The sequence below is a fragment of the Saccostrea cucullata genome, unplaced genomic scaffold (genome assembly GCF_032062105.1).
Source record: "Saccostrea cucullata isolate Sc308-1 unplaced genomic scaffold, CSIRO_AGI_Scuc_v1 ctg4073, whole genome shotgun sequence".
Classification (NCBI taxonomy): domain Eukaryota; kingdom Metazoa; phylum Mollusca; class Bivalvia; order Ostreida; family Ostreidae; genus Saccostrea; species Saccostrea cuccullata.
In genome coordinates, this window is record NW_026940996.1 from 334 (window position 1) to 128,737 (window position 128,404).

Below are 128,404 nucleotides of genomic sequence, written 5' to 3' on the forward strand. Positions count from 1 at the left end.
TAATAGTGCACCATCTTCACATAAAATAACCACAGCATAATATAAAAGAGCACCATCTTCATATAAAATAACCACAGCATAATATAAAAGAGCCACATAAGACAGCTATGGCGTTCCATAGATCTAGCACCATGAAATAATTTACTATGAACACATAAAAAACGATATAGCATGTTGCAACTTTACAATGGAAAATAACCATCTTTTATCTTGAAATTATCACTATTTTTGGATTTTAATAATCTTTTTAGGTCACCTGAGTAACTCAGGTGACCTATTGCTATCCGTTTTCGTCCGTCGTCGTGTGTCGTGCGTCGTGTGTCGTGTGTTAACATTTGAACATTTTCAGCTTCTTCTCTGAAACCACTGAACCGATTTCAACCAAATTTGGTATACAGCATCTATGGGTGAAGGGAAACAAAAATTGTGAATTTCATGGTCCCCGCCCCCCTGGGGTTTGAGGGGAGGGGCCAAAACCACTAAAATTATTGCAATCTTTAAAAATCTTCTTCTTTACTCATGGACATCGAGCAGGCAAACTGTTAGCATGAATGTAATAAGCATTGAGTCCTCTACCAAAATTGTGAAATTCATGGCCCCAGGGTCAGGGGTTCTAGTGCTAGGGCGGGGCTATATAGATTGTATAGTGAAAATGCATTAATTCTTTGAAAATCTTCTTCTCTGCTCCTGGGTATTAAATAAACTAACTAAGTACATAGTTATGATGAGCAAGAGTGTCTCTTCCAGATTTGTGAATTTTATGGCCCCAGGGTCAGGGGTTCTGGTGTTAGGGCGGGGCTCTATAGATTATATAGTGAAAATGCATTTATTCTTTGAGAATCTTCTTCTCTGCTTCTGGGTATTAAATAAACTAACTCAGTACATAGTTATGATGAGCAAGAGTGCCTCTTCCAGATTTGTGAATTTTATGGCCCCAGGGTCAGGGGTTCTGGGGTTAGGGCGGGGCTCTATAGATTATATAGTGAAAATGCATTTATTCTTTGAGAATCTTCTTATCTGCTTCTGGGTATTAAATAAACTAACTCAGTACATAGTTATGATGAGCAAGAGTGCCTCTTCCAGATTTGTGAATTTTATGGCCCCAGGGTCAGGGGTTCTGGTGTTAGGGCGGGGCTCTATAGATTATATAGTGAAAATGCATTTATTCTTTGAAAATCTTCTTCTCTGCTTCTGGGTATTAAATAAACTAACTCAGTACATAGTTATGATGAGCAAGAGTGCCTCTTCCAGATTTGTGAATTTTATGGCCCCAGGGTCAGGGGTTCTGGTGTTTTGGGCGGGGCTCTATAGATTATATAGTGAAAATGCATTTATTCTTTGAAAATCTTTTTATCTGCTTCTGAGTATTAAATAAACTAACTAAGCATATAGTTATGAAAAGCAAGAGTGCCTTTTCCATAATTGTGAATTTTATGCCAATGATCCAAGTATATATATTTATGATGAAGAAAGGTGCATCTAGCAAAATGTTTTTTTTATGCCCCGAGGGGGGGGGGGGTTACATATTCTGAAAATAAATTAATGCTTTGAAACCTGCTCTTTGGTATTAATCAACCATTTTATGATAAAATTTGCAAAATTTTGAAATATGTGGCCCCAAGGTCAGTGGTTCTTTTTGGGTGAGGTGCACAACTGGTTATAAAGTGGAAGAACATTTTCTCTTTGTAACTCTGATCTACCTCTGGGTATTGAGTAAGTAGAGTATTTTTAATTATGATAAGCAATGGTGTCTCTTTCAAAATTGTGAATTTCATGGCCTCTGGTTTAAAACACAAACCAAATTTAATTGTTTGAAAGTTGTTACACAATACTCAAGTGACCTATAAGGCCCGTGGGCCTCTTGTTTAAATTTGTAATTGAATAATTTAATATACACATATATAACATAAAAATTTGATGAGTTGTCATGTTCTAATGGATGGCTGAAGTCCTTTTATTGCCTTATTCACAAGGTACTTCTCTGGCAGCACAAGACGAAATACCACCTTTAAGCAATTGCTTAATGGTAGCTTAATGGTGACTTAATGGTGGCTTAAAGAAGTTAATTCCTCTAAGCCACCATTAAGCTGCAACTTACAGGTGCTTAATGTCCAAACTTCATTAAGCTACCATTACGCCACCATTAAGCTGAGCTTAATGGTGAATTAATGGTCAAACCTCATTATACTGTTACGCATCTTATATAGAATCTTTAAACTAACTGTTAGTTATTTTGATATCATTTATGCAAAATGTCTCGATCATAATTTTCAAGATTTCTTTTGTGAACATGCATAAACTAGATCACTGAGAACAAAGTTAGCTAATAGCCACAGGGATATGCTCGATGTGTCTAATTTTTTTTTATCATTTACAGTGATAATAAAACAAGACATCCTTTATCAGAACCGTATATTATTTAAAAAAATAAAAAAAAATAAATCATTATTACATGCGTTGTTTTTATTTTTAGTGTATATGATTTTTAGAAATAAATAATTCCAATCTTCATTTTATCTATTGATTTCCTGTGTTTTGATTGGACGAGAACACGTTCCAGAAAATTTTTACACATCGATAAATTCTTTCAATCAGTACTACTTTCTTGATGACACTACTAGGTTATCGTATAAACAATGAAAGCAGTTATTTCTGGGTCTGTTCTTAAAGTAAAACAAAACTGGCAACATACTAGACTGCCTAACTGATGGACGCCGTGAAAATGTTTATGTCACTGTCCGATCACGAGTGTGAATTTTAAAAACCGCTGTCTCAACGTTCATACGCAGAAAATAAGCTCAGTCTGTATCGTTTTGACAGGGAAAAGAAACGTACCTCAAGCTCTTGCCCTATTAGCATCAATTTCCTATTAACTTTCTATATTGTTCCTCAATATTTGAATAAACAAGTGCAAATTGAAGGCGTCGTCTGTCTGCAAGTTTCGCTATGAGAGTTGTTGTTTATGTCAACATGGCCATGGTCAAAGACGAACTATTCTGAAGTAAACTCGTAATTACGATATTTGTTGACTTAAACAGCATTCCATTAGTTGTTATAAGTTTATTTATCGATTGTTTTGACAATTTAAGTTGAACTCTATCGAAATTCGTCTCGATTACGTTCCTTTACGGTAAAATGTATTCCTACGCCGTCCAGATTAACGGATTGTATGGAGGCCTCAAAGAGAAATAATTTAAAATATTTTTAAAAATTCGAGATTGGAATTATAAGAATTAAACGTTCTTTTTGAAAAATTTATCGATGTGTAACTTCTTGACATTTTACTCACAAACTTAACATAAAAGTGCTTCGCACTTTTATTTAGTTTGTGAGTAAAATGTCAAGAGTTTACTCATCGATAAATTTTTCAAAAAGAACGTTTAATCCTATAATAATTATTACACACCGGGAGCAAGTCCTTGTGAAATATATTAAATTTTCAATACCGAAAATCATTTTCCTCTTAAAATTATCTTTATCCATGAACACAGAATAAATATTACTACTTAAAAACAAAATCATGTAATTTTTATTTCATGTGTTAAAAGATAGATTCCGCTACAGAATTGACAGGAATATAATTTTAATAAGTCTACTCTCAGGAAAAAATCTCTCTTATTTTATTTGGGGGGGATGGGCTACTGGTAAACAAATGTTTAATTTTCAAAGATTGACTTTTACCATAAAAACTTTTTAATGGATTTTATATCATGAATAATTTTAAATAATTCGTTATTTTTTTAAAGAATGCAGCGTTAAGTATCTGTCAAAATCTAGTAGGTCTTCAATGATTGTTATTTTAAAATCGATTTGCAGAAGTTCAGCCGATCAGACTAAACATAACATCCGACCAGATGTATACACATTGAGAAACGGGGTAAGATTAACAGAAGATCAGTGTACAGTAAACCGACTGGTCAGACAATAGACCTTAATTGGTGTCTCCCCGTCCCCGGTTAACTAACAGGAAACTATACACACGTGTACAACGCACACTGCCAGATTTTGACGATCATTTTTTTTTTACAAAATTTAAATTCAACGCAAGCATATAACAAATTAAAAATTATGATTCATCATAAAAAGTCAATTATTTTGATACCCATTATGATACAAAAAAAAATTGAAACTGAATATGACATTCTAAAAAAAGTTTTTGTAAACGTAAAATTTAACCTGGTAAATCCTGTGCGAGGATTGTCACTAAATTGTTGACACAGAAACTTTACAGTCAATATCCGCAGTATATTAAAAAATATGGCAGAATCTCTTTTTTCGTCTTTCATTTTCGATGATAGATTTTTGTGTTTTATCTATAATTAATTTATTTTCAATCATGATTTAATGCTTACATGTATAAATCGAATAACAGAGCGAAGAACTCAATCACACTACATCAATCTAAAAGCCGAAATCAATGGTTTAGAAATATTAATGTGATATAAGCCTTTCAAAAAGATCCACAAAAGAAACTGTTTCTTTTTTAATTAATAATTTGGAAACGTTCAACAAAATTTTTTAAGTCCAAACAAATCATTGGCGTCGGAAGCAAACTGAAAGTGGGGGGGGGGGCTAAGTGTAAAAAAAAAATTTTGTACCTTCAAAAATAACCTGACAAGCAACAACGAAAAAAAGGAAAGTAAGTTTCAGTTTCCCAAACTCGAAAATCCTATTTCGTGGGGGGGGGGGGGGGGGGGGGGGGGGGGGGGGGGGGGGGGGGGGGGGGGGGGGGGATCGAATCGAACTTCAGTACCAAAAATATTTCCAAAACGAAAAATATTTCCGACGCCTATGCAAATTCTGTAAAAGATAAAGGTTAAATATTTTATATTTTCTACATAAATCAAGAGCGGCGATAGCCTAATGGATAAGGCGTCTGCCACGTAAACCAAAGGTCATGAGTTCGCGCCCCGAGTGCGGCGTTAATTTTTTTTTTTTTTTGAATTTTGAATTTCGTTCTTTTTCATTATTTTTACCAATTCAAGAACTTCGCGAACTTTATATTTATAATATTGATAACAAATCACTATAAAAATTATTTTTCACCCATATATTAACCAATATCTCTTTCTTTTAGTCTGATTATGAAAGAATATTTTAACAGTAATTTAAGCAAAAGGAATTTTATTCACATAATACCCTGAAAATAATTATCTTCTTACCAAGTTAAAGAGAGGTTAATATGAAAAGTGCCACCTTAAAATATGCGAAATACCCCCTTGAACATGTGAAACGCCAGTTTAAAGGTTGAATAAAGGCAGTTTAAAGAGAGCTTAAAGGCGGCTTATATATATAATAGTGGCTTAATGGTAGCTTAATGGAGTTTGGACATTAAGCACCTGTAAGTCTACCTTAATGGTGGCTTAATGGTGACTTTAAAACTGTCTAAAATCAACCATTAAAGACCTGTAAGCTACCATTAAGTAACCATTAAGCCACCATTAAGCTACCATTAAGTTAGAAATTTGACTTAATGGTGGCTTAATGGTTACTTAATGGTGGCTTATAGGTGCTTAATGGTGGCTTAAAGGCGGCCTTTAAGCCACCATGAAGCACCTATAAGCTACCATTAAGCCAAGCTTAATGGGAGCATTTCATCTTGTGCAGCTCGGAATCATATGTTGTTTGTTGAAACCTGAATAGAAAATGTTCTACCGTTTCATTTTGGTTATGTACGATGTGGTCTAGGTTCTCATCCACTGTCTCATGGTCCTTAAAACGTTAGAAAAACACTTCCTTAAACGTTGCTAAAGATGATTTGAATTTGGATTCTAGCGAAAGAAACCAGTGTTTCACAATTTTGGTGAAACAAAACGGAAGAATGTTGAGGGCGTGCTCATCATTTATCTTGTACCCGTCACACTATCGCGATGAAGGAGTTAAATGCATGCATGAGAAAATATATGGGCTGTTTGTTTAGAGTGTTTCTTGGGTTATTGACAGCCACCTTGGTACAAATCTGCTCACTTACTCCAATTGTCTGATGCGTTAATTGATATGCCGACCAGTCGAGTTTAAAAACTCGTTCAGGTTTCTATGTCGCTTATATCCAATTATAAAGAATACCGGGAAAATTACAGAACAATGCTCATCTTTTTTGATAATTTTATTTTCCCGAGTTTTTTTTACTGCAGGGTTATAATTGGTAATAAGCACAGAGGGCGGTCTATTTGATGTGACCTTGCAATTGATAATATCCATAGCTGTAGCTAGCGAAGAATTCCAAAAGTGGTTATAGTGATTAATTGCATCAGTCCCAGATCAAAGCAGAAGCTCCAATGCCGTTTAAATTGCTGGTGATTATTACCCTTAAAGAATTATTAACAAGAGGCTCATCGGCCACATCGTTTATCTGAGCAATTTGGCAAGGAAAAAGCAGTATTGAAAAGTTTTAAATATGAAAGTGGTCCCGACATTTGATCTTCTATTGAGGCCTTGCCCTATCCCTATGGATCTGAATTTGAATCTACACCACCTGAGGATGCTTCTGAATTATTATGACTAATCATGTTCTTAGGAAGAAGACTTTTCAAGATTTTCTTTCCTATATATTCCTTTGTAAAACTTTGATTCCCCATTGCGACCCCCCGGGGGGGGGGGGGGGGTCATAATTGAACAAACTTGAATCTGAACTACGTGAGGAAAGTGTGACTGAAATTTCAATTTTTTTGGCCCAGTGGATTTTTAAAAGATGCCACCAAATTTTCACTATTTCTTAATTATCTCCCCTCTAAAGTGGGCGTGCCACATCATTAATTTGAACAAACTTGAGTCCCCTTTACAAAAGGATGCTTTTGTGGCAAGTTTAGTAAAAACTAGCCTATGGAGATTTTAGCTCAGGTGAGCTTATAATTTTACGTAAATTATAAAGCAATGAATTTTTTTCTCCGCTAAGCCACAAACATCCAAATTGTTTAAAATCTCGGAAAAAAAAAACTTTGTTGTATCAAACATATTGACGTTCTTCTGCAATGAATACACGAGGGAATCAGAATGATTTAATTTTTATGGATGGAACGTAATATTTATGTAAAAATCAGGGTCTTTACAGGTCGCGGATAGTGCGCACGGACCATTCTGATGTTAAGCTAATTTCATTATAACGTCAAACATTTGGATTTTGACTTAACACATGTTCATGGACACACATTTCATTTCTTTTTTATGGCGCAACGCACTTCTAAGTGTTAGCAATAATCTTTAAGTATAGGTTATAATGTATTTGTTTCTTCAAATTCAAAACAATTCAAAAAATTTACGAGCGTCATCTAAAAAACAGTTTGTATAAAACAGCACAGCCTAGTCCGACGCTGTGCTAGATTTATAACAACGTCATGAACAGAAATCTCCATTTTCAGTAAACTACATGCGTTTTTAAATTCTTGTAGTGTCTTCGAATTTGTACACACAGTTGAAAAATCGTATATACCAATCTGAAATTGATACACTAAATATATTTCAAAAATTTTGAATGGTTTTAATAAATATTTTGTCTCTTAGATCGTTTCAACCGTATAAAATCTTATTTTTTGATCGGACGCTGGTCCGTGCAGAATGACAACGTCGTTTTTTATGTCGAGTTTTGACACATATTTGTTAGGATTTTTGCTTAGTATTTGTAATATGGGAAGCGATACTTAGGATGTCATAAAATGATTATAGCCTCTTTATTTTTGTTACGTACAATTTTTATTAATTTTTGATTTGTCTTATATAGAAAATAATCCTTTTAATGCAAACACTTTATATCACAGTTTATGTCATTTAAACCTTGGTCTGTGCGCACTATCCGCGACCTTTAAAGACCCAGATTTTTACAAAAATATTACGTTCCATCCATAAAAATTAAATCATTCTGATTTGCTTTTTCATAAGAAATATTTTGATATCCAAAAGTTTTATACAGAACCATTAATTTTCACAAAAACGTCATTGTCCACGAACTTTTTGGACGACCCTCGTACATGCTTGGCAACCTGATTTATACATTATGCACCCAAAGTTCTGATCAGCTTTCGCTGCAAGTTCATTACTATTATTGCATCTGGTAAATGAAATGTGCTTTTCCCATTATATTACATAACGGCATTGGATTCTTTCTCTACACACACCCTAAAAAACTGCTTATAAACTTTAAACTCACCATAAACTTCTCGCAAAATAGCGGAGGAATGACTTAAATGCTGCTTCCTCCCTTACTGTTTGTGCCTTCTTCGCTAAATTCCACATTCATCAGGTGTAAGAACTTGTTCACCGTCTTAGAGTCTGTGGGGGACGGCATAAAAAGGTACTTAATCCTTCCCTTTTTTGTTATCATCTGCAACATTGAAAAGATATTCATTGGTATATCTGAAGTTTAACCTGTGACAGATTTGTTTAAATGCACGTATTTAAGATAGTCGAATAAAATAGAAATTTTAATTGCGGCTTCTTTTAATGTATAAACATGGTTTAGATTGTCCAAATATATCTCTCCTCTTTCTGTTGGTAAATGTAAACATGTAAACCATATATATATACAACTCGTAAATGCCACACAGATAAATGTTGTCTTATAATTTGGACACACACATACTTTTAAAGGAATTAATAAAATATTATCAAAAATTCACCTGATGAACACCAACTCTCCTTAACCCGTTAACAAACTGTTTTGTCTCTTCAGAGTCTGGGAGGTCAAGGACAGATATTAGTTGATAAAAAAAATGGCCCTCCTTGGATGGCGCTCAGTCCTATAAAAACATGGATAGAAGGATAACTACTATAGTCTGTCCCACGACCGGAACGTCACTACTTTTTGCAAAATATCTCAAAATAACTAAATACCTTGGACTTCAACCTATATCCGATTGGTAGATTGATTTTTTTCCAAACTTCCTGCATTTATCCGAACCCTCGAGGTCAACCAGTGTATACACACGGCGGCAAATTCAAAGTCTACGGGGATTTAACATGGTAAACTCGTCCATTAACGTCTAGGTTACGGGGCCGGGAACCAGTTATTGAAGGGAGTAGTCGTCCTTTGCAAAATAAATTTCCGAAAAATCTTTAAAAATTAAAGGAATTAATTTAAATTGCTTTCATTGATAATACAACTTTCACTTTGAATTAAAATTAATTTTAACAGCAATTAACAAGTTTAATTATTAACTTCGAGAAAATAGCCCGAATCTAACGAAGTACAACTTGTGGAGAATGGATGTTGACATGATGATGCAAGCTCGCCAGTGTTTAAAACGTAAGTTGTTTATTATTTCTATGGTATTTTTGCGCTTTTGTTGTTTTACTAGCTTATATACACACAAGAAAGAAATGTCTACAAATGGTAAGAGTGTATAAATTTCAAAACGCGTGATATTGATGACATTGGATACAACGATTTCAGCTATTTGTATTTGGTAAGTGCTCATGGTTATTGTGCCCTGTAGCGGTCTGTATGAAAGCCCATGTGTGAAAAATCTCTATGATTATAATAGAACAAGAAGATGGCTAAACAAGTAGGTGAAAAATAACCATAAAGAAAGGCACAGCTGATTATCATAGCAAATCAACTTAAGTTTATTTCTACTTTCATTTTCAATTTATACCATTTCATGTACATGCATTTGGCACATATAATAACAAGCTATAGATCTAAAGAACATTTTTAATTTTACATTTATGTGTAGTATCAACACCCTGGGAGCATCAAAACAGAGTTTTCAATAGATAACACATTTTAGTATTATTTTTCAAAACTTTATAATATTAAAATATGTGCATGCATTTTTTAAATCAAATCTTTGTCAATCAAACAGGATTGAGTTCTAATGGTGAATCATGTACATGCATGCATATTGATGAATTAATTAGCAGAACCAGACATAAAGTAGATGAATATGCATGTACTGGCTGTTTCAGGAAACCATTTTCTTGACCTTGCAGTTTAAATGAGAAAGTAATTTAAACACTATTCATCAAAGGAAAACAGAAAGAACATGTCTGTATAATTTGATCAGCATAGAAAGTTAAGATAGGCTGAATCGTTTCATCTGAATCTGAGTACAGACTTGTAAATATGTACATATAACACCAGAGACAAATTCCCATCAATACTGTCATGCACATACTATGAGTTCAAATTCTCAGCCAGGTCCTCTTTAAAAAAAAGTTTGATTGCCCTGTCCCAACCAACTGGCTAATGACACAATTTTTTTTTGTAATCTCCAGGAATCATTTTTTTTTTTTGGGGGGGGGGGGGATAAATTAATAAAATTTATATTAAATTTTCTGATAATAATTTTCTCACCTACCAGCCAACCTAATCCTGAGTTGGGAGAGGACAAGTGAATGCTATTTTCAAGCTGCACATAGCCTCAACATCATCATTTCTCTGTATAAAGTCCTATACTGCTTAAATGTGAACTTAATTTGAAAATTTCTGTTTCCTTAACTCTAGAAGATTATCATCTAAGTAATTGTTTTTAAAAACTGCAGGCCATGATTAAATTATTTTTATTTGATATACTCTGACACACATTTTTCAAGGAGAGTAGGTATAGGTAGCTTTTTTTTTTGGCTTAATAGTATTGATCAAAGTGATTATAAAGTGTCATTAAAAAATTGCAGACTCCGAAATTTATTAATGTTTAACAGTATAACAGTTTTCAATACACACTAGATAACTATAGACAGATGAAATATTAATCATTAAAAAAAATTTAACTAAAAGCATCCAAGAGAATTCAGAAATCATATACCACAGTTTTAAAATGAAACAGTCTCTATTTCTATTTAATGAAACTAAATTTTAAAAAAAAATTCAAGTTGCTTATAAAAATTGTTGGGGCATTTTGATGGGTCAGTCGGAGTACATCAAACAAAACATTTTATCCTTATTTGCTAGTATTTGTATAGCATGGTTGACTTGACCTTTGACCTACTTTGCAAAGAAATACCCCAGTCAATTTAAACTTAAGACTTTTGGGTGGCGGTATTGATAGATTAACATTTATTCATGTTTATTAACTTATAATACTGTTCTTTGAAACTGTATGATATTCAGAAACCACACAAACTGATATCTTAAACATTAATATGAGAATCAGATTACATTGGGATTGGGTCCCACAAAGTTGATCAAGCAATGTGGCAATTGCTTTGAAACGCATATTAACATGTTAAATGATAAATTAATAATTTTTTATAATGATTTCAACTAAATTATTCAGTTGAGGGTTGCATACTGTATATGCCGGCCAGTAGCATAAAAATAGCTGGCCACTCATAGATTTAGATACATCTTAATAAAGAAGCTAAAAGCAAGTGACACATTTGTTTCTTAAATTGGAACACTCTAGTTTATGATGAAATTGATGTCCTGTTATACACTTTTATGACACTTTCTCTTCTTTCAGCAATATGAAGCTTGATTTAGACACTGCAATATAAGGAGAGAAGCAGACCAGAAACCTTTGGCTAAAGCAAAGATAATATGCATAAGTAGTAAGTTTACTCTAAAATTCAAGATATTCAAAATATCCTGTCTCTTTTAAATACAGTGGAGCCTCATTTATCCGTCCGCTTTGTCAATTTGTCCGGATATGTGAAGCATCCGCATATCTGAATTATCTGCTAAACAAGAAAAAAATATTAAACGTTAAAAAATTTTGTTCTGATGAAAAATCATCCAGATACTGAAGCATCCAGTAATCTGGTGTTCGGATATCTGAAGGTCCACTGTACATGTATTGAGAATGAATTTTTGACGCTCTGAGCACCTGATGTCTATTACAATTTTCCCTCTAATCTTTCAATTGTATATTATTCTCTTAGTATCCTTAAATTTTTTCCCATGAACCACTGGGACAGAAAAGCTGAAACTTATGTGGAAGCATCCTGGGATAGAGTAGATTCTAAATTGTTCAAATTATGACCCTGGGGGTAGGTCGGGGCCACAATAGGGAACCAAACTTTTACATTGATATACTCAGTATTTATTAAAAAATTCTATAAAAAATTTCTTCTAGGGAATTACTGGGAAAGTAAAGCTGAAACTTATGCAAAATCACTGTAGGGTAGTGTAGATTTTATATTGTACAAATTATGACCCGGGGGTAGAGAAGGTATAACAAGGGGTTAATCTTGTAAAGAACTGCATGATCAAAGCTATTCAGGTAAGCAATGTGGCCCAAGTGCCTCTTGTAATATATTTGTGTGAATTAAATGCTATTGCAATATATGTGATAGTCATCATATTTTACAGGATATTTGAGAAAATATTAACTTCAAATCTGTGTAAAAGCACCTTTAATAATGCACAATCTCACCATTTGAAAGAATAAACAAACCTTGATCAAAAATATATTAATGAATGAAGCATAGAATATTTGATTATACATGTACTTTTATTACTAACTTACAAAATGATGTTTTATAGGTTACATTATTCACAAGAGTGCAAAGTTATGATGACCATGCAGAGACAAGATACCATAACAAAGACATGCAAGAAGAAGGATGTTCACTCAATTTTTCAGATTAATGTGTCAGATTGATCGTAAGTCATCTTATGTTGGACAAAACAATCAGGACGTTCATCTGGATCACAGCTAGTAAGTAGTTATTTGAATGAAAAAGATTTTACTCTTCCTACGTATACTTCAGATTGGAACCTGAAAATGAGAATTAACCAAGTATATGTATTTTTAATAAGTAAACAATTCATGTTACTTAATATGACGAACATGATCTGAATTTTTAATGTATCTTTAAATTTCACTTTGCACAAATTTATAAGTATTTTTTATGCACTGAATCTTATGACAAATTAAAATGTTTTATCATCAATTTTTGCAGGCACAAATTAAAGTATTGACAAAACCAAAGATTACCTGGTAGTCTGCAAATGGAGTGGTCATTGGATGAGCCAGACAACACCATTTTCATCAGAAATTTTAGGATGAGACTAGTCACTTGATCTCCATCTTCATTCATAGATGACTGATGTCGACATTTTCTCACTTCTGTTTCATGTCTTTAATACAACATGGACTCAACACTTCAGCATCAGTGGGCGCTTGACTTTTATAAACATTTATTCCTCTGAAATTCATATAATATCCTTTAATATAGGACATATATAACAAATTATTTATCTTGTAAAATATTTTTAAATTTTACTGAATTAATAAAACAATGAAACAGTTCAAACAAACTGGTTTATCCTATAATTTAAAACTGTTTTATGTTTGAAGTAATTTATAATTTTACTGTTAAGATACCTAAGGATCCTCAGACAGAAAGGATAACTCTTTAATTTACAATTTAATTCATAGTCTCAAAATGAAGCTTGAAATTTCAATCTTTTCGAGCAACAATTAATTTTCATTTTATCATGATAATATTTATAACTTCTCAATGTCCTTCAAGGTTGTTTGAATTTCTCAGAAAGGTCTTATAAAAAGTCCCAATTTTTAGTTTTAACTTATTAAGTAAAACTAGGATAAATAGCAAAGTTAAAATTTGTTTCATCCATATAAGGAATTCATTATAATTACATGGCTGCCTAGCTGGGGATCCAAGAAAACTTCACCATATCAAGAACTCGCAATATCGATGTTCGTTCTGAACATTTAAGTTTTACTGACACAGTAAAAGTATTTCAAAATTACTTTGCCTATTTTATACAGTTATAATAAAATAATTCCAAAGTATTTTACAATTTTAAAAACAGTTTTCTCAATATTCTAGCACAAATAAATAATTTTTAAAGATTTTAGTCTGTATTTATTTCTTAAATATAAATTTATACTTAATACATACTGGGACCATCCCTTGACAACAGGCCGAGACAGAGATATCTCAGCCCTGAGGACGAGACAGCCCTACTTCCCATTCGTGTCTCGCCTAGTCTAAACAGGGCTGATACACTACTAGGTATATGATATAGGTGAATTAGGAATATACATGTTTGTGTATTAGGAAATTGTCAATGAATATTATGGAAGGGAATTACCGCCAAAAGTCTATGTATCTTGCTTTTATTCTTATTCTGCCTACTTCTTTATGCTTTGTTATTATTGTAATTATATGTCACTTTATTGTTTTCGTATTCGTCTTTATTATATTACACTTGAGCTTTTATCGTTCTTTATATTGTCCTTACTTCTATGTTGCTTTATTCTTGTGAATACATTCTACTTTCTTTTAATTTGATACTGTTTTTTAAATAAACTATCTTGATTATCTCGATTACGAACGTAAATTCAATCATGTAAACAATGCCGCCTAGCGTTATAATGCGGCACTAAATTCAATGAAGACGAATGTAAGTTGTCCGAATTTAGTGCCGCATTATAACGCTAGGTGGCAGGGTGTTCGCTATACGAATGTTGGTAAAAATAGGTAAGCAAAACCGAACCGGGGTTATTAAAGATTTTTCAATTTTCTGCCTTGATACTTTATCAATCGAACTTAAATTTTCAAATGATGTTTGTTATAAGTTCAGGTATGTACCCGATATTGCCATTCCCTCGGAAAATGGTAAGATTAATTTCCCCTGGAAGACTGACTACATAGTGATGCTTCCTTCGGAAGACTATTCAGTGAGACTTCCCCCGGGGAAGTTTCAATATATAGCTAGTCTTCCGTGGGGAATCTAGCTGTATATAGCAATTCGTCCCCCTTCATAGCAACCCCACCCCCGAATATTTTTTTAAATTGTAAAACAATGTTTATATGCTAACGTATTCAGTTTTTTAAGAAAAGTTATACGTCCTACACGAATAAATGTTTAAATGAAACCATTTAATAGTGGTTAATAATTAAATCATTTTAACCATTTAGTTTAACATAGATAATCTTCCCGAGTACAAATGGATAATGACCCCCCCCCCCCCCCGGATGCCCCTCCACTCGGGTGCAATCGCCCGCGTGGCACTGTGGTTACGGCGTCTGCTCTAGGGTCACGAAACACAGTAGTAAGGAGTCAATCAATACGTCGTGGGTTCGAATCCCACTATGGGACGTGGAGTTCGGTCCTTCGGATGAGATCTAGAGCGTATTATTAATAGTAGTAGTAATAGGTGCTGGCCCGATAAAAGATCCCCCACTGCACAATGGCTATATGTGCCGAGTATATAGGACAAATTTGCAGCTATCCACCGGCAAGAGGTGGTTTCTCCATTTGAGTTAAAAATTCTCCAATTTAAAGGGACGTTATACAATCATACCACCAAGTCTCAATATATATATACTGACTTCCGTCTGTACGACCTCCTATGGGGTAAGTTTCACCGGTAGAGGGGAGGATGCCACGAAACATTTTCCTAAACGTAACATACTTTTTACTACTGGAAAAGTTCAGCGAAAGGCTTGTTGCCCCCATCCCTTACACTTTTTGTTGCAGTACTAATCACATGCTAATACAATGTAGTCAATTCATATATTAAAGTAGTCATGTACTTAGTGGCATATGTACATATGAGTTATATTTGGTACTGAAAAAAAGTTGACGACCCCCCCCCCCCCCACCATCAAATACAGAATTTTTAAGTTTTAAGATTTTTTTTTAACTCTCCTGAGTCCTAGCTGATGTATAATACGGTGTGTACTAAAAGATATTTCTTTTCTTTATTAAAAAGTGCTATTTCAATATAAAAATTAATGCATGAAAAAAGACTGGGGAGTTTCTAGTATGCCTGGGGTGTAGCCTGGTTCCAACTTTGCCTACCAATAACACTCCTCAATCCTTTGCAAAGCCCCGTCCCTAGAATCACACGCAGGAGCAATTACTATCTGTCGTGAAATAAAGTTCAGTTCAGTGGAACCAGTGACGGATTTAAGGAGGGGGCGCATCCAGCGCCCCCCCCCCCCCCCCCAACCCCCTAAAATTGTCAAAGTTAACATAAATCACAGTTTCGTCTAGAAAATGTAAATATGCCTACATGGTAGACCTCATTTTTACCCTACAAAATCTCTAGAACCCAGGGGCTTCCGGGGGTTCGCCCCCTGAGCCCCCACCAGGACTTTGCCCTTGACCTACTGGGAGCCTCAAGGCGGCCTCCAGACCCCTTGCCTTCTTTTGGCGCCCCTCTAACTTCAATTCCTAGATCCACGCCTGGGAATGTCCTGAAAAACAACTCAATTTATAAATTTATAAAGGGGCATCTAGAATCAAAATATTTAACATTTTTATGTCAATTAAACTGTAAAGCGGGAATTCAATTATCCAACAAATAACTTTAGTGGAGTGATATTTTTTCAGGCGAGAGAACAGTGACGTAGCATCGTTTTTGAAAATTCAAGCTATCCGCTGAAAACAACTTGACAAGCAAAAAAAAAAAACAAAACAAAACAAAACAAAAAACAAAAAAAAAAAACAAAAAACCAAGGAAATTGTCCAAACTTGAAAATACATAGGCGTCGATCGGAACCGCAGAGAGAGAGGGGGTCTTAGCCCCCACTTTTTCCCAAAGTTAGACTTAGTATAACATTGAACATTACTGCGTAGGTTTAGCTCCCCCCCCCCCCACACACTTTCCATGGACTCGATGCAGCATAGGTTTTAAATGTGGAAAGTGGTGATGTTTTGAAAAAAAGAAATTGGCACTGAAATTTGAACCCCCCCCCCACCACCATCACCACCACACACACACGATATAGGATTTTTGTGTTTGGACAGTGGACATTTCTCCTTTTTTTTTTGCTTGTCAAGTTTTTTTTTGAAGGTCTAAAAAATATTTCTTACGCTTAACCCCCCCCCCCCCCCAGCCCCAACTTTCACTTTGCTTCCGATGCCAATGAAATCATATTAAGGGGGTGGGTGGGTTTTGGGTTAGATTCAACTTCTTCTATAGTATCAAATTTAAATGTTATCCCTACTATACTACATTAACCTTATTTGACCCTTACCCTTACAAAAAGTGGGTCGGCCTTTCAATGAGCATATTCAGTAAAGTACCGGTATATAAAGTTATGTTTAAAAAAAGAGGCCGCTATTCCGTGTGCCCAGAGGAAATAAATATGGAGTTTCCGGATCGGGTGATCGGATTCGGCCTTCAGATGTTCGATTGATAAAGTATTAAGGCAGAAAATTGAAAAATCTTTAATAACCCTGGCCCGGGTTTGCTTACCTAGTTTTACCATCACTCGTAGCGAACACCTCTGCCACCTAGCGTTATAATGCGGCACTAAATTTTGACAACTTGTATTCGTCTTCATTGAATATGCTTCATTCTTAGTGTGATTGAATTCACGTTCGTAATTGAGATAATCATTTAAGAAACTGTATCAATTTTAAAAGAAAGTAAAATGAATTAACAAGAATAAAGCAACATAGAAGTAAGGGCAAAATGAAGAAGGATAAAAGTCAAAATGAAATGCAATGAAGACGAATATGAAAACAATAAAGTGACATATAATTACAATAATAACAAAGCATAAAGAAGTAGGCAGAATAAGAATAAAAGCAAGATACATAGACTTTTGGCGGTAATTCCCTTCCATAGAATATACTTTGAAAATTTACAAAAAAAATTTTGTTGGGACTGAAAACCAAACTCAAGACATCTGCATTATTTCATACCTTGTAAAATATATCTGCGGGTACTTATGGCTTAAGTTAATATATGTAATGAACACAACCATGTTTGTGCTTTTGCATCTTGTGTCTTCACCAGGTAGCTATTTGGTATCCTACAATAAAATATTTGTTCTGAAAAATAATAAAATTTAATCTGTTAAATTGTTTTAGGGAAAAAATTATATTAAAAAAATCCATAATTCTTTTAATATGCGTTATGTACTTTAATATTGTGTGTATAGGAATATTTTAATTTTTGGTATTCTGTTATATTTGTGGGAAACAAAAATAGATATACTGGGTCTGAATTTACCTAACACTGATATTACAGGAAGTTTTGGAAGGGCAAGGTCAAAATTCATTGGTGACGTAGTTTGATGCAGACAACAAATGTTGTCTTGCACTGGGATTTAAATAAAATATCAACGAAGGATTTATGTGTTTAAAGCGTTGGATGTAAAAAAAGTCAGGAAATCTGTGGCATGTGCATGTAAGGACATCACTTGTTCACACAGAAACGACATGAAGCTTATTTTGACCGTGTGTCACAGTTTACAACAAACTATAAGGGGTTGGATTTATATGGAAAGCTAGGGAGAAACCTTAAGGTAAGACAGCATTTTTTTTTAAATATTAATACTGCTTTAGTGATATAAAAGCAGTCATTTCACTCGAGCCAAATTTGCAATAACCAAGCCTCGATTTTTTTAATGTAAAGCAAGGTGATGATGGCAATTTACTCACCCCTTATGCTGTTATATATGAAGTGAGTCATACCTCTTTGCTTTATGCAGTGTATAACCCTTTAATGAATCTTTGATCCCTTCGGTCTCAGTCTGGGTATGAAAGTTTTGTTGGAGACGTAATTTTTTGCAGTACATATACTTGGCAGTCTCGGGCGTTATAGGTAATTCGGACGTCGATAACCATAGAGCACTCCCGAACGTGTGTGACGTCATTTCCTTACTGACGGCAATGTACGGAAAATTACGAACAATGGATGACCCCCTTCCGAAGCGGTGGCCATTTTGACAATGTTAAATCCCCGTAGACTTTGAATTTGCCGCCGTGTGTATACACCGGTTGACCTCGAGGGTTCGGATAAATGCAGGAAGTTTGGAAAAAAATCAATCTTCCAATCGGATATAGGTTGAAGTCCAAGGTGTTTAGTTATTTTGAGATATTTTGCAAAAAGTAGTGACGTTCCGGTCGTGGGACAGACTATAACAGTCAGCATTAAAAAACATTACCTTGGAATCCAATTAGAAAGGAAATTTACCTATAAAAAGCCCAGCATAAAAAAATGCTGACGTGCCAGTGCCTCTTCACTTTTCATAAAGGTTCCGTCTTCTGCCAACATTATCTCTGTTAAGTCCTGATTTAATCTGGAGATTCATTCAAATGAAATAACCAGGAGGGGGAATGGAAATGTGTAAAGTTCATAGGCTGCAAGAATTGCTATGTCGCACAGTGAAAGGAATTTCACAGAAAATTCTTTTTTTAGTAACCATGGCAACACCGTTCATCGAAAACCGATGTCCTTTTTATGTATCTTAGTGTAGTTTTTGTGTGCCAAGTAAAATTGAAATCAGATCAAAACTGTAGGAGGAGAAGCGTTACAGACGCTCATCGGCCGAACGTTCGACCAACAGGTTAGCTTGATGTTGGGGATCTGACATTGGCCCAACAGTAGTATAAACCGTCTAGATGGCGAGTTCAATTGAGTGCACTTTTTATGCAAATGAGGTCAAAAATACTGGATTCTGATTGGCTGAGCCTCTGGGTGGGTTAAGGGAGTGCACTTTTTGGGGCTGGGGGATAGGTGGGTCAACCTAGTGCAGCCCCTGTGGGGAAAATAGGGGGCCAAGGGAGTACAGGCCCCCCCTGGGGGATAGGGGGTCAACTCAGTACAGTCCCCCTGGGGGATAGGTGGGTTAATTCAATACATATAGTCCCCCTTAAATACGGGGTGTTTACACTGTGTTTACATTGGTACGCTGCTACTACGACCTGTGGCATCATCTTTTTATATCCATTGCATCATCTTTTTTTATACCTGTTGCATCATCTGTAAGGGGGGCCGTGTGCAAAAAATACCATAGACTTACCTATGCATTGTGACGTCATACACTTGTAAAATTAAAGTTTCATTGTCACTTTTGTTTCTAAGAAGTGAACTTACATTTTCAGAAAATGTAGGACTATCTTTTGTTTTTTCTCTCTTTTACTATGATGATTTTCCTGCTGTGAAGCTTTTCTTGTTTAAAGCTCAATTTCTCTATGACCACTGAAGTAAACATCCTGATCAGTGATGCATTCTTTCCATGTGAATGTTGAGACCGCGTTCATTTTTGAAATCTCCTTTCTGACAGACATATTCCACAGGTAAGTTTGTCTTATTTCTGTTTACATTTCCTATGAAGGTCATCTTTGCATTTAAGCATGATTATATGGTTAATTTAATATGGTTATGTGATCTGATATCTCTAACTTACATTCATATAAACACACCCTTATTTAACCTAAAATATATTAACACATGATTAAGGGATCTTCAGAATATTATTAAGCCCTTTTGTATAAATCATGATATAATTTCATAATTCATTATGTATGTTACCCATTAAATTCAGACTTACTAAATGGTGATCAAAGAGATATTAATTAGGGATCTAATAAGAGAAAATGAGGAATTTACAAAAGATTAATCCTAAGTCATTTACTTTTTGTTTTGATTCTAAATATGTGTGATATATGGCATACATATAATTTCATTTTCACTTTTGTTTCTTGGTAATGAGCTTTTCAAAAAATTAAGGACTACATGTTGTTATATTATAGATCATTCTATAATTGAATTTCAATCAGAAAAAATATTCACTAAATTTTGGTCAAATACATGGTATCTTTTACATTTCTGTCCCTTTTGTCTTTAAATTAGTACTTTACTTACATGGTAAAATGAGGTTAAATGTGTATCACTGAATTGTATGATTTTTTCAGGATCAGCTGAGATGTTAATTCACAGGATTATTTAATGGATAGGCTTTTTGGGCATATAGCTGGATATCTCTAGTAAGTTTGTCTAGTTTTTTTAATTGTTTACATTTCCTATGAAGGTCATCTTTGCGTTTAATCATAATTTATATGTAAACTTCTATTTTGAATGTAAATACTGTATTTATCATCATTTCTTGTGATTTACAGTTGTATAACCTGCATGTAACTCAGAGTATATTTAATATTTGTTTGATGGGTCATTCTATGATTGAATTTCAATCAGAAAAATATTCACTAAATTTTGGTAAAATACATGGTATCTGTTACATTTCTGTCCCTTTTGTCTGTAAATTATTGCTTTACTTACATTGTAAAATGAGGTTAAATGTGTATCACTGAATTGTATGATTTTTTCAGGATCAGCTGCGATGTTATTTCACTGGATTATTTAATGGATGGGCATATATTTTGATATATCTGGTAAGTTTGTCTTGTTTTTTTTTTAATTGTTTACATTTCCTATGAAGGTCATCTTTGCATTTACATGTAAGCATGATTATATGGTTAATTTAATTACTGTGCAATACTTATGTGATCTGTTGTCTCTAACTTACATTTATATAACCACACCCTTATTTAACCTAAAATATATTAACATATGATTAAGGGATCTTCAGAATATTAATAAGTCCTTTTGTATAAATCAAGATATAATTTCATAATTCATTATGTATGTTACCCATGGAATTCAGACTTACTAAATGGTGATCAAAGAGATATTAATTAGGAATCTAATAAGAGAAAAGAAGGAATTTACAAAAGATTAATTCTAAGTCATTTACTTTTGTTTTGATTCTAAATATGTGTGATATATGGCATACATATAATTTCATTTTCACTTTTGTTTCTTGGTAATGAGCTTTTTAAAAAATGAAGGACTACATGTTGTACTGTGATGATGCTAAAATAAAGATGTATTTTTCTGTATGCAGTACTGACAGTTATTAAACCAAAATTGAATCTGCCCTTAATATAAAGTCTTTTAGTGTCTAAATAATTAATGTGATAATCATTTTATTTGTAATATTGATACAGTAGTTGTGCTTGTTTATTATCTATAAAATAACATGATGAACTTCTCTCATCTGGAGTTAATGTTAAAAACAATTTTTTGAGATTAAAAACAAATATTTTCATGAACTTTTTTTGACATTGTACATGTTGTATTTAAACATGCATTGTTTCACACAGTACTCCATCATATTAACAAAATGCTTTTATTTCTACAATCATCAATATGGAAGCTATTGTTTGTTCCTGACCATCTATAATTAATTCTCTATGAAGTTCAAACTGTCTGCTGTTCCTTTGGAAATACACAGTTAGTCAACCAACAAAGAAACACACAAAACTTGAAGGTAAAGTTTCAATGAGATACAATTGTAATATTTATTTATTTATTAATTTTACATATGCATGTTTATATTTTTGAATTGATAAGTAAATGATATATGATTTTTTAAATAAAGAGGGCTTGGTGGTCATGGTCATGTTTAAACTATATTGATCTCCTTTAGAAGAAGAAGAGCTCCATATAAATATATACAAAAATGCATGATTAAATTTTGAAACGAAAATGAATATATTTTTTTGCCAAATAATAGTTAACAGCTGAAGATAGCATATCTATAGAATAAATTAGATATGGCTAATTTGTTACCCCCCGTTTCCTTAATAGCATAGCTGGTAAAGATAGCAAGTTTTGACTCCAATTGCTGATGAATTTTAAATTTTTCATTTAATATTAACATTATATCACAGGGAAAGAATACTATAATGTGGCTCATCAGAATGACCAGAAAAGAAATCTTAATGACCCTCTTGACTATGTATAAAGACTGTAACCATATAACTGATGTAAGATGATCTGATTGTTTGGATTTAAAATTTCCTGGTGTTTCTACTACCCAAGATCTTCTTATGAGTGCATGGGACTGCTGTAAACCTTCTGTTAAAGCACACCTTGGAGCATGACACTTTATTCATTTAAGGTACTTTCAATATCATTTCCATGAGTTTGTGTTCTTTCTTTTTAATAATGTAGTAATGAATTCAAGTGTTATATCTCCTTTAACCTCTTTAATATGTATGCTTCCAAAATCATTATAGATCTGTCTGTAAAGTTTCTTCAGCTCTTTGAACACAAATACCCTGATTCACACTTTTGAGGTAAACATCATAGAGACATTATAAATGATTATCAGAGTGTGTATCACAATCTTGACCATAAGGTCGATTTAAATGGTCAAAGGCACAACAAATGATAGTGAAAACTTTTTTTTAATCAGAATACATAATTTTGTAATAAACAAACACTGGAAAGTTACTTAATGTCTTCCAAGAGTTCAGTTTGGACTTCCTCCATTAATCCTTATATCTTGTAATCCTTGAATCTCCAATGGTTTTATGGGCTAAAAATCATGTCTTTAACAATCTTTTTTTTCTGACAACTGTTTTCTCTTATCATCTATAAACTTGGCTTCTTCTCTAGTCAAAGGTCTTTCAGGGTAATCCAAGTAATTCTTATCCTCTTTTGGTAATAGATGGATATATTCTTCATTTGTTTCTTCTGCAATCAAGGGTCTTTCTATGTAATCTCTGACAACATTAGGATCAGGAATTAGGTCCTTTTCTGGACATAATTGGTTATATTCTTCTTGAGAAATGATCTCAATAGTGCCATCTTTTTTTTATTTTAACTGGTATACCTCTGTCTACATCTTTCTCTGAAAGAATTCTCTCTCCAAACTGAATTTTACTCATTCCTTTACTCTTTTCTTTACTGGAGGTGTTAGGCGTAACAAAAAAATATGTTTGTTTACGGTTACCCGACCGACCCTAATTTTAATCGCCGACCCAAATTTTTTTTTCGTCATAAAAATCCGGAAGTTACTGGCCGGTCAGTTTAACTTTTATATTTATCTTTGAAATCGAAATTGAAAGTACACGTACAGAAACAAAACAAGTGAGTTCAATTTCTACATCAACGAGTTCGTTGCAATTTGCTTACCATTGCGTGGCAGTTGCAGGGATGTGCAACTAGCATTGCCCAACACCCGGAGCTACCGTTTTTTGGGGGGTAGTAAAAATAAAATTAAAATTATGCATGTAAATACATGAGAAACACAAACGATATTTTCACTCATTTTGCTATTTAATTTCCAACTAATGAAAATTTTTCAGGCAGCAGGCTCCTACTGCTCTGAAATCACTTTTATCTCATCCATTTTGCAATACTAACTGACTTATTTACTTAAAAAACGATCGTTTTTTTTCCTAATCCGAATTTCCTCCATTCCTCTGTGAAGGGTAAATCCATGCAGATATCTATTTCAATTATATATGATCCCCAAATCAAATGATAGCTAAGTGTTATGTGATTAAACTTTAATATATATCAATTATACTTAATGGTTTGAAATGAAAATAAAATAATTTTTGCTTCATTTAAGATAAGCTAGATTAGTGCAATATGTTCAGAAAAGAAAAGATAATTTCTTAAAAGTTTTAAACTTCAACATTAAAAGGAATGGCTTAGGACCCTAGCTTTCTCAACTATGAACTTTTTAAAATATTAGTTTTTACAGTTTTTTGCCCCAATATTTGGACTGGTCACTTTTAACTTCGGACTAATAACGTTATTGTTGTTACAAGCCTGTGGGTTAGTACTTGATTTTTTTTATTTGCATACCCCTGAGTTGTAAGGCATTTGGCAAGAAAGATTTTATTGCCTACCACCCATATTACAAGCCCAAACAAAATTAAGGCACGGTACAATGGTAAAACTGTTTTGTAATTCAACCAATTCATGTGAATTTGTGTATTAAAAAAATTCAGTAAAATAAAAAAAAAATCCTACCTACCGACCCTATTTTATTTCAGCATGTAACAGTAAACAAAGTTATTTTTTTGTTTGGCCTTACCCATGGTTAATTTGAAAAGTTAAAATCTGAGATTACACCTTGTATTTATACCCTTTTTTGTCTATATTTAGAATTCCATCAAGCTTATATTACATAAAAAAATTTTAACTAAGACGTTTTTTTTTCTATTTTCCAGGATTCTCTAGTGAGGGCTTATGGAAATGATCTATGTCTACTCTCAGAATGGTGAAAGACTATCAGATTAAGCAAAGACTAACAGAATATCCTTTCTTGGAACACTGAAACAAGAAAATCAAACAGGATGGGAGATTCAAGAAGAACATAGATAAATATGATTTCCAACCAATTTAAGTACGATCATAAACTGTGGTTTACAGGATGACAAAGAAAGGACCCAGGATTGTATCTTTTACTGTCAGACACTGAGTATGGATAAGATGTAACCATTTATCAGACTGAGATCTAGTCAAATCAAGTATTGAAAATATGATTTTCTGATAGCATGAGCTCTTTTTATTTTTACCAATTCATATTGAAGACTGTTGTTATGTATGGGAATAACACATTAAAACCTTTTATTTTTCATCTAATTTTTACAACCCCCTAGAAATTACACAGATACCCAGATGCTGGATTTAATGTTATTATTAAACTTTCCTGGAATTGTTAATATATTTTGTTTGTGTATGTATCATGTTTAATTTTGAATTTAAAGTTGGTCTCAATAAGATCCCCAATAAAGATGCAAGTGTCCCATTATCTGTGGTTTAATAATATCTTGAATATCTTTATCATAACATATTCATCATACTAATTACATATATAATGATTGTAGGAATACACTTTGTTGTTAAGGACACTTTGTCAAGGTCAAAGCATAAGATTATTGAGATGACTTCTTTGACAATAATTTGTAACTTACAAACTTCACATCACAAGTACACAGATGAAGAATCAATAAGATATTTCTATAAATTTTTTGGATCATTTACTCCTGGGTAAAAGTTAGTTACTGAGATTACTGATTTGAGTCCTGTAATGCAATAACTTAAACATTGTGTAATAACTTATAGACTTTATAAAAATTAGGTGCAATTTCTTAGGAAAGGAATGAAATGTTAATCAAATGTACAATGATCAAGGATGTTTATATGACTATTACTATGTAATACCTTGGGTTTCTGTTAAAATCCTATATTCACTACATAGATAAAGACCTGTATAATATATATTTTAAACTATGATGAAGGAAAAAAAGGTCAAAAGCTCTCCCCTTTATCTCTTTCATATTCTGTCATACACAACAATAGATAAATTGCAGTCATATAACAAATTGATGTCTAATCAAATCCTAGAATTGATATTGTGACTTTCTGATAGTATGAGATCTTCAAAAAAATATAATTCCCAAACTTCAAAGTATCTAAATGTGACTTTTATTTTTACCAATTCATATTGAAAACAGTTGTTATGCATGAGAAGTAAACATTTAAACCTTTTATTTTTCATCTTATTTCTACAACCCCTAACAAATTACACAGATGTTTAAAAGCTAGCTTTGGTGTAATTATTACTTTCCTGGAACTGTTAATACATTTTGTTTGTGTATGTGTGTGTCCTATTTTGAATTTAATAGGTCTCAATAGGACCCTCATAAAAGATGTAAGTGTCCCGGGCCCCTGATCTGTGATTTAATAATATCTTGAATATTTCTATCAACCATTAGACTTCATGCTTACTACAAATAAGTTAGATTAATACACTTAGTTTTATAGGACACTTTGTCGGGGTCAAAGCATGAGATTATTGAGATAACTATCTTTGACAATAATTTGTAACCTGCAAAATTCACATCATAAGTAAAGAAAGATTCGGATATTTTCTATAGATTTTTGGATCATTTTTCTCCTGGGTCAAAATAAGTTGTTGTAACTTTAACATTTTGTAATAACCTAGAGACTTTATATCAGCTTTATTGGGTGGCATAGCATATTCTTTGGAAAGAATTGAAATGTAAATCATATGCACTATGTTCAAGGATGTTTAAAGAATATTACTATGTAATACCCTAGAATTCTGTAAAATTTTATTATCAATGCGTAGATAAAGACTGGTTGGAAGAATTTATGTTTTGAAATAAGGTTTAGGGATAAAAGTCAAGAATGTGGATATGACTTTTATTCAAATGGTGCAGTACAGCAACTCTGGTGATTTACATACCTTCAGTCATAAATACATGTAGATAGGTATTGGGAAGACTCCTCTAGATTTTGTAATTTTTAATTCAAAAGTATAGAATTTTTTTTTTAAGTTTGAAAGATTAAATGGTAGCATAATATTTGGTTGTGAATTAAAAAATAAATCCAAACATATAAATCCTTGGATGATAATTGTAGAATTTTATCAATTCCTGGACTTCTGTCTTGATATCACCCTTTAATGTCCTAAAAATTTTAATGACTGTCTTTTAGTTTTAGTTGAATTAGTTTTTTTTCTACATGTGAAAATGACATCATCCAAAGAAGTTCTTCATCTGCATGTTATATGAAGAAGACATTTTTCATCACAGTGAAAGATATTGTTTTGTTAAACATAATGCATTGATGCACAAATATACTTTTAGATTTTTATTAGCTAGGGTTCATAATTTTTAATATGGAATGCTAAGTACTGTTGATTTCAATTTTTTGTGAACAAACACATACTAGTAGAAAAAATGTACATGATTTGATAGAAAAGCATGACTGTGTAAACCTGATGACTTTATAATTGCTGATTAAATCAATTATGAGTTTCATCTTTGTTACATTGTAAACATTTCTAAGTAGGGCACACATCAGAAACTCTTAAAATTCTGAGTATCAGGGTTTAACACAACAATTCCAAATGATTTTTGGACGCTTTTTATGTATCAAAAAAAAAAAAAAAAGGCAAAACAGAATGTTTGTTCACAGATGTTCCAATGGAAAACAAACACAAAGAAATGATTAGGTATGTTCTTTATGTGATTCATGGAAAATGTATTTTAAAATTGTACCCTAGCATTTATCTTTTGCATAAATACATTTTTGCTTTTGTGGAGAATTTCTCATAACTTTGAAAAAGTAGTCTATATAATATGGTTAACTTAAAATTTTGTAGACTTAAAAGTTGTACATGATGTGTTACACATCTTACATATGTAACCATTTCATTTCAGGGCATTCAGCATATATTGTGGTTTTGTCTATAAATTTGTTTGTTCATGTAATCAATAATTTGAGAATACTTAAATTAGGAAATATATGAGAGAATAGGCAAGAAAATCAGGTTTAAGAAGTGGTTTTTACTATTTATAAGGGGTTAATCTATATATTGAATCCATAAGTACATTTAGTCTATATATTTAAGGTATTTGTGTATGAAATAAACTTGCATTTGAGCATTTTAAGACAATTGTAAACATTACTTTAACCAGTTTAAAAACTGATTAGATTCACTGTCAGCATGTGATTTCCTATAAAATAAATGAGAAAACAAACAATTTTATTTGAGTCAGTTTTTTATAATGTAAATATAATGTTATAATGGGAATATTTCACAAAGTTGATTGAGCATAATTAATTTATACAAAATTTATTCACATAAGTGAATGGGATTGGACAGCGGGCAAAGCCTATTTGAGCCCTCTCCCTAAAGAGGATAGTTGAGCATAATTCTCACTAGGACGGTTGGAGTATTTTGATTTAAGCATTAAAGAAACCATTTCCTATTTCAATATACAAACCATGTTTAGTCATGCAGTATATAGTTTACACTTGCCAAAAAGTAAATGGTATCTCTATTCAGGGTCAATCCAAAGATCAAAAAGGAAAGAAAAAAAAATATATTTCTCTTTATGTATCAAACATGTAGGTATTATTGCAATAAATTCACTGTATTCATTTTTTGTCCTCTTTCTATGTATGAATAGCTCTGATTTAGGCAATCAAAATACAAAAAGCAAATGAGTTATATCAAATGATAAAGGTATACACCAGAAATTAACATGGACAGAGAATTTTAAGTTTCCCTCAAATTCCCTCAAAAAAAGGATCACGTGACGGGCTCACAGGTTATGGACGTTACCTTTCGAGCTCCGCTTTTTTGATCGAGTTCTGTGGAATTATTTTCATATTTTGTAATTCTGTGTGGTCTATATGGACATAACACTACATAGATATATTTTCTTGTGAAAAATTGTGAAATATTTGATTGGATTTATGTGTTCTTTCTATATCCTGTTCATCTGTTTATTGTGCGAAATTCGGCGAGTGAGAGATCAGTGAATTGAGTTCATCGAACAATGGCACAGGTCTTAAAGCCGGTCTATTTAAAGAACAGTGAAATACTTGGCTCGAAAGAGGGCAAGGTCACTAATTTTCTGCTTGTACAATGCGCTTCAAAGGTAGTAGGAGACACCATTCGGTGTATCCAATTAGATAGAGATTTGTGGCGGATCTATTTGAATACTAAAGAGGGAAGAGATGACATTCTTCTGCAGGGCTTAGATATCGGGGACCAACATGTCAAGGTATATGACTCAAATCCATATTCGACAGGCCTTGAAGCTCCCGATGATAAGTCTCTAAAAGTTACAATCTGCGGCCTCCCTCTATCGGTGGATGATAGTGCCCTCTTTGAAATGTTGTCTAAACTTAAAGTCACACCCAAAACCGAAATGTACTACGAGAAAATTAGAAATCCGGAAACAAAAAGAATGACAAGTGTTCTTAATGGAAATCGTTTTCTATACATAGATCCATTACCACCCAACGCAACCCTACCCAGAAATGTATATTGTGCCGGGCTGAAATGTAAGCTATACCATCTAGACCAGCATATAGACAAACCAGTACTCACATGCACCAATTGCTGGCAAAATGGGCACAATAAATTCCATTGTGAAAATGAGACGTGCTGCGCAGTATGCAAAAAACCGGGGCACAAACCAGGATCTGAAGATTGCGATTTCTACATTCCCGTAAAACCCAAAAATTTGGAAACTTTTCAAGGAGAAACCAATGTATTGTCAAATTTCTTCCCATGTGAGATTAAGATCTTTGGAGAGTCATTTAGGTCGGCAGAACAAGCCTATCAAACAGCGAAGGCACTAAGATCAGGTCATGTAGGTGCAGCTGAGCGCATTCGTAACGCTAAGACTGCCCTAGAAGCAAAACGTATCGGCAATCTTGTTCAAAAATCAGATCAATGGAAGGAAACGGAAAAGGGAGTCATGGAGCAAATCATCGCAGAAAAGGGAAAACAGTGTGAAAAAATGAGAGACGAACTACTCTCCTTTAAGCCGTCTGTGTTCTTTGGACACCCAGTTTATGATCTATACTGGGGAACTGGCCTGTCTTATGAAGAAACAATCAAAACATCACCAACGGCCTGGCCAGGGAAAAACATGATGGGGGAGATAATTGGTTGCGCCGCTGAAAATCTTAGAAAAAGCAAGAAAAAAGATCAACGGAAACGTTAACGGTAACTGTTTTAAGTTAAGATGTATGAACACAAAGAACTCTTATATTTATGTCATCGTTAAAGCTGTTGTCGTTAAATGCCCGAGGGCTTAATGATTATTCTAAAAGACAGACTTTATATGATTGGCTTAATGATACTAATTGCAAAATTGTTTTTCTACAAGAAACTCATTATATAACTGAAAGAGAAAATATTTACAATGCTAGATGGCAAGGTTCAAGCTATCATTGTTTTTCCAACTCTTCCCATAGTAGAGGGGTATCTGTATTATTTCATAAAAGTTTACCAATTATTGTTCATAACATACACAAATCAGATGATGGAAGGAGAATTTTAATTAATATTGAGTATGAACAGAACATTATAACTTTAGTAAATATATATGCGCCAAATTCAGAAAATGAAAGATGTAAATTTTTCAAAAAACTTGCTTCATGGGTTTCTCAATATTGTTTAAATGAACAAAACATTATATTTGTAGGGGATTTTAATTCAGTACACGGTGCAAAGAGTAAATGTGCAAAAATAATTAATGATTTAAAATTCAAATTTCAATTGATTGACATATGGGACAAAATAAATCCTGAAAAAGAAGGGAATACATGGTGTGATTCAAATAATAAGCCTAAAAGCAGAATTGATTACATATTCACTTCCGAGAATTTATGTTATCCTGTTGAGAAAATATTACTTAGAAAACCTCCAGATGTTTCAAATACTAGAATGAGTGACCATGGGTCTTTTATTTTTTACTGCACCCTCTCAAAAAATGAAAGAGGTAATGGTTTTTGGAAATTGAATACGTCAATTTTACAAGATGTTGAATTTTGTAACATTATCAAAACCTTTTTCGAAAATATGCCTGAAAATATAAATAACCAACCAGATCCACAAATACGTTGGGAAATGATTAAATATGAAATAAAAGAGTTATGCATTGACTATTCAAAAAAGAAAAACAAAAGTATAAACAATCGTATTAAAGTTATAGAAAAGAAAACTGAAGAAATTGAAATGTCTAATTCAAATGATATAAATATGCTACATAAAAAGCAATTGGAAAAAGAATTAGACAATTTATATACATATAAATCAAAAGGAGCAAGGGTGAGGTCCAAAGCGCGTTGGATCGATGACGGTGAAAAAAAAACCTCCTATTTTTTAAGACTAGAAAATAAACACCAATCACATAATGTTATAAATAAATTATCGGTAGGAGATAAATGTGTATATGAAACAGAAGAAATTTTAAGTACACTTAGTTCATACTATGAAAAACTATACTCATCTAGCAATGTATCAATTAACGATGTAAAAAGATATTTACAAGAAACCGAACTTATTAATTACCTATCAGATGTAGATAGAGAAAATTGCGATAAAGTTATAACAATTGAAGAATGTGCAGAAGCTGTTTATAATATGAAATTAAATAAATCACCGGGATTAGACGGAATTCCCGTGGAATTTTACAAAATGTTTTGGAAATATCTAAAATTTTATTTATATGAAAGCCTAATGAGATCATTTGAAAAAGGCGAATTATCTTCTTCACAAAGATCTTCTGTTTTATCACTTATACACAAAAAAGGAAGTTTGATAAATCTCGATAACTATCGTCCTATTAGTTTAACAAATTGCGATTATAAGATTTTAGCTTTCGTATTTGCAAAGAGACTACAAACTATTATGGACAAACTCATTAATGATAATCAAACAGGGTATATTAAGGGAAGATTTATCGGTGAAAATGCAAGATTAATACAGGATATATACAATTATTGCGAAGAAAATACTGAGGAAGGAATATTATTGTTTGCTGATTTTCAAAAAGCATTTGATTCGGTTGAATGGACCTTTTTGTTTCAAACTCTAAAAAAGTTCAATTTTGGAGAAAATTTCCTTCGATGGATAAAAATTTTATACACTAATCCTTATTTTCATGTTAAAAATAATAACTGGTTAACTAGAAAATGTACAATGTCAAGAGGCATTCGACAAGGGTGTCCTGTCTCAGCACTGCTCTTTCTTTTTGTTATTGAAATCCTGGTATTAAAAATAAACGCTTCTGAAAATATACAAGGTTTCAAAATCGGACAATCAAGAGAGATAAAATGTTTAAAACATGCAGATGACTGCACATTGCCAATGAAAAATCAGGAATCCTTAAAAGAATCTATTAAAGTAATAAAATCTTTTGGGGAAATGTCCGGTACAAAGTTAAATTTAGAAAAAACAGAGGGTACTCTCTTAGGACCGCTCAAAGACACATGGGAAGCGGTAGAAGGAATTAAAATGACAATTAAACCTATTAAATCATTGGGAATTTTCTTAGGACACGACAAAGTATCTAATAATGAAAGAAATTGGCTAAACAAGCTTAAGGAATTCGAAAAAATATAAGATTCATGGAGAACTAGAAGTTTAACTTTTTTCGGAAAATGTACCGTTATTTATTCACTAATAGTATCTAAATTAGTATATGCATTCACAGTTCTTGAAAATCCAGATGTTGACTACATTAAGAATTTAAATAAAATTATTTATAATTTTTTATGGAATAAGAGAGAGCGAATTAAGCGGAATTCACTCATAAGACCAGTAAATGAAGGCGGTCTTGGTCTAATTGATATAGAATGCAAACTTAAAAGCGTAAAAGCGGGATGGATCAAAAGACTATATAATAAAAATTCCTCACTTAGAATTTTCCTAGATAACGCTTTAAAATCTTATGGAATAAACTTTTAATATCTATTACGCAGCAATATAAAAAATCCGACTGATTTCAATATTTTAAATAAATTCCCAGATTTTTATAAAGAAATCTTCTGTAGTTTTAACGAGTGTAAAATGTTAACATCACCACGAAATAAAATAACAGAAAACCTATGGTTTAATAGTTTCATTACACAAAATAACAAACCATTATACTTAAAAAATTGGGCAAAAAGTGGTATTTTATATGTTAAAGATATGTTTACAACAGAAGGTATGAAAAATATTATGGAAGTAAAAGAGATCATTGAATCAAAGAGTAATTACTTGTGTGAATATATTATCATGAAAAAAGCGATTAAAAAATTGCATATAGATTTTTATAATGTAAAGAATACTAATATTCAAAACCCGTATTTTTATTTCCAAGGGAAAAGTATAAACCCAAAATTTGAAAAATCGGGATTTTATTATAAAATTTTACTTTCTAAAAAGAAACAAAAACCAATAATGGAAGCTAAATGGTCAAAAGAATTCAATATAATGAATGGTCAATGGAAAGATATCTATACAGCTAAGATATTAAATATTTTTGATAAACAGATAGCAGAATTCAATTTCAAACTTTTACACAACCAACTGAATTGTAATTATCATGTTAGTAAATGGAATAAAGAAGTGACAAAAAATTGCACATCTTGCGGACAAGTAGAATATATTAAACACTTAATTTTTGAATGTACGGACTCAAAAGTAGTATGGGAAAAAATATCTCAAATATTGAATTTAAATCTATCCTGGAAACATATTGTTGTAGGATTTTATAATGAGTTCAATAACACAACATTGATTTTTAATAATGTCATATCAATTGTGGGATACAAATTATATAAATATAAAATGAAATGTAGGCTGAAAAACGAAATAGTAAATCAAAATGCAATGTTATTTTTTTTTAAATCGTCTTTATATCAGTATTATGTAATAGCAAAGAATGCAAAAAGTGTTAAATCTAATTACTATCTTTTGAAAAAGTTAGCAGACGAATTATAATCTTTATTTTTCTATATACGTTGTAATTAAATGGATATTTTATCTATAAATGTATTAAATATGAAATATTTTCCTTATTTACTGAAATATTTATGTCTAATTTTTTGTAAAATATTAGTTCTTCTATATTGTAAATTGAAAAATGAAAAATATACCGATCCAGGGAGCTCCTGGCACCCCAGGTGAAGTATTAACCGAGGGCTTCTGAGGAAGTTTTACCTCAAAATTTTGTTGTATATTATTGGAAATAAATGTATATATAAAAAAAAAAAGTTTCCCTCAAATATGGCCGCCAAGTGATGTGAAATAAAAACAGATATTCAATCTTAAAAAATATTTACAGGGGCAATAACTCCTTCTAAGGTCTCTTCATTCAGGCATTTGCTTTATTGTACTTCTAAGGTAAAACAGTTTCCCTGATATTAACATTCCAAAGAATCTGATAAGTAGGAAGTATTTAAGAACTCAGCATCAGAATTATGCATATTAAACAGTTTTTACATATTCATCATAATACTTTTTACAAAAATGTGCGTTTTTCTTATGTTATCATACACTTCTGTTTATTTGTGTTTCGCATTTTTAAAAAGAATATGGTGACCTTAACTTTTTTTGTAATAATTGGAAAATTTAAAGTATATTAAATAAGAAAAAATGTAGTTTTTGTACTTGAACCATTATAAATTGTGAGGGTGGAAACTGCAGAGACTGTGGAGAGTGTAATTGTTTATCACAAATTTCAGAATTTTGTTTAAATTATTTGAATTTGTTATTACACATTTCAGAATTTTATTCCAATTAATTACTCTCTATGACGAATTCAAAGAAATGATTTAACAAATTTTAATTCATTCTAATTAAATTCGTGTTAAAAACAAATTCAACAAATTATTGTATCTTTTAAATTTTCTTTTAATTGTTCCTAAATAGACTTTTGTATTATCGGCTATATTGCTTTATCAAGAAATTTTGTCCATCAAAATTCCATTTCAAAAATACCCAAATTAGAAAGTGGCCGATCCGGCTTACTAGTACCCATTTTACCTATATCAGGATACCGATTAGACTGGTTAACCGTTAACTTAACGGACGCAAGCGCAGACCAGCGACTGGAATCAAGGACAGAGAACCAGATAAACACCGATTTCCCGCCAGCAGCAAACAAAAAAAAGAAGAAAGTAATCGAATCAAAACAGAAAAGACAATATTTTATATAGCAAGTTTGTACACAGGAGTCGACAGTTTTATCAATAAACCAGTGTAAACATAATCTATGAGCTTTGCGAGCGTAGCGAGTCTTGGACTGTTAGTATAAATTCTGTAACCCAATCATCATTTCTACGCTCGCGAAGCTCATAGGTTATGATTACACTGGTTGTTGATAAAACTGCCGACTCTTGCGGTTTGTATGAATAATATTTTTCCCAAATTAGGCTATGTTATTTTTTTTTAACTTTTATTCAGGTGAGTATGTCATTTATTTGAATGTCGTCAAGACTGTCATATCGACATGTTGAAACTACCACAGGAGACTTTTAACAAACCCATGGATTTAAACATAACTTGCAGTGTACTAGTGTATGAGCTTTGCGAGTGTAGGCTGGTAGGTTATGTTTACATCGGTTTGTTGATAAAACTGCCGACTCCTGTGAAATAACGGGACAGGGTCTTGCTCATGGTGTGTAAGAAGAGAAAATTAAAAAAAAAATAATCTATAAAAATACAGCACTTTGTATATAATTTTGTAAATAATTATCTTTATACTCTGGAGCAAGTCTGTGTGGCTTATGTTGAAATGTAATGCAGACTCAGTTAATTTTTTTAGTTGAACGTTTCATCATTGCGTAGACTGTAGTAGAGAACAGTGTAGTGAGATACTCCTTTGGCTAACATATTTAATATAATATAAATAACCTTTTCCTGTGACATATTTTGCCTAAGATTTATTTTCCTTAGCCGCCATCTTGTAGAGCAAAGTAGTGAATTTACTTCTTTAAGCAACCAATTTAAAACATTCGTGCAAGAAATATATGGGGGAAAGTATTCATAATCTTAGAACTATAAATTAATAATTGCTTTAACAAAAATAGCGTAATCTTAACCTGAGTGACCAGAATATTAATAAAGAATATTAAGTAATTGAAGTTGATTGAATAATGAAGGTGTCCGGAAATGTTGCCCTTCAATATGGCAGCTAAGGGGAATAACTTCTTAACAAAACATGTCATAGGAAGAGAGTCTATTAAGAAAATATTGAACTTCAGTTCAAGTAATTTCAAAATATAATAGATTCACTTTTAGCAATTATCAATTTTATTTTTTTATAATGAACTACTGAATGAAATACACATTTTTTTGTTTAAAGAACAGAATAAAGTAAGCAGAAGTCTCTGTCGAGACTGTAGCTCTACTGGTTTATACTAGAAATGTAGCAGTTGGGCCTTGAAAATTTAAAACAGCAATAAAAAGAAAAACGATCCTTGCCGCTCACCAAATTAAAACCTGATAAAAAAGAATTGTGTATCTAAGTAAAGTCTACTTGTGTATCTAAGTAAAGTCTACTTGTGTGATAAGTTATATTGAAATTGGACCAAAACAATAGGAGTAGCATTTTTAAAGAATTTCACAGAAATTTCTATTATTAGTAACCATGGCAACATCGTTCATTGAAATCAGAAACCAATGCACAGAATTATGTATCTTAGTGTAGTCTATTAGTGTGCTAAGTTATGTTGAAATCGGACCTAAACTGTAGGAGGAGTAGCATTTTGAAAAATTGTTTACAGACAGACAGACGGATGGATGCATTACTATTGCATAAGCTCTTCAGGTCTCTGACCAGTAGAGCTAAAAATGGATCATTATATCATAAACATCAGTGTTTCTTCATTTTCTGGATTTCAATCTTCTTTGCAGGGCTTCCCCAAGTTCGCCGCTTTCTTGGGCTTCTTTGCTGGATTGTACTGCTCACTAAAAAGGAAAGAAAGGATTGTAAGGTAAGCCAGTAGTTTAAAATCTTTGTTAGAACGTAAGTTGTACCTATTTACTTGAATTTTTTCTGAAATTTATTGATTCTCAACTTTAGATTGTGCTGAGTTGAATGATTTTTAACTGACTTTCATAATGATAAGTAGAAAGTACAATTTGTCCAATACATGTGTAAACACAGTAAAAATGCAGAGCCTTTTCTCCAATATAAAGCAATTATAAATAGTAATAAGTAATGAACAACAAATTGCTTTATATATCTTTGATATTTTGCAGCTTTTGGAACTGAATTGATATCCAAGGTAAATGCAGTAAGGTATTTTAAACTATGATTAAAAGATTTCTTTTTTGTGTCATGTGGAACAAATAGATTTTCATATTCAGTGGAGTAGCATTATATTATTCTTTCTTTACCTTTTAAATAATAATAATATCAGTAATTTCTTATTTATGTGTGTGAATTGAATCATTTTTCTTTTATCAAAGTAGGCAAAGTTCGAAACGAGCATTAGTACACCAAAAAGACTTACATCTCTACCACTGTCAAGCCCTTTCCTTTCCCACAACATGAACTCCTTCCTGGAAGGTTTTGGTGGGAAATACCTTCACCAGTTGTGGTTCGGAAACCTTAAGCGTCACACCATCAACTATGATGTGGCTGTATTCTCTGGAAAGTATAAATGAAAGTGTCAAGAATATTTAAAAAGATTTTACTTAACGATAAAGTGCAGGAGTTTTTTTTTTACCTCACCCAAGCTGAAGGCTTAAGTGAACTTTTTTGATTGAAATACATGTGTCTGTTGTTGTTGACGTCAACTTTTCCCATTGTCATATTATTGAGGACCACCGGGAGAATTTCAAACGAACTTGCCACAAGGTATGCTTTGGTCAAGATTCCAACGAGGGACTACGGCTCTTTCTAAGGGGAGATAACTTTAGTTTATATTCAAATTGAAAATTTCTAAGGATTAGGAAGAACATTTTCACAAAGTGTTTTGGCTTTAGGAAGTTAACCCCCCCCCCCCCCCCCCCCCCCCGTGAAAAAAAATCTTAATTTGAAGATAATAGATATAAGTGGTTTTGATATGAAGATGATTTAAATGGTTTTGTTGGTGGCATATGTAAAATATTTAGATAAATTTTGAAGAAGGGGAATTTATTGGTATTGTGATGGTTTGGGCCCTGGGAATCAGCGCAGGCAGTTAACCCCGAAAATATATGATTTCACATTAACTTTCTAGATAAGATATATATATATTACTTGGAGTGGAGTCAGTAATACAGAGCTCAAAAAAGTAGAAAAATAGAACTTGCAACTAAATTTCCATTTAAATCGTCGGAATGAAAATGAGACTTACTCATGGGGTTCCAGGGCCTCCACTTTACCTTTAAAGCTGATCTCTTCATCAGACTCCTAAAATTTATTAGAATAGGGATATTAAATGATATTGTTTACGATTATTCAAATGTTTCAGTCATTATTTCACAATAAACCAATTTGAGCACAGGTGTAATGAATGCACCATTCAAGATATGTGTAAATTATTTAAGTCTATAACACTGTGAAAAATAAAAAAAAATACTTGTTGTTACACTCCCAATAGTTGTACAAAGGGGCATAACTTGTGTAAATTTATTGAATTACAATTCATTATTTACCATTTACGAGTTGTGAGTTCATGTACAACTACACTGACTGTTATGAATGAAAATTAATTTTAACAATATACATACATTTAGAGTGGTCAGCACGGATGAATTGAGGGAGATTGAGCCCTTCCATGACGAGACCTCCACACAATTCGCTGTCAGGACAGAGTCTGTGGGTGGGAGGGCTAAATCCACGCTCTACCCCCAGAGTTTACATGTGACACTGGATCCCTCCAGCGATTCTATCAGCAGCTCCCGTCGTTTTGAGTTCGGGGATTCAATGATGTCAGAAGCCTGCAAATTTTAATGAAAGACATAATTTAAAGTGAGATTTTATTCCAGTGTCATTTTCACTATGCAAAGTAGCTGCAGATCTGTAGTGTTATGGTTTTATGTATTTGTCTTTGACCATAACGGTCAAAGAAAAATATATAAACCATAACGCTACAGATCTGCAGCTATATACAAAGGTGAAACACAGAATATCATTTTTAATTCAAATCTTACATTTATATCAAACATTTTTATGATGTGATTTTTTTATGATGCCTTTCATATGTGTGTTTGTTTATGTGGAGGGGGGGGCACCTTTCTGCATTTTCTATAATGCAAATGCTTACAATTTCCTTATCAATTTTATGTAAATGAAAGAAAAATGCTGTCATTTTTACTGCTCAAATGTTATATCTGTTAGATCTGTATTTTGTAGTGAACTGACAAAAGTAAACTTCATGGTCTTTGAATTAAAAGCATAAGTTTGAATTCAATTCATTTACTTACTCTTTTAAGGATCCCCTTAACCGAGACAGTTCTTTTAGTCGGACTAAGGAGAATCTCGTCAACCGTTTGAGTGGTGGGATGCAGAAACCTGTCAAGGGTGTTTTGGTTCACTTCAAACTTGCCACACTGGAAGACCTGAAATATAAGAATTTGCAGGTTTTGTATGTATGATATAAATTATTGATATGCTAAGTGTGTGTCGCTTTTTCTTAGCTTACCTGAGCTGAAAGTTTTAAGTGAGCTTTTCTGATCACCCATTGTCTGTGAACTTTTCAAGTTTTCAACTTTTTCTGAAGAACCACAGTACCAATTGAAGTAGGATGTTGCGTTTCTTTTGCTTGTCAGTATATGAGCAACATTAAAAGGAATTTGAAAAGAAAAACAAAAAGAATTTTAATTTTAAAGGAAGAGATGAATTTTGAAAACAGAAAGAAATAGATTTAAAAAGGTACAAAAGATGAAAAAGGTGTTTAATGTAATACTTTTGAAACATTCAAATGTATGTAGAAATAATTATAAAAAGAACTGGACTTTTTGTTAGCAGAGAAAGAGAATAACGACGACAATTCTTCAAACTTTGTACAGATAGCAAAAAAATTTAGATTTCCAAGATTAGTCAAAAGGAAAACCTTTTAATTTGAAATCAATTAATTTATACCGGTATTATATTTGTAATAAATATGTATATAATTGTATTGTTACATTTGTTCAACAAATAGCTTGTTAATCAATATTCACTGGAAAACATAAAAAACGTGTAACACATACACCATAAACATTTCTTACCCCTTGACCTTCACGACTGACCTTATTTTTTTTTTTTAAATTACCTTCAATGATAATTTCTAAATAAATGACATATCATATGGTGTTCATATTAGACAGTTTTTTTTAGGTGCCAAACATATTACTTATGATTCAAATAGGAAAGAGGAAAAGAGACTGTCTTTAGATCAACAAGTGTTTTTGTTCCTACGCAAAATTAGGAAAGGACTTCAAGTGAAAGACTTGGCTTGTAGATTTAATGCAGATTCAAATCGTACCAATCATTTTCAAAAGCATATTTAAGTAGATATATTTACGCCTATGATCATTCATATAGATGATCGGGGATTCTTTTCAAGTTGAGATACCCGAAGATAAGCAAAAGGGAATAGAAGATCCTGACTTCTCCGATGTACTACCAGAAAAAATGGAGACCAAAAACATCATATTGACAGATTTCACAGACTCTGATGTCTACCAGTGCTGCGATATGCCAATTAATGAACATTTCCTATTGACAATTTTTAATTGTATTCTAGCAAATTTATTTAAAAGTTAATATCTGGCATATTAGCAGCAATGCTTAATATTTCATAAAAGAGTTACTAATGTAATTGTAATTAATAATTGTTTTAATTACAATTACAGATTAAATTAAAGTTGGATTAAAATTCATGACAAAATTTCCTGAATTAAGTGTGCCACCGGGTCAGTGGTTTCTGAGGGGTGGTAATGATAAGCCATGGTGCCTAATTCTGAACTTCATGGCTTTTAGTTTAAAACACGAGGTAATGCAATTATTGGAAAGTTGTTACATGATACTCATGTGATCTATAAGGCCCGTGGGCTTCTTGTTCAATCTAGAAATGAGAAGAAAATCCTACCTAGTGTTTTTTGCAAAGTACATTACATATGCCGAAATAAAACAGTTTTTACAATTATTAAAAAATACAAAGAAAATTTTTTTTTAACGTTGATTTTATTGTCATCAAAAGTTTTAATTTTTAAAGACAGTGAGACAAGAACTTTAAAATGGGTAATAAAACACTTAATTGTTATGTAATGTATGCATTAAAATGATTAAGAAGCCTTTTTTGATGGACTTGTTTCAGAATCCAATATATCTCATCGCTTTAAAAAATATTGTATCGTATCGAGATTTTTGGCTCAATACACAGCCCAATGGTCAAATAACATGAACATCAGCCTCGACCTGAATGGGGAGTCATTAGATTTGTCCAAGGTACTAATTTCCATCTCGTCAGAAAGTTTTTGTAACACTGACATTGCTCAGATATCCAAAATCAATTCATAATAATAAGATATTTGGACATAAAGCATCCTCAAGGGCCGCTTGTACATATAACAGCAGCAAGAAAGAAAATGATTGTATACTGTTTAACGTCCCTCTCGAGAATCTTTAGTTTGTACGATAAATAATCCCTCACTGCTCAATGGCCCTGAGTGCCGAGTAAAGGTCAAAATTTGAAGCCCTTACCGGCATACGGTGACGTCTCCATACGAGTGAAAAGATCTCGAGAGGGACGATAAATAATATACAATCAATCAACAATCGAAAGAATTTGTTGAAGTATACCCACGTAATATACTCTAAAACATTCGGAAATCTAATGCACCCTTACATAGAAAGTTTGGTCAGAGAAAATTCATTCGCAAATCTTCGTTGCAAAATGTGTCTATTAAATAAAGTTTTAAGCCCCCAAAGAATATGTAGAGAGTATTTTAACTTATGTTTGCTTTAATACACATGTGATGACATGATTAATTAAGTTTGTATTCGTATTTGTATGAAAAATCACGACTGTCACTATTGTCAGGGCTAAGATTCTTGGTATGGGGTGGTATCTTTCTTAGTAAGAAAGATACCACCCCATGCCAGTGGCACAAACTGAAATGCAGTACCGATTACAGAAGTTACACTAGCAGTGGTAGTATTTAGAGATAGTAATAATTATTAATATTATTTTGTGCAATCCTAACTTAGAATAGTATGTGTTAATTGTAGGAAGACTATGAAGACTCTCAAGTTCTATTCAGTTCCGATTCAGACTCTGAGCGACAAGTTGATCTATATGATGTAAGTAGAGAGAATTTTAAATCCTGTCACTATCAATCATTCAGGATATTGATCTCACAATTAATAATTGTTTCTTTATTTATCATGCTAACTACGATACTTACTTTGCAATAGGAAATGTTTTTTTAATGGCAGGTTATCTAATTTTTTTTTACATTCACTGAATTAGAAATACATGTTGAAAGAAAAAAAAAATATTTTTGTGAATTAATTTAGAAAAAAGAAGATTCTGAAAATCAAGAGCCAGTTGAACAGATTAAAGCCAATAAAGGTAGAAAACATTTCTCTTCTGAAATACATGTAGATATTGATTCCGTTTCTGAGTCTGCACTTTCACAAAGTTTATTGCATCCTTAGAGGAAAAAGTGTTTGAATGTTGGCATAAGTACTCAGACTTTTGAAAATAAAACTCTATCTGTAAGTCCACAAAACATATACACGGGACATTCACGTAGCATATCTATCAATACTAAAAAAACCTCAAACTCTGATGACATTTGACAACAATAAAGACAGTTTGCCACAAATGAGTAAAGAATCACAAACACTTATTACAGGGACATTAGGCACAAATACTAATGGACTATTTATGAATGCAATTGTGTTTGGAAAGAGGCACTTAACATCAAAATTTATCGAGTAATAAAGAACGACAAGAAATAAAGAGGGACTAGAAAACATGATTTTAGGAATTAGCATTTTTCAATTCCTACAGCAACCTCTATTAGTGATGATAATAAACAGTCAACATCAACTTCAAAGACTTATGAAGTAGATGACAGAAAAGAAAAAGTCTTGTTGAAAAAAGGAAAAGAATTCATTAACTCTATGAGAAAAATAAACAACTAAAGCGCAAGTTGGATAGAGCAATAACTTCTAAAGAAAAAGTGAAGAGATTAAAAGTTGATGTTGGAAAATCCCAAAACAGGCTAAAAATGTTACAAAAGTGAGTAAAACTTTGAAATAAAAGCTAGAAAAATTAAAATGAACAAATAAATTCAACATTTCCTATATGAAGTATCAAGTTTGAAACACAACAAAACCCTGCAGGAAAAAGAGAAGGCTCTACAAATGAACATCAATGTTTAACAGGAAGACTTTGAAAAAGGAACCATTGTGGCAACGCACTTTGAAAAAATTACGCACTTTGAAATTTTTTTCAAAGTGCGTTAAATTTTGGGACCAGGTTAACGCACTTTGAAAAAATAATTTTTTTTTCAAAGTGCGTTAATATCGACCATATTAACGCACTTTGAAAAAAAATTCTGCATGGCTTAGTCAATATTCCTACAAATCTTAGGTATGATAAATTATCATTTGAACCTGATTTGATACTTTTTGTCCCCAGCTTGAAAAGTGGGAGGTATTAGTTTGGGTCTATCTGTCAGTCCGTCCGTCTAGCTGTCCGTCCATCCATCTTTCTGTAACGCTTTCGTTTCCACACGATATCTCGCTAACCCTTTGAACATTTGCAATGAAATTTAACATAACAGAATCCCCGTGGCCTTGGGAAGACCCCCTTTGAATTTGGGGTCAAAAGGTCAACATTCAATGTCGTAAAGAACTACGAACGATAGTATTGTTCTTCCGCCTATCTCTTAGTCAATTCTCAAATGTTAACATATTGGAATGATTCTAAAAAAAATTCTAGATATTCACGCTTTCGTTTCCACACGATATCTCGCCAACCCTTTTAACATTTGCAATGAAATTTAACATAACAGAATCCCTGTGGCCTTGGGAAGACCCCCTTTGAATTTGGGGTCAAAAGGTCAACATTCAATGTCGTAAAGAACTACGAACGATAGTACTGTTCTTCCGCCTATCTCTTAGTCAATTCTCAAATGTTAACATATTGGAATGATTCTAAAAAAATTCTAGATATTCACGCTTTCGTTTCCACACGATATCTCGCCAACCCTTTGAACATTTGCAATGAAATTTAACATAACAGAATCCCTGTGGCCTTGGGAAGACCCCCTTTGAATTTGGGGTCAAAAGGTCAACATTCAATGTCGTAAAGAACTACGAACGATAGTATTGTTCTTCCGCTTATCTCTTAGTCAATTCACAAATGTTAACATATTGGAATGATTCTAAAAAAAATATAGATATTTATATGAATTTTCATAAAACCTAACTTATTTGGGATACCAAAGAGAAATTACTCTATAATTTTGGCAAAACTTGTGTTTTTAAACACCTGGAGTTTAACAGAGAGATTATCAGATATGGTATCAAATTAACATCGAAAAGCAGATAGGTACCGTAGATTCCTTAATATAAGCAAGGAATTAATTTCTGCGTAATTTCGCGAGAAGTATCACTCGCGACAAAAATATTTCTCGCTTTTATTTTTCTGGTGCTTAAATCTATGTAAAATCTGTTAATAAACCGTTCATTCGCGAATTATAATTCTAGCGATTTGACGTTTGAGAGCCAGTTCGCGATAAAAAACACTCGCGAAAAATAAGGAATTTACAGCTAGTAATTAATATTCTGATTTTCCTGAAAATGAACATAAATAGACTTTGAGATTTAAAAGAACAAAATTTCGATTTACTACAGACTTCCTTATACAGTTCTTATACTGTATTTAGAATGCTCTTTTTTTCAAATATCATTGACACTTAAGGTTACGAGTTATAGAAATAGATATATCTAGGTGGGAATGATAAAGAGTTGAGCTGATAGACCTTAATTCAGCCAGTCTTTTCTTCGTTTTCCGTTTCTTGGTTTTCTTCAATCCATCAGTTTTTAGAAAAAAAAAACACATCAAAGTAAGGGCACTGCAAAGCGGAGCATTCCTTCCCAAAAAAGATCCCGATACAAATTACCCGGTACGTCAATTCCACACAGAAAAAACTAACATACACATAAAGTAATAACACATATAATCGCATCACTATATCCCATCATGCGTTGCAAGGGGATAATACTGTTGTCTATTTCTAAAATATAAGTCTAATTCCTTTTGTTTCATGAAAATTTTTTCAAAGTGCGTTAAATTTTTACATGGTGTAAAATTATGATGTACAATTTTAACGCACTTTGAAAAAATTTTTCAAAGTGCGTTGATTTGGTCCCGAATTCAACGCACTTTGAAAAATTTTTTCAAAGTGCGTTAACCTGGTCCCAAAACTTAACGCACTTTGAAAAATTTTTTCAAAGTGCGTAATTTTTCAAAGTGCGTTGTAACAAACCATCAAACAACAAAATAGATGACCTAGAGGTGACCAACAAGGAGTTGAAAGACAATAATGATGAACTGAAATTTAGTGTACAGTATTTAGAAGATTTATTAACTGACAGTCGTGACGAAACTTTAGTTCTGTACGACGAAACAAAGAAAGAATATGTCACAGGGTGAATTATAATTAATTTATTAATATTACTAATTATCATTCATATCATTTTCATATATTATTATCAGGCATTTTATTATAGTAACTAGTGAATTCCATCATCACTACGGAATTTACTACGTTCATTCAATGCCTTGTTCATTCCTTCATTTATACGGGTGTATGGTCAGTGAGAGTATCCGAGCGTGCGAGTGGTCAAACTGGTTTTTCTATGTCTCCTGCGCATTCGCGCCAATACTAATTTTTCGAACACTCCAACCTTAGACTTTGTGGAGAGAAAACGCTCTCTCTTCCCATCACAAATTTATCTTACGATATTGTGGAATTTAGTCTAGGATTACGGTCACCCTCTTCTTTTTCTGTTCTTACGTAAAATATTATATAAAAGACATCGAACCCAGCAGCCGTGTTTTTGTTTATTTCTACAACTACAATTTCTAAAATAACAAAACTAGGCTGTGACAATGGCGCCCACACGTTGGTTTATATTATCTACTTTGGATTGAGGGTGATTCGTTAATTTATAACATCGTTGGAGTTCATCATTTATTCATAATATCTTCCATTTTCCTTGGCTTGCTTATCTTAAAATATAAGTAATATGATTAACTAGCGATCTTATAAGTCATAAAACTATCAACTATCAGTACATCTTAGCTATACAAACTACAGATATACTGAAATAATACTCTGTCCCAAAATTATATACAACTAACTATCTGAAATCTAAGTAATTCCTGTCTGTAAGATTCCTGTGACATTTTCCTCCTAGACATACCATACTTGAGCCTCATGCTCACCTATAACCCACTCTCCATATCCATTAGGAGGATTTTTAAATCAAGTGGAACGTCTTTTACCTTGCTGAATAGTAGACGGGCTCGATGTACAATCTCGCGACAAATTATCACACATTTCGGATAAATATTCATTCGATATCGAATTAAAAGAACCACTGACCTGGAAGAAGTATCTTCTAACCTTGATGTAGGGCTACTAAAATCCGACATATTAAATGTGTTAAATGTAAAACCATTTAATCTCAGATGTTCATCTTAGGCACGAAGCAACATTTTTTCCCCAACATTACCTTTACTATAGGAAATGCATTGAAAAGATGTTTGCCCCCCCCCCACTTTTTACTACAGTATATCCATAGCATGGAAACATAGGAAAATATTGGAAGTTAAAGGGAGTTGGCTCTGAAAAAAGTTACATGTACGATGTATTGTTTAGATATTTAAATGGCTGCATAGCTGTCCAAGTAGCCGGGGTCCACGTTTTCATAGATTTTTACATGCCATGCTTGAAGTACTACATGTACAAGATGTGTAGAATAGATTTTCAAAGGTAACTATTTCTCCATAAGGGGTAAGTTTGTTTTTTATTTTATATATAAGTTTTGAGAAATACATGTAAAAAGTAAAGCAATGTACGGATTTGAGTTAAGTAATGTTTTTCTCACTGTTAACGTATACAGGTTTTGCTGGGTAGAGTTACTCATGCGTGTATTTTTCTATTTTTGTGCAATGTACTAAGTTATGTACGAACAAAGGCTATTTTGTTTTGCCGCTTATAAAGTCGGTGTTGTGGGTTTAATAGTTAAAACCACTTTTGTTAAGATGCTGTGTATTCTTAACGTTTTTCTTATTATGAAGTGTTCAGTTAGAATTACCGGTACTGTTTTGTATGGTGTGCCATAAGTGCAACTGTAGTCAATGTTGACGTGTTATTTTTAGTATACGTAACTTGCAACTTAAAATATTAAAGATTCCAGAGATATTCCAGACATATTCTATCTATATGAGCCATTTTGGTTGGACACGTAGTACCAGCGTTACCTGGACCGGAACCCACCGGGAGCCAGTTGGCGGGAGTCCGTCGTAAAACGGGGAGTGTCAGGACGCGGTCTCGCGTTGTACACTGGAATGGATATGGACATATAAAGACTTAAAGTGATATTTTTTGTAGATAATTTTTGTAAAATGTGTTGAAAATATTGGTTTTTTTATTGATTTTATTCATAGATAAAAAATTGTAAAAAAAAAATCTTGTGTCTGACTGAACAGAGCACGACGGCTGTCGTGACAATATGCATGAACCAACGGTAATATGTAAGATTTCCAATCATCTTTCTTATAATTTTCCCAACATTTTAAGCATGCGGTAATATGGTGTTGTACGTGATTTACTTACACCTGCTAATTTATAAAGTTATTTAATAACTTAACTTTCAAAATTTCTTCCCTGATATGAATGTAATCTTTCGGGAAAAACATATTGACATATGAAATTTTAAATAATACTTTTGCAGTTGTTCTAGCAAGTTGGTTCTTTGTTGGCACAGCCGTTGCATATCTAGTGAAATGATCTGTAATCACCAGTATATTTTCGATTCCACCCTTTGATTTTTCAAGAAATAAGAAATATATTTATAAGTTACTTTACATGATTTATGATTCAACTCTGCATGAAAAGTGCAGATATTTGTCTTTTCCAGATGTTGTCTCTGTAGCTGAATGTAGGGGCTTTGTAGATCTTTTTTCCTTTTCTACTTCGTTGGGCATTTGCTCTGGGTGGATTCCATACAGAGGTAACTTGGTCCACATTTTCGTTCCAATGACAGACTGCTAGATTTGAACGCGCTCTGTATCCCTTGTCACTAAATGCAATTCTTTTGTCCTGAAACATGTTCATAGTATTGTTGAAGCTTTCTCCATAATAAGTATCCTTTGCAAGTACATAATCCTTTGGATATTTATATAAATTTTAACTAGTTATTACACCACGTAACAATTTTTCTGACACTTTATCACAGAGTACAAGTCTTGATGGCTCATAATTTGAATCTGTTTTGCACCGTGATGTAGGATGACAATCAGAATGATTTCTTTTATAATGTTCAATGGTATTCAAAAGGAGAGCTTGTAATTTTGGGGGATTCTGATCGCAGTTTCTTATTGCCCAGTGGCAGTGAGTGGCAACTGGCTCGACTTTATCATAGAGATATTCAGACCAAGTTTTCCCCTTCTGATATGCTGGTCCACTTGAATTTTTTTCATTTTCTCTTTAATACTTTTAACTCCATGCCAGGTATCATTTTGATTCGTTATTCCTCCTTATTCTCGAACAAATTTTTTGATGGAGATATTTCGATCATGGATATGGATATCAACTGAAACACCTTGCTCATCAAGATAGTTGTAAATTCTCTCTGTTCCAAGTTTCTCGTGTCTTTGAGATACTGGATTCTTTATTACTTGGTGTGTTTTCTCTCCTAATGCGACAACACTCGAGCCTTTGGCATTTTTTCGCCATCCATGACGAGCATCTGTCATAATGTTAATTCCATCATCATCGCTGCATCCTACCTCTCCCCATAGCGCCATTTTAATACTGTCTTCATATTCCGATTCAATAAATGTATATATGTTCTGTAGGCATCTGTCGCGATTACTTTGGTTAATGGTACCAATTTTAGCTACCTTTGAAAATCTGACTTAATGAACAGACAACATTCCACTACAAGCAATTACATGAATAACTCTTTTATTCACTAAATATTCATTATTTGGCAGGTATGGTGATGAAGACCACAAAATGCTATGATGTTTTTGAGTTTTACAATTAAATCTTGCTGCAGCAACATGTCCCTTTTCGGTTATTTTTTTTTAAAATTCTGTACCATAATAGGTTAAATTTCCTTTTGTTTTGATACACAACTGATTTTAACTGAATGGAGATAAATAAACGTAATCAATCTGAAAGTCCCATTAAACGATACAGCAAACAAGGACCTCCGAAACATCATAGGTGGGATCAGGTGCCATGGAGTAGTAAGCATCCCCTGCTGACCGGTCACACCCGCCGTGTGCTCCTTGTCATGATCAGGAAATAACGAAAAAAATCCGTCTTCAATTCATTGTATGAACAATGGACTAGCAATTGGTATATGAAAAACATCAGTCAGCATTCCAGTCAATGATAAATTGTATTTACTGACAAGGTCACTGTATCGACCATGGAACCATCCTAGGCAAGGGCTTCATGCAGAATCAGCACATGTGCTATTAACTTGTTTTAACAAAACCCAACCCACACTCCCCTCTTTGCATAAAAAAAATCACAGCCTTCTAAAATCAAAGAATGATAGTGGACGATGGACATGAATGACAATTTTGATTATAAACGACCATCTGCTTAACCTCTCTACTGTTTCCATTGCCTGTGATAAATTCACTGATGTTTCTAAAACACTTGTGCTCCCCTCCCCCCAAATTGGAATTTTTCCAAGTCCAAGGGGCATAACTCTGTCAAAAATAGCACGATTCTACCCAAAACATAACTTGACCTAGATATTGATGTGATATATCTGCATATTAAATTTCATTTAAGTATGTGCAACGGTTGTAAAGAAAATGAACGGAAACTGCTAATAATTGAAATTTATTAGTATCTTTCCATTTTCCTTGCTCACACAGTATAAAGACTGCAAAAAATGCATAGAAAAAAATTTGATTCAGATATTTCAGACTATAGCATTTTTCTTGATATTATCTATAATTAATAACAGAAGAATTTTTTATAGAAAAAATTTGTGTATTGTCCCTTGTTGCATGCATGCATTTAAAAGATTTTTATTGTAAACAAATATACAACTGTTACAGTGTACAAGTGGGTTTTAAATATACAGATTAACCTATTTCTAAAACATTTACTTTTTACAATGTGTAACTTACTATTTAAATTTTTGTTACCTTTTCACAATTACTTAAATAAATGCTAAAGCCTGAATTTGATTTTGGCCCAAATACATGTACAAGCATGTATCTATTAATCCTAACACTCTTTTGTAAACAAACATTTATATATTCCCAATTTATCCTTAACTATGTTGTGGATTCATTTTTAAAATTCTTTTGTTACAGTTTAAATTTACATGTATTTTATTTTTCACAATTACAGATTTTCCGAATCTTTTTGATTGGAATCTTCCGTCCATATACAGTTATTGGGTTTTCTACTAGATCTCCTGCTGAATTTAGCTTGTTTCTGATGAAAGTCTTGGGGACAATTTTTTCACCAATATACAATTCACTGGTTTTAAATTTTTCTTTGATGATATCTTGGAGACGTCGAACAGGGCTTGGTGTAGGTATGGTGACTTGTAGATAAGTCTCATCTTGGCTCTTCTGACTCTCTTAAAGTACCCTCTGCCACTGACTTTTACATTTGTATTAAATTTGTTTGTGTTAATTCCATTTCTCTCAGAAATAGTTTTTATAACTTGACCCGTATTTTTTGGGATGTTTCCATTCTTATTTCTAAAACAAAATTTAAGGGCAAGACTTCTCCAAATAACTTTAGAGCCAGGTTTGAGATTTTGCATAAAGTCAAGGAAATCATCTGTTTTCAGTTGATAATTCTGTGTCAAGCCAATGTGACTTTTTTGCTTTTTTGCCTTCTTTGATTTTGTTTGTCTGTCTTTCGGTTCTTGCTTTGGCATTGTTTGGAGTTTCAAAGTAAGCGTCAAGGCGCTCTCTGTTCAATTGATTTGAATGATTTGCCAGATGCCAAAGAGTGCATTTTTTCTTTGTTTATTTTTGATGTTTTCTCTGTTAAATTGTAGTGTTTTGAAACTGTTGTTTTCATAGAAATGTTGACTCTGAACTAAAATGTACAATCTGAAGGCATTTTTGAAGGAAAATAGGGTAATATTTTACACTTAATGAAAAAAAAAATCAAGCTTAAGAAATGAATATAAGCACTTATCCAACTGATACTGTATAAACTCGGTTTTGAATTGTTTTGAGGTGAGCTCTGTAATCTTTGATTACCTATGTTCTGTTTTATAAGTGCCTTCCAGAAATATTACAGTTCATAGAAGTTATGTCAAAACCATTGACAAATCTCTTCATATCTCTCCCACATGTGAACATTTATTAGGGCATGGCTTCACTCTAAGGGAGCCCCATAGTGATATGTGTGCTTCTCTCCATCCATTGCAATAATTTTTCTTGAGTAAATATTTTTGCTTTCCCTTGGCCTAATTAACCCCCTTCCCGCAAACGAAGTGTAGGGGATGGGTATATTGCTATCGGCTTGTTCATTTGTCATTTTTGCCCCGTGGGGATCCGGGTTTGAATAGGTCCTCAGTACCCCCTTACTTGTCGTAGAAGGCGACTAAATGGGGCGGTCCTTCGGATGAGACCGTATAAACCGAGGCCCCGTGTCACAGCAGGTGTGGCACGATAAAGATCCCTCCCTGATCAAAGGCCGTAAGTGCCGAGCGTAGGCCTAAATTTGCAGCCCTTCACCGGCAATGGTGACGTCTGCATATCAGTGAAATATTCTTCGGAGGGACGTTAAACGGTATACAATCAATCAATCAGTTTAGTTTTATTGTGTAAGATTTAAGACATAAAATTTAGAAAATCTTTAAAGAGGAAAAATGTGAACATCAAGCATACAACTACTCGTTTAAATTACACATGGATTTACTCGTTTTACTAATCAAGTGTTAAAAACTTATCAAAAATTTGTCCATCGTCTGCGACTTTGTCGCTGGCCACACCCTTATTTAAGGGGGAGGGGGGGTAATTCAGAAACTGAAAATTTTGTGGTATGTTTTAAAAAAAATTTTCTCAAGAACCACTGTGCCAGGAAACTTGGAACTGTTAGGGAAGCATCCTCAGTGTAGTGTAAATTTAAGTTTGTTCAAATCATGACCCCCAGGTGTAGAGCAGGGCCACAATGTAATATTTCTGAAAAACCCAGCGGGAGTATTTGTTCCTATTAGACAGTTTTAGTTTGACTTCCCCCTCAGAGTGTTAGTGGAAAAGGGCTTCTGTAAATCAGGGAATCATTTTCTGAAGCATGATAAAGCTCCCTTTGCTATTGTCTGTGGTTATATTTATACGCTAATAGTTAATGGTACTAATTAAAGGTCCAGGTAGAACCACAAGTCCTTTTCATCTGAAAGATTCACACTTGAGATCGGGCATATGAGATCATCTTCATCTCTGACACTTTCTCATGTTTTAGCTCACCTGAGCTAATAGCTCAAGTGAGATTTTCTGATCACATTTTGTCCGTCGTCCATCCGTCTGTAAAACTTTCACATTTCGACTACTTCTTAACAACCACAGGGCCAAATTAAACCAAACTTGGTACAAAGCATCTCTAGGTAAAGAGAAATTTAAATTCTTAAAATAAAGGACAAAGCCCCTTCACAAGGGCAGAAAATCTTCTGAAGAACCACTGGTTCAGAAAAGCTGAATCTAATGTGGGATAAATTGTCCATTGTCCATAAATGTTTTTTCAGGAGGAAGTCTCAAAACTCCATTGATTGATTGTAAGAGTGAGATACCAGTTGATATTGAGGTCACTATAACAATGTTATACTTCACTACCTAGAAATATTGACAATGACATAATTAATTTTGATCACAAGAGTACAAAACTTACTTTTGTAAATACCTGTGCTCCATCAATTTGTTTTTCAAATTGTACCATTAACCAGTAATATTCAAAATTTGAGGTATCCTTTTTGAATATAATCGTCGGAGCACCTGGGTTTGGAATCGAAAAGGCAAATAATGCACAGTACATGACCAGAAGCTAATGTTTGTTTAATTAAAGCGTTAGCTTATATTCAACTACATCATTTTAATTTTCTGATCTCATTTGATCCATCAGTCTCTCTGTAAACTTGTCACATTTTTTTTACTTCTTCTCAAGATACAACTAGTTCAATGTCAACCAAACTTGACACAAAGAATTCTTGGATATAAGGAATTCAAGTTTATTCAAATGAAGGACGTCACCTTCTGCAAAAGATAAATAATTTCAAATTTAATAAAAATAATGAAATCTTTTCAAAATCTTCTTCTCAAAAACCACTTGGCCATAAATGGCAAAACTTACATAGAAATACTCTCAATTAGTGTAGATTCAAGTTAGTTAAAATCATAATCCAGGGTGGAAGGATGGGGACACAACGGCATACAAAAACTTTACATAGGAATAAACAAGAAAATTTTTCTTCTTATAAACAACAAAGCCTCGATCAGTCATACATGTATTTATATGAAAACCAAAACATAGGAAAAATCTTCTCAAGAATAGCAAAACCTTGATGAATTATATTTATTAGCTCACCTGAGCCGAGGGCTCAAGTGAGCTTTTTTGTTGTCCGTCTGTCTGTAAACTGTAACATTTTCTTCTTCTTCTCAAGCATTTGGCCAAAAAGCTGAAACTTATTTGGAAGCACCCATGGGTAGTGCAGTGTAAATGATTCTGTCAGTAAGGGATATTGTATCGAAACTCTTGCGTCACAGAATCAAGATAGCAAAAATCACAACAAAACCTGTAGTATGACACACACTGATCTTTAGTTCAGTTGTTTAACTTCTCCTTTGGTTTGTTTTTGTTTTGATACTAACACAATAGGATTTGTAATAGGGACATTTTCACTTTCTTAAACAGGTGCAATAATATCCTGTCTCAAGAGATCGTGAAGCTGGTGACGTAACACTCGTTTCTTATCTGGTGGTAATCGGTATGGTCGATGATGTTTAGGTTGTGCATCGGGCTTGAGATGAATTTGATGTTCTACAACACGTGTAAGACCTATGTCTGGGATTTCCTTTGTAACAAACACGGATTTAGTTTTAATTAAACTCTCTGTAAACGACTTTTTGTACCTGGCACTCAATTCATCGTCAAAGTTAAAATTCAACAGAAATTGTTCATTGGAATGAGGATTCACTGCTGGTGCTGACTTGGAGTCAGATAAAGTTACGTTTGCACACTCAACGGGGGTTTTGTCCAAGTCTATCGTTTGAATGTGGAACGAATTGTCAAGTGGTTTGAAATGAGCCAGAATTGATCCTTTTTTTACAAACATAGGTTCATCAAGAGGGTTCAATCTCTTAATAGGGACTGAGCCGTTCATTGAAATAGTAGCAACTGATTTCACTAAAAGTAACCCTTTCGTCAAAAATAATTATGTACAGAACAAACACCTCGTAAACCTATCATTTTGATTTTGCTAACTTTGCCAGTTATGAACATTTCTGACTTGGGTGGCACTGAAATCTACAGATCTACATCTAACTTTAATTTGTACATTTGCTCTGACCTCTAAAAGGTACAAATTTGTCAAAATCTAACACAATCTTTTTAGAAATCAAATAACAAGTGCCATGTATTCAAGGATGAGATGCACAATCTAAAATATATACAAATATTGAATGTACTTTATACGAACAAGATGTCTGCACTGAGATACTGGCTGTCCCAAAGACGCAAACAGACTGAGTATTGACCCATTTAACAGTCTGTTCACTGCAGGATCGAAAATTTGATTTGCTTTTAACCGGCAATTTATCTAAGAGAGGCTTTGAAATGATATTAATACTACTACCAGTATCTAACAGTGCAGTAACTTGCATATCTTGGATCTTGACTAGCAGGTACATAAATTCCCCAGCACTGTTTTTATCACATTCACTATTTACACTTGCACAAAATACATGTGCCTTTTGCAGACTGGGCGCGGTTAGTTTACCGCAACGGTGACCTTTTTACAGGCCGCAACACTGTGTCCGTTTTGCGTACAGATCTCGAACAATACGGATGGTTCGTGGGGTCCCTTTCCGTTCCAGTTGTACTCAGCTTGTCGATGGTTTGGGCCAGTGCAATTGTAACAGTACACGTATCGGGATTTCCTAGTTGGTTGGGCTGGTCTTGGGCGATGAGCGGCTTTCCTCTCTGGGTCCCTGGCCTCTAGGCGGTCCATTCGTTCCACGAGCTGGGACAAAAGCTTCTCCATGTTGGAAAAGGTCGCTGAGAGTTCCTTTGGTGTAACGGCAGCGACCGAAACTGGAGCCGTAGACTGCCGATATCCATAAGCCTCTCCGAGTTTGGCTTGTTGTTAAGCATCTGTTAAATTTGTGACGGATGCGGTCCGTTCAAGAACGCAAACCGTTGTAGTAGTTCATTGAGAAATTTAGTTATTAGTTCTCTATCTGGTTTTTGTAGTTTAGTCCCCTTTTCTAGAATTTAGCTATGAAAGTCGTTAGCGGGCTGTGTGCGACTGAGAGAAAGACTCAAATATGGCACTCTCCGCAACCATATTTGGATCCAGCATATCAGTTTTGGCGTACTGACATACGAAAGCGTGTCCAACAGATGTCCATGTGCCCTTTGATGTATCATTCAAATTCAACCAAATTAGGGCAGGGCCTTTTAGGTTTAGATGAATGGCAGCAATCCTTCGGCTTTCATCCCTCAGGTGTTGAAAAATACAAAAGGATTCCAATTCTGATAGAAAGTTTTGTCCATTCTCACTCGCAAACCCTGAAAACTTTCGGATAAAAACTTTGTCCGAAATTGTCAGGTGGATTTGCGAATTAACTCTGCAAAAGGTTTGATTCCGGCGTGTCCGAAAGATTGGTATTTCCTCCCAATCATCCATGTTTCCTTCTGTTGAGTGGAAATCTGTTGGTGCTGGAGACACGTACTTTTCTGGTCTATACATTTTCGTAAGTTTATATAGTCCGAATACCAAGAAAAAGTGAATTCAGCTTATCCAGAGTTTAGTTCAAAATCACTAATGAAAATATTTAGATTCTCCACCATGTAATAAATTGTCAATTGATAAGTCAGGTTTAAAGTTTAGAATTTATTGTAAGTCCAGATATATGAATTTCACAAGTGCAATTTAGAACAACTGAATTTAACAAAAAAATTTCTGAAAATTTCACAAATTGAGTTTAACAAAAGAATTGTCCAAAATTGACTCGCATGCAAACTCACTCACATCTAATCTTATACAACTTCGCCCACTGACCAGCCAATTAATTTAAGGATAGAAAATTGCAAGAACAGTGGGAATCTGACATAAATTTAAAACACTGAAATAAGGTAGGACAAAGCATAACAAATTCAAAGAACACGATCCTAAGATCTAACCATAAAGTTGATAACAAGTATGAGTAAATGACATTGATATCGTGAGGCAGGAATGAGATGTCAAGAATTATAGATATTGGTAACGTGCAAAAATGCCTTTCCTAAACATCAAATGAAAACAATTAACTTTCAACTACAGATGTCAAACAAGACCAAAAAGAAATAAACAATTATATAAAAATATATTCATAATTAATAATTGGTCATTTAGAAACCCTTATAAAACATAATCATAACAAAAGCTCGCCTGACGTGGTTTGCTTAAATTCATCAAGTGCAAAGAAATCAATAATTATACATAAATTCTTTCTCTCTGTAATATATCTCTAAAAGACCATGAAGCTCAATGTCTTTTAAATCATGGTGAAGATGAATTTACTGAACACAATTTATTTGCAATAACATGTTTCTTTATTCATTTATACTACGTTTTACTTTATAACATGTTTTTCTGTGGAAGAGGGGGATTTGTACAAGTAGCGTGTAAAAAAAAATTACCAAATGAAATGTTATTTCCAACAATGAAGTTCAGACTACATAATGTCGACAGAGAAATTATTTTTTTAACCTATCCCTCAGGATAGGTTATCCCGATCTATCCCTCGGGATCGGAATTCCGAGAAGAAACGTGCCAAAAAATCTGTGTTAAATAATACTCCAAAAAATGTTAAATTAACTGATATGATGACAGTGTCAATATTTTAAATGTAGGAGAAGATAGAATAACATACGTATAAAAACCGACTATACGGCCCAAATTAGCCAAAAGATTTGAGAAAACGACGAAACAAAATTAGTACATATCGCCGGCAAAAATGTCGGATGTCAGTAAAGTCAACAAAGCTGACCAAGACTTGATCATGAACTCTTTTTATTGTAACTCCGTCCTAAATACGGCACATTATTAATTTCCAGATTCACCAAAATTGCCCACTGGAAAAGCAGCTCATGCAGAACTAAAACGTATTGACAAAACCCTATACAAACCAAACGCAAAAATGGTGTCCTTCAGGATACACAACATTGTCATCTCTTTACATAAAGGCGATGGGATGGAAAAAAAATTGGGTAGATGACGAATTTCCACACTAAAAATCTGCTGTGGAAAATATGTCCACACACGACAACTCGGAAACGAAAATAAACAAGATGTGTTTGTGAAACACTATGCGCCCGGCGGCAACAAAGCTAAAAAAGATATTTTTAGCATATAGGCTACAGTCAAAGTCACAATGTCTTAGATCTTGGTGTCATTTGAAAGAACTCAATTAGTGAAGTATGCATACCAAATACGAAGTCTCTTTCTTTCATTGTTCAAAAGTTCTTATGAATGTTCAAAAAAGCTATTTTTAGCATATAGGACACATTCAAGGTCACAAGGTCATTGACCTTGGTGTCGTTTGAAAAAGCTTAATTAGTGGAGTTAGCATACCAAATATGAAGTCTCTATCTTTTATAGTTCAAAAGTTATAGTGAAGGAAAAATTTTGCAGAAAAAACTATTTTTAGCATATAGGTGACAGTCAAGGTGATAAGGTCATTGACCTTGGTGTCATTTCAAAGAGCTTAATTGGTGGAGTATATATACTAAATATGCATACCAAATATGAAGTCTCTTTCTTTCATTGTTCAAGTTATTATGAATGTTCAAAAAAGCTATTTTAGCATATAGGACACATTCAAGGTCACAAGGTCATTTACCTTGGTGTTATTTGAAAGAACTTAATTGGTGGAGTATGCATACTAAATATGAAGTCTCTATCTTTTATGGTTCAAAAGTTAAGCGAAGGTTAAAGTTTGCAGAAAAAACTGTTGTAGGTAAATTAAAGTAGAACCTATGTTGGAAACGTCTTTGTCACAAGATTTTCAAACTTTCCACTTAGGGCCTATAAGACATGGACTGGTCCGATATACCAACAAGCAGCACCAAACTGTCCGAAAATCAGAAAGGTGATCAGCATTTCTGAGAGCACTTCCTTCCAAGATTTCACTGACATTGCAGATTTTTCTCTTCAAGACCATTCTCTCTTAGCAGACGATGACATTTCCAATTTTCTCGAATTCTCTGATATCGCAGACACCAGTTTTCACGAGATTGACTCCCTGTTAAAGGATAACGATTTAGATGTTTTGGGGGACCCGTCAGAATCAAGTAGGAGCTGGTCAGGACGACTATAACATAAAACTTATCAAAGAGAAGTCTTTGAGAAATATGGGTGTTGTCGACGTCAATTACCAGTTGACATTCAATGACAGATTTTTTCAAGAACAAAAGAAAATGAAAGAAGTAAAGAACGTTCTGAAGGATGCATTCGAAAAAATGATAAATCACGTGAAGAAGAATCTTCAACCTGGCGACATCATGCGGGCAGCCATTCACAACCAGCATCTGGATTTACCTGTCTATGTTCCATGTCGTCCGATGCAAGATATGGACGCCGAGGTCATGATGGAAAGTTTGTCCATTGTACTTAACAGTAAACAAGATCTCCCTTTCGACTCGACCTGTCGTATCGATGTCGGAGCCATCAAATACCCACGCGGCGGAAAAGGTGTTAAAATAACGACTATTAAGGCGACAATCGTTATTAAATAGTCCGTTGTACGAATTCAAAATTCCGATAATCTCTGTTTGTTACGAGCGGTTCTCGTGGGGTTTTGTAGCCTCTGCAAAACGGAGGATCACGAATGTCAAAAAATTAAAGCTTTATACCCAGCTTTATCTACAGCTGATATTCTCCTCCAGTTTGAGAAATGTCCTGTTTGGTATTGGTATCATGTACGTGATAACTACAGGGGAAGACAGGACATTCTCACCCAGAACCCTGTGCCAGACATTGAACATTGTTGACGATCAGCCATTGACCTATGCCGTTATCCGAAGTTAGAGGAATATTTCAACATCAGTATTCATGTCATCAGTTCTCATCTAGGTGACATGTTTTCTTACGTCAGTTCGACTCGAGACGAGGAAAGAAAAACATTTTTATATCATATGACGGAAGATTCGGAACATTTTCATGCCATCGGGAAAATCAGTGGCTTCTTTACAAGTTCGTATTTCTGTCAGTATTGTCTAAAACCCTACGAACACAAACACAAACATAACTGTATCAATCATTGCAATGTCTGCTTGTGAGATACCTGTGTGAAACAACGGACCGCTATATGTCAAGATTGCAACAGGACCTGTAGATCCATGGTCTGCTTCAAGAGACATAAGATTCCAAGTGAAAGCGGGACTGTACCTTGTGATCTCCTTTACAAATGTCCAAATATTCAAAAAACCATGGAGCCGTGGGAATAAAACCCAAAGACCATAAATGTGGCTATTTCAAGTGTAAATCATGCCAACAATACGTAGAACCCGACCATCTCTGCTACGCTAGGAGTCACGTTACCTCAAAAGATAAGGGTCGACGCTACATCTTCGCGGACATAGAAGCGTCACCAAAGTACAAATAGTTCAATGCAAATGGGGTTATGTCCCTCGTAATGACAGGACTGTGCCGCAGTCTGGAATAGAATAGAAACAAATGCTCCATAGACTTTGCAGGCATTGTCTGAAATCTTACTGCGGAAAACCGAGACATTCCGTAGTCTTAGCCGTTTGTCAGAGTGCCTGTGCAAAGTGTGAGGTCAAGGACGTCACTCCCCAAAGTACTTGCGAGTCTTGTGGGGATCGATGTAATCGATGTTCCAAAAAAGATAAAAAGACGAAACAATATGTAAATCCTCCTTGTCCCGGAAAGTGTGGTTTTCGAGAGCGCGTATTCAAGACCCTGTACGATCTCGGTTCCTGGATATTTCACGAGAACCACAGAGGGTATATGGTCCTGTTTCATAATCTGTCTTACGACGGACAATTTCTGTTACAATACCTGTTATCGCATGTTTGATTTCAATGGCATCAATAAGACTTTGCATATGAAACATAGAACCCAACAATACCACTGACAATACTGACCAATCGTACTGAATGACATATGTTTACTAGCATGCAGTAAACAACAGTTACACCTGGACGGAAAAAGCAAGTTTTACAACCTATAATGATGATATTGATAGCTACATAGTACAACAGTAGCAGAGTAGCCTTACTAATTCTGTTCTTTGAATTTTCATATACGTATATAAAACCATCCGGTCAAATCATAACAAATATAATACATGCTTTTTTGAGGACAGAGAACGGGCTTTGACTGACCACGTGTTGCTGGTGAGTACAAATGCGCACTGGTGAACAATCATTCAATGTGATTGGCCAGTATTCTCAGGACATTGTTGTATTCTGAGTTTCATATGCAAATTAGTATTGATTCCATTCAAAAAAAGCATCCAATCGATGGATAAAATGAAAATCAGCACACAAAATTTTAGCACGCCCCATAAAGCAAACTGTCATGCTGTTTGTAAAACAATAATAACATCAAAGAACACTTAGTTTGATGTCCCTGATGACATTTCGAAACACCTACATAACATACACCTTTTAGTTTAATGCAAACTTTTGAAGGTCTATTGCCAAACAATAAACGATGATGAAAAGTTCATTTAAAAGGTGGGACATTGCAGTGTGTGCTGTCCTATTGTACACCGTCCTTTGTTGGAGGGCTACAGTGGAAATCTAGGGCTTTGGGCTGAGAATAAATCAGCTTCAGAAGGCATTTGTTGGCGCTTCTCCAGCAGTAAACAGACCCTTTTTCCTTTTATTATACATATATTTGTTGAACAAATTCAACAAAGAGCATATCTTTTTTGTCAAATGTGAACTGCTTTGGCAATGCTGTTTCTTAACTGAAATTTTTCTTACAGTGTTCTCTTTCAACAAAGTTTCGACAATAAATTGATTTCGAGAACTTTGTTTAGGTCTCAGGCTGTTTCTTAACATCCCTACCCCACCCATCCAGACCCGCCAAATTGCAACCTATCTTTTTCTACATACATGTACATGTATATACATTCCATTCCGTTCTATGCAAAAGATTATCTGGATTGTATCTAAAAAAAAAAATATTCTTAAACAACTGTTAAAGGTTCCATAAAAGTGTTTCAGCATAATTCTTTTCCAGGCCTGGGGGGCATAGAACTTGGATGAGCTCGTCTAAGTTTTATTGCCCCCAGGCCAGGTCTAGTCAATTGCATAAATATTATTAAATACGGAAAAATAAGGCATTCAATTTATCTGAATTATTTTCAGAAAACTTTAAGTACCTGTATAATTTAAAACATTATCCAATTTAAGCCCAATTTAAGTTACCTGATTACTTCGTTTTTGAAAGACTTTTTTTAATGGTTGTTTGAATACACATTTTCATCAAAAGTTATTGACGCCGGGAAAGATTTTTCTTTTTTTTTTCATTCTCTATATTCAAGTTTAAAAACTTAACAGAAGTTTAACTTTAGGCGAAAAGTTGAAGACAGATTTTGAACATGTTCAAAGTGATAAACATTTATCTGGTTTTGCGTGTATATTATGGCCAGTTTATTAAATATTAGATCATTTCACAAATCAGATTACTATATCCTATCGTGTCCAATAATTAACACGGCTTAATTCTGTCAGGGAGAATGCGCGTTAAGTGTCCCTCAATCGATACCGCACAGAAACTAAAGTAGAAGACGGCCGTATACAGAGCAATAGATTCTGTAAATGGAATTCTGGTGAGTCATCGCTGCTGTGGACAAACCAGCTGATTGTTAAGTTCAATAAAATCCATTGCAACCCAATCAGCATATCCAGGGATTCCAAGATCTGCTGACTCGACAAAAAAAGCGGCCGCGTGACTTCAGCCACTGCCGTCATCTTCCCAGTAAAAAAAATCATGTGTAATTCATTGCAGAATTACAGAAATATCATTTTTTTGATAAATGAACTTCTAAATTAATATTGATTAAATATGGTCAAATGCTCAGAGCTCTATAAATGTCTTTAATGTCACAATAACGTAGGCAAAGGCTACCATTGCATTGGTTTTGTATATCTTCATTGAAGAATTGGTTTTAAAACATTATATTTACAAACAAATTTCAACTTTATCTACACAAAATGAACCATCTTTCCTCGCTTTTTTAGACCCCTATAAAACAATTACACAATAAAACAATATCTAGCAACACTTATTTGACTGATTGCGAGGAAAACTAGGCCTGTGGATAACAATGTCCGTTCGTCCATTGTGTCAGTGACCGTCAATTATATTGCTATCTATGTGTTCAACTCTGCAGCGAATCATGATTGAGATCATCAAACTTCACACGTTACATTAGTATACATACATGTATATTTCAACGATTCTAACGAAGGGTTGGTGCTATTTGTCTCTGTGAAAATGACTGATTCTGATCTTCGTCATCTGGTAGTAAAAAAAAAATCAGGATGAGATGTACCAAATACATGTACTGTCAATGTCAAAGTTGTCCTAGAACTCTGGGTTTTGATCTTAGCTATTAATGATGTTCTTGTACGGAAATTTCCGAGGTCAAGGTCAAAAGGTCAAAGGTGTTGATATCCAATGAAAGGTCTTTTCACAATAAATACATATATGAAGTATAAAAAGCCTGGTTTCTACTGTTCCAAAGTTATGGCCAAAGTAAAAGTTTGGATTTTTTCTAAAGTGGGTCAAACTTCAAGGTCGAATTTGGTGATACCCAGAGAAAGGTCTTGTCACAAGGAATACACATGTTAAATATGAAAGTCATAGCTCAACTAAATCAAAAGTTATGGGCAAAGTTAAAGTTTTTTCGGACAAACAGACAGCTAGACAGACGGACAGACACGATAAAAACTATATAGCCCCGACACTTCGTTTACGGGGGGGGGGGCATAAAAATTCTAACATATCTAACCGACAGGGCATAATATAAAGATGTTTGGGATGTTGGACCTGTCGATGAGATGTTGGACCGCTTACGTCACAGGGTGGGCCGAGTCGACCTTACGGTCTCAGGCAAATAGTTTGATTCTTGAGTCGGACAAAACGCATGTTGCCCTCGAACCCAGTCAACACTAGTGTATATTCTTTTCTTTCTTTTTCTTCTTCTTAAATAGGATTTAGATTATTTGATTGAAAACCTATTAACCTTGACCTTAAACTTGTTTTTTTTAAATCCTCCTATCTACATACGACACGGTAAATTATACTGTGTTATTTTTTTATTTACATGTATAATTCATATGGATTCATTAAGTAATAGTATACCTTTAACACAGGACTGGCAACAAAATATGTCTCAAGTTATCAAATTGTGAAGGCGTCGCCATTCGGTCTAATCATATTTAGCAATTCCTAACTAAGTTAATAAATATTATCTCATTAAAATTTGCAGTCTGACGGAAAATAAAACCACTAGTGTTTACCTTGCAAAGATCGATGTGGATATCGGTTATGACGTCAAGAGTTGACACTAGACACGGAAATTCTATGTGATACAAAGATCATCCTCATCTTGTTGCTTAGTTTGAGTTTGTCTGTCTGTGCGTGCGTCTCATTTTTAGCACTGATTCGAGGTTTTATTTTCAAAACACTCCCTTCCCCGACCACCAATTTTAAGGGGGGTTGTTAGAGCAGAGTCCCAAATTAAGTTCGAAATTCTCCTCATGAACAATAGAGCCTTGGTAAATTCGCAAGCAAGCTTCCTCAGGTAGGAATGAAAATTTGTTAAAATCATGGCCACAAGGTGAAGGGTTGGACCACAAATTGGTCTTTTTCTAGTAATAAAAAGAGGAAATTAGCTTAGGAAGAGTAGGTCTCGGGTGATCTTTGTGGCCCACAGATCTCTTGTCATTTCAGACAATTTTCTGAACATTTTTCATCAACCTATAAAATTGCTGTATGAATTCTTTTCAATGAGTTCAAACATTGGGGTCAATTGAACCTTTGAGATATTTAATTTCATAATGCTACACATTCAATCTTCTTATTCCCACAAAGGAGAAATTTCACACTTAGTAAACTTCTTAACAAAGAAATGACCTTGTAACGTTAATGGTATTTACATACATACATGATTACGAGATATTGATTAAATAACATTACATAATTACTGACATGATTTTTTTTAATTCAAAATTTTTCAAAAAGGATTTAAACAAAATGTGCCATTAGTGTGAACGCGTGTCTATTCCTTCCCTGAAACTCTCTTTATATAGTTCTGATTTTCTTTTGTTTTATATGTTCAACTCTGTTGACTTTTCGTTTGAGACTTTTAGTGGACCATATTTCAACCAAATTTTCCACAAAAAGTCCATGAAAAAGGAATTCAGGTCTGTTCAAATGAAGGGTCATACCTCTTCCAATGATAATCAGGAATAGACAAAAATGAGGCGTATTATTTAAAGACCCTCTAAAGAACCATGGGCCAGAAAAAATAATTCAAAATGTATACGAAAACTTTCTGACATATTCTAGATTCATTTTTTCTTTTCAAATTATGGTCCCAAATGTTTGGTTAGGGTATCCAATGGGGGGAGGGGGGTCTCAGTTTTAAATTGTAATAAACAAATATAACAAAATACAATTTTCTTCTCAAAAACTACAAATTATGATTTTTCATATTAATATCACTATGCTAATATCCTTTTTTTAAATCATGACCTCAGGGTAAGTTGGTCCAAATATGGGATAAAATTTTACTTGGAAATATATATATATATATATATATATATATATATATATATATATTAGGGATGTCAAATCGGTCAATTTTTAATACTCGGTTACTCGGACGTTTTTCCGATCGAGTACCCGGGTACTCGGTAAAAGTGTAATTAAATATGAACAAGTAAATTGATGAATGTTAAAACATTGTAAACTCTTGTAGAAATAAAACCACATGCTCTGATAGGAGGTTTACCCGTTACTTATGTATTTCTGTTGTACTTCGTGCCCGACGAAATTTAATATAACATTTTTAAAGTTTAATTTATTTATCAGATAAACACAAGAAAAAAATCATAAGTGGTTCACAGTGTTTTTGTTTTAAAAAATAATCTGCTCCGTAATTGTTATAATTCCTCACTGCGTTTGACGTCCAGGTATCAGTCGTACAGTTTGACTTGAACTTGATCAAGTTCCCCTAACAGAGTGGATATACAGTTTTAGTACACTTTTCAATCCCAAATTTTATAGTATCACGGGATGGTATTTTGTAATTTGGTGCAATGAAAGACATCAGTTTTTTTAAAGCCTTTACCTTCAACCATTTGTATTGGTATGTAATCAAACGTAATCATATCAACAATCGCGCATGTAATATCATCTGTCTCTTTTCCCGGCTTCTATGAGAATTGACAAAATTATCTAATTTATTTAATCATAATAGACGATTTTCAGTGAAAACAAATAATCAATTTACAAGCAAATAGAAAAGTAAGGGTAGATGACAGCCGAGGTGAGGAAAGTTAGGTAACAGGTGCTTAATTGGTCACGATAATTACTATATAAACACTGCCACTGGCGATAACGGTCATTTAGAGGAGTAGGAAACCCTAATTACTGTTTTTAAAAGTGCAATGAGTATTTCATGTTTTAAAACAGATTGTTTAATGCATTAATAAATAAGATTACAAATATTCAAAAATATACATCCGAGTAACCGAGTACCGATTTTAGTATTCGATACTCGGACGTTCGATCGAGTACCCGGTTAACCGGGTACTCGTTGACATTATTGTGAAAAATTGAAATAAACATTTATAATTTCCATATCATTTTACAAAATCTTAAAACAACTTTTCTTATATACTGCCAGTCGCCATTTGACGTAGCGGGTTTGCTTGGACTCACAAGGACCTGAAGAAGTCAATCCTTACGTCGCGGATTCGACTCCTATTGCGTGACATGGATATGGGCCCTTAATTCCGATTGAAATCCTATGTCGCAGTAATTGCTAGTCAGAAAAATATCCTTCACTGCTAAAAATTTTATTCTCCAAACGGGTGTTAATTGTTAAACAAACAAAATCATTCATGCCACCGTCTTTCAGTACTCACAGTACTTTGATTAATTTTGATTGTTGTTTTGTCTTGTCATTAAATGATTTTTTAAAAGTTAAAAAAAAAAATTGATTAAATTTACACTATCACAGTGACGCAACAAAATCCGCAGATTCGTTTGCAGACTTTGAGGAGATGTGGATACAAATGGGGGAGGAGTTGGAAAGGACAGCATTCCCACCTCCGTAAGCAATTTTGTAAACTCTGGTTAAATCAGTTTTTTTTCATACCAATAAGAGTTATCCCTCTTTTCTTTCTTGATATATCATTTTAGTAAAAGACTAATAAATGTTTTCCCATAAAAAATAACTTACAAGTATTTTATTTTACAATTTTTTCTGTCCTTTTTTTTATTGAAGTTATATCCCCTCCCCTCCATCCCCAACCTTCCATACCACTTTAAGAACTGTCAGCAGTGCACAATCAACCTCAACAGTTCAAAGATAAAGATTACTTTTCCATGTAACATAATTACCAAAATATTTACGTTGTAATACACTGTACATGTATTTAAAATAGGTATAGGCATTCATATGACACTGAAAGTGTTCACATTGTTTAGTCACTTAATTGAACAACTGATTTTTATGTGGTTAAATCAAGAAATAAATAATCTTTTACACCTCAAACAATAAAAATACAGGTTTGAATAGTTTCGGTAATTTGAGATAAATTAAGATATAATACAGACATGCATTAAATGTCTTTTTCCCTCTCCCTCTCTCTCTCTTAAGACCGCCAAGTCCAACACCGGAAAGTCAATTATTTAAACCGATAAATGGAAGTGACTATTCCCCGACTCATGATACTAATTGGCCGCCAGCTGACAAGGAGTCTACATCATTTAAAGATGCAGAGGACTCCATTTTAACCACCTTCAGGTAAAAGACCTAAATTAATGCTTAATTAAAAGGGAATACCACACCAGAAATTATTGTTGAAAAATATTGACGAAACAGTGCTTTGAAATTAAAAAAAACTTATGCAATTAAAAAAAAGGTTATTAAATTGCTGGAATATTGTTTTTATTATTTCTTCAAGAAGGAGAGAACCAAAAAAGCCGCAATTCTAGAAAAAAGGATTCGGGAACCTAAAGCAAAATTAAGGGAACAGATCGAGCTAGTTGATTCCCTGGTAGAACGCATAATCCAGGATGTAAAACAAATCAAAATCATTGTGAACTACCTGGAGGATCAACTACCAAAGTCTTCCCCGAAAAAAGTGAAATTTACGACTTTGTAGACTGTATATGATTAAGATAGTGTATGATTTTCATTGATTATTTTTTTTTTCATAAACTGTCTTTTTATTTGTTCAAAATATTCACAAGTGTGTTCAATTTATGAACTATTGTATGTAACCAGATTTTAGAATTTAAAATAAACTTTATATATGTTATGTTGTATTTGATAATGATTGTACATTCAATCTTAAATGATATTCTTTTTCTTTTCTTTTTTGTGGGGTTGGGTTAAAAATAATTTAGAAAAGTTAAAGGGATAATGATTTTGTCGTTCAAGTATAACAAAATTTTATTGTTTGAGTTTGATGAATGATTGTTTTTCTGATGCAAGAAATGACTGAATACTTACTTGAGTTTTTGATATTTTAACTGAACTTCAGTGTCGTAATTAAAACTAAACCCTAGGGTTTTATAAAGACCAGAAAATCTATCTTATCCTGTTACTATGGGTAGAATTTTTTTGAATGTAAAACTTTGTAAAAAAAAATATATGATAGAAAATGTTATTAAACTGTTACTTACTTATTCAGTTGACTTGTATCTTCAAATTGTGCACGGAATATAAAAAAAATTACCGTTTTTATAGCAGAGAGAAGGTCCCGAAAGTGTGATTCATAGCATGATCCTTCAACTGTTGCTATGGGAACTAAAGTGACCCTGCTAGTAAACATTTATAGTATCACCCTTCAACTGTTGCTATGCGAACTAAGGTGACCCTGATAGTAGATATTTATAGTATCATTCTTCGACTATTGCTATGTGAACTAAGGTGACTTTAATAGCACAACCATTGAGTCAAGAAAGGTGTTTTCATAGTAATTTCCTTTGAGTGTTACTATGCAAAGGTGACTTTGAGACATGTTGGGAAAATCCCATGACGTCATTGACTGTAGACTCCTTGACTGTAGACTCACTCTTTGCACTAAGGTAACCCATGACGTCCTTGACTGTAGATTCACTCTTTGCACTAAAGTAACCCATGACGTCATTGACTGTAGACTCCACCCTTGACTGTGACCTTATATGACCTTTACGGGAAAATCCCATGACGTCATCCTGACTGTAGACTGACTGTTCTCTGTCCCCCTTACTACTTACAAAAGAGCCCCGTGGGGATCCGGGTTAGAATAGGTCCTCAGTATCCCCTTGCTTGTCGTAAAAGGCGACTGAATGGGGCGGTCCTTCGGATGAGATTGTATAAATCGAGGCCCCATGTCACAGCAGGTGTGGCACGATAAAGATTCCTCCGACGTCGCGCATAGTGTTGGGGTTTGAAAATGCGTAACTTGTAACACTGTAAACGACGGATGTTAATACTTTTGGTCATTTTATCGTTTTGGGTACGTGGATTTTTCTGGCGATTTGTACCAAGCTTTTAAAACTTCCTGTGATGATGTTACACAAAATTCATTAATAAATTTATAATTTACGGACTATTCCAACTGTTCGTTAAATAGGATGCATTCTGTAACATACCGTAATTTTGACAATTTACAAGAAAAGATAGAATGTTTGATAAAGAAATTTTACTATATAACGGGTTCATTCGTAAAAATAAGTTGATAAATGAAATGTGCAAATCAAGAAGTAGTCAAATGCTTCTTTAAAATGTAATGGACATGCAGTAGGAGAGATTAATATAGCGAATTTGATGTCTAGTCGGTTTTGTTACTTTGACACAAATATGTGTATTATGGTATTTTTAACTGGGCGAATAACATTAATGTAAGCTGTATTTTCTATTTCCTGGAAAAAAACTTTTAACAGATAAAATGTTATTTTTAAAATGTGCAAATAAATAAAATTTTGTTTTGAAAGAAACATAAAAAAATAAGACATTTTTCAGAAAGCTGGAGAGAAAATAGAATGTCTAGTCTAATTTGTTACGCCTTAAATTTTTGACGTTTTAACGCTTAAACGACACAAAACAATAACGTCAGAAAAGTAAATTTTGACGTTACAAAATCAGCCCCAATTCTATGCGCGACGTCTTCCTGCTCAAAGGCCACAAAAGTCGAGCATAGGCCTAAATTAGCAGCCCTTCACCGACAATGGTGACGTCTCAATATCAGTGAAATATTCTGGAGAGGGATGTTAAACAGTAAATAATCAATCATGCAAAGAAAACACAAAGTCTGTTCAACTCAAAAACTTTAATGAAATTCAAAACTATAAAAGTAATATACATATATAAACACTAACTTGTGTAAATAACATCCCACTAATAGGCATTGTTGTCATTTGTATGATAATAATACACCATCTCAAAATAAAGCAATCAATTAAAAAAGATGTACATCATCTGACAACCCAATTAATAACCCATCACAGGAAAACATCAGAAATGAAAACAAATCAAGCAAGTAAAACTCTCATTTAAAACAAAGTAAAAAAAAAAGGGGGACAGCTTTACAAAACAATCAAGTAAAATAAAAGGGAGGATAGCTTAAAGGTGCATAGACACAGATTTTAAGTTTATATTTTCTCAAATTTTCTGTATAATATCAAAACTTATATGTTGCTATAGCATTTCACACGAAAATAAAATTAAAAACTTATTTAATCTGGAAATTACCTATTGAAACTACAAATTTCGGAAGGTATTTGATTAACACATCCTTGCACTTTCACGATTTCAAACTTGATCCTTAATACTTCAGAAAAGTAGCAATTTTGTTGTGTATTAATGAATAATATTACATCTATAATCCAGAAAATTCAGAGAAAAAACGTGCGAAAGCAAAACCCACTAACTTAAGTATTGTCAACCCGAGTTCAGTGTTGTGTAGTTGTGTACAGAGTTTAACAAATTCAATACACCCGTGAAACGTAAACTGTTTTTGTAAACAGGGCACGCACGAGCTCTGTTGTTGTTAATGTTTACGTTTCACCGGATGTGTTCAATTGTTAAACTCTGCTCACACCACTGAGCACGGAGTGACAATACTGGTAAGAGGATTTTGCTTTCTACATTTCTACTCTGAAATTTCTGCATTATAGTTTATATATTTTTCATTAATAAACACTAAAATTGCTACTTTTCTAAAGTAATAAGAATAAAGTTCAAATTTGTGAAAGTAAAAGGATGTGTCTACCAAACGCGTCCAGAAATTCGAAGTTTCAATAACTTCCATATAAGATTTTTATCAAATTTTCGTATGAAATGCTATAGCATCATATAAATCATGAAATTATACAGAAAATTTGAGTAAATATTAACTTCAAATCTGTGTCTAAGCACCTTCAATAGCTGTTTTTCAAAATTATTTTTCACATAGATTTTTTTTCTTGTCAAAATAACTCTGTATGTCTATCAGAAGTAATACACAAACATAAACACTTACTTGTGTAAAAATATCCCACTAACACTCATTGTTGTCATACATATGATGACAATACGTCATCTCAAAATAAAACAATCAATTAAAAAAATGTACATATTATCTGACAACCCAATTAATTACCCATCACATAGTATATCTCATTTAAAACAAAGTAAAAAAAACGGGAGCAGCTCTTATAAAACAATCAAGTAAAAAAAGGGGGGACAGCTTAATAGCTGTTTTTCTCAAGAATTATTTTTCACAATTTTTTTTCTTGTCAAAATAACTCTGTATGTATCATTATCAAAAGTAATACACAAACATAAACACTAACTTGTTGTCATATGTATGATAACAATACATTTTCTCAAAATAAAACAATCAATTAAAAAAAATGTACATCATCTTTTCTGACAACACAGCTAAATTTATATGCTCAATTACCATCATGTTGTAAAACATCACAAATGTAAAAAGAATATACCTGTATTCTTTTGAGAATGTATGCACATATACCGTTCACAAGACTCGTATATCATTTTAGTCTAGAACAATTTCTTCTTTGACCTTGTATTAGCCGATACTGGCTCATGTTGAGAAACCAAAGGAGCACTTAAGGTTACTGTGCTTGGGGTGTCAGGAGTTGACATTACTGTGCTTGGGGTGTCAGTAGTTGAGGCTTGCGATGGAGGGGTGTGGATAATAGGATTCATAGGTATTCTATCCTCAAAAGGTTCCATTGTTTGTGGTTGTGGTGGGGATGGTATTAAAGGTTGTGTGCAACATTTCAAGTCACATCTCTGTAACACAAGTTTCTGGACTATGAGGAGTATCAGAGCTATAGTAGTAAGTACTGCCCATGCAAAAAAGCCTATAAATATAAAAATAAAACATCTTCACAAACCAACTTGTATTTATATATCTGACGCATCAAATATAGAATCATAATTATCATCCGAAGATAAAGCATGTATTTAGTTTAATTCTATTTCCGATCTTGAGGGTAATTTATCCCGTTTTGATTTAAACAGTGCATGCCTTCTAAATAGTGTTCTTTTTGTAATGGATTTCCCTGAAGATGGTTTATCATTTCTTTGTGCTCTACACCTAATTTTTTAAGCGGTTAGCTTCGCTAGCCGCTATATGGCATGTGTCGGCAACCGGAAACCTCCATAAGGCCCTACCTATCGGCATCGCTTTATCGCTCGTAACCTTATCCTTCTGCAACCAAAACCGGAAACTTCCACAAGGACCTACCTATCGACAACGGTAACTTCAGCAAATGATTTGTATACTGTCGGTGTAATACGCCCCCTGGTTAGAGATTGACAATATGCTGTGAAGTCTGACTAAAGCCAGCCCCTACTATATCACTTCGTACTAACGAAGTATATGCTGTGTATGAAGAGTGGCTATTATAACGATTATATCGAATTCTTATTAGTATATTTACCAAAGCATTGACAATACTTACTACACTTACTTTTAAGAACTGAGAATTTGGTCCTTATTACATGTGTATCGCGCGATCGCGATTTCTGGCAACTGTTAGTTTATTTTTGAAAGTTTATTAAACAGCAGGTTGGAGGTTATTACAGACTGCAAAAACATCAGCAAATCTCTCGATCGAGTTTGATTTTCCTCGCCAAAGTATTAAGAAACACCATTTATTAAGTTAAGACCTGAAAAGCGCTTTTATAAAAAACACCGAACGCATCTGTAAGTTTTACACTTTTTGTAACGTTTTATGGAAACAATAGGGTTACCTCCACTATGAAACGTTTGTTTTTTCTTCTCTTTTCTTCTCTGTCTAATAAACAGATTATAAAAGCTTTGCTCCCAGGGATAAATTCACTACTCCGTCTTTGATAATTTATCTAATCGATCATAAGGGATTACTTACTATTAGTTTTGTAAAAAATAATGGAGCACTTAAAGTAGTAAAATCAATTTTGAAAAAAAAATGGAGAAATATACATGTATATTAATTTTAATCAGCATTGTGATCCTCTTCTAAAAATCAACCGATATTATTTTCACAGAAGAATGAGGTATGAAAAATTTCGGCAATTAGCAAAAATTTAAAATTTATACTTAATGCTTATTTATAAGTTTTGAAAATTTGATCAATTCCTAGGGAACGTATTATTAGCTGTGAAAATACTTTTAAAATTTGAATTTGTCCAATTTGTCGATTATTGTTTTAAACGTTTGAGAAGAATAAAATTAAAATACAGGTGTTTAGAGGCACATTGATAGAAAAGAAATCAGTGTATATTGTTTAACCGACATATTGAAGAAAGTGACACTGATAACTTCTTAAGTTACACTGATTTTTAATGTACATTTGAATTTTTAAATACTAGTATTGATTGATTACACAACTTTCCTTTTCATGTTTTATTTGAGAACAATATTGCATGAAGAGTATATGATAAAAACACCTTATATGTCCTTATCTAGATATTGTGCCTTATATTGTGCAAGACTTCTTTCAAATGATTCTCATATACCATTTACTTTATTCGAACATTTACTTGTTTGAAAAGTCAATAAAATATATTTCATAAAGCTTGATAATCTTGTTACTCGCCAGTCTTCCCGTAGAAGTAGTAGTTTATAATATTACTAAAGGAAGTATTCAGTATCTGTATCAAAATACAGAATGATCAATGATCGATTTTAGAAGAAAAGCTGACTCCTGAAAGTTCAAGAGGTGGGATCTGTTGCCTAGAAAAAGTAAGCATCCCTCGTTGACAGGTTAATTATATTGCCGCGATGAGCCTACACAACTGAATCTCTCTGATATCAATTCATTTACAAAGTCTCTCCTCAGCCATCCTTTTTTCTCTGACTAGCCAGCTGTAGATCTACACTACTCCAAATCCATTAATCTAAAGAATTTAACTTGTCATTTTTTAGTTGTTTGTTATAGTAGGCTTTACAATTACCTAATTTCAGATTCAATAGAGAATAAAAGACAATGAAATTTTCAACATCAACATAATTTTTTTTTATCCAGAGAACAATTGGATGCCATCAAGAGAGAATTTTTAAAAATGCACTTCCTGTCTTTCAAACTGAAGAAATCTCATGTTTAAATTTTGAAACATGCATTTCAATCTTATTAAAATTTATTTAAATGTTCCAAATCCGCTACCGCTTCTGAAACATCTAACATCCCATTTGGGGTCACATCAGAGTGACCTTTCAATTATGAATACATGTACAAGTAAACACAAACACTTTGGCCATGTAGATTCAAGCCTCGGTAAACAGTTCTCAAATTAATTCCACGGCTACATATCATCATTATTGATACTGTTTTACGTTGAATTAAAGTAATTTTGGAATAAATTTCATGTATCTTCTGCAGTCTGGCATCTAAACGTGAATAATGCAAACGAAAGAGCACAAACTATACAAGATACCCCACACGTCATACATAACACAACTTTTGCAATGCATATCTTTTTACTTCAAAACTCCTCGGGTGTTTTGGTTGGGTGGTGAAAACAAGAAACCCATCTGAACTATTAGCCAGGATTTCGGAGGAACCATTTTCTTTGCCTAATCGAAGATTCACTCTTACATGACCCCAAATAGGATGTTGTTAGATGTTTGAGAAGCAGTAGCGGATTCGGAACATCTAATTTTAATTAGATTGCATCCATCTGTGACATCAGTTTTGAATGTTATTGATTTTACTATTGCGTAAAGTATTACAAAAACAGAATGTCTGGGTTTTTCTTCTCTGATGACATTGGGCAAAGATATGCATACTTAAATATCATCATTTTATGCACTTTTTCGGTACATATTAGATGAAAGCATGCTAACCGCTTTTCAGTACTTTCAGTACTTTGATTTTCAATTTATCATTGATGGAAATAAACACACATATTATAATAAAAATACAATGAACTATTTATAGACAAGAGGAGGGTTACATGCTGACCTCTAGTACGCGCTTCGTCAAACAGATCATCGTCTGTATTGCTAACTGACCTAAGTGTATAACTTTTAAGTATTTTTTTTAAATGCATTTATATGAGAGGGAGTAAGTTAACAAGTGGTTCGCTTAGTCTCGGGACTTGAAGTGATCAAAGTTTATTACATGTTATTTTTATCACTGGTATTATTTTATCACAGTATTATTTCCCCAGTCATACTGTGGAATCACAAATTTTCGTGGGGGGTTAATTTTCGTTTTTTTCATGGTATGACAAGACCCACGAATTCATGTCCACAACGAAATGTAAAATTTCACACACATAAGTACTCATTAATTCTTGATCCACGAAATCAAATCCCCACGAACCAAGAAATTTTCCTCAAACCACGAAAATTTGACCCCACGAAAATGTTGTGATTTTACAGTATTTACAAAATTAAATTTTGTGCAATCAAGATTATCAATGTTTTTTTCTTTCTTTTTTTATTGCAAAATCTTTTTTTATTACTTCCTTCCTGTTTAGCTTCGGAACATTACATATAACATATATACAGACATCTTGATTTATAAAATTTCTGTAATACATGCTCACTTTAGCCAGAATCTATTTTAGTTTGGATTCCTTACCCTGTGTAAAGTTCATTTCATACCTTATTGGGCCACTGTATGGCATGATCCATGTTTATGAATTACTTCCGGTAAAATACTATGTATGGTAAGGGAACGTTTCAAAGTTCCTTAGAAGTATGCCGAACCCGAACTCTTGATTGTCGTTTCTTTCAAAAATACCATTTTATTTACATAAACAGTTTTTTTCCCTTTTCTTTCTTTTCATGATCAGTGCTGACTCAAACTCAAATATTTGTGGTTAGATTCATTTTCGGCTGTTCCATTTTACATCATGCAACTTTCAAGTACAAAACATTTACAATTGAAACGAACATATTAGTTTTCGATGACCAAAATAAAAAAAGTCCGTAACACACGAACTTTGTCTTTCGGAACACATCTGGATTGAAATTGGCGAACCGATACAACATAAACATTCCATAGCAAAGATCAAACTGATTGATTGGCTGATGAAATTATCACGTGTTCTCATTTTTCTCACGATATTTTGCAAGTCTATAAGCCCCCCCCCCTCCTATAGAAAATCACCAAAAATACCACACCATACCATATTAAGACAAGCATCTTATAGTTCATAAATGATAAATTAAGTGGTCAAAACAATTTAATTTGAAAGCTCCCCTCCCCATAATCCACACACTTTGAATTTCCGCAATGTATATGTATTACTTACCAAATACCGGTATATCATGACATTGGATTCCATGAATGCTCCGCACTATTGGAAATTCAAAGTGAGCCGTGGATTTCCGTTGACGACGATGGTGACGGCACACTTGGCAACGCGAATTTCGCTTATCTGGACATTGACGGCAAAGCTAACACAATTGCTGTGGTAGAGTGCGCAATTTACCAATCCATGATTGTTTGGACATCTCGTAGCTTCAGCAAATGTATATAAGTCCAGTGTTAGCATTATAACAATTATGCCTATCAGCGTAGCTTAGCTGGAACATCTTAGCTCTGTTGTAACGGCGCGAATTCTGCACGAACTTTTCAACGTCATCATCATCATGTGACCTTTAGCCTCCCCCTGATTTCGTGCTGAATCTAATCACACCCTTATAAGCATTAACTGATTGCAAACCAAAATAAGGGAGACAGATACTGAGGGATCTAAAAACAATAGTTCTTGTATGTAGGGATAATTAATTTAATATAATAGCAATGTAAGGGAGGAATAAAAGTGTTGAAAGAGTTTCCAAAATTAAATTACATTTGTGTGTGAGACAATCTCACACATTTAGAATATGTAACATAAGAGACAGTGACTATAATATTTTTTAAGTACAAGGACCCTGTGGATAAATGAACAAAATTTACACAATTACAATTACTATATTTAGTTATAAGCCTTAATTTGATATTTTCCTTTGTATGTGTTTACATACACCGTCACGAATAAGTCACGTTTCTTGCATTTATCAAGGTTAATTATTTAGATATCGACTAAAATCTTAAATAAAAATGCGCTGCAGTGTTGGAAGCTTTCTTGTAGGTTTATCAGTAAAATAGAAAAAAAATTGTAAATTTGTTTGTTTGTTTGTTTAAACTTAAAACAAACTACTTGCAAGTAATTTCATTGTCACTTAATATCGTTAGGTATATATAATTTTTTGTTAAATATAACTACAGGGTTCTCCATGAGCAGTTTTACTGTGTTGCTCCCGACACAGTATAATTTTCTCCGACACAGTAACGATTCAAATTTGATAATTGCAACACAGTAAAAGTCTTGCCGACACAGTAAGATCTGTGATAATTAGAAAATCTAAACACGCAAATTCTCTCCAACTGAGACTTTTATTGAACAATTATATCGTCTTTCAATTATGAAAGAGAGAGCACTTAAACAGTAAGGCTTCACCTTGCATAATCAATTATCTCCTCACCGGACTTTACGCATGACGGAACATAGACAAATAACTTCCATGTACATGTAAGTGTTAATTGGTAGTTGCAATAAGATACATTGTAATATTTTTAATAAAAATATTTAAATATGTCTTTTCTATAGGGCATTTAGAATTATTTTAGCACTATAAGTCAGACATAACATCGCATCGAAGTCATTTAATTGATGTTAATAAATTGCTTAAAATTTTGAAGATGTTCAAGGAACTTTTGAAATATTTAAATTTTCTAAAGTTTCTTTTTTTGTAATGTGATAACTCGATCAAGGAATCTGATAAATAACCACGGCAAATTTACTTTCAAAAATGTTATGTAGTACGACTGTATAGGTAAGAATTTCCTCTGCTTTTCAGAACGTGTTTCTACTTTTTATCAATATGTACAATCAATTCATTTGTGTAACTAATTAGCGATTTTTAAATAAGTGTGTGCATGTATTCTATTCTTATTGCAATTTTCATATATCATGATTTAGTTATATTTGATCGCGAAAACACCGCGAAATTTTAGTTCTTTGCATTAACTCTCAGAGTTACTCTGCAACACAGTAACATTTCAAAAGATGAAGTACCCTGATAATTATATGTAAAATTCATATATTTTTTTTATTTTATGTGAATAATTCGGTTCACCTGACCTCAGTAAATGAGTTATTGGAACTGTTGAATAAAAGCTGTATTTAATGAATGAGAACACGTTAAGTACATACATCCTGACTTATAAAGTCAGGAAATAGTTCAGGTCGGTCAGGATGTATTACCTTTGCGCAGGTGTAGAAAAACCGGGCGGTAATTTCAAAAGCGATTCAAAAGACGTTCAGATGATGAAACAAGAGGCCCACGGGCCTTATAGGTCACCTGAGCATTTTGCAACAACTTTCAGTTACAGTGTATTGAATTTGATTCAATAACATGTTTTAAGCCAGATGTTATATGGCATTCACAATTTTGAAAGAGCACCATTGATCATCATAACAATAAACTTAGCAGCGCTTAGCTTAGTTACTGAATACTAGTACCCATATGCAGGGTAGGGGAACAAAAATGCACTCCAACTAATCAGTAATGCTTTCATCAATAATCAGTAGTGCACCTAACACTCCGACATAAACCCTGACCCTAGGTTGCACAAATTTTTAAAAGGCACCCTTAAAATTGCCTATCAAAAAGTAAATAAATGTTTTATAAATACAAAGGACCAGCTTTCAAACAATAAATTCATTTCCAGTATATATTAAGTAGAGCCCCCACCTGATCCTGGGGCCTTGAAATTCACAATTCTGCAAGATTAGGGCCCTTGCTCATCATAACTATAAAGGTAGTTCATCTGCTTCATACCCAGAGACAGAGAAGAACATTTTCAAAAATTTAATGTATTTTCACTACATAATCAATAGAGCCCCACCCTAACACAGAACCCCTGACCATGGGGCCATAAAATTCACAATTTTTGTAGAGGCACTCTTGCTCATCATAACTATGCACTTAGTTGGTTTATTTTATACCTAGGAGCAGAGAAGAAGATTTTCAAAGAATTCATGTAATTTCACAATATAATCAATAGAGCCCCCCCAACTCCAGAATCCTTGATGATAGGGCCATTAAATTCACAATTTTGGTTAAGGCACACTTGCTCATCATAACTATGCACTTAGTTAGTTTATTTAATACCTAGGAGCAGAGAAAAAGATTTTCAAGGAATTCACATATTTTCAATATATAATCAATAGAGCACCCCCCCCCCCCCACACACACAGAAACCTTGACCCTGGGGCCTTAAAATTCACAATCCTAGTTGAGGAACACTTGCTTATCATCACAATGTACTTAGTTATTTTATTTTATACCTAGGAGCAGAGAAGAAGATTTTCAAAGAATTCATGTATTTTCACTTTATAAACAATAAAGTCCCCCTCCCCCCCCACCAGAACCATTGATGCTGGGGCCATAAAATTCACAATTTTTGTAGAGGCACTCTTGCTCATCATAAGTAGGCACTTAGTTAGTTTATTTAATACCTAGGAGCAGAGAAGAAGATTTTCAAAAAAATCATGTATTTTTACTATATAATCAATAGAGCCCCCCCCCCCCCCCAACGCCAGAACCCTTGACCCTGGGGCCATAAAATTCATAATTTTTGGTAGAGGCACTCTTGCTCATCATAACTATGCACTAAGTTAGTTTATTTCATACCTAGGAGCAGAGAAGAAGATTTTCAAAGAATTCATGTATTTTCACTTTAAAAACAATAGAGCCCCCCCCCCAACACCAGAACCCTTGACCCTGGGGCCATAAAATTCACAATTTTGGTAGAGGCCCTCTTGCTCATCATAAATATGCACTTAGTTAGTTTATTTAATACCTAGGAGCAGAGAAGAAGATTTTCAAAGAATTCATGTAATTTCACTATATAATCAATCAGCCCCCAACACCAGAACCCTTGACCCTTGGGCCTTGAAATTCACAATTTTGGTAGAGGCACTCTTGCTCATCATAACTTTTTACTTACTTTGTTTATTTAATACCCAGGAGCAGAGAAGAAGATTTTCAAAGAAATCATGTATTTTTACTATATAATCAATAGAGCCCCGCCCTAACACTAGAACCCCTGACCCCAGGGCCATGAATTTCACAATTTTGGTAGAGGACTCAATGCTGATTACAATCATGCAAATAGTTTGACTGCTTGATGTCCAGGAGTAAAGAAGAAGATTTTTAAAGATTGCATTAATTTTAGTGGTTTTGGCCCCACCCCTCAGGCCCCAGGGGGGCAGGGATCATGAAATTCAAAATTTTGTTTCCCTTCACCCATAGATGCTTTGTGCCAAATTTGGTTGAAATTGCTGCAGTGGTTGCAGAGAAGAAGCTGAAAATGTTCAAATGTTAACACACGACACACGACGGACGACGACGGACGAAAACGGATAGCAATAGGTCACCTGAGTTTACTCAGGTGACTTAAAAAGAATAATACGCAAACTTCTCAATCGTTTTTCAATCCATCAATTAGAGTGATGATACCCCAACACACACGCCCTTTTTCGTACGAGCAAAACGTCCGTCAAAGAGAATCTAGACCGGGGGGGGGGTGCAAACAGATATTATCATTGACAGAATATCAGTGACAATTATGGCAGAAGAATTCGTTGATTTCCTGTAAGTAAAATACATGGCACCTGATCCCACCTCTGATGTTTCGGAGGTCTGTGTTTGCTCTGCTCTTATTTTGTATATTTGTTTAATGGACGTTGAGATTGAATACTGTTCGTTATTTCCATATCCTTCTTTGTTTTAAGAATTAGCTAAATTATTTTAGGTGCAAAGTTAAGAAGCTTTTCTTTTAGGTTTATGACTGTTAAGTTTTATAAGTTTTTCAATTTTTTTAAAACATTATTTTTAATTCGAATTTTATTTTTAATTAGAATTTTATATTTTCTTATAAAGATATGTTAGCTTTATTGTTGGTGAACACAGTTCTTGTTCGTCTTTTTTTCTTTTATTCTGTTTAAAGTTGATAAATAAGAATATATAAAATACAATATCTATAATTTGTATTTATATAACACATGATTACCCTTAGTATGGGACTGTGTATTTCTTATCACAGAGACGCAAGCAAATCCACAGATTCCTTTAGTGATTTTGAGGAGTTATGGGTTAAAATGGGGAAGGAATTGGAATCATATACATTTTCCATCTAGGTCAGTGTAATTTTGTGAAACGAAAATTAATCTGATTTAATCACTTTTTGAGTTTTTAATTTTTTTTCCAAATTTTTAAACCTAGTTCGATATCTTTATCAAAATTAAAAACATGATTATAATAAAAATAATAATAAAATAAAATTAAAAATATGAAAGTAAAAACCGTAAGTGCTGTGTGTATTTTATTTTCACATTTTCTCTCACTCTTTTATTGAAGTTATATTCCACCCCCTCCCTCTCCAAATTACCATTCGACATTAAGTACAATTGGCAAAGAAAATGAGTCATTAAAAAGGTAAAGATTGGATTCTTGTGTAACGTTATGTACCAGAATGTGTTATATGTATATTTAATAACTTAAAAAAAAAAAAATCTTTAGTCATTACATTTTCATATTGTTAAATTTATAAACTATTAGCTAACTGATTTTTATGCAGTTAAATTAAATCTTTTGAACTTCAGAAAAAGCAGGTTTAAATAATTTCGATAATTTAGTTTGAACATAATAAAAAGTAAGTGTCTTTCACCCTATCTCTCTCGATCTCTTTAGACCCCTAAGTCGTACACCAGAGAGCCAGGGTAACTGGGGCACCTTTGCACCGGTTTCCAGCTACCTGCCGACACTCGATTCAAACTGCAGTTGCCAGTTACCAGTAACTCGGATAATGATAAGTGTCGATTTAGTCAGGTGGAAGACTCCATCCTGGCTACTTTGAGGTAATGAATGTTTAAATATCAATTATTAAAACTCGCAAACCAATAATCACCAAATGTTGGATATAAATTAATTGAATGTGGAATCTGACACTCTGTAACTAAGGTTGTTTCTGTTTCATTAACAGGCGAACAAATCCGGACAAGATGTGTAAATTGAAGAAGAGGATGAAGAAACAGAGCAAGCAAGATGTCTTAGAGCAAGTCGAAGTCTTAAAAACACCCCTGGCCAGAGTGACCTTGGATTGCGAGCAAATTAAAATTATCTTAAACTTTATAGAAGATAAGTTGTCTAAATTAGATAGCTGTACCTCGGCTAAAAGAGTGAAGTTTACAACGCTCTAGTTGTTTGATTTATGGTACACCATTTAGTGAAAGCCTGTGTGTATCCGTGTGAAATATACAAAATCCAACAATACCACCCTGAGCTCGCGATGATTGTGAACAGATCAAAATAATAACTAACTTAACTGTTTTAAAAAGTCAAGTAAGTGTAACAACTTTTTTTAATTTGATGTAAATCATTTTTATGTTCAGTTTGATTAGTGTATGTTTGTCTGCTTGAAAATGTATTAACTTATATCTTCTTTCATGAGTGCTGCCAAGACATTAAGGGACATTGTGCTTTTAAAATTGACAAATGGTGAAATCCATTTTATATGTACTTGTAACACTTTGTTTACACTTTACCTTGCATTACTTTGTAACAGAAGATGCTAATTAAAACTTATTTGTACCATCTCTGTTGTCTTTTGATCTCCTGATAACCAAAAGATTGAGAATCTTAAAACTTTGTTAAAGGATAATGACAGTTTACTTACTGTATAGAGTTGATGAATGGTTCTTCCTCTCTGATGCAAAAAAAGTGAAGTGAAGAAATGCTTTGCACTTTTTATGCTGAATTTTGCCTTCATATTAAAGAAGTGGTCCTACGAAGAAACCGCGTTTTCAAACCATGCTTGGATACAATATTTTGTTAATTCTAAATTTAGAAATACTTTACACTGTTGCTGTGGTTACAGATGTATTTAGGATCTTAAAATAAGTTTTCATCTTGCCTTGTTTCTAGGTATAGTTAATTTCCTACACCACCCAAGACCGACTATAAATCGTAAATGTAGTCTTAACTTTTGAATGTTGCTGGGTATCTGCCTGTAATTCTAAATTTAGTAATTCCTTAATCTTGTTACTGTGGTTGCAACCCTGTCCCCAAGAGCTCTGTATTTTTTCTAAATTAATTATTCTTAGGTATGATATTGGACTGTTGCTATGCAAATCAACTATCTGTCGCATTGTTGAATGTGGACACAAACCTCAAAATATTACTTGTTGTCTTTCGATTATTCTAAATTTAGTAACATCCTTATGTTGTTGCTGTGGATACAGTTGTTTCTATAATCTTAAAAATCAGAAACATAGGATGTCTCAAAATGGTGGGAAATCCCAGAACGTTATTGACGGTACTCACCCTGACTCAAGAACTCCCTTGACTGTAGACTACCCCTACTTAGGCTACCCCCTACTGTAGACCCCCCCCTTCTACCTCATGACCTTTATGGGGAAAACCCATGACCTGCCAGATTTACTGTAGACTCACTGTTCTCTGTTCCCCTTACTACTTATATGTCTAGAAATCCAGTAGTTTCAAACTATTAGCTCATTTTGACATTATACACATATATATTAATGTTTTATTTGATATCAGAAATTTTTTTTTTGAAGGCCTTCCACTCCCACCCCAGAAAGCAAAGAAAATATTAACAAGTCATCATCATTCTTGCAGGAGGTACCAATCCAGAGGTAATGATTTCTAGTCTACGACATGTATTAATTTTTTTCATTCTCTATTCATATTATTGTTTTATATTGCTTCATGCATCAAGACTGAATTGCGATAAACTCGTATATTATACTAATAAAATCAATTAGATCAAAACAATAAAAAGAGATTAAATTAAAGAATAGTTACATTAATTATACACTATTTTACATCAAGTAACATAAATTAATATGTCATTGAATAATGTTTTAATCTATATTTTAAATTTTTAATCAAATAACGCTATTTTTTTAGTTATTTCCAAGCCATGGACTCGAATTGGCCAACATTACAGGTTGACGAGGAACTCACAAACTTCCAAAATGTTGAAAATTCTAATTTTACCACGTTTTGGTAACATTATTATTGAATATTCTTAATCATTAACATGTTTTTATTTCAAAAAGGTAAAAATAACTTTAATAAAAACTAAATATCATAACATTAAAAATCTCTCTCTCTCTCTCTCTCTCTCTCTCTCTCTCTCTCTCTCTCTCTCTCTCTCTCTCTCTCTCTCTCTCTCTCTCTCTCTATATATATATATTAGCATCATGTCTAATTTTGGAAATCTGTTTATTGTAGAAGAAAATAAACCCAGAAATATCAAACATTAGAAAAACGGATTAAGGAGCCATCAGTGGTTTCCAGTGGTAAAGAACAGTAAAAATGCTGAGAAACTTGGGAGAAGGAGTGGTGAAAGATGTGAAGCAAATGACAATCATTGTAAATTATTTGGAAGATAAGTGGCTCCATAGTCACCCAAAAAGTCAGGTTTACAACTTTGTAATTTACGACTTGATCAGTCTAAATATACATGTACACTATAAATATGATGTCAACGTGAATTGCTGTGAATAACATTTATTCAACTTGTATTCTCTTATACAGAATGTTTTAGCTCTTTGCACATTGAATTCACATGTGTTCCTTATAAATGAGTTTTATAGACAGAATGTTTTTTTTTGCTCTTTGCAATATTGAATTCACGTGTTCCTTTTTAATTAGTTTTAATTATGTCTTGTTGTGTATGATACTGAAATCTGATTACACAATAAAATTTACAAGTAAAATATGTTATCTTTTAAGAACAGTTTGCAAAAATGCTTTCTTCTGATATCGTTACTTACGATTTGCTGGATCTTCAGCTACCTTACAAATGATATTATTAGATATGGAAAACAAGGGTCTTTTATATGAAATCACAAATAAAGCTCTATAATTAGATCGGAATGGGGGTTGTTGATATGGTATCAAAAGTTTAGATGTATTCAATCATTTAAGAAAGCCATAGCTATAATTAGATCGGATTGGTGGATGTTTATATGGAACAAAAGTTTAGATGTTCCTGGATTAAACGAATACATAGACTGTTGCTAAGCATGATTTTAAATATGTCTTAAATTAGACCAATTAAGAGACTGTTGTGCGAGCGGACTCTCCCTTAAAGAGTCAACCCGTGACGTCAGTGACTAGACTCCTTGATTGTAGACTCACTCTTTGCACTAAGGTAACCCATGACGTCATTGACTGTAGACTCCACCCTTGACTGTGACGACTATATGACCTTTATGGGAAAAACACATAACGTCATCCTGACTGTAGACGGACTGTTCTGTCTCCCTTACTACTCTAATTGCAGTTTTTAGGAACCCTTAAATGTAATTTCCGGTTCCGAGTTTTGAGTTCACACCTTCAATCGGGTACTCTACTCTGTTTTTTTTTCGGGGGGGGGGGGTACTAAAGAACTCCTATTTTAAGGTGAGAGGAAGGTATTTTTTTATAGGGTATTCCAACAATCTAAATTCCCATGGGTACAAATTGCGCTCCGTTACTAGCAGACTTATTTCTATATTCATATGAAGCAGAATTTATGCAAAATCTTTTACGTGAAAAGAAGAAAACACTTGCTGTGGCCTTCAACTCGACATTTAGATATATCGACGACGTATTGTCAATTAATAATGATCATTTCCATTCCTACGTCGACACGATATATCCTGGTGAGCTTGAAATAAAAGATACACCATAGTCCGACACTTCTGCTTCATACTTGGATATTTTACTTGAAAAAGACACTAATGTTTATCTAACAACCAAGCTATATGCAGAACGTGATGACTTTAACTTTTCTATCGTCAACTTCCCTTACTTATGCAGCAATATACCTTCATCACCTGCATACGAAGTATTCATATCTCAGTTGATTCTATATGCAAGAGCATGCTCTACGTATGAACAATTTCTTAAAACGACATAAATTATTGACAAACAAGTTGATGAAGAAGACAATATCAACAGACTCGTTTAAAGTCATCATTTCTAATTCTATGGTCGGTACAATGACCTTGTCAGCAAATACAGTTTATGATTGAATGAAATGCTGACTCAACGTTTTTCATACCAATTGTTAGTCCATTATTTATACACTGAATTGACCAAGGATTTTTCCGTTATTTCCTGATTATGACAACGAGCACACGGCGGGTGTGACCGGTCGGCAGGGGATGCTCACTCCTCCATGGCACCTGATCCCACCTCTGATGTTTCGGAGGTCCGTGTTTGCTCTGCTCTTATTTTGTATATTTGTTTAATGGACGTTGAGATTGAATACTGTTCGTTATTTCCATATCTTTCTTCTTATTATCAGTTATAAAATCTTTAACCTTTTTTTTAATCTACTACCTAAATTCAATCATTATCTTCAGTAAGCTGTCACCTTCTTCCAAGTAATCAGGTTTTTTTTCATATTTTTTTTTTTATGTTTAATTTGCTAAAGGCGTTCCAATAAAAGTTTCTTTTTATTTTCAAATTTTCTCCCCGTTTAATATATTATCACCCCCAACGTAAAACAATTTAATATTCTCCTTCAGAAAGGTAATATAAACTTAACGCAAATACATGAATGAGATACCAGAAACTTTATGATTTATCTTAAACGTTTTGATGCATATATAATGTGATTATTTATTTTATAGATCATCCATCTCCGGCTCCTTCTACCAAAACGGAAATCTAGATCTACTTCACAGGAATTTATATCTCCTATGCAAAGATAATTATATCAAACATTTTCTGTTGCCACTTCGTCTTTTTATTTTTCAATTAAATTTTAAAAATAACTGTAAATGTACTAATAATAATAAATGTACTTCATTTGAATCATTTTTTCTTTTCAGACCATATTTTTCCCTGCCGAGGACGAGGTTTTAACGGAAGTAGATCTCTCTGTCCTAATAAATAAATCAGCATGCAGTAGAAAAGGAGCCGATCATCAAAACTTTTAAAGTTTAAAATAAGTTACCAAGAAATTTAACACAGCTATAGACACGATAAATGCAGAAATAGCATCTTATTTCTAGATTTAAGGCTTTTAAGAGGACATCCGATAAACTCTCAGAACTCAATTATACACAGTAGATAGTATATAAATATATATGTAAGAATGAACTTACTCTGACTGATTCTTCTGTTGTCTGGTCTCTTTCTTTTTTTTTTTATAAGTTTTCATTGTTTGTGAGGTAATGATATATATTTGTGAGTAATGTGTTGTGTTTTTTTTCAAAATTGTGGGATTGAATTAATTTTATTGTTTTGATCATTCTTATTTCTTTTACACATTACTTGAAAACTTGAAATAATTTATTGCTTTGTATATCTTGGATCACTCTTGCAGTATTAGAATAATTGTTATATAGCATAGTTGTTCTCTTGGTTATATTTATTTCAATAATATTCAATGTTACCGTAGTTATGAAGTCTCTCTCAAAATAATGTTCCGAATTCACCGAAAGGCTACAGGGGTTTACAATGCAAATACCCTCCACTCATTTTTAGTAATTTTTTATATTATCTTGTCCACTGGGTATAAATAAGGTATATCTAAGGCATGAAAACCACTCAGGTGTAAGAAATCTTTTATTTTACTCACCTAAAAAGAAGGTACACGTAGACTTAGTGCGGCATGAGATTGATTTTTTACGTTTCATAAATATATATACCAAAATGTGTTGTATGTATATTTAGTAGCTATTCTTAAATTTCTTTAGTTATTATATTTTCATATCTAGTAATTACTACACTATACTGACTAACTGATTTTTATAAACTTAAATTAAAGCTTTTTATACTCAGAAAGTGATTTAAGCATAAGTTACAGTGCCATTCACCCTCTCTCTATCTCTTTAGACCTTTAAACCAGGTTGACAGCGGAACCTTTACGCCAGTTGGCAGTTACTCGAAGGAATTCAAGAAAAATCACCAATTAAGTTCTTATGAAGGCAGATTTCTTATCTTTTATAAATTATAACATTTAATGTGTAATTAATTTTTTTTTCTCCGGCTAATGTTTTATTAACAAAACGGTTAACATAAGTTCTTGTATCTTCTTGTTAATCCTTAGCGTATGTATATTTCAATAACATGTTATAAAGCTCTTTGGAAAAAATTCAACAGTTAGAAAGATGTTATACTATAAAAAAGCCCCCAGAATTAATAAAATTGCCAGTTTAAAATTATAAGAGGCCTGATGACGAGGATTGAAGAAGATAGCACACAAATAAAGATCATCATAGACTTCCTGGAGGACGTGTTTAAAAAAGGCTGTCAGAAAATGGTTAAGTTCACGACATTAGAGTTTGGTTTGAAGTTTGTGTGAATAGACAAAACTTGTGTCTTAAACAGTTGTTATTGTAATAAATAAGGATAATAATAAAAGGAGTAATAATAATAATAATAAAAGGAGTATCAAAGTCCACACACCTCCCAAAATTGAAATAAACTAAATTGAAATAAACATAAAAATAAACATTTTTAATAAAATTGAACGAACTAAACGGAATATTTTATTCAAACTAGAAAACTGACCAGTCAGCAAGGGCCCCGCCATGGGGTAGAATTATAAGGATGAAGCTTATGGAATGATAAAAAAATATATGAGGAATAAGAAACAGCAACTGTATTCTTAAAATTTCAAGATAACTCCTGAATATCCAAAAACCTGTAAATAATATCCTTGTATTTATTTTACACAAGGCAGCGAAGAACAACTCAACACTGAATGTATATCCAAACTATAATGAAGCTTGTGTTATATAAAATGCCAGCCTTCAATGAATGCAATTTTATATATGTGTACTTAACTTCAAAACAAACAGCAGTTGCAGACAAAGGTTTTCATTAATCTTAAAGTGACAGGTAAAGATAAGCCTTCTAAATTCTCTGCAGCAGACTAAATCCCAAGGGATTAATTGTACTTCTCTCTCTCATCATTTAATTCTTAATTTATAATAAGAACTTTTTCAGTAATGATAGAATGAGGTTTTTATCCTACTGCCTTTAAAATTAATAATATTCTTGAATTTTCATGAAGCCAAAAAAAATCAATAATAAATAAAAAAAATAAATGTATTAAAAAAAATAAGTAGGGTATTTCAACAAAAATAAAGTAAAAACATTTATATTTCAATCCACATTTCAGAGTTCATAGCATTCCAAATGGACTTAACTTCAAAACAAACTTCATTTGCAGACAGAGGTGGTAATTAATCTCAATGTGACAGATAAAGATAATGCCTTGGATTTTCTTCAGGAGGAAAGCTAATTAATCCCAAAGGACTCATTCATTGCAGTATTTAGTTTACAATGGAAACATTTTCAGAATTTATCTCTCTTTGCCAATACTTTCTTATAAATAAAGTTAAGGAATCTACCCCACCACCCAGCTCCAAACCAGAGGACATAGAAAAACAAACTTAGCATCAAAATATATCTTTTTGCCTAATGAACTACCATACTAAATTTGAACTTAATTGGACTGCAATAAAAAAAATTATTAGGAAAAAACAGAAAATATGTGGACGGAAGAATGACAGACGGACAGACAGACAGAGTGATTACTATAGGGCACCCGCAAATCGTCGCGGGGCCCTAATAAGTACAGGGAAACACTTAATTACATAATAAGAATATGTTATTTAAATTTATGTGGTGATGTTGACAATGTAAGTTCAAATAGAAATAATTCATCATTGTATGTTTGTTCTGCACATTGAACACTTAGATTCTAAACAGAGAATGTATAATATTTACACTGCACATAACATCTTTTTGTTATAAACTAATCAATTGAATAAACACCCTCCCTTTATTACCGATAGCATATTCCGAATGAAACGTGATACTACCCCCTCCCCCTTTTTCCGGATTTTAAATCCCCTGTTGATTCTCCCATATTTTCGCATTAACCATTACTCTCGATCCCCATTTTGTTCAGTATTCGATTGAGCTTACTAAAACGTGACTATTCGACGTAACTATCAAGAAGTCAATGAGGAAAAAAAAGGTAAAAACAAGGCTAATCAATCAAAATGACAACTGGAAATAACGACGAGGCCCGAAAAAGGAAAATGTAAAATTTATTCTGCTTGCAAATTATTTTATTATTTTAACATAATTCTGTTTATAAAATGTCTAAGTAATATTTCTATATTAAATTTGTATTAATATGTATATATTTTTTGTCAAGTCCGATTGCACTGCAAAAATTCTCATTAATTATTCCGGGATATCATTCTTTTAATAAAATATTCTGAGCAATATGATATACATTGTATTAATTCTTTTTTTAAAGTCGTTCATTGTAATTTCTTTTCATACTGAATCTTTCCTTTTGGCTTGAAACCTCGTTTAACTTCGACATATATTCTTATTTTTAAACTCTAAATTGTTTATTTAATTTAAAGGAGTATTCACTTGATTTTCTAAGTAAATAGGGAAAACTATCAATATGAGAAAGAAAGAGAGTTGAATAGTGAACCGTTTTAGACTTACTACACTCCGTAACTTTTTTTGCCTTTCATTTTGTTTACATTTACAATTTAAAGATTTCTACCGGTAAATTCCCTATATTTTTTCCGATGTTTTCGCAAAAGAATACAAAAGGGACGACTGAAAGTTAACATTTTTCTTTACAACATTTTTACGTCTCGGTAAAACATATGAATCGATATCAATCATCACTGTGCAGATACTGACAACAAACACTGCTACACCAAATGCATCAAGCCCAGTAGCGCCACCTTCTGACGTACCCCAACAACCTTCTCCCGTAGAGACAACGCCAACACTACTCTAGGTAATTACAACAGCAGGTACCGTACATTCTCTTCCAATTTACAAGACAAACCAACCCCACCAGAGTTGAAGTCTTCTCCGTCTGCTACCTTATTAACACAAGGGGTTGATGATGAGCTACGAGTAAAAATCCATGCCGGGGAATTTGTGAGGTTCATGTCCCTTTTGCCAACAGACCTGAACATGCCTGAATCAAACAATTATAGGTCAATCGATAATGACGGGCAATTGGTTTTACTTAATCAAATGATAAGAACCCAATTAAAGACAGATGACACAAACACATTTTTTCTTTGAAAAAGATTTGAAATTAAGTCACAAGTTAAGAAAAGTGGATGGTTCTTAGAATTGTTCCTCCAAAGAACTGGAATATGAAAAAGACTTGGGAAATATTAGTAATATTTCAATGAAAAAACAAGTATAGACAAATCACATTTTCAGTAAAGGTTTACAGGAGAAAACAAATTTCAGAATATGTTATCATGGTGCTAAAAGTGTAATAAAAACGTTAGGGAAATATACCAAGCCTGGTGAATTTTATTAGGAAAAGCTAAATGGTAAAAATCAGCCTATGTGATATTGCTAATTTTCTGTCATTTTGATCTTCCTCTTAAAATTCACCTGGCTTGGTATATTTTTCTAAAGTTTATATTAAACTTTAAGCACCAAGGAATTTATGGAGATATTACCAATATTTTCCAAGTCTATTTCATTTTCCAGTTCTTCTGAGAAAAAAGTTCTAAGAACCATCCACTTTTCTAAACTTGTGACATGATATTTTATCTTTACAAAGAAAAAAAATGTTTGTATCATCTGTCCTCAAGTCCATTGCAAAGTGGACTGAAGCATTCCACATCTTTGTCGCAATTGTCGCTGCAAAGGCCCCATCCTAAATTGGTATTTTAATCCTTTACGCACAAACTGTGCAGGAAATTGCTTATTCCTTCGGGGATCAGACAACCCTTCTCTACGATGAGAAGTTTCGGCGTTGGAGACAAAGAGACCTTGCAGCCTGTCCTTGGCAACATAAAAATGTAGACTTTTATCAAGAAGCGAATGTTTGAGACATACCCTCATGAAAAATACTATAGTTTAACTTTAATTATAACTTCGAAAACTTTCGTTTACTATAGGGATCACTTTGAAAAACTTTATCGAAAACTTGGACACTGAAAAACTTTATAGAAAACTTGGACACTTTAAAAAAACTTTGGTGACAACTTTGATACTTTGAAAAACTTTGGCGAAAACTTGAACCCTTTGAAAAACTTTATCGAAAACTTTGACACTTGAAAAAATTTGGCGAAAACTTTGACACTTTGAAAAACATTGTCGAAAACTGTGATACTTTGAAAAACTTGATCAAAAACTTTGACACTTTGATAAACTTGATCAAAAAAGGTGACACTTTGATGAACTTGATCAAAAACCGAAACACTGAAAAAAAATATCTAAAACTTTGACACTTTGAAAAACTTTATGGAAAACTTGGACACTTTGAAAAACTTTATCAAAAACTCTGACACTTTGAAAAACTTTGACACTTTGAAGAATAATGGCGAAACATTTGACACTTTCAAAAACCTAATCGAAAACTTTGACACTTTCAAAAACATCATCGAAAACTTGACACTTTGAAATTTTTTTCGAAAAATTTTACACTTTGAAAAACTATGGCAAAAACTTTGACACTTTGAAAAACTTTGGCGAAATTTAAAAAAATATGGCGAAAACTAACACTTTGATTTACTATAGTTAACTACAGTTAACCTACTGCTAACTATAGTTTTTTGTTAGGGTAGATTATAAGCTAAAAAATAAGAAACAGCCTACCGTACACAACTTAACACAAATACTGCTTCTCCTATAAATACCATGGAACACGCCCCAAAGGCAATGATTGCCCCAGCCCACACGTTGTCAGGGAAACTATATCGAAAATTTTGTCCAAACTTAAAAAGTTTATCCCGACAAAGTTACACCAATGCCTCCAACAACAACTCCAGCAAACTCACTACATCTACCAAATGATCAAATAATTACAAATCCAATAGGTTAACTAATCACTAACAATCTATGACTCAAAGTTGGATGATTTTCTCACACAAGGCTTCACATCTGGTTTCAAAATCCCATATCAAGGACCTCGTCAATTTAGGACATTTCAAAATCAATCTTTTAGTAAAGGAAAAGGACATCCTACATGTATATCACAGAATCAAACAAGAGCTAAAACATACATTTACGCATCTGTACCTTTTGTGTCCCTAATTTTCCAAATATTCAAATATCCCCACTACGTCTCCTTCCTAAGAAACCCCAGGTGAATTTAGGTTAATTCATCGTGTATCATTTCCACTATATTCCTAAGGAATTTTGTACCGTCCAGTATCAGTCTTTTCAAACTACTATTGAAATCACCCAGCACGTGGGAAAGAGAGCTTTATTGACAAAAAAAGAAAATTGAGAATGCATACAAGCTAATCCCTATCCATCTCAGCAACTTTAAACTCCATGCTTTTATGTTAAATAATAAGAAACGCTATGACAAAACACTTCTCTTTGGCCTCAGTTATGCCTGCCTACAATCTCTTTGAAAAATATAGAACAGCACTCCGATGGACCATTACTACAAATGTTAAGGTGCCACATTGTGTTCATATCTTAGATGACTTATTTTTTTATTGTCCCACAAAATTCCCCTGCATCCTATAGTTCATTGCTTGCCCTCCACATTTTGGCTAAGGATATAGGTCTGCCAATAAAAGAAGAAAAAACTCTGTGCCCTACTACTTGTACTACTCTAACTTTTCTTGGTCTTGAGTTAGACGCTGTGTGCTTTGAAGTTAGGTTACCCAATGATAATACTCATTCATCTTAAATCAGGGATCCTAAAATTCCCAAACAAACGTTCTGTTAACAGTGTGAGTGCGTGGGTTATCTAAAAATTTTACGTTTAATAAGTCTCAAAGGATTACTATTTTGTTGTATATATCAGTAAGTTTTTCAGTGGATCACATTTAGTTTTTACAAAAGGATTGACCAGAATTCGGAGGCCAATACAAACAAATGTAAATATTACTTCTATTCATATGCATTCAGTGTTCAAGTTCAGCGCGTCCTAATGCTCGAAGTTAATCGGATAGATAAATTAGAGTACCGCCCTAATATGAGTTACGATCTTTGCGAAAATTTGTAGAAAAACCCTTAATTGAAATAGCATTCTCATCAATTTTTGCATCTAAATGTGTTCAGTAAAACACAATTTGTGACAATCAATGACAAATGATATTAAATTTTTAATTTTGTCTCTTATACACTTTACTTCATATTTTTATATGAAAAATATCTAAAGTTAGGACTGTGTTATTTGTAGGCCGAGGGTTTGTTTCAATATCACCAGACAACAGTAATAATATACTTGTAAGTTGAAAAAGAAAATTGACGTGGTGAAAATATACTGCGTATTTCATAAAAACTTTGAATTTTTCTTTACCAAATTGATATACCTCCAACAATAACCAAACTAAATGTATAAATCTGCAAAAAAAAAAAAACCAATAAGTCATGGATTTGAATGCGCATCTATTTCGGAGGTAAAAAATTCCAGTTGAGGCTCGATATTAATATGATCGGTAATAACTACTGTTTTGGGTTGGTAAGACAAAGGAAAACAAGCTAATTCCGAGAATTTGAGCCCCCCCCCCCCCCCTCTAGGAAAAAAAAATTAAGATCATGCGTATTTCGGGTAAAGGGGGTCGGATTCCCCTAAATTTGTTAAATTATTAAATGTATACATTTGTATTGAAGCAAATAAAAAATGACAATATAGATATACAATTTTATTCGGTATTTTTTTTTTCACGTACTTCAATAAACATCCCTCACTTCATATCCTTTATGAACAGATTTATTATGAAGGACGTTTTACTGACCAGAGGTCACGACATTTGATTCGCCTCCGCAGTTGGTTTTACTATGGATCACAGGAAATGACCTAGATAACAACAAGTTAGTGATTTACAGTCATCACCTTAGTTAGGCATATTCATACTTATCTAATTTTTGGTTCTTGGGTGTGGAGTATGGCATGTTGTTAAATGTTGTCTACAGATCTGGGCCTCCTCTCTCGACTTTTAATGTCACAACTATTGTTCGAATTTCATTTGAATACCGTCTACATTTGTAATATACATGGGTAAAGATAACGAACAGTGATCAGCCGTTTAAAAAAAACACAAATCCTTGAACATTGATCTCCCATTATTATTATTTTTAAAATTCAGTTTGGTGTATTATTTTATATCGCACTCATTCGGAGCGAAGGTATAATAATTAAATTACAATTTAGCTACATACAACCTTTGCAAGGAAACGTTCAACCCTTGGTTTATACTTTCGTTGGCAAGACCAAATTTAAGCTATTCGTTACCTTTTATTCCATATTTTAAAAAATTGCAGCTAATACTTTCATTAGAAATCTTAATTACATTTCTTTCCTTTTTTAGCTGAGAACAATGCTGGACACCGGAAAATAAATGCAACAAGCTAATTCAGAGAATTTGTTCCCCGCTTAGGGAAAAAATAAACCATGCGCAGTTCAAGGGGAAGGGGGGGGGGGGGGTCGGATACCCCTGGCTGAATTTGTAGAATTATTAAATAAGTACATGTATATACTTATGCAAATAAAATATGCCAATATGGATATAAAGATTTGATTGCTTATTCTTTATTATGTGTATAGAAGATTCCTTTTATATGAAATATTTATCACACTGTAATGACGATTTTGTACATGCCAGACCTCATATTTTTTTCATTTTGGCATGCTGAATACTATCATTTAGTAAAAAGATATTTCGGGAAAAAAAGAGAAAATGGATTTTCCGGGATTCGAACCCGGGACCTCTCACACGTTAAGCGAGATGCATACCACTACACCACGGATTCGCTTTAAACTGGCGAAAATTATATGCAAAGATTAAGTCCCATACATGTATATATATTCGCATTCGATATTGTCAAAATTTTACAAAATGCATGGTGTCCAAATAAACCTTTATTAAACAGTTGTAATTGACGTGATAAAAATATGAAGTCCTCCTCATGCCCCTGTGCTACATGTAATACAATAAATACTAATAAAACAAACGGGACGGGACACTTTTAGATGGGGTGATAGAGGTCCTGGAGAGTTTTGGTATAAAATTACATTGCAAAAGCTCAAAATCATCTTGAAATATCGTCCGAAAAGGATAGCGTTACACACAGTCAGAATGTATAAATTTACAACCTTGAACTTTGACCTTTTGACCTCAAAATAAATAGAGGTCTTCCTTTGGCCACAGGACGTTATGTAAAATTTCATTGCAAAAGCTCAAAGGGTTCTTGAGATATCGCGCGGAAACGAAAGTGCTATAACAGACAGAATTTGCGATTTACTTGCTGCACAACAAAGAAGACCACGGGACTCAAGTTGATGCCCTGCATGAGACTTATTCTAAAGACGTGATATACTTGCAGCATATCAGAGAAAGCATCAAGACTCGAGTTGATGGCCCGCATGGGACTCATTCTAAAGAAATGATATACTTTCATCATAAAAAAAGATAGTATTGACCGAGATTAGCTTTGATTGTCTGTCTGGGACTCATTCTGAAAACGTGATATACTGTATACAGGGAAAATGTCGCCCCCGTTTTATTTTCACCCTTTTCTCCTACCCTTATTTGGGTGAATTTAAACGAGGCGAATTCAGAGAATACTGAGTATTTTTTTAAATAAACCTATTTCTGGGCGAATAAAAAACAGGGCAAAATGAGTGAGGGGGGTGAGTGGGTTGACGATGTTTTTTTTTATTGAAATGATCACTTTTATGCAAATTATCCGTAGATTTAAAAATATTCATGCTTTTTTGAATTCCTTTTATGAATATAAAATTAAACAATATTGCATGGTAAAATACAATGTTTTATTTGTGATCTCCTTAGAAATTGGTTTAAAAAATAAGGATGTTTTAAGTTCTGTCTGTAAATGCCCTTAGTGCAACATAAACATAGGCAATAAGATATTACAAAGCTAACCTAAGCGATTGATTTGTTTGGGTAAGGCACACCCTCACGTGAAACTTATAAGCTAGCAGTGTACATCCAAAGCAGCATTTTTAACTCTCTTGGTCCGACATTAAAGAAAATTCAAAACTTCTTAGAAGGGATTCCTAGACATGACAACAGCTTCTTCTGCATATAAAAAACTGTTAGAGGTTTGCTTTTAACAACCAAGATATTTTAAAAATATATTGCAGTCTTCGCCAAATCTTTTTTTCAGCACATGCCCTTCGGGCAGGTGTGATCACCAATTACGCAAGCCCGAACAAATATTTACGTGCCCAGAATTTTATCAAGTTATTCTATTCTTATTTGCCTTTTCATGCCAAGGAAAAAATCTGAAAATCCATTCTGTCAATATTTTGTCTCGCCATTTGTTTTCATCCTGTACACTTTTTGTGTCTCTTGTGCAGAAGAGTTCCTTGGAAATCGCGGTAAAATAAGATGTCGGTAAAATTTTATTTTTTTTACTTCACTTAGATGGAAAATCAAAGACTTTAAAGTACATTTTATGTTATTGGTCTTATTTAATTTAATTATACCAAGGCTTATGACTTAGAATTAACATGCTCTTTGGGCTTGTAAGTGTACAATTTCCACATGCCCGCTTCCAATTTTACCAGGTCTCGGGCATCGGACTCCCAGGATTTGTCGAAGACTGATATTGAACGTTCAATCTTCAACATTTTTTGAGTCATTAGCTAAGGATTTACAAAAATCGTGAATAAAAACAATCTCATATTTCAAAAGTCATAAGATCTCAATTTTATTCAGTAGAAACATTCATTTAATAATATATATCTAAAACATTTTAAAAGAATCGTTGCTTGCCTTGTCCTGACTGACTGACTAAAAATGGCCCAACTCAAAACTTCTTTAACATTCATTTCTTTTTATTCCGTCAACAAACACGTTGAAAGTTTTCCGGAGAAAGATTGTCCCTCCCACCTACTTACCGACCCTTTTTTTTAACATGAGTCGGGAAATGGCAAGCCAACATAATTCAGAAGATGACCTTATTTATTCCAAGAGCATATTATGATTGAATGTCTTTAGCTGTACATATATACATGTATTGTCTCACCCTAACAAACATTGGAGCACCTTAAGGAAGACCTTTAATTAAGTAGATATTAATTTTTTGATCTTGACTTTAGTGTTTGAACCATTTATAAAAACTTTCAAACTTTATTGGCCATTTAGTGAGAACAAAGGCTTTCATATTTCACTGATATATTTTTTGTGACACTAACAATTCTGACCTTTTGATACTGACATATGGAGTTTTGCCATGTATTTTAGAAATTTAACCCTTGCAATAAGCTGGCATATGACGGCATCAATGTTTCAAAACACGTTTAAATTTCATCAAGTTCTACATAGTGTTGCTCTTGCGAAACTGGTTCTAAATAGGCTGAATCAATTGTAAGAATAGATTGGTAAGGATTCGGGTTGTCCAAAATTCCAAGTTCTGTATAGGTAAAATTAGTCCTAAAATAGAAACGGAAAATTATAAACTAAGGCAAGTGTACTTTAAAAAAATCATCGCATACAAAGCAATATTAAGAGTGCGCTTGATTTTTCTACATCATACTACATTCAGTGTAAACGATTTACACCATAAAATAAGGTGAAATTTGGTGTAGTGTAGCATATTCAATATGAAGTCAAAATTTTAATCACCGGATCATGAGGGGATCGTATTTGCAGAAGATTTTCATCAAGATTTTGTTGCAATTGTGAACATTTTTTCAAAACCATAAAAAACCAAACGTTTTACGAAAAGGCAAAGAATTGTTAATAACACATATTCATAGCCATCCATAAAACCTTTGTAACTAAATATCTACCATAGTCTAAAATATATTTACTTCTTTACGCTTTTACTTCGGTACTCTATGTGAACTTTCGTATTTAAACAAACTAGTAACTGTTTTTCATGCATGAGCGCTTTAGCGCTCACTATAAATAAATTTACAGGGAAAATTCGATTAATGCGGCCCCATGGGGATCCGGGTGAGAATAGGTCCTCAGTACTCCCTTGCTTGTCGTAAAAGGCGACTAAATGGGGCGGTCCTTCAGATGAGACCGTATAAACTAAGGCCCCGTGTCACAACAGGTGTGGCACGATAAAGATCCCTCTCTGCTCAAAAGTCCTGAGTGCCGAGCATAGGCCTAAATTTGCAGCCCTTCACCGGCAATGGTGACGTCTCCATATCAGTGAAATATTCTGGAGAGGGACGTTAAACAGTATACAATCAATCAATCAATCGATTAATGCGACGTTCGTTAGAAAGAATTGCACATTGTTTTATGTCTCTGGCTTTCCCTGCCCACCCAGCCCTTGCATTGTAAAATTTACGGCATGCATTTGAATTGTATTTATTTATTTGAATAAAATGAGATTTGTAACGAAAGCAACAATTCTACAGCATATTCTTTTTTAAAAATAAATTATTCAAGAATATATTTTTTTCCGTCGGAGTGAAACGAGGGAGAAAATAAGTAGTAACATTATATCCAAAACTTGCCCAACTTGCTTATTTTTATTTACAAAATACCAAGTGTTTTATTTTTCAATAGTCCACTTAATTTAATACTAAATACAATTCATCACAATCATCGTATCAAATACTTGAAAGTAAACTAAAAAAGAGAAAAATAATTATGCAGTTTTACCGTCTTGACATTTGTCAGCCATGTTGAATTTGTAATTACCTACACCTGCCAAGTGTACACTTTTGCACTTAATTATGGAAAAGTGTACATCGGGTGTAAATTGTAGGCAAATCAAGCGTGCCCTAAAATAGAACAATTCAACATACCGTTCTTTTCTACCGGAGGTATCTGAAAAATGAATTTTATATCTTGTTATAATTTAATTACAACAATTGTTTATCCAGGACTTGCATAAATATTTCATGTGAAGGTATATAGAATAACCACAACACAAAAAGCACCATCTTCTCATTAAATACATCAGGCAGATATGGGTTTCCGTAATGAAGGATAAGAAAACGTAGAGAGCTAAGCATTAAAAATAAACAAGTGGCCTACGGTCCTTACAGGTCAACTGAGTACATGTATCATGTTACAACTTTCCAACAATTGAATAGTTTCATGTTTTAAACAAAAGGCTATGAAATTCACAATTCTGAAAGAGGCATCATTGCTTATCATAACTAAACACTTGCATGTATGTTGCTTACTTTGGTTACTTAATAAGAACACAAAGAGAAAATGCAGTTCCACTTAATTACCAGTGGTGCATCCCACCACACAAAAAACCACTGACCATCGGGCCACATATTTCAAAAATTTAAATTTTATCATTAATTTTATTTCGTCATAAATGAATGATTAATACCAAAGAGCATATTTCAAAGCATTAATTCATTTTCAAACTATGTAACCACCACCCCAACCCCACCCCAAGTACCCCTGAGCAAGGGGCCCTGAAATAAATCATTTTGGAAGAGGCACCTTTAATCATCATTAATATGTATTTAGATCATTGGCATAATGCCCAGGTACAACGGAAAAAGAGTTTCAAAGAATTCATGCTTTTTCACTATATACATGTACATTGTACGTGTAACCATCAGAGCGCCATGCACCCTAACACCAACACCTCTGACCCAGGGCCAATGAAATTCCCAATCTGGAAGAGACATCCGTCCTCATCATAACTATGTTCATAGTTAACTGTTTTAATACACATGAGACAATTTTTAAACAATTCATGTATTCTCACTGTATAATCAATAGAGCCCAACCCTAATACCAGAACCCCAGGCACCGGGGCCATGAAATTCATAATTTTGGCAGAGGCATCCTTATTGAACATAACTATGTACTTGTTTAGTTTATTTAATACCTAGGAGCAGAGAAGAATTAATGTATTGCCACTACAAAATAATCAAAAGCCCCACTTTAACTCAAGAATCCCCGACCCAATCAACCTACCTTTAACACCAACAGCTGAAGGCAAGCTTGGTCTGAAAAAGATGTATGACCATAATATGTGTTAAGTAAATAGAATCAACTTAAATTTTCCCCGGGAATAATGAATGTGATTTAACTTATGGAAAACTTACCCTTCTTTATCCTTATTTTCAGATGCTGCAATTTAAAAAAAATGTTTATTAGGCTAGTAAAAATTTTTATTCAGCAGAAGATGCAGCAGACAAAATAAAGTACATAAACCCCTAATGTATTGAATGATTGAAGGACTCTCTTAGTCTATTTCAACAGCTTGAATTTCACGTTTTGTCAGTGTGTATCTGTATATTTAAAATTCAGCATTGTGCAGTTAAAATAAGAATTTAAAGGAAAAAATTACGGGACCGAGCGAAACTATTAGTGCGCAATCACTATACATAAATATATACTCACAGTCAATATAAACGCAACACCCTAATTTTAGCGTGAAAATTATATAATGGTTATAACTATGTACCAAAAACGTCAGGACATCTTTTACTTTGCCAAATCAGTTATTTAACGGTTGAATGAATTTCTTTCCATTACCGGAAGTTGCTTTTTAGCCCTCTTAACAGAATTCAAAATTTTGCATTTTTGATAAAAAGTTTTAACAATATTTTGGGTATTATAAGTATTGTACTAAAATCCCGGGGGGAAATCCTTCTTTCTTTACCGGATGTGATGCCTATATTTCCTCAAAATGACTGATTTTCATTTCTATTGCTGAAAATTCTCAAAATAAAGAAAAAAATGCTGCAGGTGCAAATGGAGACGATTTGATAAATCATGAATAAACCTCTAACGGAAGTTGTTGTCATGTTCTTATCATGTTTTAAACTATCAGCTGACAGCATATATACTGTGTATGACTGCCTCTTGCTTAAAATATTCATCAGCAATTATTAGATATCTCTTCATCTCTTAATCAGTAATTTAAGTTTTCCAATTAATTATAAACTGTTTAGCAGATTCCATTTAATACGCCTAAATGTTACTTGCCTTTTTTCCGCTTGCATATGAGGTATATTGTGATGCTTGCGATGGGAAGTGAGAAAGCAGAGACACCGACAACTACAATTAGAATTGTGTTGTTATTGTCCGTCACCCGAGCATCTGTTTCCATTTTATCTGAAATAAAACGTACAACTCTGTGAGCTTTACAACACTATTTGCAATTAACTTATTGTACAAACTTCATAAAACATAGAAATAAAATCTGATATAACTGAATTTTGTGTTCAGATTATTTATTTTTATTTAAAAAAAAAATTTATTTAAATGCCTAGAGAATTTATAGTAAGTTTGTTCAAGTAAGTACGCATCCTTTATAAAAGATGAGTTTCAATTTGTGTAGTACAATTTTAAAACATAAATAAGATTGCATGAAATTTCTAAAACCTTACTTCCATTTCACTATAATTAAGTGTTATGTTTGTAAACTTTGGCTGAAATCCCATTTACGTGGTCGGACTGGCATTTTCCCTTGAGTATATAGTACGAAAATCCGTTAAACAATTATTTGTCACAATGTTCATCGTATCGACCAATTTTGTATCCGCTGGAATAGGATCTGAAGTTCTTATTACACGGGCCTGTAGATGTACTACAATTCAATTCACACTTTGAACCGTATATCCCTTATCACAGGCACGGCAATATCCTGTATCTTTCTCGCATGTGTTATTAAAACAGCCTGAGCTGATTTATTCTGTACAAGAACAACATTTATCGTTTTCTTGTCAACATAAATTTGATGGATAATTTGTATGCCCTCCTTAAGAGAAGGGAGCGCATATTATCATGCTAGTGTCTGTCGGTTTACCAAGTTTCGATTCATTTTCTTCGCAGTGATTGCACTTAATGCAATGAAATTTGAAATACAGATTTTGTTCTAACTTCTGATTCGAGTACGATAGAACCATATTTAACAGAGTTATGATTCCAGTTATATGCAGTTCCCATTCATTTTTTTTCACGCACAGGTTAGACTAACTTAAATGAACAGTATACATAATTTTGTGAACAGAATTTTCATCGGAATATCTAGTTCCACAAGTTCTCATAGTAACAATCGAGCAATCTTGGATAGAGTTAGATGTATGCCCTTGGACTCGGAAAAAATTTCAATTACTTACGGGGAGGGGGAGAAGAGTTTCACAAAAAAACTATTGTTATTATATACCATTATGAAATTCAAACCATAAAATCCTCTTTACATTCCAAACATTTTCCAGAGTTCGGTTACACATCTGAGTATTTTGACATTTTCGACCATAGTATTAACCATTAATGCAACTGAATCACAAGTCTGGCAAAATTAGTTACGAAATATTCCATTCAATCCAAACTGAGAGTCTTGCGTGCACACTACTATGTTCGATCGCGTGATTTAAAAAAACAACCATCAGAACAATTTCTTTCCCAAACCAGAAGTCTCTGTCGAGACTGAAGCTCTACTGGTTTGTACCTATAGCAAAGGAAGAGAAAAGTTCTTAAGAAGTTGGAAATTGAAACTTTACCACAGCAATAAAAAAAATAATGATCCTTGATTAAGTCTCTTTATGTTCTTAGTATAGTCTACTTGCATGCCACATTATATTATAATCAGACTTAAACTGCAGGAGGAGTAGCATTTTGAGATTTTTTAACAAAAATTTCTATTTTTAGTTACCATGGCAACACCGTTCATCGAAATCAAAAACCAATACACAGAATAACGTATCTTAGTGTAGTCTACTTGTGTGCCAAGTTATATGGAAATCAGACCAAAACTGTAGGAGGAGTAGCATTTTGAAAGAATTTCACAGAAATTTCTATATTTAGTAACAAGGCAACACCGTTCATCGAAATCAAAAACTGATAAACAGAATTATGTATCTTAGTACAGTCTACTTGTATGCCAAGTTATATTGAAATCAGACCAAAACTGTAGGAGGAGTAGCATTTTGAAAGAATTTCATAGAAATTTCTATTTTTAGTAACAACGGCAACACCGTTAATCGAAATCAAAAATCGATACACAGAATTATGTATCTTAGGGTAGTCTACTTGTGTGCTAAGTTATATTGAAATCAGACCAAAAATGTAGAAGGAGTAGCATTTTGAAAGAATTTCACAGAAAATTCTATTTTAAGTAACCACGGCAACACCGTTCATCGAAATCAAAAACTGATATACAGAATTATGTTTCTTGGTGTAGACTACTTGTGTGCCAAGTTATATTGAAATCAGACCAAAACTGTAGAAGTAGCATTTTGAAAGAATTTCACAGAAATTTCTATTTTTAGTAACAACGGCAACACCGTTAATCAAAATCAAAAACCGATGTATCTTAGTGTAGTCTACTTGTGTGCCAAGTTATATTGAAATCAGACCAAAGAAGTAGTAGTAGGAGAAGTAGCATTTTGAAAGATTGTTTACAGACAGACAGACAGACGGACGGACGACGGACGCATTACTATCGCATAAGCTCTTCTGTTCTCTGACCAGTAGAGCTAAAAATGCCAAATCTGCCGCCTGAGCACTTACCAGAGCAAAATCCAGAGATTTTATCACAGGTGCCAGTGCAGGAAGTATTGCAATTCTTCGAGCAGTAATCACCGAAGAACCCATCTTTGCAATCACCAACACACAATCCATCGACTCTAGCGCAGTATCCAGTCTTACAATTTGAATTACATGGATTTGTGCAAATGTCCCCAAAAAATCCAGGCTTGCATCCGGTTGAGCATACTCCGGTGTCTCGATTGCACTTTCCACCACATCCTGTACTGCAGTTCTTAGAACAAAAAGGTCCGTAAAATCCAGTAGGACAGTCGTTCGTGCAGTGGCCATCGTTCCGTTCACAGGTCTCAAGATAACAAGCAGAATTACATCTCTTGTCACATTTTTCTCCAAACCATCCAGCATCGCACGACCCGGTACAATTTCCTGACTGTCTTTCACACTGACACGCTCCGCACGGAGACTCACAACGATTGTCATAAAATCCGTTAACACATCCGGTTGTACACGTGGCGTTTACGTGGTAACAGCTTTGTCCTACACAGAAAGGACTACAGTAATTTTCACATCGTGTTCCCCAGTAAGCATGACGACATCCTCCAAAGCAGCTACCGGTGGTTCCGTCACATGAATTTACACAATTAACGCTACACTGGTAACAACTACCCCCTGCACTGTAATAATTGCTGTCACACCGATCACATTTTGCCCCAGTCCAACCAGTATTACAGCCGCTGGCACAAATTCCAATTGATCCATTACATGTTGATCCTGACGTCACCGCTCTACATCCCTGGCTACAGGGTTGACAAGTCGATGATACGGGGAAGTAACCACTGTTGCACTGTGAGCATGACGACACACCCGATGCCTCTATGCATGTTTGACAGTTTGTTATTCCACAGTTTCCTGTATTCGGTTAGAATTAATAGAAAAAAGAACTGAAATCATGATAAATATATAACATAGAAGTAAATTAAATGCTTCATTGATGATCTTTAGGCCACATTTACTTAAAAGATTTGCACTGAACTAAACAAGCCTTTTTCATATAGGATAAATGTCGTCAAACAATGACATAATAAGGCTACAGATGTATGAGACTGAAATTAATGTAATATGGCATGTCAAACATTGCAATATTCGATCTTTTCCATTTGTATTGTATAATTTTTATAAAAAAAATTCAATATGCATTGTTTAATTTTATTGGGCTAGTAATTTTGACATGGTGCAAGTAGCTAGCCCGTGCACGTGGGCTGGTACATTTTTATTTTATTTCACACCCCAGAGTTTAAAGGCAGTTTTCAAGAAAGATATTTTCTATCGCCCATATGACAAGCCCAGACACTTGTAACGCACCACGAAATGGTCAAACTGTTTTGAAATTCAATCAATTAATGTGAAATCGTGTATTTAAAAAGCCTAATAAAAAAGAAATCATACCGACCCTATTTTATTTCAATATGCCACAAAAGTCAAACATTTTTTGTTCGGCTTATTAAAAGGAGTAAAATTTCATAATCTTGCTTATTTTTCCTTTGTAACTACAGGTACAGGTATATTTAATTTTTGTTACATTTTTAATGTTAAAGGCTGGTATACACGGTAAGATTTGTATTATAAGATTTGTATTATAATACAAAATCTTATCGTGTATACACTCTTAATACAGTGTATCATAAGATTTTTCGAATCTTATAAAACTGTATTAAGAATAGAGCATTGCTCTATTTCCTAATACAAGTCTTAACTTACCTATCACTTTCAACCAATGAAATGTAATGACACAAGGGGTTATCCTATTTTTATCATTACTAAAAAAAAGCACATGGTAAATAATAATGACCGACTTTACAAGTAAAGACATGGAAAAACTCGTGGTTTTATGGAAAGGGGAAGAGGACTCATGGAATAGATAAAGCAGTGCATAGTACGATGATAGACACTCCTATCAGAACTTCATACTCCATTTTTAGCTCTACTGGTCAGAGACCAGAAGAGCTTATGTGATAGTAATGCGTCCGGCGTCCGTCCGTCTGTCTGTCTGTCTGTCTGTCTGTCCGTCTGTCTGTAAACAATTTTTCAAAACGCTACTCCTCCTACATTTTTAGTCTGATTTCAATATTACTTGGCACACAAGTAGACTACATTAAGATACATAGAATAGTGCATCGGTTTTTGATTTCGATGAACGGTGTTGCCATGGTTACTAAAAATAGAATTTTCTGTGAAATTCCTTAAAAACACTACTCCTTCTACAGTTTTGGTCTGTTTTCAATATAACTTGGCACACAAGTAGACTACACTACGATACATAGAATAGTGCATCAGTTTTTGATTTCGATGAACGGTGTTGCCATGGTTACTAAAAATATAATTTTCTGTGAAATTCCTTAAAAACGCTACTCCTTCTACAGTTTTGGTCTGATTTCAATATAACTTGGCACACAAGTAGACTACACTAAGATACATAGAATAGTGCATCAGTTTTTGATTTCGATGAATGGTGTTGCCATGGTTACTAAAAATAGAATTTTCTGTGAAATTCCTTAAAAACGCTACTCCTTCTACAGTTTTGGTCTGATTTCAATATAACTTGGCACACAAGTAGACTACACTAAGATACATAGAATAGTGCATCGGTTTCTAATTTTGATGAACGGTGTTGGCATGGTTACTAAAAATAGAATTTTCTGTGAAATTCTTTAAAAACACTACTCCTTCTACAGTTTTGGTCTGATTTCAATATAACTTGGCACACAAGTAGACTACACTAAGATACATAGAATAGTGCATCGGTTTTTGATTTCGATGAACTTTGTTGCCATGGTTACTAAAAATAGAATTTTCTGTGAAATTCCTTTAAAACGCTACTCCTTCTACAGTTTTGGTCTGATTTCAATATAACTTGGCACACAAGTAGACTACACTAAGATACATAGAATAGTGCATCGGTTTTTGATTTTGTTGAACGGTGTTGCCATGGTTACTAAAAATAGAATTTTCTGTGAAATTCCTTAAAAACACTACTCCTTCTACAGTTTTGGTCTGAATTCAATATAACTTGGCACACAAGTAGACTACACAAAGATACATAGAATAGTGCATCAGTTTTTAATTTTGATGAACGGTTTTGCCATGGTTACTAAAAATAGAATTTTCTGTGAAATTCTTTAAAAACGCTACTCCTTCTACAGTTCTGGTCTGATTTCAATATAACTTGGCACACAAGTAGACTACACTAAGATACATAGAATAGTGCATCTGTTTCTGATTTCGATTAACGGTATTACCATGGTTACTAAAAATAGAATTTTCTGTGAAATTCCTTAAAAACGCTACTCCTTCTACAGTTCTAGTTTGATTTCAAAATAGGTTGGCACACAAGTAGACTACACAAAGATACATAAAATAGTGCAATGGTTTTTGATAAGTACAAACCAGTAGAGCTACAGTCTCGACAGAGACTTCTGGTTATTATTTTGACAGAGAGAGAAATATGACGGGGAAAACACGTTGGAAGTATGTAGTTTATTTACAATCTTATAAGATCTGTATTAGCGTGAGTACAAGAAAGTATTATGATACAAAAGTATTATAATACTTGTATTATACTACAAATCTCATCGTGTATACAGGCCTTAAGATGAATCATTTTAGTCTTATTTTGAATATTTCTATTCATTGAATTTTATTACTATATTTTCCAAATTTGAGCTTTACGTATTTTAAATCTTAGAATTTATACCTTTTTAAACGTATAATTAGTGTATGATGACATCCATTGGATGAGACTGTATAAACCGAGGCCCCGTGTCACAGCAGGTGTGGCACGATAAAAATCCCTCCCTGCTCAATGGCCCTGAGTGCCGAGCATAGGCCCAAATTTGCAGCCCTTCACCGGCAATGGTGACGTCTCAATATCAGTGAACTATTCTGGAGAGGACGTTAAACAGTATACAATCAATCAATCATCCATTGACTTTAATTTTTCTGTAATGTTTAAGATATACCACATTGTGTATTTAGTGCCAATATTCTACTTTCAATTGTTAGGATTATTTTGAATTTATGAACTTCAGGGGGTATTTTACATTATACATAATACAATACATATATTGTTAACCTCTCTGTACAGATCCCAGATTTTTGTTTAAGAAACATCTTTACAAAATTTAAGCATTTTGTATTTTATTTGTAACTGGTGACTTATGTTTATAAGTGTGACTTTTATGTGACGCCTTGATCATTACAGTATTATTTTTTATAAACTTCTCCGTCCTTTGGATTTACAGGCACGACAGATAGATCCAGGATCTACCTCAGTAGAGCTGACATCAAGGAATTTCACAGGCAAAGGGAGTCATTCCCCCTAAAATATGTAGTCCCCAATAATTTGATTATAACACGCGTTAAACAAGAGAAACAATCGGACGTGTCTGATGTATGCAAATACAAAGATGAGCCCTGTTTGCTTTTCAAAAGCACCGGAACATATTGCTCATTTTCAACACGATACCTGTTGGCTAAATCATGACCATTGAAATCCTTTGTAACAAAATAAATTAACAATATCCGCGAATACAATACAAATAAAAATATCGAAAAATGGAAAATTATAGAATACAAGTAAAAATGATGCCATATAAATGAAAATTTGTCGAAAAAAAAAATTATAGAATGCAAATAAAAATTAAACAATACAAATGGAAAATTGTACAATGCAAATAAAAATATACAATTCAAATAAAAATTATACAAATGGAAAAGATCGCAAAATTCGATGTTTGACATGATGCCATAATGTAATTGATATTATTCATTTGTATTACCTTCTACCAAAGTAAATGTCACAATCAGCAAGAAATTGGCGGTGATGAACTCGATTATTGGCACACATTTCATGTTAAGAAAGCACCATTCCAGTCCTATAGTAGACGGTCATTGATGTTCTATTGGATGTAAAAAAAAAAATATATATATTATGAATTGATTAATTTTAAAAATACATTTCCTAAACTATATTTACCCTCGAGTATTATATTAGGAATAAGGTGTCCGTAAATTATATTCAGATTTCGTTCGCTTAATAATACTCGTAAATTAAAAGTCTTTTTTAATTTCAGTCAACAGTCTCGAATTAGGAAAATAGATTATGGTGGCGGTTCCAGTTGGCGAATGTAAGTTTATGGTATTGTTAATGAAGCTGAAAAACGCAAGCGTTTTATTATTTCATAAAACGTTATTTAGGAAATAAGGTATCATTTTTAGACATTTATCGTGATATAAATACGGGTTGGTCACGAGATTAAATTCCATAAAGTCCGGGCTTTTTGACGAATTTAATTTCGTATTAACCCGTATTTATAGCCTGATAGATGTTTTAAAATGATACCTTATTACTTATATTTACATTTGCGACTTATTCATACTTCATTTTTGCCTGAATGTGACTTTTAACGTGTGAAATGCGTTATTTTCCAAACCCAACGGCATGTATGTAATCCATTGAACGCGCGTGGACCCTTTATGACGTCACAGAAATTACGTCGAACGTTTACTCATACGCACATCTATGACCTCTTAATCCCGTACCTGTATTTATACGGTTATAGATACGCATTGCTTTCAGTAGTGTTTTATAAAGGAAAACATTTGCAAATGTAAATATTAATGAATAATTCCATTTAACTCGAATTTGATGATATAAAAGAGACCGTCATTAATGATTGAAAAAGAAAATGTGACAATTCTTAAGTCGATATTTTTATGGATCGACCTCATCAGTCCTCGGGACAGGGCTATATTTATATATGTAAATATTAAACTTAGATAGAGTTTGTGTACTTGTTAGTTTTACCGAAGTTTTCAGTAAATTAAAAAAAAAATACGTAACACCTTTAATACTTACACAAGGTATGAAACGTATACCAGGTCACCGGGGAACACCTCTGAAGATATTTGAGTATGTCATGTCGTGTAAACAAATTTCAATCGTAAATATTAAACACAAAGCAGCCTTTTTCGAGGGAACCATACCTTACGTCTGTTAATGTAAAAGAAATCTAAATAACCTATATAAACTATTTACATGCTTGGTAACTGGTACATTAGGCGGGGGATGGATGGGGCTATTAATAAACACAAATTGGATAGTTTATAAAATCAGAATTTTTATATACTGCTTAGGGGATCTGAAATTTGCATGGTCTGAGCGAACAAATTTAATTCCAATGTCCATGTAACACAAAAGCATTGCGATTATGAACACATGTATACCAATTGCTTAAAAAAAATGTTAATGTACCGGTAAACCCTTACCTTAACAGAAGGGAAAATGTCCCCGTTTCTAAATGTCGATCTATGTCGTCGATTTATTTGCTTTTTAAATTTTGCATGATGGTTATTCAAGTATACTGACATGCACCAAGGGATATTTTCAGCACAATGAGTTCTATCTGTTTACCGAGACTAAAAGGCCAAAATTATGAAAGCCTGCTTTGCGCAATTATTCATAAAACACAGATACACACATACATTTTCTCTGAGTTATATTTTTCGCATTCAGAGTCAAATTCTAAAATAATGCAAGAGTTAAGGTTCCTGAAAAAGAAAATTTTCCATGTGAGATGTATACGCCAGATTTTTCTTACAAGTTCTGTTAGTTTACAACTGCGTCCAAAACTCGTTGACTGCAAACTCTTAAAAACCTAGGTCCTGTTTCACGGTAGACGCGTCCCAAACAAAAAATACTTAAGTACACATTAGTTAGCTTAACACGACTCCTAAATAGGCAAACACTATTTTCGGTATCATAATGTAATACTAGCAGAGGAGATGACATCATTAAATCACAATATTAATGTCCTTGTGTTCGTTATTTAGTAATTTGTAAAATCATAGCAATTTAATGCCCTGTTCACACGGAGAATTTAATTCAAATTAAACGTAAAGTTAGAGCGTATTTAGCTTCGCTGAGGGTTCACACGGGGAATTAAATGCTAATTAGTTTAATTCAAATTATTTTATTGCGCATTAAATTACTCGCATTAGCTCCATGTGAACGCTAAAATAAGCTTATACGCAGGCGTAAGAGCAAAATTTAGTCAAATACCACTTGTCGATGGTCAGCTATAAGTACTTGTGCTTTTTTGAGTGAAAAACTAAGGAAAATTTTGTTAATCATGAAAATGTGTATACAGACACTTTGCCATTATGTCAAATGAAGCTGCTTCTGCAAGGTGACGTGATTTGCAATTGACGTCATAATAGCCGTGCGGACTCCGGGCTGCAGATCGAGGTAAAATTTTAATTCGCAAGTTTACTTCGCATTAGCTGTCGTGTGAACGCTATTTAATTCGCATTAGTTTGATTCGCATTAATTTACTGGTAATTTAAGCTGTCAATGTGAACAGGGTATAACATTATTTTTAGAATGTTGCTTATCATTAAAAGATTGACTGATTGTATATTGTTTAACGTCCCTCTCGAGAACTTTTCACTCATATGGAGACGTCTATCATTAAAAGAATAATCAATGCAATAAATTCTTACATGTATGCTTGAATTGTCACGGTAAACTTTCTGGCGTATCAGCTGCACAATGTAGACACATTTCTGGCAGTAAGAGGGTTACGAAGTAAGAGTTAAAAGTTTTTTTTTTATATAATAAAGTGTCACGCCAAAGCATGATACGCCCGTCAAAATATTACAATTTTCTTAAACATTGCAAGAAAAAGTGCAAGAAAATCATGGCAACCTTGATTTTAAGATATCCTTGATTTTCCACTCCTTAAAATATTTGTTTATCCATCCCCTGTGGTGTAGGCTTAAATTAGAACAAATATTGCACCACTCATAGATTTCTATACTGATTGTTTTAGACCTTGCCAAATGCCCATCATATTAAACAATATAAAACAAGGGCACCGCTTAGCGGAGCATCCCCTCGCGGCAGGAACATTACTGGTAATGGCAATATCTCTTGAGAGATAAATTCTCTAGAGGGACGTTAAAGATGATAAAGACTGATAGTACAACGTATCTTCTTGAATTTCCCTCTCATGAATATTTTGCTCATATGAACGCTTGCCCTTGAAGAGCTGCTCATTTTTTCCTATAATAGGCAGTGATGGCCATTGAGCAGGGAGGAATCTTTTTGTACAAGCATCTATTGGGACATTGGCCCTTGGTTTACATGGTCTCATTCGATGGACCAGTCTCCGCGTCCCACAGTGGGATTCAAACCTGCAACATTAGGATTAACTCCCTTACTTTTGACAAAATAATTCGTGGAGTGTTGTTATTGATCCAATTTTTTTTTTTACAAAATGCAAAGTGCAAAGCCTCTTGGTTAGGGGGGGGGGGGCATAACATTGATACCTAATTTTGGGTAGTAAGGTTTAAAATAAGGTATTAAATTGTTTTTCAGCTTTTTTTTCTTTAAAAAAATTATTTTTATTAGGGGATGGGGTGTATATTTTTTTAACAAAAATCAAATTGCATAGCATTTAGGTTGGGAGTGGGTGGGGACATAATATGCATATGTAATTGGACAGTTTCCCTTATACCTAGTAGAAACATATCACGTATGCTACATGTACAAGTTTCAGTAATTTTAATTATTTACCTACCGAATCAGTATATTTCACAGTTCCAGGCAATATGCATTTTTTACGTAATGAAAAATAAAAGTGTACATCGAGAGTTTATTTGAACTTGTGACATAGGCGTCGGAATTGAACCGGGGGGGGGGGGGGTTAGCCTCCCACTTTTTGCAAATATACTTATATAGACAATTTCTATGCATTGAAAACTGGGGTTTACCGTTTCTGTTGGTTTAGCCCTCCCCCCCCCCCCCACTACTTTCAATTTAACGTGCACCCCAAAGTCCCAGACACCTGTAACTGTTGGAATTTGGTACTGAAACCGAGACGTTCATCAAATTCTTTTAATCTGGTTCTCACAGACTCGACACTGCTTTTTAACTGGTTCTCTAGCAGAAATGATTATTGTCAACTCGTACATAAAATGTCAGGGTTTCGAAATAATGAAAATGCGATATCTGAAGAAATATTTCATCACTGAATTTGAAAATTAATAGGCTTCTTTCTTTTATACTGTCACACAAGTCTGTAAACGCTGAGAGTGATTAATGCAAAGGTTCTCTGTCAGTCTTGCCCACAAATAATTATTGTCAACTCGTACATAAAATGTCAGGGTTTTGAGGCAGTAAAAACGCGATATCTGAAGAAATATTTCATCAATGGACTTGAAAATTAATAGGCTTTGTCGTTTTATACTGCCACACAAGTATGTAAACGCTGAGAAAGGTTAATGCAAAGGTTCTCAGTCAATCTTGCCCACAAGGTAACGAACACACTAACACATACACACATACATATGCACATTCGCGATGCTCTATCCCCTCCGCAACTAGTTGCTCGAGGGGATAATTAGTCTGAACAACCTAAAGTAGTATAAGGGGCCTAGCTAGATACTCATTCTGATTGGCTGAGAGAAATCACGTGATCAGATTTGATTGGTGGAGGGGATAAATGGGTCAACTGAGTGGAATTCTAACCCTAACTAACCCTAACCCTAACCCTAGCCCCCCTAACCCTAACCCTAACTAGCCCTAACCCTAACCCCCTAGCCCCCTAACTAACCCTAACCCTAACCCCTAACTAACCCTAACTAGCCCTAACCCTAACCCCCCCTAGCCCTAACTAACCCTATCCCCTAACTAACTCTAACTAACCCTAACCCCTAACTAACCCTAACTAACCCTAGCCCCCTAACTAACCCTAACCTAACCCTAGCCCCCTAACTAACCCTAACCTATTCCCCTTAAATACGGAGATGTTTACACTGTGTTTTTTTTACATTGGTACGTTGGTACTACGTTTTTTGTTTATGCTGACTATACAGGTAAAAATGCGCCGTGTGCAAAACATTTCAAGAATGTGATTATGACGTCACGCATTCATTCACAGTCTAGCCAGCCAGCCGGTTCAAACTGGATTTCCTCAAAACACTAACAAATAACATAGATTTTGATTTTTTCCAATTTTTATTCACAATGAAAAATGCAAAAAATGATTTTAATTTCCACTGTATCGGCATAAGGGACATTTCTGGTAGGAAGTCTCAAAGAGTTTCTTCACACACTTTTCACAACACGGATATTGCCTGCATTGTCCGCATTTCCATTTTCCATGAGTCTTTTCCTGGTAGCACATCATACATTCTTTCAAGGGTCTGTTCCTAGTCATTTTCATCCATCGGGGAGGCGGTATATTCTCAATTCCTTTCTCCCGGATGAAATATTTCAGGCACCAGCTACAACCACAAGTCTCCATGGAAGGCTCATCATCTTTAAACCAGTGTGGTAATGGCATTTCACAATGCTCGCAAATCGGATAGACTTTAAAATTCCATCCGGGGCAGGGGTTATACACTGTTAATGATTTACCATTCCTCGTATTCTGATCACAGTAATGACAGATATATTTTTCTACATCAATCCAATATAGAATTCTCCACACAAAACTCATGATGGATATAATGAGCACAGGGTACTCCTAGCTCTGGTTTATATACTATAGGAATATTTTAGGGGCCGTGTGCAAAAATATACGTTTTACCTGCGTTTTCTTATATACCTGTTCCATCATCTATAAAGGAGCCGTGTGCAAAAAACTGAGGGTCGTGTGCAAAAGAAATATACATTTTACCTGTGTTTTCTTATATACCTGTTTGCACCCTCTATAAAGTGCCGTGTGCAAAAAGTACGATAAACTTACCTATGCATTGTGACGTCATCCACTGTATAAATACAATGTGATTATCACGTCACACTTTTTCATTTACAGTCTAGACAGCCTAGTCTAGCCAGCCTAACCAGTTTGAACTGAATTTTTTTACTGAAAGACAATAACAAATAACACACAATACAAAAACATGTGTGTGTTATGTCTGTCAAGTTATAACACCAGGTCACTTTTTAAAAAAACTTAGAATTTCTTTTTAAATTTTTTAAACTTTTTTTAAAATTAACTTTAAATTTTTTATCTTTTAACTTTTTTAAAATAACTTTAAATTTTTTTTTTCTTATAAATTTTTTTTTTTGGTAAACTCCCATGTGGTTGTAATTGGAAGAAAACTTATAGTTTTTAAGAAATAAAATTTAAAAAAAATCATGTAATACCACATCAGTGTTATGTTATTGTATGACTTCATCTTTTATACATTCGGGTTCGGGGTTTCGGGCGGCCATAGCGAATTTCAGCAAGATTTTACCCCAGTCAGGCCAGTGAAAAAGGCTTGTAATCCACAGTGTAGGTCGTTTAAAGTTGTTTCACATTGTTTATGATTGTGATTATGTTATTGCTCACCTATATGTTTAATGTCAGTTATGCTAAATAATCCATTTCTGTGTAATTTGAGAGAATGTTTTGACATGTGGTTAAAGTATGGCGTGCTATTCATGTTATCATTTAAAAAGTCGATCCTAAATAAATCTGTCTTAAAAAATACATTTTACGAATGACATTTAAAATGATTGATTAGAGTATAGGTATCCATATATAAGAGATATTATTTTGCATTACATTTAAACATGTTTTTCTGTCCTGTTTGTCTGTCAATTGTTGCTTTACTTCCTTTGTAAAATGAGGTTAAATTGAGTATCACTGAATATTGTATGCTTTTTTTTCAGGATCAGCTAAGATGTTGTTTCACTGGATTATTTAATTGGGCATATAATTGAATAATTCTGGTAAGTTTGTCTTTGTTTTGTTTACATTTCCTATGACAGACATATCTTTGCATTTAACCATGATTTATATGTAAAGTTCTGTTTTGAATGTAAATACTATATTTATCCTCATTTCATGTGATTTACACTTGTACATGTATAACCTGCATGTAACTCAGAGTGTATTTAATATTTCTATGATGGGTCATTCTATGATTAAATTTAAATCAGAAAAATGTTCTCTAAATTTTGGTAAAATACATGGTATCTTTTACATTTCTGTCCCTTTTGTCTGTAAATTATTGCTTTACTTACATTGTAAAATGAGGTTAATTGTGTATCACTGAATTGTATGATTTTTTTCAGGATCATCTGAGATGTTATTTCACTGGATTATTTAATGGATAGACTTATTGGGGCATATATTTGGATATCTCTGGTAAGTTTGTCTTGTTTAAATTTTTTACATTTCCTATGATGGCCATCTTTGCATTTAAGCATGATTATATGGTTAATTTAATTACTGTGTAATACTTATGTGATCTGTTGTCTCTAACTTACATTCATATAAGCACACCCTTATTTAACCTAAAATATATTAACACATGATTAAGGGATCTTCAGAATATTAATAAGTCCTTTTGTATAAATTATATGATTTAATTTCATAATTCATTATGTATGTTACCCATGGCCATGGAATTCAGACTTACTGAATGGTGATCAAAGAGATATTAATTAGGAATCTAATAAGAGAAAAGGAGGAATTTACAAAAGATTAATCCTAAGTCATTTACTTTTTGTTTTGATTCTAAATATGTGGGATATATGGCATACATATATTTTCATTTTCACTTTTGTTTCTTAGTAATGAGCTTTTCAAAAAATGAAGGACTACATGTTGTACTGTGATGATGCTAAAAAAGATGTATTTTTCTGTATGCAGTACTGACAGATATTAAACCAAAATTGAATCTGCTGTTAATAAAAAATCTTTTAGTGTCCAAATAATTAATTTGATAATCATTTTATTTGTGATATCAATACAGTAATTATGCTTTTTTTATTATCTAAAGATAACATGATGAACTTTCTCATCTGGAGTTAATGTTAAAAACAATTTGTTTTGAGATTAAAAACAAACATTTTCATGAACATTTTATGGCATTGTACATGTTTGTTCAATTTTTAAACATGCATTGTTTCACACAGTACTCCATCATATTAACAAAATGGTTTTATTTTCTATACAGTCATCAACATAGAAGATATGTATTGTTCCTAACCATCTATAATCAATTCTCTATGAAGTTCAGACTGTCTGCTCTTCCTTTGGAAATACACAGTTAGTCAACCAACAAAGAAACACACAAAACTTGAAGGTAAAGTTTCAATGAGATACAATTGTAATATATATTTATTTATTATTTTATTTTTTTTTTTACATATGCATGTTTATAATATTGAATTGATATGTAAATGATATATTTAAATAAAAAGGGCTTGGTGGTCATGGTCATGTTTAGACTATATTGATCTCCTTTAGAAGAAGAAGAAGAGCTCCATTTCAATATATATACAAAAATGCATGATCAAATTTTGAAACTAAAATGTATGAAAGTTTTCTTTGCCAAATGATAGTTAACAGCTGAAGATAGCATATCTAAAGAATAAGTTAAATATGGCTAATTTGTAACCCCCCCCCCCCCAGTTCCTTAATATCATAGTTGGTAAAGATAGCAAGTTTTGACTCCAATTGCTGATGAATTCTGAATTTCCCATTTAATATTAACATTATATCACAGGGAAAGAATACTATAATGTAGCACATCAGGATGACCAGAAAAGAAATCTTAATGACCCTCTTAACTATGTATAAAGACTGTAACCTTATATCTGATGTAAGATAATCTGATTGTGTGGAATTAAAATTCCCTGGTGTTTCTACTACCCAAGATCTTCTTATGAGTGCATGGGACTGTTGTAAACCTTCTCCTGTTTATAAAAAAAAAATATATATATACCTTGGAGCATGACACTTTATTCATAAAAGGTACTTTCAATATCATTTCTATGAGTTTTTGTTCTTTCTTTTTAATAATCTAGTGTTATATTTCATTTAAACCCATTAATATGTATGCTTCCAAAATCTTAGATCTGTCTGTATAGTTTTTTCAGCTCTTTGAACACAAATACCCTGATTCAATCTTTTGAGGTAAACATGATAGAGACATCATAGATGATTATCAGAGTGTGTATCACAATCTTAACCATAAGGTCAATTTAAATGGTCTAAGGCACAACAAATGAAAGTGAAAACTTTTTTTTTTATTAGAATACATAATTTTGTAATAAACAAATACTGGAAAAGTTACTCTCATAATAAGCCTTAATGTCCTCCAAGAATTCAGTTTGGACTTCCTCCATTAATCCTTGTATCTTCTCCAATGGTTTTGTGGGCTAAAATTCATGTGTCTTTAACAACATTTTTTTTCTGACAACTGTTTTCTCTTATCATCTATAAACTTGACTTCTTCTCTAGTCAAAGGTCTTTCAGGGTAATCCAAGTAATTCTTACCCTCTTTTGGTAATAAATGGTTATATTTCTCATTTGCTTCTTCTGCAATCAAGGGTCTTTCTATGTAATCTCTGACAACATTAGGATCACCCTTCTCTGGACTTAATTGATTATATTCTTGTTGAGAAATGATCTCAATAGTGCCATCTTTTTTTATTTTAACGGGTATACCTCTGTCTATATCTTTCCCTGAAAGAACTCTCTTTCCAAACTGAATTTTACTCATTCCTTTACTCTTTTCTTTACTGGAGGTGTTACCCATGGTTAATATGAAAAAGTCAAAATCTTATGTTACACCTTGTTTTTATACCCTTTTTTGTCTATATTTAGAATTCTATCAAGCTTATATTGTATAACAATTTTTTTTTTTCAACTAAGACTTCTTTTTTTTTTTTTTTTTTTCAGGATTCTCTAGTGAGGGCTTATGGAAATGATCTATGTCTACTCTCAGAATGGTGAAAGACTATCAGATTATGCAAAGACTAACAGAATATCCTCTCTTGGAACACTGAAACAAGAAAATCAAACAGGATGGAGGATTTAAGAAGCACATAGATAAATATAATTTCCAACGAATTTAACCAGTATTATCATAGACTGTGGTTTACAGGATGACAAAGTAACAGGATTGTATCTTTTTTACTGTCAGACACTGACTATGGATAAGATGTACCCATTTATTAAACTGAGATCTAGTCAAATCAAGTACAATTGTATTGAAAATATGATTTTCTGATAGCATGAACTCTTTAAGAATTAATTCTCACAGACCTCAAAGTATCTGAATGTGACTTTTATTTTTACCAATTTCTATTGAAGACTGTTGTTATGTATGAGAAGTGTACATTTAAACCTTTTATTTTTCATCTTATTTCTATAACCCCTAGAAATTACACAGATATTCAGATGTTGGATTTAATATTATTATTTAACTTTCCTGGAATGGTAAATATATTTTGTTTGTGTATGTATCATTTTTTAATTTTGAATTTAAAATTGGTCTCAATAAGACCCCCAATAAAGATGCAAGTGTCCCATTATCTGTGGTTTAATAATATCTTGAATATCTTTATCATATCATATTCATCATACTAATTACATATTGAATGTTTGTAGGAATACACCTTGTTGTTTAGGACACTTTGTCAAGGTCAAAGCATAACATTATTGAGATGACTTCTTTGACAATAATTTGTAACTTACAAACTTCACATCATAAGTACACAGATGAAGAATCAATAAGATATTTCTATAGATTTTTTTGGATCATTTACTCCTGGGTAAAAGTTAGTTACTAACTGAGATTACTGATTTGAATCTTGTAATGCAATAACTTAAACATTGTGTGATAACTTATAGACTTTATAAAAATTAGGTGCAAATTCTTAGGAAAGGATTGAAATGTAAATCATATGCACTATGTTCAAGGATGTTTAAAGACTATCACTATGTAATACCTTAGAATTCTGTAAAAAATTTATTATCACTGCGTAGATAAAGACTGGTTGGAATAATTTATGTTTTGAAATAAGGTTTAGGGAAAAAAGTCAAGAATGTGGATATGACTTTTATTCAAATGGTTCAGTTCAGCAAACTCTGGTGATTTACATACCTTCAAACATAAATACATGTAGATAGGTATTGGGAAGACTCCTCTAGATTTTGAAATTTTTAAATCAAAAGTATAGAATTTAAGTTTGAAAGATTAAATGGCAGCATATCATTTGCTTGTGAATTAAAAAATAAATCCAAACATATACATCTTTGGATGATAATTGTAGAATTTTATCAATTCCTGGAGTTCAGTCTTGATATCATCCTTTAATGTCCTTAAAATTTTAATGACTGTCTTTTAGTTTTAGTTGAATTAGTTTCTTTTCTAAATTTGAAAATGACATCATCCAAAGAAGTTCTTCATCTGCATGTTATATGAAGAAGACAATTTTCATCACAGTGACAGAGATTGTTTTGTTAAACATATTGCATTGATGCACAAATATACTTTTAGATTTTTAATAGCTAGAGTTCATATTTCTTAATATGGAATGCTAAGTACTGTTGATTTCAATTTTTTGTGAACAAAGACATACTAGTAGAAAAAAAAATGTACATGATGTGTTAGAAAAGCATGTGTAAACCTGATGACTTTATAATTGCTGATTAAATCAATTATGAGTTTCATCTTTGTTACATTGTAAACATTTCTAAGTAGTGCACACATCAGAAAACACTTAAAATTCTGAGTATCAGGGTTTAACACAACAATTCCAAATGATTTTTGGACGCTTTTTATGTATCAATAAAAAAGACAAAACAGAATTTTTGTTCACAGATGTTCCAATGGACAACAACCACAAAGAAATGATTTGATATGTTCTCTATGTGATTCATGTAAATGTATTTTAAAATTGTATCCTAACATTTATCTTTTGCATAAATACATTTTTTGTGGAGAATTTCTCATAACTTTGAAAAAAGTAGTCTTATTGTATAATATGGTTAACTTAAAATTTTGTAGACTTAAAAGTTGTACATGATGTGTTACACATCTTACATATGTAACCATTTCATTTCAGGGCATTCAGCATATATTGTGGTTTTGTCTTAAATTTGTTTGTTCATGTAATCAATAATTTGAGAATACTCAACTCAAATTAGGTAATGCATGAGAGAAAAGGTAAGAAAATCAGGTTTAAGAAATGATTTTTACTATTTACAAGGGGTTAGTCTATATATTGAATCTATAAGTACATTTAGTCTATACACTTAAGGTATTTGTTTATGAAATAAACTTGCATTTGAGCATTTTTAGACAATTGTAAACATTACTTTAACCAGTTTAAAAAATGATTAGATTCACTGTTAGCATATAATTCCTTGTAAAATAAATGAGAAAACAAACAATTTTATTTGAGTCAGTTTTTTTTTTTTTTTTTAAATGTAAATAAGAAGCATTGGAAGTTGGGAATATTTCACAAAGTTGATTGAGCATAATTCTCACTAGGACAGTAGGAGTATAATGATTTAAGCATTAAAGAAACCATTTCATATTTCAATATACAAACCATGTTTAGTCAAGCAGTATATAGTTTACTCTTGCCAAAAAGTAAATGGTATCTCTATTCAGGGTCAATCCAAAGGTAAAAAAGAAATGAAAAAATATATTTCTCTTTATGTATCAAACATGTAGGTATTATTGCCATAAATTCACTGTATTCATTTTTAGTCCTCTTTCTATGTATGAATAGCTCTGATTTAGGCAATCAAAATACAAAAAGCAAATGAGTTATGTCAAATGATGAAGGTATACACCATAAATTAACATGGACAGAGAATTCTGAGTTTCCCTCAAATATGGCCGCCAAGTGATGTGAAATAAAAACAAAATGTGGATTCATCTATTAGGATTGAGACTTGTACATATTATGAATGATGGGTACTATGACATTAAGAATGACATGAAAGAAATAAGTTTGATTCAATTATATAAACAGTTCTTAATCCATACAGTCAAAATGGAGGGCATATATTTTTCTTTATAGGCATAAAGTAACAAACACTCACCCAATCCATCAAAATTTTACTTTTTGAAGAAAAGGAACCCTACTTACTTTGTTGAGTTGACATTCAAATTTTTTTGTTTGACAGGTAGACTAATAGTTTCTGACTAGTATAATGAGAACTTTATATTTAAGGGTCATCAGATTGTTCTGATATTTTGGTTAAGATATCTGCATGACATCAATTAATTTGTTCATACAAAGGGATAAAAGCTTTTCCAGGTTTCCTCTTTACTCAGATTAGATTGTGTCTTGTTAATATATCCAACATATAAGATACTCATCAAAGTCAAACAAAGGTAAATAAATGACCTTATTAAGTTTTTAGTCAAAAGGTCAAAGAGATGTGGACATCTTGTTTACATGTAATTGGACAATTGTTTAGTTAATATTCACCAAACTTCATGGATAGGTTAATTAAACAAACTTCATATATTTTGATTTTCAGGTCAAAGATCAGCACAATTTTTGCTATACCATTGTTGTCCATGAATATCTTAACACCTCTATTGACTTTTCAGGTTAAAGGTCAATGCATTCCTGCTACAGTAAAACTTCATTATAAGGATCTCGTAGTGATATTCTTTATTTGTAAGGAATAAGGTAATTATAAAATCTCCTACTCTTTCTATAATATGTCACTGAATGTGCTCCTTTATTTTAGAGAGTTTTACAAGCAAATCATATACTGACTTTCAATCCTTCAAAATACAATTTATATTGAATCTTGAGATTCAGACTTTTAGGCTTTCAGACTCTCAGGCTTTCAATCTGTAAAAACTTTCAAGCTGGAGGACTGAGTATTTTAATATTTATTTTGTAAGTCTTGTCTTTTATGTCATTATGATTAATCCTTAGTAATTCAAACTTTTCATGTTTGTAAAACTGTAGTGTGAAAGTACAGTGTTTGTGTAATCTTCTTAATATTTATCTAAAATTACTGCTTTTAATACAGTCAAATTTAATTTGTGATGATCAAAATTTCCAAATTACCTGACCTGTACATATTTAAAGTTTCAATATCATACACTCTTGAATATCCTTAAATATCAATATATTGATTAAGCATTTGCTATCAACCATACACTTGTTAACCTAAGGAAGGCTCTTACCATAAGTTAAACTCATGGAGTTCTTCAAGCAATTTTGAAGAATTTCTGTTATAAAGGATGCTAAAGACAAAAAACCCATAAATTTCCTAGAAGTAATAATTTCTAAAACTACATATCCACATTAAATTGGGGAACATTTTTATAAAGGAAAAGGGTTCTTCAAATGTTCCCCAATTTAATGTGGATATGTAGTTTTAGAAATTATTACTTCTAGGAAATTTATGGGGTTTTTTTTGTCTTTAGCATCCTTTATAACAGAAATTCTTCAAAATTGCTTGAAGAACTCCATGAGTTTAACTTATGGTAAGAGCCTTCCTTAGGTTAACAAGTGTATGGTTGATAGCAAATGCTTAATCAATATATTGATATTTAAGGATATTCAAGAGTGTATGATATTGAAACTTTAAATATGTACAGGTCAGATAATTTGGAAATTTTGATCATCAAAAATTAAATTTGACTGTATTAAAAGCAGTAATTTTAGATAAATATTAAGAAGATTACACAAACACTGTACTTTCACACTACAGTTTTACAAACATGAAAAGTTTGAATTACTAAGGATTAATCATAATGACATAAAAGACAAGACTTACAAAATAAATATTAAAATACTCAGTCCTCCAGCTTGAAAGTTTTTACAGATTGAAAGCCTGAGAGTCTGAAAGCCTAAAAGTCTGAATCTCAAGATTCAATATAAATTGTATTTTGAAGGATTGAAAGTCAGTATATGATTTGCTTGTAAAACTCTCTAAAATAAAGGAGCACATTCAGTGACATATTATAGAAAGAGTAGGAGATTTTATAATTACCTTATTCCTTACAAATAAAGAATATCACTACGAGATCCTTATAATGAAGTTTTACTGTAGCAGGAATGCATTGACCTTTAACCTGAAAAGTCAATAGAGGTGTTAAGATATTCATGGACAACAATGGTATAGCAAAAATTGTGCTGATCTTTGACCTGAAAATCAAAATATATGAAGTTTGTTTAATTAACCTATCCATGAAGTTTGGTGAATATTAACTAAACAATTGTCCAATTAAACAAGATGTCCACATCTCTTTGACCTTTTGACTAAAAACTTAATAAGGTCATTTATTTACCTTTGTTTGACTTTGATGAGTATCTTATATGTTGGATATATTAACAAGACACAATCTAATCTGAGTAAAGAGGAAACCTGGAAAAGCTTTTATCCCTTTGTATGAACAAATTAATTGATGTCATGCAGATATCTTAACCAAAATATCAGAACAATCTGATGACCCTTAAATATAAAGTTCTCATTATACTAGTCAGAAACTATTAGTCTACCTGTCAAACAAAAAAATTTGAATGTCAACTCAACAAAGTAAGTAGGGTTCCTTTTCTTCAAAAAGTAAAATTTTGATGGATTGGGTGAGTGTTTGTTACTTTATGCCTATAAAGAAAAATATATGCCCTCCATTTTGACTGTATGGATTAAGAACTGTTTATATAATTGAATCAAACTTATTTCTTTCATGTCATTCTTAATGTCATAGTACCCATCATTCATAATATGTACAAGTCTCAATCCTAATAGATGAATCCACATTTTGTTTTTATTTCACATCACTTGGCGGCCATATTTGAGGGAAACTCAGAATTCTCTGTCCATGTTAATTTATGGTGTATACCTTCATCATTTGACATAACTCATTTGCTTTTTGTATTTTGATTGCCTAAATCAGAGCTATTCATACATAGAAAGAGGACTAAAAATGAATACAGTGAATTTATGGCAATAATACCTACATGTTTGATACATAAAGAGAAATATATTTTTTCATTTCTTTTTTACCTTTGGATTGACCCTGAATAGAGATACCATTTACTTTTTGGCAAGAGTAAACTATATACTGCTTGACTAAACATGGTTTGTATATTGAAATATGAAATGGTTTCTTTAATGCTTAAATCATTATACTCCTACTGTCCTAGTGAGAATTATGCTCAATCAACTTTGTGAAATATTCCCAACTTCCAATGCTTCTTATTTACATTTAAAAAAAAAACTGACTCAAATAAAATTGTTTGTTTTCTCATTTATTTTACAAGGAATTACATGCTAACAGTGAATCTAATCATTTTTTAAACTGGTTAAAGTAATGTTTACAATTGTCTAAAAATGCTCAAATGCAAGTTTATTTCATAAACAAATACCTTAAGTGTATAGACTAAATGTACTTATAGATTCAATATATAGACTAACCCCTTGTAAATAGTAAAAATCATTTCTTAAACCTGATTTTCTTACCTTTTCTCTCATGCATTACCTAATTTGAGTTGAGTATTCTCAAATTATTGATTACATGAACAAACAAATTTAAGACAAAACCACAATATATGCTGAATGCCCTGAAATGAAATGGTTACATATGTAAGATGTGTAACACATCATGTACAACTTTTAAGTCTACAAAATTTTAAGTTAACCATATTATACAATAAGACTACTTTTTTCAAAGTTATGAGAAATTCTCCACAAAAAATGTATTTATGCAAAAGATAAATGTTAGGATACAATTTTAAAATACATTTACATGAATCACATAGAGAACATATCAAATCATTTCTTTGTGGTTGTTGTCCATTGGAACATCTGTGAACAAAGGTTCTGTTTTGTCTTTTTTATTGATACATAAAAAGCGTCCAAAAATCATTTGGAATTGTTGTGTTAAACCCTGATACTCAGAATTTTAAGTGTTTTCTGATGTGTGCACTACTTAGAAATGTTTACAATGTAACAAAGATGAAACTCATAATTGATTTAATCAGCAATTATAAAGTCATCAGGTTTACACATGCTTTTCTAACACATCATGTACATTTTTTTTTCTACTAGTATGTCTTTGTTCACAAAAAATTGAAATCAACAGTACTTAGCATTCCATATTAAGAAATATGAACTCTAGCTATTAAAAATCTAAAAGTATATTTGTGCATCAATGCAATATGTTTAACAAAACAATCTCTGTCACTGTGATGAAAATTGTCTTCTTCATATAACATGCAGATGAAGAACTTCTTTGGATGATGTCATTTTCAAATTTAGAAAAGAAACTAATTCAACTAAAACTAAAAGACAGTCATTAAAATTTTAAGGACATTAAAGGATGATATCAAGACTGAACTCCAGGAATTGATAAAATTCTACAATTATCATCCAAAGATGTATATGTTTGGATTTATTTTTTAATTCACAAGCAAATGATATGCTGCCATTTAATCTTTCAAACTTAAATTCTATACTTTTGATTTAAAAATTTCAAAATCTAGAGGAGTCTTCCCAATACCTATCTACATGTATTTATGTTTGAAGGTATGTAAATCACCAGAGTTTGCTGAACTGAACCATTTGAATAAAAGTCATATCCACATTCTTGACTTTTTTCCCTAAACCTTATTTCAAAACATAAATTATTCCAACCAGTCTTTATCTACGCAGTGATAATAAATTTTTTACAGAATTCTAAGGTATTACATAGTGATAGTCTTTAAACATCCTTGAACATAGTGCATATGATTTACATTTCAATCCTTTCCTAAGAATTTGCACCTAATTTTTATAAAGTCTATAAGTTATCACACAATGTTTAAGTTATTGCATTACAAGATTCAAATCAGTAATCTCAGTTAGTAACTAACTTTTACCCAGGAGTAAATGATCCAAAAAAATCTATAGAAATATCTTATTGATTCTTCATCTGTGTACTTATGATGTGAAGTTTGTAAGTTACAAATTATTGTCAAAGAAGTCATCTCAATAATCTTATGCTTTGACCTTGACAAAGTGTCCTAAACAACAAGGTGTATTCCTTCAAACATTCAATATGTAATTAGTATGATGAATATGATATGATAAAGATATTCAAGATATTATTAAACCACAGATAATGGGACACTTGCATCTTTATTGGGGGTCTTATTGAGACCAATTTTAAATTCAAAATTAAAACATAGGTAATCAGAGATTACAGAGCTCACCTCAACGAATGTTGTCTTTAAGTAAGGCAAAGTCACACAATTAACCAACAAAAAGTATACATTCCAAAAATGAAAATATTTAAGCAATTTTGATCTGATACTTTGAAATAGATCTACATAAAAAATTTAAACTAGTTCTTCTTCATAAAAATGTAATGAAAATCCAGCATCTGAATCAAATTTGAGAGTTTTCATCTCTTGATGCAACATTTGTGCAAGTTTGGTTTATACAATGTTATATAAGCCTTTTAGTTTTTGGTAATAGACCTGCAACCATAACTTTTACCTTGTCTTTTATCTGAAAAATGTATGTCGAATTCAGCATCTGAAGCATTTAGTCCATTAGTGTGCATCCTAAGATGTATCATCCATGCAAGTCTCATTATAGGGCTCATAGTTTATTGGAAATGAAACATGTATCAAAAACTAACATTTTCACTCATCCACAAAAAGTAGGTCAGATTCAGCATCCGAAGCAAGCCTGATAGTATGTATCCTTAGATGTATCATCTATGCAAGATTGGTCATTAAAGAACTCATAGTTCCTTGGAAATGAAACCTGCACCAAAAACTTTAACCTGTTCACTCAACCGGAAAATGTAGGTCAGATTCAGCATCCGAAGCAAGCCCGGTAGTATGCATCCTTAGATGTATCATCCATGCAAGTTTGGTCAACACAGGGCTTATAGTTACTTGGAAATGAAACCTGCACCAAAAACTTTAACCTGTTCACTCAACCGGAAAATGTAGGTCAGATTCAGCATCCGAAGCAAGCCTGGTAGTTTGCATCCTTAGATGTATCATCCATGCAAGTTTGGTCAACATAGGGCTTATAGTTACTTGGAAATGAAACCTGCACCAAAAACTTTAACCTGTTCACTCAACCGGAAAATGTAGGTCAGATTCAGCATCCGAAGCAAGCCTGGTAGTTTGCATCCTTATCAACATATGG

The 128,404-nt window shown here is 33.1% G+C and overlaps 2 long non-coding RNA genes and 1 pseudogene across 4 annotated transcripts; all 3 read left to right on the forward strand.

The window, feature by feature from the left end:
* The first annotated feature begins 12,534 nt into the window (after nucleotides 1-12,534).
* On the forward strand, nucleotides 12,535-13,117 carry LOC134256803 (uncharacterized). The gene is made up of 2 exons (XR_009989799.1): nucleotides 12,535-12,593; nucleotides 12,838-13,117. It is a non-coding gene; the product is annotated as an uncharacterized LOC134256803 (long non-coding RNA).
* A 6,575-nt stretch (nucleotides 13,118-19,692) lies between these two features.
* LOC134256800 (uncharacterized) lies at nucleotides 19,693-121,649 on the forward strand. Of its 3 annotated transcripts, none has more exons than XR_009989797.1 (5): nucleotides 19,693-19,948; nucleotides 20,567-20,638; nucleotides 116,554-116,626; nucleotides 117,441-117,569; nucleotides 119,171-121,649. It is a non-coding gene; the product is annotated as an uncharacterized LOC134256800 (long non-coding RNA). The 3 variants fall into 3 exon arrangements; XR_009989798.1 differs by lacking the exons at nucleotides 19,693-19,948; nucleotides 20,567-20,638 and adding exons at nucleotides 115,747-115,768; nucleotides 116,149-116,208; XR_009989796.1 differs by lacking the exon at nucleotides 20,567-20,638.
* LOC134256802 (uncharacterized) lies at nucleotides 80,594-82,226 on the forward strand (annotated as a pseudogene).
* Nucleotides 121,650-128,404: the final 6,755 nt, after the last annotated feature.